Genomic DNA, 104,471 nt, shown 5'->3' with positions numbered 1-104,471 from the left:
CAGAGACTGGTGCGAGACGCGGCTAAAAGCGCGGACCTCAGAGAAGGGCATGAGACGCTAAGGCTGCTGCTGCTGCCACCAAGATGCCTGTGTGCGAGCACAGGTTACTCTCCACACCTCCCTTCCGGGGAGCCTGTGCAGCCCGCCACTGCCAGGCTCACAGGATCCAGGGTCAACTCCTCCGGGAGAACGCACGGCGCGCCTCAGGCTGGTGCAACGTCACGCCGGCCTCTGCCGCCGCAGGCCCGCCCCGCACTCCGTGCCCCTCCCTCCCCCCCCCCCCCCCCCCCCCGGCCTGAGTGAGCCAGAGCCCCCGAATCAGCGGCTCCTTTAACCCCGTCCTGTCTGAGTGAAGAACAGACGCCCTCCAGCGACCTACACGCAGAGGCGGGGCCAAATCCAAAGCTGAGCCCTGGGAGCTGTGAGAACAAAGAAGAGAAAGGGAAATCTCTCCCAGCAGCCTCAGAAGCAGCGGATTAAAGCTCCACAATCAACTAGATGTACCCTGCATCTGTGGAATACCTGAATAGACAAGGAACCATCCCAAATTAAGGAGGTGGACTTTGAGAGCAAGATTTATGATTTTTTCCCCTCTTCCTCTTTTTGTGAGTGTGTATGTGTATGCTTCTCTGTGAGATTTTGTCTGTATAGCTTTGCTTCCACCATTTGTCCTAGGGTTCTATCCGTCCGTTTTATTTTTTCTCTTAATAATTATTTTTTTTATTTTAATAACTTTATATTTTATCTTAATTTTATTTTACTTTATCTCCTTTCTTTTTTTCCTTGCTTCCCTCCTTCCTTCCTTCCTCCCTCCCTCCTTTCTTTCTTTCTTTCTTTCTGCTTCTACTAATTCTTTCCTTCTACTTTTTCTCCCTTTTATTCTGAGCCGTGTGGATGAAGGGCTCTTGGTGCTGCAGTCAGGAGTCAGTGCTGTGCCTCTGAGGTGGGAGAGCCAACTTCAGGACACTGGTCCACAAGAGACCTCCCAGCTCCACATAATATCAGATGGTGAAAAACTCCCAGAGATCTCCATCTCAACACGGCAACCAGCTTCACTCAATGACCAGCAAGCTACAGTGCTGGACACCCTATGCCAAACAACTAGCAAGACAGGAACACAACCCCACCCATTAGCAGAGAGGCTGCCTAAAATCATAATAACTTCCCAGACACCCCAAAACACACCACCAGACGTGGTCCTGCCCACCAGAAAGACTAGAACCAGCCCCATTCAAAAGAACACAGGCACCAGTCCCATCCACCAGGAAGCCTACACAACCCACTGAACCAACCTTCGCCCCTGGGGCACAGACCAAAAACAATTGGGAACTACGAACCTGCAGCCTGCAAAAAGGAGACCCCAAACACAGTAAGATAAGGAAAATGAGAAGACAGAAAAACACACAGCACATGAAGGAGCAAGATAAAAACCCACCAGACCTAACAAATGAAGAGGAAATAGGCAGTCTACCTAAAAAAGAGTTCAGAGTAATGATAGTAAAGATGATCCAAAATCTTGGGAATAGGATAGACAAAATGCAAGAAACATTTAACAAGGACCTAGAAGAACTAAAGAGGAACCAAACAACGATGAACAACACAATAAATGAAATTAAAAATACTCTAGATGGGATCAATAGCAGAATAACTGAGGCAGAAGAACAGATAAGTGACCTGGAAGATAAAATAGTGGAAATAACTACTGCAGAGCAGAATAAAGAAAAAAGAATGAAAAGAACTGAGGACAGTCTCAGAGACCTCTGGGACAACACCAAATGCACCAACATTCGAATTATAGGGGTTCCAGAAGAAGAAGAGAAAAAGAAAGGGACTGAGAAAATATTTGAAGAGATTATAGTTGAAAACTTCCCTAATATGGGAAAGGAAATAGTTAATCAAGTCTAGGAAGCACAGAGAGTCCCATACAGAATAAATCCAAGGAGAAATACGCCAAGACACATATTAATCAAACTGTCAAAAATTAAATACAAAGAAAACATATTAAAAGCAGCAAGGGAAAAACAACAAATAACACACAAGGGAATCCCCATAAGGATAACAGCTGATCTTTCAGCAGAAACTCTGCAAGCCAGAAGGGACTGGCAGGACATATTTAAAGTGATGAAGGAGAAAAACCTGCAACCAAGATTACTCTACCCAGCAAGGATCGCATTCAGATTTGATGGAGAAATTAAAACCTTAACAGACAAGCAAAAGCTGAGCGAGTTCAGCACCACCAAACCAGCTTTACAACAAATGCTAAAGGAACTTCTCTAGGAAAGAAACACAAGAGAAGGAAAAGACCTATAATAACGAAACCAAAACAATTAAGAAAATGGGAATAGGAACATACATAGCGATAATTACCTTAAATGTAAGTGGACTAAATGCTCCCACCAAAAGACACAGATTGGCTGAATGGATACAAAAACAAGACCCATATATTTGCTGTCTACAAGAGACCCACTTCAGACCTAGAGACACATACAGACTGAAAGTGAGGGGATGGAAAAAGATATTTCATGCCAATGGAAAGCAAAAGAAAGCTGGAGTAGCAATTCTCATATCAGACAAAATAGACTTTAAAATAAAGACTATTAGAAGAGACAAAGAAGGACAGTACATAATGATCAAGGGATCAATCCAAGAAGAAGATATAACAATTGTAAATATTTATGCACCCAACACAGGAGCACCTCAATACATAAGGCAAATACTAACAGCCATAAAAGGGGAAATCAACGGTAACACATTCATAGTAGGGGACTTTAACACCCCACTTTCACCAATGAACAGATCATCCAAAATGAAAATAAATAAGGAGACACAAGCTTTAAATGATACATTAAACAAGATACATTAAACAAGATACATTAAACAAGATGGACTTAATTGATATTTATAGGACATTCCATCCAAAAACAACAGAATACACATTTTTCTCAAGTGCTCATGGAGCATTCTCCAGGATAGATCATATCTTGGGTCACAAATCAAGCCATGGTAAATTGAAGAAAATTGAAATTGTATCAAGTATCTTTTCTGACCACAACGCTATGAGACTAGATATCAATTACAGGAAAAGATCTGTAAAAAATACAAACACATGGAGGCTAAACAATACACTACTTAATAACGAAGTGATCACTGAAGAAATCAAAGAGGAAATAAAAAAATACGTAGAAACAAATGACAATGGAGACACGACGACCCAAAATCTATGGGATGCAGCAAAAGCAGTTCTAAGAGGGAAGCTTATAGCAATACAATCCTACCTTAAGAAACAGGAAACATCTCGAATAAACAACCTAACCTTGCACCTAAAGCAATTAGAGAAAGAAGAACAAAGAAACCCCAAAGTTAGCAGAAGGAAAGAAATCATGAAAATCAGATCAGAAATAAATGAAAAAGAAATGAAGGAAACAATAGGAAAGATCAATAAAACTAAAAGCTGGTTCTTTGAGAAGATAAACAAAATTGATAAACCATTAGCCAGACTCATCAAGAAAAAAAGGGAGAAGATTCAAATCAATAGAATTAGAAATGAAAAAGGAGAAGTAACAACTGACACTGCAGAAATACAAAAGGTCATGAGACATTACTACAAGCAACTCTACGCCAATAAAATGGACAACCTGGAAGAAATGGACAAATTCTTAGAAATACACAACCTGCCAAGACTGAATCCAGAAGAAATAAAAAATATGAACAGACCAATCACAAGCACTGAAATTGAAACTGTGATTAAAACTCTTCCAACAAACCAAAGCCCAGGACCAGATGGCTTCACAGGCGAATTCTATCAAACATTTAGAGAAGAGCTAACACCTATCCTTCTCAAACTCTTCCAAAATATAGCAGAGGGAGGAACACTCCCAAACTCATTCTACGAGGCCACTATCACCTTGATACCAAAACCAGACAAGGATGTCACAAAGAAAGAAAACTACAGGCCAATATCACTGATGAACATAGATGCAAAAATCCTCAACAAAATACTAGCAAACAGAATCCAACAGCATACTAAAAAGATCACACACTGTGATAAAGTGGGGTTTATCACAGAAATGCAAGGATTCTTCAATATACGCATATCAATCAATGTGATACACCATATTAACAAGTTGAAGGAGAAAAACCATATGATCATCTCAATAGATGCAGAGAAAGCTTTCGACAAAATTTAACACCATTTATGATAAAAACCCTGCAGAATGTAGGCATAGAGGAAACTTTCCTCAACATAATAAAGGCCATATATGACAAACCCACAGGCAACATCGTCCTCAATGGTGAAAAACTGAAACCATTTCCACTAAGATCAGGAACAAGACAAGGTTGCCCACTCTCACCACTCTTATTCATCATAGTTTTGGAAGTTTTAGCCACGGCAATCAGAGAAGAAAAGGGAATAAAAGGAATCCAAATCAGAGAAGAGGAAGTAAAGCTGTCACTGTTTGCAGATGACAGGATACTATACATAGAGAATCCTAAAGATGCTACCAGAAAACTACTAAAGCTAATCAATGAATTTGGTAAAGTAGCAGGATACAAAATTAATGCACAGAAATCTCTGGCATTCCTATACACTAATGATGAAAAATCTGAAAGTGAAATCAAGAAAACATTCCCATTTACCATTGCAACAAAACAAATAAAATATCTAGGAATAAACCTACGTAAGGAGACAAAACACCTGTATGCAGAAAATTATAAGACACTGATGAAAGAAATTAAAGATGATACAAATAGATGGAGAGATATACCATGTTCTTGGATTAGAAGAATCAACATTGTGAAAATGACTCTACTACCCAAAGCAATGTACAGATTCAATGCAATCCCAATGAAGCTACCACTGGTATTTTTCACAGAACTAGAACAAAAAATTTCACAATTTGTATGGAAACACAAAAGACCCTGAATAGCCAAAGCAATCTTGAGAACAAAAAACAGAGCTGGAGGAATCAGGCTCCCAGACTTCAGACTATACTACAAAGCTACAGTAATCAAGACAGTATGGTACTAGCACAAAAACAGAAATATAGATCAATGGAACAGGATAGAAAGCCAAGAGATAAACCCAAGCACATATGGCCACCTTATCTTTGATAAACGAGGCAGGAATGTACAGCCTCTTCAATAAGTGGTGCTGGGAAAACTGGACAGGTACATGTAAAAGTATGAGATTAGATCACTCCCTAACACCATACACAAAAATAAACTCAAAATGGATTAAAGACCTAAATGTAAGGCCAGACAGTATCAAACTCTTAGAGGGAAACATAGGCAGAACACTCTATGACATAAATCACAGCAAGATCCTTTTTGACCCACCTCCTAGAGAAATGGAAATAAAAACCAAAATAAACAAATGGGACCTAATGAAACTTCAAAGCTTTTGCACAGCAAAGGAAACCATAAACAAGACCAAAAGACAACCCTCAGAATGAGAGAAAATATTTGCAAATGAAGCAACTGACAAAGGATTAATCTCCAAAATTTACAAGCAGCTCCTGCAGCTCAATAACAAAAAACCAAACAACCCAATCCAAAAATGGGCAGAAGACCTAAATAGACATTTCTCCAAAGAAGATATACAGACTGGCAACAAACACATGAAAGAATGCTCAACATCATTAATCATTAGAGAAATGCAAATCAAAACTACAATGCGATATCATCTCAGAATGGCCATCATCAAAAAATCTAGAAACAAAAAATGCCGGAGAGGGTGTGGAGAAAAGGGAAGCCTCTTGCACTGCTGGTGGGAATGTAAATTGATACAGCCACTGTGGAGAACAGTATGGAGGTTCCTTAAAAAACTAAAACTAGAACTAACATATGACCCAGCAATCCCATTACTGGGCATATACCCTGAGAAAACCATAATTCAAAGAGTCATGTACCAAAATGTTCATTGCAGCTCTATTTACAATAGCCTGGAGATAGAAACAACCTAAGTGTCCACCCACAGATGAATGGATAAAGAAGATGTGGCACATATATACAATGGAATATTACTCAGCCATAAAAAGAAACGAAATTGAGCTATCTGTAATGAGGTGGCTAGACCTAGAGTCTGTCATACAGAGTGAAGTAAGTCAGAAATAGAGAGACAAATACCGTATGCTAACACATATATATGGAATTTAAGGGGGGAAAATGTCATGAAGAACCTAGGGGTAAGACAGGAATAAAGGCACAAACCTACTAGAGAATGGACTTGAGGATATGGGGAGAGGGAAGGGTAAGCTGTGACAAAGCAAGGGAGAGGCATGGACATATATACACTACCAAACGTAAGCTAGATAGCTAGTGGGAAGCAGCCGCATAGCACAGGGAGATCAGCTCGGTGCTTTGTGACCGCCTGGAGGGGTGGTATAGGGAGGGTGGGAGGGAGGGAGACGCAAGAGGGAAGAAATATGGGAACATATGTATATGTATAACTGATTCACTTTGTTATAAAGCAGAAACTAACACACCATTGTAAAGCAATTATACTCCAATAAAGATGTAAAAAAAAAAAAATTTGCCCAAGATCATCCACTAATGAGTGTTAGAACCAAGATTCAAGCCCAGCACCACCCCAGATATGGAGGGGCATTCCAGGCACAAGGAATGGTAAGAGCAAAGGCAGAGTGTAAATCAATGTTTCCAGAGATCTACTAAGGAGGTTGAATTTTCTGCTGCAGGAGATCAGAAATCACTGAATTGCTTAATCAAAGAAGTGACATAGTTAGATTTGTATTTTAGCTAAGGCATTCCAATTGCTGGATGGAGGCTAGTTGTAAACCTTGGTGGTAAGATTGCAGGGGTACTGAAGGATGAAGAAGAGTTCACCATGTGATATATGTGAGGAGACAGAAGGGTTCGGGGCTCTGGGCAGAGTGTGTGTAAAGGCTGCATGATGAGAGAGTACAGCATTTGCAGGGAATCTGAAGTACTGCACTCAAGCTGTAGCATAAATTGCAAGGGTAATAAGAGACAAGGGCGATGAGGGAAGATGTTGAAGTGGTAAATGGGGACCAGATTGAGGAGCTTGAACTTGTTTCTTAAAAAAAATGCAAGACCACTGAAGAGTTTTTGAGCACGGGGTGAAATGATTAAATGTATATTTCAGAAAGATCCCTCCATTAGGTAGAAAATGGATTGGAAACTTGCAAAACTGAGAGCAAGAGATGATGGCCACAGAAAGGGGGGGCACCAGAGCCTGAGAGGTCTTTAGGAGATGGAACTGACAGGACGTGATGATTGATTGATTGATCATCAAGTGGTAAGAGAAAGTAAGCAGAGAGTCGCCATGGGTCCTCGTTTGTCCAGAACAGTTCTGGTTATGCCACAGTAATTACGATTAGCACCTCCCTTCACTCTCAAGAACACACTGCTTTAAATGGTAAATTTTATGGTTCCTCCTGTTAGAAATGACAGGTGTCTCACAGGGTTTTGGTTTGAGCCACAGAATGGATGCCATTCACCGAGACAGGGAAGGAAGGAGTAAGAGAAGGCCTGAGGATGAGGTGATGAGTCTAAATTCCGGACATATTGAGTTTAAGTGACTGGAGTTAGAGGACAGTGGGATTCTTGAAGATCTCATGATGTGTCAGGGCCAGAGATGTAGCTTTAGGCATCATCTGCATAAAAGAAATGGTATCAGATCCAGTGAATACTTTAGCACTGCTGTCACAGCCGAGGCAAAGCTCTGAGACATTTTGTCTTTAGGACCAGATGGTTGGTGAAAATTTGGAGAAAATCAATTAATCGAATATTTTCTGGGTACCTTCCATTGAGTGGATGGATGTTTCCAGTACAGGGCTGGTTAGTGGTAGGCTTCTAAGTAGGGTCATCACGTAATGGGTATGACTGGGACTGCTAGCGGTGTCCCAGGGCGCAGGGTCATGCTCCTTATAGAAGAATTTGAGAGTTGGTTCTTGTCATGAGGGACCTTACTGTCAAGTTAGGGAGATACAGCTGACTATACCATCAACTCTTGTCTAGTTAGTGGCACATAAGAAACAATTAAAATGATGAATTTATTTTTAAAATGATGCATTTATATATTCTAAAGTTGGCAGTACAAACTAAGAGCGTTTTAGAATTTCCAAGCGGGGAGAGAACATCGTGGGCTGGAGTAGTGGCAGCCATTTGCTAACTTGGCATCACATTTTCCTGAGATGTTTTTTGGGAACAGGCGTAGAAGGATCGCCGTGAGTGGTTCTTTTGTAGGCGTTTATGCCAGCCCTTACACTGCTGTACACTGTCTTGCCTGATCACTGGACATCTCAGATGTATCAGCAGTAATGTCATTTCCCCAAAGAACGAGAGTTATAGAGACCACGTGGAAAGCTTCAGGGAGGTGTTGGGCCGCCGCATTCAGGAAAGGGCATCCAGAGCTTGGCACACACGACAGGTAACAAGCAGAAAGAGTGGGCTGAAGATGAGTCTGGTGTAGATGAGAACCATTAAGGAAACTGGAAGTACTGGAGGGTTCATGGAGAGCAGTTATGCAGGGAAGGTTTAGGAGAGTCTCTTTTTGCTGGCGCTCTCTTCTGCAGACCTAGCAAGTTCCTGCTTATCTTGAAAAGCCACTCCAAATGTCATTACCTCCGTGGAGGTTTCTGTGATCCCCCAGGCAATTAGGCTGTCCTCTCTGTGTGCTTCCAAGACACTTATTGATACCTCTTACCATAGCATCGATCATATTGCTCTAATGGAGGCTGATTCCTCCATTAGACTCTGAGTTATTTGAGTTCAGAAACTATGTCTTTTTTTTTTCCTACCTCCTCAGGCCTGTAGTACAGTACTCAGCCTATAGAAGGAACTCAATTAACATTAGCAGATTAAAGATTTAAATGACAGATGTGGTGGGACTCAGTTCTGCTACCAGTTAGGTTCACTGTTCTTGGAACAAACTTCCCCCTGCTCTGTCTCTGCCCTCTGCACATCTACATTCCCTTCAGGGCAGCACTCTCCTCCTCTCTTAACCTCTAAATCTTGTGTTTTCTTCTATGCTCAAAGACCAGAACTTCTATGCAGGCTTCCCTGGTGTGTGCCGTACCCCTTTGTCAGCCATCTTTCATTCCTCTGAACTCACTCTCACTCTCCTAGACCTGAATTCCCCTATTTTACAGTGAAGAGATGGAAAACGGCCAGTGTGGGACTGGCTTCACCCTGAAGTTGGGCAACAGGCATTCTATAGAGTGAGAGCACAGCTCAGTGAAGTCCCTTCCCGTTGTCCAGACAAAGAGGGACACAGGTGAACAGTTGAAGGGAACCAACACAGAGGTCCTCCCTGTGCAATGGTAGTCCCCTTCTTCCCAGGCTCCAGCTGTATCTCTACATGTTTATGCGTCAAAAGTCTCCCAGCTCAGCCCTACAGCTGCCTTTGCTACCTGTGTTCTGCTTTGTGATTACAGTGGGTAAAACTCTGTCTAAGGGAGATATACGGACACCTTCTTTCTAGAGCTTGCTGACCTCCTTGCCTAAACTTCTAAGCACAGCCAACCATTAATAACGTTGCTTTTTCATTAGTAAGTTCTTAGCAGAGCACTATATCAGGTAAACCCAAATGAAAGTGCCAGGACAAATAGTTCAAACCCTTCAGTGTCTCTGAGTGGCTGTCCTACCTGTAGTTAAACTGAAAGGAATGATCATTGCTTTTGTCCCCTGGAGAGCTTTCACCAGTTTCAAAGTGGGCCAGTAACTCCCTGAACAGAAGAAGAAGCAAACTATATTTAAAGCAGTGCCTGCTTGTTTCTGTTTTAGCCACTTTGGCAAAAACCACTTGAAAAATGAAATCTTTTGGCCTAAACTCAGTTAAATCTCAGATGCCGTTGCTGTGCCACGATAATTCCAATGTAGCATCACCTTACATTATTTAAAGCTGTGACTGAGGAAGAATCCATGGGGGCCATTGAACAGAACTGGCTTGAAATTTTGGATCTTGTTTGTTCTTTGTGTTTGCTCGCAAAGAGGGGGTGTATATCAAAATACATAGCAAATGGGGGTGGGAGATGAAGATAATTCATTGGTTTATCCATTTAATGAATATCTTTTTCAGCTCTCTGTGCCAGATACTACACTAGGTGCTAGAAATAAAGTGATAAATAAGACCCAGGCTCTGCTCCTGAGAGGCTCATGGGGATTCAGATATTTATAACTGAAACCAGAAGTCCTGAAAATATAAAGTGCTAAATGCTGTATGTGCGGGCACTAAGAACGCAGCACCTACACTTTTAGAGGATTCATTTGAGCTGGAACTTGAAAAACAAGTGAAGTTTGCTTGAGAAGAAGGACATTCTAGGCAGAGGAAAGAGCTTGTGAGAAGACAGAGGCATGAAAAGGCAGGGCATAGTCTAGAAGCAAGAAGTAATTGTAGGAAATAGAGTTAGAGTGGTGTGAGGGACATACTTTTAGGGCAGATTCAAAAGGGTCTGATAAACCATAGTAAAGACTTGAAATTTATTCTGTAAGTGCATGGAGTTATTAGTGATATTTAACAGGCAAGAGAGTCCGCGATATCTGGGAAGGAAATGTCAGTAGACTCTCTCATAGACAGAGATTCGCCCACTGTTATCACATTTTTTGTTTTAGAAAGAGAACACTGACTGAGGTGTGGAAGATAACTTTGTTCATGGAGACCGTGGGCGAGTTTAGGAGAGTATTACGAATGTCAGATGAGAGGTAGTGAAAGTCTGAATTACTGCAGTTGGCAGTGGCAAGGAAAGACCAAATGAAGAGATATTTTGATGATAAAATGAACAGGATTCAGTCTGGTTAGATTTCATTGTGACAGTGAAGGAGAAATAAAGCAGGACTCTGATTTCCAACTTAGGTGGCTGTGAACTGCCAATGTTGGAATAGGATACAAGAGAAGCAGCTTTGGTCAAACATAGGGGAAGGAAGGATGAATGAGGGGAAGATGATGACTCTGACTTTGAACATGTCAAGTCAGATGTGTCTACAGAGCATCTTGGTCAATGGTTCACTATATGCGACGCCCAGCCTGCCCCAGACCTGAGGAATCAGAATGTCTGGCAAACAAGCACGTCTTTAAAATAACTCATCAGGTGATTTCGAGAAGATCCTCCCACCTCCCCCTGGTTGAAAGCCACCTAAGGTGGCTTCCAACTGCCCTCAGAATAAAATCCACATGCCTGTCCATGGCCTAAAAAGGCGCGTGGTTCCTGGCCCCTACCTCCTTCTTTGACCTCATCTTGATCCCCCTTTCACTCATCCACGCGAGCCCCCCGGCCTTGTTTCTGTTCTGAAAACTCCCAAGAGCTCTTCCTGGTCTTAGAACCATTTCTTACATTGTTGACACTGACCTCCCAGATCTTTCCTTTTACAGCGTTTTTGTGTCATCAAGGTCTCAGCTTAAAATTCTCTCTTCAGAAAGGACCTTTTTGTCTATCCAGCCTAAAGTAAACCACCCTCCCTCCTCCGGTCACCACATGTGACCCTTTTTGTTGTCATCACAGAACTTTTATTATCAAAAAGTATGTTGTTCTCACAGACATAGAAAACAAACTTATGGCTACCAAAGGGGAAAGGGGGTGAGAGAGGGATAAATAAGGAGCTTGGGATTAACAGATACACACTGCTATGTATAAAATAGATAAACAACAAGGTCTTACTGTATAGCACAGGGAACTGTATTCAATATCTTGTAATAGCCTATAATGGAAAAGAATCTGAAAAAGAAAATATGTATATTTATAACTGAATCACTTTGCCGGACACCTGAAACTAACACAACATTGGAAATCGACTGTACTTCAATAAAAACAAAAAAACAAAAACCCAAAAGTATGTTGTTTAAAGTTTGGAGGGGTTTCGGGAGGCTGTACCCACCATGTACCCTCCATGAAAACAGGTGCTGCTTTTATAGCTCTAGTGCTTAGAACAATCATAGAACATAGTAGGTGCTCGGTAAATATCTGCTGAAGGATCTAATAAGGGAGGGAGGGAAGGAGGAAGAGAAGGAGGGAGGGAGGGAGGGAGGGAGAGAGGCAAAAGGAGAAGGGAGAGGGCACTACAGGAGCCCAGAGCATTGGCTCTAACTCAGGACACAAGAACCAGGGATCTTCTAAAAGAAGTGAGGTCAAGCTGAGTCTTGAAAAACAAAGAGATTTCCACTAGGCTGAGAGAATGGACTGTTTGAGCTGGAGTGGTCAGAGACGAGGCTGAGAGATGAGGCTGAGAGATGTCCTACGGCAGAGGCTGGGCCCTTCTGCAGGAGACCACAGAACATCCCTTAGTGGCTGAAATGTGATGTTCCAGGCCTTTCTTCTGGCAAATCTGGTGACTGGCTCCTGTTTCTGTGACCTCTGCAGAGTGGACCTGACATGTCTCTGTGTCACCTCTGACATTTCTTGGTCTAGCTTTTCCTATTAAATTCCTATCAACTGCAAGTATGCAATTAGAAGCAGTAGTTTGAGAAAAGGGGGGAAAAAAAGAACTTCAAAAATATCCTATTTTTGGGTCAACCCATCTAGGAGCCTCGTCTCTACCAAGAGAACTGGGCTCTGAGTGCTCTGTGTTGTCTGTTAGATTGAGCCACTGCTGTGTGCTGTTTGTGCAAGACGTTGGCAAGAAGAATGGCGAGCGATTGCTATTTCTCTCGGCCCCTCTGAAAAATGAGATGCCTATCTCCCCAGGGCACTCAAGAGAGCCAAATTCTAAATAAAATAGAGCTGAAGCTTCATGAAGACTGTTTTGTACACTGTATTCAGAGGACTTGTTTCTGCTGGGTTTCTTTAACTGGCGTTTAGAACTTACATATAAAGCTTTCCCTATTTTCCCTGCCTCCTTTTCCTCAGATCATCCCCCTTTTCTATCCTTTTCTCTTTAACTCCACATCAGAAATAAAAATCTCACAAATTTAGAATCATTTCATTCAGACATGAAGACTAAACAGGCACAAATTTGAAATAATAAGAGTCAGACTTGTTCTTACTTAGAATTTGCCAAAACCTATCACCCTGGTGGCTTCTTCCATAGGCACATAATGTCAGTATCATCACTATTTTTCTCTGAATAGATTTCCTTTTTAATATTTTTTACTCATCTTAAGCGTTATAAAATCATGAATAAGGTGCTATATTTATAAATTATCCAAAGTCTCATTAAAATAATCAACTATTAAAAGTAAAAATATCTGTCCTTCTCAATAAAGCTGGGGAAAAAAAAATATGTCCTTTACTAATTTATCATCTTATGAAGCTTCCAGAACTTGGGAGACACTGACCCAAGACTAAGATTGCAGTTTACATCTGCAATGGCTGACCTCATTGCTCCTGAAGATTCTGACCCAACCATGGGATTTTCCGTGGCTTCTCCAGGCATGTTTGCTCCTCTTTAACTGGGATCCAGTATTACTGAATTCTAAAGACTGTTTTGCAGGTTGATCGATTAGTTGATATTCACAATCATGCTTTGTAAATCAAGAGTGTCAAAGGCACGCTAAATATCATGATTTTGAAAACACTTTATAAGCAGCAGTTACCCTTTACGTCTAAAAGAAGAAAGACCTCTTTCAGGCATCTAGAACTCTGTCCCTCCCTTCCCTTCTCCTGCTGAATGTTTTATAGTCCCCCCAGTTTTGTGGCTTTTATCCATGGTCTTTCTAGTTTTTCCTTTGGGGCTTAATGCTACAGATCACACCAGTAGAGTTTGTCATCTCGCATTTGTTCTGAAGGTATTGCTGCATGTTTCGTAACCTTTGTCATATATCCATTTATCTAGTTTTAGAAGGCAATGAGGTGTTCCATACCAATGAGTCTTTAGATAATTAAAGCTTATCCTCTGTAAGCTCCCAAATATTTTAAAAAATCTCAACCGTTTTGATAGAAATCTTTCTAAATATATTACACGCTTGATTGCCTTCTTATATAAATGTAATATAATTTTACCCTGAGAGATAGCAATATGTGTATAGTAGAAGGAGAATCTCAAATCGGCCTGTATTTGTCTCTATTTGTGGTTTTCTCTTTGACCCAAGAGTGACACCATCACATGCTAATTAGGTTGACTTGTTGTTGTTGTTGTTCTGACTCCCATGCTCTGTCTTCAAGGATCTCACAATTTTATGGGGGAAGTGAATATGTCAAAGAGATAATTAGTGATAAATGTTGTGAAAGCCTAAGAACACAGACAGTCAAGGACAAGTCATAGTCTTATTGGAACAGAAAGGATGAATAGGAGGGATAAAAAGAAGATGCCTGAATTTTAAATGATGAAAAATCCATCTGGAGGACCAGAAAGGTAAATGGATTCTAAGGGAGAGCAAAGAAAAGAAAACACAGAAGCTGGAACGAGTGATATGTCTGCTGATAAAATCTGCAGAGCCCGGAATGTAAAGATGGCTTTGTTTGCCAAGGCAATTTTCAATTTTACTTTGATCACAGTGAGTGGGCCTTGAAGATTTGTAGAGAGTAAAGTGGCATGATCAGATAAAAGTTTTAGGAATCTCATTCTGGACCATTTCTGCATTCAACAAAATTAAGCATCCACTTTGTACAGAAATTAATCTATTCATGCACGATAGATAAGTGACCAAAGTGGGTGAACTCCTTGCTCTCACTGAGATAGAATTGGGAGTGAAATAAGAGTTAAGCCCATTAGGAGATAAACTAAATTTGTCTAAGAGACAGGTTTTGAGAGATTTTTGCATGTAGAACTGATAGAAATTGATATAGGTATAGGAGATGACTCCAGGAAAATTCCCAGGATTCAGGCTGGGGTGGAGATTAGTAGCGGTGAGCATTGAGAGTGACAGACCAGCAGCTCTTTGTGGGAGCATTCCCTGGCACTGCTGACCTAATCTCCCTCCTACTCCGATCCAGATAACCATCTTCTCTTCCACGCTAGCTCTATATCTTGTACATCTTTCTAGTTTTGCTTCTGTTGTTAAACTATAACTTATGTGTTTGCTTGTCTTTCTTTCCTTCTGTTCTCTGAGGTCTCATTTATCTCTACAAGCTCAGGACCAGGCACTTAGATATATCCGGTACTTCAAGAAACCTTAGCTGAATTATCGGTAGTGAAGGAAAGAAGCTTAGGGGGAGAGCAAGGGTTTTTGATTGGGGGTTGGGGTGGGTAAAGGAGTAGCAGACAAAGACGATGAGTTGAACTTTGAACGTGTTGAATTGGGAGAGGCTGTGGAGTATGAGTAAGGAGAAAGAGCAAAGCTTTAGATACGTATTTTGGATTCATCAGCATGTATTAAAATATGGGTGTGGATGACATTCTTTGGGCAGAGGCTTTCCAGGCATCTTCCTCTCAGAGTGAAAAAGAGAGGGCTCAGAAATTTAAAAGGGGGGCTATTGGAAGACCATGGGATAGTCCCAAAACAAAAGGAGATCAAGGGAAGGGGATTTAAAAATGAGTTTCTCTGGCAGTTCAGTGGTTAAGACTTTGCCTTCCAATGCAGGGGGTGCAAATTTGATCCCTGGTCGGGGAGCTAAGATCCCACGTGCTTTGCAGCCAAAACACCAAAAAACATAAAACAGAAGCAATATTGTAACAAATTCACCAAAGACTTTAAAAATGGTCCACATCAAAAAAACCTTAAAAAGATAAAAAAGAGTTTCCAGAGAAGTAGGAGAAAAACAAGAAGAGAGTAGTGTCATTTAAGTCACAGAATAGAATTTCAAAGAGGGCAATGCCAAATACCACAGAGATATCACCTATGATAAGAGTAGGAAATGCCGTCTTATTTGGCAGTCACCTTGGCTAGGATGGTTTCAGTGCAATGATAGGGCCAATAGCCTGACTTACAGCAGGATGGTGCAAAAATGCACCTGTTGAATACAGTCTGTTCTTCCAAGGAGTCTCAAGAAGGGAAGGACTAGAAATGGGTAATTATTGAGGTTGATGGGAGCTATCCCAGAAGCCAGAGAGAGGTTTCCTCAATTGAGAAGGGTTGAATATATTTTATACTGAGGGACATGAAGGAGAAGATAGCTGAAGGAGCAAGGTCTCTAAGAAGATGAGAAGATACAGAGTGCAGGTGGAAGAGTTGACTTTGAACACGAGGGAGAATCCTGTTCTTCCAGGATAGGCGGGAAAGACATACAATGGGTACTTACGGAAAAGGGGGCAAGAGGTTGAATGCATGCATAGTGGATGGCCTGAACTTTCTCTGTGTAGAGAAATGCAAGGATGCACTAAACCAAGAAAGAAGAAAACAGAAGGAGAGGTCTGGGGCTTCAGGGAAAGTCTTGAAGGCTTGGAACCACACGTTGGAGAATGGAAGAAGGAACTGGCCTTGGGCATGTAGAATACCTGAGAAGAAATTGCCCCACACGTCTTCCCAGCCCGACTTCTACAGTTTATTCTAGGTCCCTGAATCTTCTACTGTACTGACTCTAGCAAACCCTCTGATCTCTCCTTGCAACCTGTTAGGAGGAGCGATTTATCTTTCCCCCGTGCTTTTGAATGGGAAGAAATAGCTTCCAGCAGGGTGCGGCTAAAAACACTGCCCCTTGGAAACAAAAGGTGCTTTCTTTTCTGCCCCTGCCCACGGTTCCCTTTGCAGTATCTGGCCAATGAGGATTTAAGTGTTACTTTCATGCACATCAAAATTGTCTGAGACTTGATTTTTAAAATGTCCTCTCGCTTTCCCCTCCATCCCCAACTGTGTGTGTGGGCTACATCGGGTTATTTACTCTATGGTAAAAGGCCCTGAGAGGCTGTGCTTTTATTGTCCTCAGGTCAGCTTTTTGTAGTTATTCTGACTGTTTCCTCACTCCTTTTGTAACTTATTGTCAGACTCCCTGCCTGTGACTGTCCTCACATATACTAGTTTCCTAGGGCTGTCATAACAAAGCAGCACAAATTGGATGGTTTAAAACAACAAAAATTTATTCGCTCACATATTCTGGAGGCTAGAAGTCCAAAATCAAGGTGTCAGCAGGGCTGTACTCTCTCTAAAGGATGGAGAAGAATTCTTTCTCACCTCTTTCTAGCTTCTGGTCGTGGCTGGCAATCCTCGGCATTCCTTGGCTTGTAGCTCCATCACTCGACTCTGCTTTTATCTGCCTATGGTCATCTTTCCTCCGTGTGTGTGTGTGTGTGTGTGTGTGTGTGTGTGTGTGTGTGTGTGGTCTGTCTGTATCTGTGTCTTATATGGACACCAGTCATTGGATCTAGGACCCGTCCTCATTCAGTATAACCTCATTTTAACGAATTACATTTGTCTGAGATTTTGGATGGACGTGTATTTTGGGGGCGATACTATTTAACCCAGTACAGCCCTCTTCCAATTTCCCATTGTTCACATACTACGAGCTCAGACATCAGTATAACCAAGCATCGCCTCCTCTTCCCCAGAGTCAACCTGAGCCCTCTGTTGCCAAGCTGGCTATAGCCCCCAGATTTCCTAGTGAGGAAGTGTTACTGTCTCTACTGTAAAAGGTATATGAAGAAAGCCTAGCCTTGTCCCTCTCCTCTAAGTGTAACGCACACAGAGGTGGAGCAGGCTGGGGATTCCTGACCTGTGGCCAGCTCCCAGCAGGGCCCTGAGACGGGGGTCACAAGGGCTCACCTGTAGGTAGTAATTCGTAGCGCCTAGAATTTTTTTCTGGACTCTTTGTACCAAATAAAAGCTACCCACCAAACTGAGACACCCCCCCCAAAAAAAAATCTGTGAAAACGAAGTATGAAAACTCATGCTAGTTTGGATTTCAGAGTATGTGTGCTTGCTGATAAATGTATTGAATTTCCACAGACCAGATGCTTCTTTTTATCATTTTTTTTTCCCCTTTTCAACATGCTGAATTGGAGTCATTTGCTGGTAATTTAGCCATGAGGTATAATTTTTGCCCCTTCCTGATTTTTCATTTTTCATTTGCAGACTTCCACTTGACCTACTTATTAGGGAGTTAAGGCTTAAAAGCTGTCAGTCTCCAGTGCCTTTCACACCCTGTGCAAAGCCACCCAGAGATGTGTGCCTTCTTCCCATGTCCCCAAGGGAACAGTGGGGCAGAGATGCTCGCCTGTGCCTCCCTCAGTGACCGTGTTCTCCATGTCGTGATGATGTTCTAAATATCCCTTGCCAACATCTTGACTTATTCGGTGTGTACCTCAGAAGTTTTTCAGTCACGTCTTGTTCTGATGTTGAGGGAAGCATTCTTAACAGGCAGGGTAGCCATCGCCTAAAGCCTTAGTATTTTCCCCAAGGTGGGTCCCCCCATCACCCCAACTTCAGATAACCCACCTCCCTACCTTCAGTCAAAAACATATGGGAGGGACTTCCCTGGTGGCACAGTGGTTGAGAAGCCACCTGCCAACACAGGGGACACAGGTTCGAGCCCTGGTCCGGGAAGATCCCACATGCTGTGGAGCAACTAAGCCCATGTGCCACAGCTACTGAGCCTGCGTTCTAGAGCCCACGAGCCACAACTACTGAGCCTGAGCGCCTAGAGCCCATGCTCTGCAACAAAAGAAGCCACCACAACGAGAAGCCCACGCACCGCAATGAAGAGCAGCTCCAGCTCACCGTGACTAGAGAAAGCCCGCGTGCAGCAATGAAGACCCAATGCAGCCAAAAATAAATAAGTCAATAAGCAAATAAATAAAATGATCTTAGCAATTAAAAAAAAACATATGGGAGTAAACACGACCTGAATCACAATGGATGTGGATGGAAGCAGATGCCAGACAGAAAAGTACAAATAGGATTATTTATAGGATGAGAGAAAGGGAGCTGGGAGGACAATGTATAGAGAGGAGCGATCAGAGGTGTTTGTTCAACCAAAGAATGACCTCTCCACATTTTATTTTCATTCAATCATTGTCTTTTAGCCAATCCTTGATTTCTTATCCTTCCCCAAATTCTTCTCACACAGCATTTGTTTCTCTTGCTATTGATTCTCACTTTTAATCCACCTTGACTTTCCTTTTTTTTTTTAACACGCTGTTGGAATATTTATGACTGGGTAGCTTGTAGTGATTTGGGAAAGACATTCATTTCTCTCTGCACACTTTCTATTTCCTTCGTGGCTTTCTCTTCTACAGCTTTATCCTGTTTCATTTCCCTCAGCACTTTCCCCCTTCTTCCAAAATTAGCTCTACTAAAATCTAATGTCTTTAGTTTCCCCTTCTGCTGTGGCTTCAATTCTCTCTGGTACAAACACGACTATTATTAGCCAATCTCTTTGCTGGTGGGCAAGTCTGTCGCTCCAGCATCCCACTCTTCTCACCGTGCCCTTGGTCCTGAATCCACACAGACACAGCTGATCTCGCTTCACCTCATGCACGTGGTTGGCGCGAAGCGCTGGCCTGTGCTAGGGACACACCTATTGTGTAAGTTTTCTCTGCTTTCAGGGCGTCCTAATTTGTCACAGAGCACGTGGTGTCCAGCTAACTGCTCCCCGCTCTGATGCTAACGATGCCTAAATTGCTGTGTTAAAACGCGAATTCCCCTTGGACTGTTAAAACGGAACTCGCTGAAGAAAGCCACAGCCTGATTTTTTTCAACGTGCTGCATTTTCTGACACTGCCGAAACATTCACGTGGAATGGGCATGCTTTCTCTCTCAGCTTACCACTTTCAAGATGTTCAGTCTGGGCTTGCTCTCTGCTGTGTTTAGGGTATTTTATTCAGCATTCAACTTGAAAGCTTCATGTGATGGACACGCCTGAAAGATTGAGGCAAAAATTGTTGCTGTTTATGCTCCCGGCCTTCTGGAAGAGTGGAAAAATACTCACCTCTCCTGAACACTTGCTCCACTGTGGTTGCCAGATTATCTCACACCCAGTCACTCTCGAATTTGACAGCATGGTATTTTTTTTTTTTTTTTAATTCTGCGTTGTGGTGTCTGTTTCTGCTATGACACGTTCCTTATAATAATAATGGTAATGCTTTGGCCTTTCCATAGTGCCTTTTAATTCAAGAATCTTCCAGCGCTTTGGACCCACATCACCTCTGGGGCATTTTACAGACGAAGAGGCAAGGGTGGAGATTAAGTTACAAGAAGGGCAGAGCTGTGTGGTGGCTTCTCAGCAGCCCTGGCGTCAACCAGCTGGAATGTCTTCTATCTCCATTTTAGCGACCCATTTTCCTTCTCTCTTCCCATCCCCCCACTCAGCACCCCCTCCTGCTTGCTTTTTTTCTAATTTAATTTTTATTTTATATTGGAGTATAGTTGATTTACAATGTTGTATTAGTTTCAGGTATATAGCAAGGTGGTTCAGTTATACTTATACATACATCAGTTCTTTTTCAGATTCTTTTCCCATATAGGTTATTGCAGAGTATTGAGTAGAGTTCCCTGCGCTGTATAGGAGGTCCTTGTTGATTATTTTATATATAGTAGTGTGTGTATGTTAATCCCAAACTCCTAATTTATCTGCGCCCCCCTCACCTTTCCCCTTTGGTAACCATAAGTTTGTTTTTGAAGTCTGTGAGTCTGTTTCTGTTTTGTAAATAAGTTCATTTATATCATTCTTTTAGATTCCACATAAAAGTGATACCATATGATATTTGTCTTTCTCTGTCTGACTTACTTCTCTCAGGATGATAATCTCTAAGTCCATCCATGTTGCTGCAAATGGCATTACTTCATTCTTTGTTTAACCTGCTTTCTTGTTAGTGGTCAGCTGCTTCCCAAATCCCGCCCCCCTCTCTCTGCATTTTCCCCACCATTCACAGACTCTCTAAGATGGGTCTGGGGATAAGTAAAGACCCCTCCACTCCCAAGGCCCCATGATATCAGAAGCCCCATTTTTCTCTTTTGCTATTTCTGGATCTCCCTGGGATATTTATAGCATGAGATAGTAACAGGTTAGTACGAGAACTGGATGGATAGATATTCTTTCTTCTCTAAAGGGAAGAAAGACAACCACTTGTCTGTGGACCTTTCTTATCTGATAGTTCTCTTCCCTAGCCCCATCTAATACCCGACACTTTTTTGCTTGTTTATAAATAATTGGAAAATACATTGATTCAGTTCCTTTCCACAGATATCCATTTTGAGCAAGGGACTGTGCTGCAGAGGTTGAACTATGACACAGAGATGAGGTTAGGATGCATTAGCTGCCCTGGGGGAGCTCTGACTGGAGGATGGGCATTGACATAAGTGCACACACTTCTAGGAGGAATACAGATCTATTGTAGTTAAGAGGGTAGGGCCTCTTATGTAGCTGGGAGACCCGGGAAAAAGTTTCATCAGAGAGATGAGACTTGAGATGGATTTTAGGGGACAAGAAAGATGTTAAAAGACAGGCTGGGGAAAGACATACAGAGAACAGAAAGCCATCCACTTGGGCTCAAGTACAGAGCGGAAGTAGGGTGATGGGGGTGGGGTATGGGGATGGACACGACTAAACTATTGGCTAGAATTTTATATGGGCAGGTCTCAACTGTACAGGATGAAAATTTCTACATCAGTCTAAAGATGAACAGCAGCCTCTGAACAAGGCAGGGCTGAGCAGGGCTATCCTCAGAAAAACCGATCTGGCAATGGTGTATAGAAAAAACAAAGGTTAAGAGACTCACAGATGGAATAAGTGGGAAGTAATTTTGTAGATGAAAAATTGTGACCCCAAAACATTGCCTCCTTGGGCTCCGTAAGCCCAATAATTTATTTCCAAGGCCCTAAAGTCACTCATTTCCTGTTGTCTATGCAAGCAGATTAGAAGCATCCATTACTAACTGCGAAAAACTCAGCAGTAACAGCCCTGACTTACAGCAAGACGTTTGTATCATTGTGGGAGAGATACAAAGGAGTTCTTAGAGGGAGCTTGTTGTGAGGGTATTTCCCACGTTACTAGATTAACATTAATATCCTTTTCCCTTGTATAGACTTAACGCCACGTGTTCTAAATCTATTTCCAAGAAAAGCTTTCTTACTAAGATATTGAAGTTTGCGTTTTAACAAGTGAGAAAAGAGAAAGAACGAGAAGTGAGCTAACATGCACACCAGGACAATGCATCCAAACATACATCTATGTGCATCGAGAAACAGAGTCTTTGGGGCTGAGGGTGTATATTTCATTGCCCTATTGACAATGATGCCGTTCTGTTAGAACAGCCACCCAAAGTTGCTGGAGTGTTGTCTACTGGAAGAGTGGAGTTTGCCCACTAGTTATGGTTGCAAAAGGAGGCCAGGGTCACATCACTTCCTTAAAACTTTTTGTGTTCAAGCAAGGGTGCTGGGGGATGGACGTTCTCTGCTAGGGAACCCAGACCTTGAGCCTGCATTTTCCTCTTGGGTACTCTGTCATTTACTACATTTCTATTCCCGATTATTATTGTTGAGTTAATTTCAGAAGTCGAGTAGTTAACAAATGCCCCAGTTGATGCCTGAATACCCTTTGGATTCCAATAACAGGTACTGAGATGCATAGCTTCATTCAGTTTCAACTCATAAGAAAATCTGTGTCTCTTCTTTGAGGTTCAGTTATTGCAACTTTGTATGTGTGCATAGTGTGTGTGTGTGTGTGTGTGTGTGTGTGTGTGTGTGTACAAGAGTTTCTTATCTGCTTTCACAGCACTTGGCCAACCAACGCACAAAACTACTTACCCAACCAACAGCGGCAGCCTAAGTAGGTAACTGACCAGAGTGACTATTTCCTAGGTTAGTACATCCTGCTGCTTGGAACCTTCTCCAAGGTTTGCTAAAAGTTTATTTTTCAATTGGATCTATACTAAAGGCCTCAGGTATGCAAAGTTATTACAATTCAGTATTTTTAGAAAATCAAAAGCCATATACTGCCCCTCACTTATTCCAACCAGCATGCAGTCACTATGATTTTGTGACTATAACGTGAGCCTGGAAGAAAAATATGACCAAATATATATTAATCAACCAAATTCATCTTGAAATGTCATTAAAAAAATCTGTATATTCATCAATATCTGATGTGGCACAGGTAGCTAAAAGCAGTTATTCTGTTGGTCAAAAGTAACTGAGAAATCTTGCTGTGTTTTAATAGTCACTGAGCTACTACTAAGGGTTTGGCCTATCAGTTCAAGATCTGTTTGTTAACATCTTCACAGTTACTCTAAGTAGAAATAAAGTTCATTGGTCTGAGATTAGTGGACAAATAAATGCATAGATATTTATCATTTGAGTGTTTAGAGCAGTGAGGGTTTAAACCTTAATGGTATGCTTCACTGCTTCAGAAAACAGAATTTTTTGGAGTACACCAGAACCAAACAACAGTTTTGAAAACCTTGCCATGAAAAGGATACATCCAAATACCTTAACAGCATATTCATCCATTGAATTTTTAATGGTTGAACTGAGATTTGAAGAACAAATAGGAGTTAAACAGGCAAGAGGGGAGAAAGATCATTCGAGGTAGAGGAAGCAGCATGTGCTAAGGCCCTGTGGTGGGCAGCTGCACAATGTGTCGTATAAAAGGAAGGAGAGCTGGTGGGGCTGGAGCAGGGTCAGGGGTCAGAGAGAATATAGAGCCTGATGAGGGTCTGGACGGGGCAGGAGCAGTCTGTGTGGAGCTCCATTGACCTTGTTAAGAAAATTTGTCCACAGATGTAGAGAGCAAACATACGGATACCAAGGGGGAAAAGGGGGGATGGGATGAATTGGGAGATGGGGATTGAAAAAAAAAAAAAAAGAAAGAAACTTTGTCAGAGCAATGGTTAGCCTTTAAATACTTGGGGGGAAAGAGTGATGGAAAAAATCTGAGTTTTTAAAAGATCACTCTGACCATGATTTGGAATAAAAGCCACATTGAGCAGGATGTCTCTACTCCCTCCACAGAGGGTAGGGACCTAAGCTCCAGAGGCAATGGATTTGGAGCTAACTTGATGCCCAAAAGGTCAGGTAGGTCAGGCAACACCACTGCAGATTCTGGGAAGACCCAGAGAATGGCCCCATCAATGAAACAGGAGGAGAAATCCCAAAAGACTGGATAATTACCTCAAGGAGCATCTTTAAGCTAGAAAGGATGAAAAGCTCACGAGTTTTGTGCCATCAGCATAAATGCAGGCTAAAGAGCAAGATGAAATTAGTAATGGAAAGTGAAGCGTGTGGTATGTAAATTCAAAACCAATACAAAACCAGTTGAGTCAACAGTGTGAAATGACTCACTTAAGTTGCCTTCAAAATTGACTAATCTTATACAATCTGTCGGTGTATACAATACAACCTTGTCGGTGTCGGCTTCCCTTGATTTCAGGAGCTGTGTATTTGGAAACAACTGCTGATTTGGATAATGACTATTCCCTATGGCCCTGAAAGAAGTGAGCTTTGTAAGATGTCATTTTTGACTCAGTTTGAAAACCAGAGCGTTGCACTTAGAATATTAAAATAGATGCATAACACTTAAGTGTATTAACTGATGATAGAAAATGTAACTCTGGATAGCTCAGAAATTTGCACTGACCTGAACAATGTCTTCTCCCCCTACGCAAGCTCTCTGGGAAGCTAGATCACCATAGGGGGATTGGTGAATATGGCATCAGAACTGGATTGGAATGTTTAATGGCATAGAATCTGATAGTTGGATACATCCCTCGCTAAGATGGGAACATAACTCCCATCAGCCTGAGAGCGTCTTCCCCACTCAGCGGTGCTTGGATAGGCGTTGCCAACCTTATCTCTACAACTTTTCTTTCTCTTTGCACCATAGTCTTTTCATTTTCGGAATCATTTTCGTTTCTCAGATATCTGCCCACGCAGATGAAGACCCACTGGTCAGAATTTGCTATTTCTTTATATCAAGAGCTTCCTACCACACTTAAAATAAGTGCAAATTCTGATGTCTTTTATAGTATAAGAACCAAAATCAAGTACCCTTCAGCCTTCATTATAGCAAGTCTTGTTATTTAGAAGTTAACCAGTTGGAAATTCATTGCATCGTAGCTTCTGATGAATGAACATAGTCATTCATTTATCCCATCACAAATGTGTCCTTCTCCAAAAGTATTCAATTCCAATTTTCACGCCTCAGCTGCTGAATCTGCAGGACTGGGTCTCGTCATCACATACGCTGCAGGACAAACATAGAGGCAACATCCAGAAACTGGGGAATCAAGGGAATTGTTAGCCGGCCTTCAGTTCTCACCTTTGTTTCATTCTTCTTCTTCTATTTCCCTTCTGCCAAACCCAGCTTCCACTCCTCTCTACCCCAGCACATAGGTACAAAGTCTCACCAAGGGAGAAAAACAAAACCTGGGGAACAGGGTCAGACCACAGATGGGGCCGATAAAAGAGCTTTGATATGATTTCACCTCCTGAGTCCTCCATGCTTTACCCGCGACTGGCACTTCTCATGGCCATCGGTCCAGAGCATCTCCTTGCTGCCTTGTCTACATCCTTTGCTGTCCTCTTAGCCCACTCATTGCCGAACTCATGACTTCTGCTGTCACCTCGGTTATTCTTCCCTTTCCTTCCCACGTGGAGATGAAGGCGTGTGTGTGTGTGTGTGTGTGTGTGTGTGTGTGTGTGTGTGTGTTTTGAGAAATTAAATTGGATTAGAATGGACTAGAATGAATTGAAAGCCAGAGAGAAAGCTATCCACCCACTATTGCACAAACAGCCCCTAGAATGGAGATAGAATTGATGAGAACAACACATAGAATCCCACAGTCCAATCCCCTGGACCTTCATTTTCTTTTTCCAACAGCACCTTCCACTCAACGTGACTTTGCCCTTTAAAAAAGGAAGTAAGGGTGTGATGCCTTCAGTGTGTGCCCATACACTGTGCTTCTACTCGCTCCAGTCGCTAAAGAGACAGAGGCTCAGCTCTGGTTCCAAGGCATGAGTTAAAGCGCCATATCATATCACCTAACCCCAGGCCCTTCCCTTTGCTTGTTTGTTGAAACAGCAGATGGCATCATGCCCTAGACCCTCCCCAGACAATGGAGATGGAGAACGGAGAGAACACTCAGCAGGGACCCTTTGAATGAATTACATTGGCTTCAGATAATGTTAACGACACATCATTTCCATGTGAACAAGTAAATAGGCGGACACTTATTAAACAAAAGTAGCCAATGATAAGTTAGACACTTGATAAATAAAGATGGTCCATCACGGTAAAGTTGCCTTGAGGTGTGTTTTCTTTTTTTAATTTAATTAAATTTAATTGTTTTTTCGTCCAGTTTTATTAAGGTGAAATTGTCATACGGCAGTACATGAGTTTCAGGCGTGCAGCATGATGATTTGACTGAGGTCGTTTTCTGCTGTGCCTCTATGGCTATGCTGAAGATCCTCAAGCGTTCTTTGTGGTCGTGGACCTTGGCTTCCCTTCCAGGATGTTTTACAAGAACATGATGGCAGCACCTCAGTGCTCAGATATAATTGCCAACTAAAAACAGAAAGGAGGAAAACAATTCCTACTTTAGGAGAATGACAGATTGGGAGGCTGAAGGTGGGGAAATAGGAACAGGGATTATCTGCTTCTGTGGTACCCATTCCATGGTTGTGCTCTCATTGACACTACAGGCATGACAGAGATGGAGTTTCCATTAACACGCCCATTCTAGTTCTCTCTGTTTCCTCTGTTCTCCAGTACTGATCAGTTCCTTAAAAAGCGTCCTCAGGGGCTTCCCTGGTGGCGCAGCGGTTAACAATCCTCCTGCCAGTGCAGGTGACACGGGTTCAAGCCCTGGTCCGGGAAGATCCCACATGCCGCAGAGCAACTAAGCCCATGCACCACAACTACTGAGCCTGTGCTCTAGAGCCCACATGCCACAACTACTGAGCTCTTTTGCCACAAGTACTGAAGCCTGTGTACCTAGGTCCCATGCTCTGCAACAAGGGAAGCCATCGCAATGAGAAGCCTGTGCACTGCAATGAAGAGTGGCCCCCGCTTGCCACAACTAGAGAAAGCCCACGACCAGCAATGAAGACCCAACGCAGACAAAAATAAATAAAATAAAATAAATTAATTTTTTTTTAAAAAAGTGTCCTCAGGCTGAAATTCTCCCTATTTGACATCAATCCAAAGGTAGATTTGCCTGCAAAGTTTGAGACAAATTGTAATTGTGTTCATGTCTGCTTCACAAAGGGTACAAGCCTTCTTTTCCAGTCAATTTTCATTTTTGAGGGTTTTCTCTACAGCTTGCTTAGAGTCACTGACAGTGATTTGATAACACACTTTTGCCTGCTGCATTGCCTAAGGAGGAGCTACTTTACTTTTGCTCATTTAAAAAAGAGAGAGTAAACATCATGACCTTATTGTGCCAAGTTAAGTTGCATAGAGTCTAGTAAGTACTAGCAAAACGTATTACCTGGAACTATGTTCATGTCACGATAAAGAGACAAAAAGATAGATATAGAAAGATAGATAGATAAATACATAGATAGATGACAGATAGACATACTCATATTGGTTTATGTTTATTGATATCTAGACAGATTCATTCATCTCCAACAGTGACGAATATAATTTATTTTTAACATCTTTATTGGAGTATAATTGCATTACAATGTTGTGTTAGTTTCTGCTTTATAACAAAGTGAATCAGCTATACATATACATATATCTCCATATCTCCTCCCTCTTGCATCTCCATCCCACCTTCCCTATCCCACCCCTCTAGGTGGTCACAAAGCACCAAGCTGATCTCCCTGTGCTATGCGGCTGCTTCCCACTAGCTATCTATTTTACATTTGGTAGTGTATATATGTCAATGCCACTCTCTCACTTCGTCCCAGCTTACCTTCCCCATCCCTGTGTCCTCAAGTCCATTCTCTACGTCTGCATCTCTATTCCTGTCCTGCCCCTAGGTTCTTCAGAACCAATTTTTTTTTTTTTAGATTCCATATACATGTGTTAGCCTACGGTATTTGTTTTTCTCTTTATGACTTACTTCACTCTGTATGACAGACTCTAGGGCCATCTACATCACTACAAATAACTCAGTTTTATTTCTTTTTATGGCTGAGTAATATTCCATTGTATATATGTGTCACGTCTTGTTTATCCATTCATCTGTCAGTGGACACTTAGGTTGCTTCCATGTCCTGGCTATTGTAAATAGTGCTGCAATGAACATTGTGGTACATGTCTCTTCTTGCATTATGGTTTTTTCAGGGTATATGTACAGTAGTGGGATTTCTGGTTCGTATGGTAGTTCTATTTTTAGTTTTATAAGGAACCTCCATACTGTTCTCCATAGTGGCTGTATCAATTTACATTCCCACCAAGAGTGCAAGAGGGTTTGCTTTTCTCCACACCCTCTCCAGAATTTATTGTTTGTAGATTTTTTGATGATGGCCATTCTGACCAGTGTGAGGTGATACCTCATTGTAGTTTTGATTTGCATTTCTCTAATGATTAGTGATGTTGAGCATCCTTTCATGGTTTATATCTTCTTTGGAGAAATGTCTGTTTAGATCTTCTGCCCATTTTTGGTTTGGGTTGTTTGTTTTTTTGATATTGAGCTGCATGAGCTTCTTGTATATTTTTGAGATTAATCCTTTGTCAGTTGCTTCATTTGCAAATATTTTCTCCCATTCCGAGGGTGGTCTTTTTGTCTTGTTTATGGTTTCTTTTGCTGTGCAAATGTTTTTAGTTTCATTAGGTCCCATTTGTTTATTTTGGTTTTTATTTCCATTTCTCCAGAAGGTAACTCAAAAAGGATCTTGCTGTGATTTATGTCATAGAGTGTTCTGCCTATGTTTTCCTCTAAGAGATTTATAGTGTCTGGCCTTACATTTAGGTCTTTAATCCATTTTGAGTTTATTTTTGTGTATGGTGTTAGGAGTGTTCTAATTTCATTCTTCTACATGTAGCTGTCCAGTTTTCCCAGCACCACTTACTGAAGAGGCTGTCTTTTCTCTACAGTATATTCTTGCCTCCTTTTTCAAAAATAAGGTGACCATATTACGTGAGTTTCTCTCTGGGTTTTCTATCCTGTTCCATTGATCTATATTGCTGTTTTTGTGCCAGTACCATACTGTCTTGATTACTGTAGTTTTGTAGTATAGTCTGAAGTCAGGGAGCCTAATTCCTCCAGGTCCATTTTTCTTTCTTAAGATTGCTTTGGCTATTTGGGGTCTTTTGTGTTTCCATACAAATTGTAAAATTTTTTGTACTAGTTCTGTGAAAAATGCCATTGGTAGTTTCATAGGGATTGCACTGAATCTGTAGATTGCTTCGGGTAGTAGAGTCATTGTCACAATGTTGATTCTTCCAATCCAAGAACATGGTATATCTCTCCATCTGTTTGTATCATTTTTAATTTCTTTCATCAGTGTCTTATAGTTTTCTGCATACAGGTCTTTTGTCTTCATAGGTAGGTTTATTCCTAGGTATTTTATTCTTTTTGTTGCAATGGTAAAAGGGAGTGTTTCCTTAAAATCTCTTTCGGATTTTTCATCTTTAGTGTATAGGTATGCAAGAGGTTTCTGTGCATTAATTTGGTATCCTGCTACTTTACCAAATTCATTGATTAGCTCTAATAGCTTTCTGGTACCATCTTTAGGATTCTCTATGTAGAATATCATGTCATCTGCAAACAGTGACAGCTTTTCTTCTTCTTTTCCGATTTGGATTCCTTTTATTTCTTTTTCTTCTCCGATTGCTGTGGCTAAAACTTCCAAAACTATGTTGAATAATAGTGGTGAGAGTGGGCAACCTTGTCTTGTTCCTGATCTTAGAGGATATGGTTTCAGTTCTCCACCATTGAGAACTTTGTTGGCTGTGGGTTTGTCATATATGGCCTTTATTATGTTGGGGTAGGTTCCCTCTATGCCTACTTTCTGGAGAGTTTTTATCATAAATGGTGTTGAATTTTGTCGAAAGGTTTTTCTGCAGATATTGAGATGATCCTATGGTTTTTATCCTTCAGTTTGTTAATATGCTCTATCACATTGATTGATTTGCATATATTGAAGAATCCTTGTATTCCTGGGATAAACCCCACTTGATCATAGTGTATGATCCTTTTAATGTACTGTTGGATTCTGTTTGCTAGTATTTTTTTGTGGATATCTGCATCTATGTTCATCAGTGATATTGGCCTGTAGTTTTCTTTCTTTGTGACATCTTTGTCTGGTTTTTGTATCAGGGTGATGGTGGCCTCATAGAATGAATTTGGGAGTGTTCCTCCCTCTGCTGTATTTTGGAAGAGTTTGAGAAAGATAGGTGGTAGCTCTTCTCTAAATGTTTGATAGAATTCACCTGTGAAGCCATCTGGTCCTGGACTTTCGTTTGTTGGAAGAGTTTTAATCACAGTTTCAATTTCAGTGCTTGTGATTGGTCTGTGTATATTTTCTATTTCTTCCCGGTTCAGTCTGGAAAGGTTGTGCATTTCTAAGAATTTGTCCATTTCTTCCAGGTTGTCCATTTTATTGGTATATAGTTGCTTTTAGGAATCTCTCATGATCCTTTGTATTTCTGCAGTGTCACTTGTTACTTCTCCTTTTTCATTTCTAATTCTGTTGATTTGAGTCTTCTCTCTTTTTTTCTTGATGGGTCTCGCTAATGGTTTATCAATTTTGTTTATCTTCTCAAAGAACCAGCTTTTAGTTTTATTGATGTTTGCTATTGTTTCCTTCATTTCTTTTTTATTTATTTCTGATCTGATCTTTATGATTTCCTTCCTTCTGCTAACTTTGGGGTGTTTTTGTTCTTCTTTATCTAATTTCTTTAGGTGTAATGTTAGGTTGTTTATTTGAGATGTTTCTTGTTTCTTGAGGTAGGATTGTATTGCTATAAACTTCCCTCTTAGAACTGCTTTTGCTTCGTCCCATAGGTTTGGGGTTGTCGTGTTTTTATTGTCATTTGTTTCTAGGCAATTTTTGATTTCCTCTTTGATTTCTTCAGTAATCTCTTGGTTATTTAGTAGTGTATTGTTTAGCCTCCATGTGTTTGTATTTTTTACAGTTTTCTTCCTGTAATTAATATCTAGTCTCATAGCACTGTGGTCGGAAAAGATACTCGATATGATTTCAATTTTCTTAAAATTACCAAGGCTTGATTTGTGACCCAAGATATGATCTATCCTGGAGAATGTTTCATGAATACTTGAGAAGAAAGTGTATTCTGTTGTTTTTGGATGGAATGTCCTATAAATATCAATTAAATCCATCTTGTTTAATGTGTCATTTAAGGGTTGTGTTTCCTTATTTATTTTTTTTTTTTCGGTATGCGGGCCTCTCACTGTTGTGGCCTCTCCCGTTGCAGAGCACAGGCTCCGGATGCGCAGGCTCAGCAGCCATGGCTCATGGGCCTAGCTGCTCCACGGCATGTGGGATCCTCCCGGACCGGGGCTAGAACCCGTGTCCCCTGCATCGGCAGGCAGACTCTTAACCACTGCGCCACCAGGGAAGCCCGTGTTTCCTTATTTAATTTCATTTTGGATGATCTGTCAATTGGTGAAAGTGGGGTGTTAAAGTCCCCTACTATTATTGTGTTACTGTCAATTTCCCCTTTTATGGCTGTTAACATTTTCCTTATGTATTGAGGTGCTCCTATGTTGGGTGCATAAATATTTACAATTGTTATATCTTCTTCTTGGATCAATCACTTGATCATTATGTAGTGTCCTTCTTTGTCTCTTGTAATAGTCTTTATTTTAAAGTCTATTCTGTCTGATATGAGAATTGCTACTCCAGCTTTCTTTTGGTTTCCATTGGCATGACCTGTGCTCGCACACAGGCTTCTTGGTGGCTGCAGCAGCAGCCTTAGCATCTCGTGCCTGTCTCTGGGATCTGCGCTGATAGCCACAGCTTGTGCCTGTCTCTTGAGCTCGGTTAGGTGGTGCTTTGAATCCCCTCTCTTTGTGCAACCATAAACAATGGTCTCTTGCCTCTGGCAGATCCAGAGATTTTCCCGGACTCCCTCCCGGCTAGCTGTGGTGCACTGGCCCCTTCAGGCTGTGTTCATGCAGCCAACCCCAGTCCTCTCCCTAGGATCTGACCTCCGAAGCCCGAGGCGTGTGAGCAGACAAGCCTCTCAGGCTGGTGAGTGCCGGTCGGCACCGATCCTCTGTGCGGGAATCTCTCCGCTTTGCCCTCCGCACCCCTGTTGCTGCGCTCTCCTCTGTGGCTCTGAAGCTTCCCCCTGGGCCATCCCCCGTCTCTGCTAGTGAAGGGGCTTCCTAGTGTGTGGAATCCTTCACAGCTCCCTCCCAGAGGTGCAGGTCCCATCCTTATTCTTTTGTCTCTGTTTTTTCCTTTTTCTTTTGCCCTATCCAGGTATGTGGGGATTTTCTTGCCTTTTGGGAGGTCTCAGGTCTTCTGCCAGCGTTCAGTAGGTGTTCTGTAGGAGTTGTTCCACATGTAGATGTATTTTTTATGTATTTGTGGGGAGAAAGGTGATCTTCACGTATGACTCCTCTACCATCTTGAAGGTCCCCATGCTGATGAATCTAATTTTAAGTTTGACAAAGAGATCAAGATTTTGCTCATGGGCCTTTATATATCCTTTCTTGCCCCTGTAGATTGAATGACTTGTATTCTTCTTTGGAAGAACATGGACTCTACTTTTGACTATGAGAAATGCCCACTGATTCATGCCCAGCCTTCCTGGTTGGAGAATGTTCCAAGCCACATTGCTTGGGCTGTAACCAAGGATGTCTGTAACCTAGTAGTCTTGTTACCAGAAAGATGTCTTTTAAGGTCATTGCAACATCAAGTCCATCATGTCAAAGGGTGGCAGGATCCCAGGGGGCTAGAATGCCAGTGTGTGAAGCCAGACCAAGGGTGGTAGCAAAGCTGACCAGAATATGGGAGGTAGTGCACAGGCCAGGGTGTCTGAGTTTTTATGTGGAGTTTCACTGGGGCTTCCCAATTGTCAGAGATGCGCCTTCAAATGATTCTAGATCATAGCGCTCTCCTTAGCTGCACTAAACATCCATGAGGTTGCTTTGCCTGCCAGGATGGAAATATTATCATATTGTTATTACTCCGTCATTTTCCTTTCCTACAGAACAGAAAGGCACTTTTTACCAGATCTTGTAGACAGAGAGTCCTTTTCCTTCTTTACAAGTCAACACGTAACTAAAATTTATAAGAAAGAAAGAAACACGCCACTTAGACTCCATTACTTGCCTTATTCTAATTTATGTATTTTCTTCTTCATTTTCTTGGATACAGAAAGGGAAGGAGTGAGAGAAGCCTGGATTTTTAAAAAGGTATGTCTCTTTTCGTCAAATCTGATGAACGTTACTGTACCAAACATTAGAAATGTGTTAAGAGGAAATATTTGCTTACACCTTAAGCTGCATAAAAAGCAATATTGCTTCAGTCTTGTTATAACAATTACTCTCTGGGTTTTCAGGAGTTGTGATTCCTGTGATTCAAGTGATTCTGCATGCCCTCAAAAAGAGCTGAACTTGCAGAATTATTATTTAAAACCTATATGATTCAACCCCTCCAAAAAACCAAATATAATCCCTTCTGAATTCGCGATTGGACCATTTCAATAGCAAACACATTCATTTATTATTTCTGGCACTCCTTGGGTATGAGGGACTGCTTTGGACATTCAGTTGGGCCCAGCTTTCATAATGAAATCTATCCCTTAGGATAAAGGAAAATAAACAGACTTGGTACCTGAGGCTAACGTGATTTTCTGAGTTTCGGAGGGCAGCAGATTGTTTATTTTTTTTCAACCTGATAAATTTCCAAGGCAAAATGATTTATCTCTGTCCAGTTCTTCTTGGGATATTCGCTGGGCAGAAAGTGGATTAAGGAAGAAGTAGAGAATGGGCTGAAATAGAAAGGGAAGAAGCTCTCTACGGGCAATACTGAATAGACGAAGCCCTAACCCGATTTCTGTGTATCCTCTGAAGAGAGCAAAAATCAAATTAAATTGGAGAAAAAGAAAGTGAAAAGAGAATATTTTGGTCTAAGGGAGATTGCATTGTAGGCTTAATAGAATTTAGATGGCAACATCATTTTTAAAACTAGATTGGCTTATGCCTATAATTCCTGAATGTACTATTCACAGGCAAGGTTTGTGTGTGCCTTTCTCTGACATGACACAAGAGAAAAAATGTTCACAAATGATAATTGCCTAGTGCCAGCAGTCACATAATTCCCTTTCAAACGAGAACAGGGAAAAGAGCTGTTGCCAAGGCAAGCTTGGTGGCTGTGAGGCCCCAGAGTTCTCCATTATCTGAGGTCCCACCCACAGCCTGTCATTTCTCTGCAAGGCATCTGTCTGGCATCTGGGAAAGCGCCGTTCCCCAGCCTTAGAGGAACTGCCCAGCTGGGATCCACCTAATCCAACACGCATTCTCCAGCCACCACGACCCCGTGGGCTTGAGAGGCTCATCACTCTCTGGGGGAGATGTCCTGAGTGTCACCAATAGTTCTTATCCTCCAGAGACAAGACACAAATAGATTCGTGAGCAACCCAGTAACAGTCCAAGATGAATAAATGCCAAACTGCTGTAGAGACCAGCTGTTCTCAAGGTTGTCATGATCTGTGGGGAGAAAAGAGTGGAGTTACGTCTACCATTGCTATAGCACCAGATCCCACGACCTGACTTATCACAATAACAGGCAGCATTTATGCAGCACCAAGTGTGCACTGGGAGTGGGGGTGGGGCAAGGTTGGGTGAAGCGCTTCCGTGCCTCACTGCAATCCTATGGGTGGTCAAGTGCAGAGAACGAAGAGTACGTACCTCTCAGGAGAGGTTGTGTGTATGATGCATTTAGTTAGCACCTGGTGCAAACATGAGCTGTCATTTGCATCATCTTCCCCAACTGACGGATGAGGAAACCGAAGCTGAGGGGTGGGAAGTAATAGGTAGTTTTGGTAAGACTCAAATTCTAACGTTGGTGTGACTGCAAAGGCCATTCTCTTAACTTTGACATCTTACTGCTCTGTGGTGAGTGGGCAGGTGGGTAGAGCCCCATGATCTCTATCAGTAACTTTGAATCACATCTCCATTAAATGCGGCAGTGAGTAGGAGGAAGTTTTAATAGAAGGTTCTGTGGAGGAAGAGAGGCTTCAGAAAATGGTTAGGGTTGAGTAGGCAAAGAGGAAGGAGGTTTAGGTGGTGGAGAGAGACTGGGAGACAGTGGGTGGGGCGGCCCAGTGGGGGCTGATAGTTAACTGGAAAAAAGGGCACTAAGGACATCAAGCTTATATCCCAATCTCGTTCTCCACGTGCTGCCAGGCATGTGCCACAAAGCCTCCTCCTCAGACACACAATTCCCACTGAGGTCTTCTTCTCATCTTTTCATAAGGCAGTTGTGTGCTCAGTCAGTCACAAAACCCCAGTGTTTCATCGGACCTTCATCTGGTTCAGCCCCCTGGAGCAATGTTCTCTACAGGAGAAACATTTCCAGGGATGGGGAACTCACTACTTCTCAAGGGAGCCCAGTTCTTTGATGGACAGCTTTCTTTCCTAGAAAGCACTGTCTTTTGTAATCTCTGCTTCTTGAGCAGCTCGGGTATTTAAAGACCACTATCCTGTACTGAGTTTCTTCCTCTCCAGGCCAAAGAAATCCAGTTTCCCCATTTTAAAACTTGTCCCCATGCCTTCACTTCAATGCAACTACTTCCAGTTTGTAACTTCCTGGACACAGCACGGCTTTGGGGAGCGGGGAGTGAGTTCACATTAGCAGATCTACATATACAGAGCACCACATAAAAAGAGGAAGAAAGGCTCTGAAAGGAGATGGAAAGTATATCACCTGCACATGTGCACAAGTAGCTAAAGTGAAACTACAAAGGAAGCATTGCCTGTCGCACGAGGGTTTCCACAAGTCTCAGTGCAGCTTTAATAACCTCAGAAGTATATTTGCTAAAATCTTTCAAAATCACACCACTGGAAAGTTAAATTATGTAAATTTCTATTATACTTGTTACATCTTATAAAATTTTAATAATACATTTTTATTGTAATATTTGTTTCAGGCAACCTATGCCATCTTCAGAGGGTCAGGGGTCCCCTTAGAGATGTGTGACTCTCCCTGCTGACCTCCACATAATGGGAATTTTCCATGGCCACTCTGTGGCTGAATGTAGACCCTTCATATTAGGAGTAAGTGGCTCTTCAAAGCCACTTTGAAAAAATAGAATGACCATATGATTCAGCAATTCCACTTGATATATATTCAAAAAAAAATGAAAGCAAGGTCTTGAAGAGATATTTGTACATTCATGTTTATAGCAGCATTATTCACAATAGCCAAAATGTGGGACTAACCCACTTGCCCATCAGCAGATGAATGGATAAATCAAATGCTGTACAATGGAATATTATTCAGTCTTAAAAAGGAAGGAAAATCTAACACTTGCTACAACATGGATGAACCTTGAGGACATTATGCTAAGGGAAATAAGCCAGTTACAAAAGGACAAATACTGTATGATTCCACTTGTGTGAGGTACCTAGAGGAGTCAAATGAACAGAGACAGAACATCGAACAATGGTTGCCAGGGGTTGGGAGGAGGGGGAAATGGGGATTAGTTTACTGGGTGCAGAGTTTCAGTTTTGTCAGATGAAAAGAGTTCTGGAGATTGGTTGGGAAGCAATGTGAAGGTACTTAACACTACCAAACTGCACACTTAAAAATGGTTAAAATGGTACATTTTATGCTATGTATATTTACTATAATTCAAAAATATTTTATTTCATTAGCTTGAACATCCTTTTCCTTTATAGTTTTTGTCTTTAGCATCATGCTGAGAAAGTCTTTTCTTACCTCCACATGATAGAAATATTTACCTGTACTTTTATCTTCTGTGGTTGAGTGTGGAATACTCAGGCGCAGTTGATCCATTTCCTAAGATATTATCAGTGATTGATCCTTCTTAGGCTCCTCTCTTATTTATTTATTCCCTGTAATCCCCATTTCCTATTCCAGTCCTCCCCTTCATAAAACCATTCTAAGGTGTTGAATATGTATCTTTTTCATTTGCATATGTTTTTGCTAAATACATATTGTATGATGTTGATGCATTTTAATTGACATACATAAATGATATTGTGTTATATATCTCACTAGGCTTCTTACTTGTTTCACTCAGCATTGCATTTTTAAGATCCATGCTTGATGTTCTGTGTGCATTTGATGCCTTGCTTCTAACTTCTAGTCAGCCCTCCTTGGTGTGCCTCTAACATTTCACCAATCTGCTCTCCCAGCAATGGGCATTCCAACTGCCTCCAACTTCCCATCACAAACAATCCTGCATCCACTTATGGATCCTGTGAGACAGATTTTGTTGCATCAAAATGAAGGACTTCTGTTCAGCAAAGACTAACATTACTAACATTGGTCTTTTTAGAGTGACAAAGAGGAAAATGGTATTTGCAATGTGCAAATTAACAAGGGATTAATATCTAGAATACACAAGGAAACTTCTCAAATCAGGAAGAAAAATACAGAAACCCCAGTAGAAATTGGGCAAAGGGTATAAGCAGGCATTTTATGAAAATGGAAATCCAAAAAACTAAAAAGAATTTGAAGAGATGTTCAAATTCATTAATAATATAAGAAATGCATTTTGAAATAAACTTATGCCTTATTAAATGGCAAAAACTAGAAACTAGATAATATCAGGTATTGGTGTGGATTTGCAGACATAGGACCCTTGCACTGCCAGTGGGAGAGTAAACTGTGGTCAAATTAAGTACACACACACCCCTGACCCCGAAATTCCACTCTTCCACCAGCACTTTTATAGTTTGGGGGTTTGTTTATTTTTAGCATATAAATATTTAATCCATATGGGATTTGTTTTGTTGTAGAGTATAAGTATTGAGCAATATTTATTTTCCCCAAATATTTGGCCAGTTGACTTAACACTTTTGGATAACACTACCTTTTCCTCTACTGTCACTCTATCATTTACTAACTTCTTATAGATTCCTGGGTCTGTTTCCAGATGTTAGGTTTCTAAATAGTGTATCTCGGGGCTGCCAAGCAGTGACCCATTTGGAGAATGTTTAATCCCTCCTGTGCTTTGTGCTTTGATGTCAAGAACCAACTAAGATCCAAAGAAAAAGCAGTCACAGAAACCAAGGGCTGTTTTTTCCTGATACTTATAAATTCCTGTTGGATGGAGCTTTGGTTTCTGGCTGTTATTCTTAAATGAGCCCCTTCTCACATTCCTTCCTTCCTTCCTGGTCTCCCAAACTTCTCGTGGCATCTTCTTACTTCCATTTCTTTGACTCAAGAAGTTAGATTTTAAATCTCTCTGTCTCTCATTGAGTGCCCAATTCATCCTGTTTCAAAAAGAAAGCTTAAAGTCTTGAGCAGAGTTTGGAAACCAGAAAACCTCTCTGGAGATTAGCAATTTAGCAACTTGAAGATTTCACACAGACCAAACTAAAAAAAAAAGCCCTTCAGAATTGAAGTGCCTCTTTGGTTCATAATAGCAAGCCTGGTGGCACTCCCGCGAGTTCTGTCTGTCTTCCCTGCACAGGCTCAGTCCAATGACCGGAAACAAGATGTCTGACCACAGAGGGTTAAAAGCCTGAGGAGGGGCTTCCCTGGTGGCGCAGTGGTTGAGAGTCCGCCTGCCGATGCAGGGGACACGGGTTCGTGCCCCGGTCCAGGAAGATTTCACATGCCGCGGAGCGCCTGGGCCCGCGAGCCATGGCCACTGAGCCTGCGCGTCCGGAGCCTGTGCTCCGCAACGGGAGAGGCCACAACAGTGAGAGGCCCGCGTACCGCAAAAAAGCCTGAGGAGCTGCTCAGACACCTGAAAACCATCTTCACATCAGGGCGATCAAGTCACATTTCCAGGCTGCAGGAAAGTGTGCTCTTCTTGAAGAGTGTCAGTCACTTTCATTTTAAAAGACGCAGACAAGCACTTAAAGGCTGTCAATCACGTCCTACGACGGGAGACAAGAAACTTTTAACATCTGAATTGCCAATATTTTTCCACAGTAAGTACAAAAAAAATTTTAATGTAAAAAAATGATTATTTCCCAGACCAAAAGGCCAGGTCTTTTCCATGAGACTATTTGGAGCAGCATTCCCTGTCAGATTAAGTAATAATAATAATAAATCTATTAAAACATAAAGAAAAAGATCTGGTCTGACTTCCCTTGACTATAATGTTCTTTAGGCAACCTGAAGACTGAAAATGTGCTTATGAATAGGACATTTCCTGCTGGAGAAAGCTGACAACCAAATTGTGCTGTCCAATGCAGCAGCCACCAGACACATGGGGCCATTTAAATTTAATTAAAATTCAATAAAACCGGTTTTAGTCACTCTAGCCACATTCCAAGTGCTCAACAACCCCATGTGGCTAAGTGGCTGCTGTATTGAATAGCACACATATAGAACATTTCCATTATCACAGGGAGTTCTACTGGACACCGCTGATTAGACCTTTGCTACTCAAAGCATGGCCATGGGCCAACAGCACTGGTGTCACCTGGGAGCAGGGTTGCCTTCCTGGGCGTGTGGCCTGTGGAGTAGCCCAGGGACTCGTGCTTAGGAATCTGCATGTGGTTTTATACTTTGTTGTCGCCATTTTGAAATCGTTAATTTTTGAACAAGACATCCTGAATTTTCATTCCCACCAAGCCCCACGAATTATGTAGCCGCTCCCACTTGGGAGCTTGTTACAAATGCAGAACCTCAGCAGTTACACCTGCTGAATCAGAACGTGAATTTGAACAAGACGCCCAGCTGACTCTTATGGACATTAAACTTTGAGAACTTGAACAAGATGCCCAGCTGGCTCTTATGGACATTAAACTTTGAGAACTAAGATCTAGAAGCGTAATTCTCAAACTTATTTTAAATCTACAAACTCTTTCTTTAAATTGATTAAAATAAAATTTGCACAGATCCAAAAATATAAAATAGATTAAAATAATTATGCCTATCAGGCAATTTATAGAGTCAGTGTTCAGCTGTCAATAACATCTGGTTATTTGGGGATCCCTAGGATTTTATGGAAGAGCTTGAACACCTTTCATCTAGAATTACTTGGTTGGAGACAGTTTGCAATGTTGAGACAACCCCAGTCCTATACCCAAGAACCGGCAAACCCCAGGTAAGCCAACTTTCTTGGAATAAGCAAATTAGAACCATGGTATTGTGCAACCTTTGTACATGATATTAGCCAACCCACATTAGGGCATAGTAGAGGCTTCCCACTTTGGGCTGGGCACTTCACCACGTCACCTCATTTAAACTTCACAGCACTGTAAAGGAGGGGCTGGCATAAACGACATCTTACACACAAGTAAGTGAGGCTTAGATTGGTTAAGTAACTTACCCAAGCAGAAGCAGGATTTACAGCCAGGTTCAGAATTGGGATTAGGATGGGATGAGTGAAACACTCTCCTCAGGTGCACACTGTGAGGGGGGGGGGGCTGCAAAAAACTCAGTAATCAAGGTAAATCATATTTAAATTCAATATTTTTTAAAAGTCTAAGTAAATGCAAAAATATCCATAATGAACAAATTCTCATAATTTTATTTTTATTATTTATTTATTTCCTTGGCCGTGTTGGGTCTTAGTTGTGGCACATGGGATCTTTTATTGCAGTGCGTGGGCTCTTTGTTGTGGTGCGCGGGCTTCTCTCTAGTTGTGGTGCGCAGGCTTACTTGCCCCGTGGCATGTGGGATCTTAGTTCCCCGACCAGGGATCGAACCAGCGTCCCCTTCATTGGAAGGCAGATTCTCAACCACTGGACCACCAGGGAGGTCCCTGTAATTTTAAATAAAGACAGACTGTTGATTTGTTTTACGACCCTGCATTATTGTGCAGCAGGAACGGTTGTTTCCAGTCAACTCATGGTTCCCAGCACTGCAGGACCTTGCGTCCCCAATGCGTTGATGGCCAAGGTTGACCATAGTTCAAGAACAGATTGGACAACACAGACTTTATATACAGTCTTGATTTCTAATTGTAGAGATTTTATAAACTTTTCTCATTTTGTTTGAACTAGGGGAGGGTGTTTTGATAAGTGTGTACAGAGGTCAAATTTTTTCCTTTTGCCTCAGGCTGCAAATGTGGCTTGCCACTGCCCAGGTTTGTCAGATTCCAGATGCTGGGTTGAAAGTCTACTTCTGCCTATGCCTGTGCCTCTGAATCTTGGCTGCACATTCAAATCACCTGAGGAGCCATCGCAACATCCCCATGCCTGGAACCCATCCCCAGAGTCCCTTCAGTTTGCCTGTGTGGTTCCGAATGGGGCTTGGCATTGGGTTTGTTGCCAAACCCTCCAGTTCATTCTAATGTGTGGCCAAGGTTGACAGTGATTTTGCCACTCTGCACTGCCTCCCTTGAAGGATGACAGAAATCCAGCACACAAAATGAAACTCTCTCTGAGCCTTCTGTAAGGTGAGGTCAGCTGGAAAACACACCCTCTTTCAGACTGGAGCAAGAATCACAGAATTTTAGATCTAGATGGTGCCTTAGGAATCATAGATTGTTGTGCTAAAATGACCTCTAATTAGATTGCCAATTTTACTAATGAGAAAACAGGGGCTCAAATATCGTATGATCTCATTTATATGTGGAGTCTAAAAGAAATCCCAAAACTTGAGTTCACAGATACAGAGAACAGATTAGTGATTGCCAGAGATGGGGGTTAGGGGTGGGCAAAATGGATGAAGGTGGTCAAAACATACAAACTTTCAGTTACAAAATAAATAAGGCGTGACGATGTAATGTACAGCAGGGTGACCATAGTTAATGATGCTGCACTGTATCTTTGAAAGCTTCTGAGGAAGTAAATCTTAAAAGTTCTCATCACAAGAAACAAAAATTGTAACTATGTGTGGTAAGGAATGTTAATTAGACTTACTGTGGTGATCATTTTGCACTACAAACAAATATCTAATCATTATGTTGTACACCTGAAATTAATATGTATAATGTTATATGTCAATTATACATCAGTTTTTAAAAAAAGAAAACGGTGGCTCAGGAAGGTGACCGGACTTGCAAGTGAGGGGCAGAGAGACAGGAGCAAAGGGCTTCAGGAACTTAGCCCAAGCTCTTTTCAAGGCCACCATCAGAGAAAAAACACTTCCCACTCTCACCAAAAAGAAATTAAGGCAGCCCCCAAAGTCAGTACCTTTCCCCCAAGTCATAAGATTTATAGTAAAACTTGTCTATTTAATTCAGCATCTTGAAACATTTTTCATAATAAATGTGATTAAACTGAACCCCGATTCGTAAAGGGACAGCATGCATTGTTTGATCCGCACAATGTTTTCTACTCAATATTCTGTAATAACCTATATGGGAAAAGAATCTGAAAAAGAATGGATATATGTATACCTATAACTGAATCACTTTGCTGTACACCTGAAACTAACACAACATTGTAAATCAACTATACTCCAATATCAAATAAAAATTAAATTAAAAAATAAAAAGACCCATCACTTAAACATGGAGAGGCGTCACCTAAAATTTTAGATAATGTGTTTCCTGTGCAGGCGTGGAATACTTGGCACTCAGACCTGCATTCCTGACCCTAACAGTTGGCCGGGGCTGAATCACCGCTGCCCCTTGAAGAAGCCTCCACTACTTCCTGCTGCATTGAGGACTCTAGGCTGGCTAAATGTCTCTGCAAAATGTAAAACGAAAGCGGACATCGCTGAAGTGCCAGAATCCTCCACCCCATCTGTTTCAGGCCTTCACATTAACTCTTTGGCCCGGTACTATTTGAGTTTGCAGCCCATGATCATGTTGTCAAACGTCCATCATCATTCCCCATACATTGGGACAGAAAGAGCGATTGCTGGGCTCCCTTCTGACTGCAAGAGCTGGGCAGGCTGGGTGGCGAGGAGGTTTTCCGTAGCGGAGACCTGAGCAGGGTCCTCTGGAGAGCCCAGAGGGGCTGGATCCTCCATTCTTGGGCTTCGCTGTCAATCACCCCAATACCACAGACTATCAGATATTTTCATTAGAAATCTCTGCTCTACGTGGTCAAGGTTTTTCTTCCTGCCGGCTTGTTTTCTCCCATCCCCGGGATGCCCTCCCTCTTTTCATCTTAAGTCCATTCGCCCTTCCAGGTTCAGTTGCCGGGATTACTCATCCATGGTGTTCTCTCCCTTCTCAGAAACTCCTCCTATGGCCTCATGTCAATACAGAAACCATATGCTCTTTTGATTTCCCCAAGCCAGAGGATAAGCTCCTTAAGTTTGCCTGCTTGTAATTCCTTTGAATCCTCCCTAACACCCTGGACGGCGCTGGACAAACAGGATCTTCCCAACAAACCCTGTGCTTTCAAACTCAGGATCCCCTCGGCCTCCCTCCGCCCATTGGAGCAGGCGATGCAGCTCCCGCTTTCAGGCACTAGAGGTCGCTCGGCTACACACATCTCGCCCGGCCCAGGTTCCCTGCCGCACACATTACCAGCGCCTGTGGAAGTAGGGCAGGCTCATTTATTTCCTCTCCAACACAGCCTCGGGCCATCAGAGCCTCTGATGTCAGGGTCCCTGCCGTGCAAGCTGCAGAATGAAAACACTGCAAATAAGAAAGGTCACTGCATCCGCTCTGCACATTTACTTCTCACCTGAAATCTCTGCTTCACTAGCAACGTCCCGGCTCAGGCTCTGAATATTTTTCCTGACTCGGTGTTCCAGCAGGAGAGAGAAGAAATCCGTGACTACTGCGCATATGTGCATATATGTACTTACAGATTATTGCGTCAGGGCCGTGGTACTGCGTTGTGTCAAGGTAGGTTTCCATCCGCCTTCCTCTCCCCCAGTTCCCAGGAAGGTTCTGACCAGGGCACTGACGTTCCGACTCTGTTTTGCTCTGGTTGCTGTTGTTCTCTACGAATAACAAGAATGACCTTTTAAAATAGGCCCTATCAGATTGCTCAGCCTTGAAGTGAAGACAGCAGTCAGGATTTATATGAGAAACTTGATGAGCCCAAAGCAACAACATAAAGGAAGCACAGTAGGTCTGAAAATGGGACAGATGCCACAGGGGAGGGGAGGGGCCAAAGTGTGGGTGCCTATCGTAACACTGATCACGCATGCCCAAGTGCCCAGCACGGTGTCACCTTGGCATTGCAGACCATGATTCTGACACTGTTTGAGTCAGAGTGATGGTAAAGCTTGGCAAGTAATATGTTCATCACAGAGATTCAAGTGGATGTCCGGACACTGGGAAGAAAGCTTGGAATAGGGAAGACCTGGATCCCAAAGCCCTAAGAACAAGCTTTTTGGGCTGGGATAGCATATCTCAAGGCCATCTCATTGGTAGCTTCTAAATAGCATTCATTTGCCAGTTTACCTACTGGCAAACTTTAAAGGAAAGACCGATTTATGTGTCTATTTCATCCATCAAAAGGATGTGCTTATTAGTAGTATAGCATTTCTGAAGCTAGAGTCCCTAAGTGGGAATCACAGTTCTGACACTTACTAGTCATGACTTAAACTCTCTCACTCAGTCAACTCGTCTGTAAAATGGGACTAATAATAATACCTACCTCACTGGGTTACTAAGAGGACTAAATGAGTTAATACATGTAAAGTGCTTATAATAGTGTCTGGCACATAGTAAGCATATATGTAAATATAAGCTTAAAAAATTATCTGTTTTGCATGGAGCACACAATAAAGCCCCTCTTTTCCATGCTTGGCTGTGTCTGGAATGAAGAATGCCAAAAAATTTTTTCCAGTTTCATACCTAAGTGGTGATGATGTCATTTTCAGTTCAACAATCTCTCCTTTCCTTTCCAGTCAAGTTTATAATTATCTTAAAGGTACTTATTTTCTTTTCATTCCCCCTCCCTTTAAAGTTCTAAACAAATTAGATAAGAACAAAACCAAGAACCAGTCTTTTCGGTTCTTTGAAAAGATCAACAATATTGGCAAACTTTTAGCTAGATTGACTAAGAGAAAAAAGAGAGAGTACTCAAATAACTAAAATCAGAAATGAAAGCGAGGTCATGACTACCAATTTTGCAGAAGTAAAAAGGATTGTAAGAGAGTGCTGTGACCAACTGTAGTCCAAGAACTTGAATAACCTGGATGAAATAGACAAATTCCTAGAAACACAACCTATCAAGACTCAATCATGAAGAAGTAGAAAATCTGAACAGACCTATAACTAGTAAGGAGATTTAATCGGTAATAAAAAGCCTCCCAGTAAAGAAAAGCCCAGACCAGATGGCTTCTCTGGCAAATTCTGCCAAACATTTGAAGAAGAATGACATCAAGCCTCCTCAGACTCTTCTAAAAATTGAAGAGGAGGAAACACTCCCAAGCTCATTTTAGGAGGACAAGCATCACCCTAATACTAGAGCCAGACAAAGACACTACAAGAAAAGAAAACCACAGACCCTGATGAATATTGATGAAAAAATTCTTAACAAGATACTATGAAACAGGATTCAACAGCAGACTTAGTACTGTTAAGAAGTCAATACCACCCAAAGTGGTCTACAGTTTCAATGCAATTCCTATCGAAATCCCAATGACTTTTCTGTTGTTGTTGCAGAAATAGAAAAATCCATTCTAAAATACAAATGGAATCTCAAGGGACCCTGAATAGCCAAAACAATCTTGAAAAAGGACCGTGTTGGAGATCTCACACTTCCTGATTCCAAACTTACTACAAAGTCACAGTAATCAAAACAGTGTTGTACTGGCATAAAGACAGACATATAGACCAATGAAATAGAATAGAAAGCCCAGAATAAACTCTCAAATACATGGACAAATGTTTTTTGTAAATGTCAAGACCATTCATTGGCCAAAGGACAGTCTATTCCAAAAAATGGTGCTGGGAAAACTAGATATCTACATGCTAAAGAATGAAGTTGGATCCTTATCTTACATTATATGCCGAAATTAATTCAAAATAGATCAAAGATCTAAGCACAAGAACAAAAACTGTAAAGCTCTTAGAAGATAATATAGGGGGAAACCTTTATGACATTGGATTTAGCAATGATTTCTCGGATATGACACCAAAAGCTCAGGCAACAAAAGAAAAAAAAAAAAGATAAATTGGACTACACCAAAAAAAAATTTTTTTAACTCCAGTAGGTATGCTTTCTCCTTTCTTTGAAATCATAAAACACTTTGCTTCTACAATTGATACAGCATATATCACATACTGCCTTGCATTGCAATTACAGTTCTCATATGGTGGGTACAAATTTCATAACCATAAAAACTCCAGTGTACAGACATGAAACCTTCTTTAATTTCATTTTTTAAAATTTTTTAACATCTTTATTGGAGTATAATTGCTTTACAATGGTGTGTTAGTTTCTGCTTTATAACAAAGTGAATCAGATATACATATACATATATCCCCATATCTCCTCTCTCTTGCGTCTCCCTTCTATCCTCCCTATCCCACCCCTCTAGGTGGTCACAAAGCACCGAGCTGATCTCACTGACTACACCAAAATTTAAAACTCTGTGCATCAAGGGATATAATCCACTGAATGAAAAGGAAATCCACAGGATGAGAGAAAATATTTGCAAACCATATATTGGGTAAAGGTTTAGTATCTGTAATACAAAAAGAACTCCTACAACAACAAACCTGATTTTAAAATGGGCAGAAGACTTGAACAGACATTACTCTAAAGAAGATATACAAGTGGCCAAAAAGCATGTGAGTAGGTGTTCAACATCACTAATCATCAGGGAAATGTAAATCAAAACTATAATGAGATACCGCCTCACATCCATTAGGGTTGCTACTATAAAAAACAGAACACAACTGAAAATAACAAGTGTTGGCAAGAATGTGGAGAAATTGGAACCCTGGTGCACTGTTGGTGGGGATGTAAAATGATGCAGCTTCTATGGAAAACAGTATGGCAGTTCCTCAAAAAATTAAAAGTAGAATTATCATATGATCCAGCAATTATGTTTCTGGATATATATATACCCAAAAGAATTGAAAGCAGGGTTTCAAAGAGATATTTGCACACGCATGTTCATAACAGCATTATTCATAATAGCCAAAAGGTGGAAGCAACCCACGTATCTATAGAAAGATGAATGGATAAACAAAATGTGGTCTATACATACATTGGAACATTATTCAGCCTTTAAAACGAAGGAAATTCTGACACATGCTACAACGTAGATGATCCTTGAGAACATTGTGCTAAGTGAACGAAACCAGTCACAAAAAGACAAATACTGTATGATTCTAGTTATATAAGGTACCTAGAGTAGTCAAATTCATAGAGAAAGAAAGTAGAATGGTGGTTGCCAGGGGTTGGAGGGAGGGAAGAACAGGAAGCTATTGTTTCATGGATACAGAGTTTCCATTTTGCAAAATGAAAAGAGTTCTGCAGGTGGATGGTGGTGATGACTGCACAACACTGTGAATGTACTTAATGCCATTAAACGGAACACTTAAAAATGGTTAAGATGGTAAATTTTATGTTATATGTATTTTGCCACAATGAAATAACCTGGATAAGAACATATTCAACTCTTCATTCAACAACTATTTCCTGAGGGCCTGCAATGTGCTGAGGCCTGTTTCAGGTGCCGAGATGCAGCAGTGAGACAAAACATGGTCCTGCCCTAATGAGAGTTCTAGTCCTCTAGTGGGCGGGGTGGGGGGGGACACAGGCAATAAACAAAAGAACAGATGAGTAGGCAAGGTAGTTTTGATGCTGATGACGGCTAAGGGAAATTACCAGGGTGATAGGATAGGAATGACTTCGAGGGTGGGGTTTACTTACCATGGGCTGATCAAGCAAAACATATCGGAAAGATGACATGTGAGCCAAGATCTGAAAGAGAAAAAGAACTAGACATGCAAAGAGCCAGAGTAGGGATAAGATAAGCGAGTGCAAAGCCCCTGAGGTAGTAAGGAGCTTGGGAGATCAGGGAACACAAAAAAGACCTGGGGCTGCAGCATGAAGAGTAAGGGGAGAATGGGACAGGATGCATTTGGAGAGCTGAGCACTGGCTACACCATGTAAAGCTGTGTTCAGTGGATTAAAGGGTGTTGACGTTATTCTGATGAAAAGCTACAGACCAGATCTAAACAGAGTAGAGACATGATCCAAGTTTTGTTTTAAAATGTGGGAGAAAGAGAGAAAACATTGAAACCAGTGAGGTGATGGTGGCTTGAACCAAGGTGATAGCACCAGAGATGGAGTGAAATGGATGGATTTTAGATCGATTTTTTTTTTTTTTTTTTTTTTTTTTTTTTTTTTTTTTTTTTTTGGTGGTACGTGGGCCTCTCACTGTTGTGGCCTCTCCCGTTGTGGAGCACGGGCTCCAGACGTGCAGGCTCAGCGGCCATGGCTTATGGACCCAGCCACTCCGCGGCATGTGGGATCTTCCGGGGCGCGAACCGGGGCACGAACCCGCGTCCCCTGCATCAGCAGGCGGACTCTCTACCACTGCGCCACCAGGGAAGCCCTAGATCGATTTTTGAGTTAAAACACAGGATTGCTGATAGTCTGGCAGCGGAGGTTGAGGGAAAGGGAGAAATTAGTCATTATTTCTAGTCATTTTTGACATGAGTGGATAATGTTGGCATTTACAAACGAAGAAGCAAGAGACAGTGAAAGAAGCAGACTGGGCTAGAAGAAGAGTTTGGTTTTGCACATGTTACATTTAATATGACTATCAGATATCCAAGTGGAGATGTCAAATCAACATTTACATATACAAGTTTGGGGTCCAGGAGAATGGCCAGGCCTGGGGACGTAAACCTGGGAGTCATCAGCGAATAGATATTTAGAGCCAAACGCCTGATTGATATGATTCTAGGGAGAGTGTGTGTTCTGGATACTCTGTATGGCCCTTTGCCTGGAATGGAGCATATAATCGAGCCCATTAGTAAGAAAGTCTCACAACAGTTTCCCACTAGAAGCAGTTTTTCTCTCCTGGTTCAGATGAGCACATCCAGGTGCTATAACACACTGAGGAGGAGGGAAAACTGGGATGGGGGGGTGTCCTTTTTTTTTTCATCCCTTCTTCCAGGATTTTATTCATTGAGCAGCTTTTCAGTTGAATGCCATACACAAATGAATTGAATTGCTTTCCTGTTCCCACTCTGAGCAAAGCACTGGATGACAATTATGGGCGGCAGATAAGAGAAAGAAGTGTGATTCCTTCCTGTAAAAAGCTTAACTACTCAGAAAGAAAGGAAGTTCGTGAAAGAATAAAATAATCATAGGTAAGGCATTATATGGGTTCAGTGCAGGAAAGAGAAACTACTTATTTTATTCAGAAAAAGAAAGACAGATGACGTGAACTAGGTGCATAAAAAATTGTGGAAGGGGGCTTCCCTGGTGGCGCAGTGGTTGAGAGTCCGCCTGCCGATGCAGGGGACACGGGTTCGTGCCCCGGTCTGGGAGGATCCCACGTGCCGCGGAGCGGCTGGGCCCGTGAGCCATGGCCGCTGAGCCTGTGCATCCGGAGCCTGTGCTCCACAACGGGAGAGGCTGCAACAGTGAGAGGCCCGCGTACCGCCAAAAAAAAAAAAAAATTGTGGAAGGTTTCAGTTCACTTTCAATGGCCCTTGGGACTGACTCTAACATTATAGAACTGACCACCAGGGAGCTAGGCACCAGAGGCTCTGTTGAGTTCAAGACCTCACTTTGACAACTGCTATTCAGGAATCAGGAAGTTGGAATCTGCAAGTAGCCAGCACTGGGCAATTAGGGAAATTGTCTCTTGACACTCAGAAACTGAGTGGGATCTGGAACCCTGAGACCAGCCATCCCTCATCCCACCCCACAGCCACTACACATACACACAGCACTTTCTCAACCCCCAGGAGAGCGGACATGGAATATCGCTGCAGAGATATTTTGCATCCTCACAACCCTTTCTGCCATTTGAAAACAGCTGAAGGTAGAGAAAGATGGTCCCCACCTCACTGTATCCTTTCAAATCTAGCACAAGTTCTGCTCGTCAGAACCTATTTCCTGTCCAGAATCCTAGATGCAACGGAGTCTGAGAAATGTGGTTTTCAGCTTTCTTGCCTCTGAGCTTCAGGGAGGTACCCTAGGAGGGGTTCTCGAGTGGGGGTGACTTTGCTCTCCCTCCCCTGCCCCGGAGACACTTGGCAATGTCAGAGACCTTGTTGGTTGTCACAGCTGAAGGGTGAGTGCTACTAGCATCTAGTGGGTAGAAGCTAGGGATGTCATTAAACGTTCTGCAATACACAAGACAGCCCCTCATGACAAAGAATTATCTGGCCCCAAATGTCAATAGTGCTGAGGTTATAGAAACTTTGCTATAGAAAGAGGGTGAAATAGAAATTGACTAAACCAAACCATTGTGTCCAACAACGGTGAAGGACCCAGATTAGTTATACAAATAATTAGTCTCAAAGTGATTTTTATTTATTTGTTTATTTTTAATGAACGTCAATTACACAGGAGCTGGAGTGATTCCAGAATTTTTCATGAATGACATGGGGACCGAATTGCATTCCGAAGATGGTGAAGGATTGTATGTGCTGAGACAGGAAAGTAGGTGGTAAGAGTAAGGAGGGGGAAATAACCTAAGGCTTGAAGTTAGGAATGAAAAGCCGTGTTTGTAAGCTAAAAGGAAGATCAGCCTGACTACAGTGGGAAACTGAAGTTATGAAGTTTGGAAATAGGTGTTTAAACAGGTGGTGTCATATTGTGAAGAGCTTTGACCATCTGGCTGAGAAGTTTGGACTGTAGCATGGTGGAATGGAAAGGCTTAGGAACCAGGCAAAAGTATATGGCAGCCTGATTCCTCCACCTCCTATAATGAGATCCTAACTTTTCCCCAGCTAGAGGTACCATGACAGCCGTCTGTGGTTTATGTAAGATCAGTATTCCTCTTTTGACAATAAGGACCTGTAGGAGACTTGTATGTTACCCAGTTCAAGAAGAAAGCGGGCAATTCTACAACCTACGAGCCAATCTCTCAACGCAACCACAGTGCTGGGATATCTCGCCTGTTAGTCGAAAGCCAGGCAAAAGAGTAAATGTAATCACATTGTTTTTTCCTTTTTAGAAATATTTCCATTTATTTAGATTGTTAAGTAGAATAGGAAACCAAATTTGTAGCTGGTACCAGAGAATGGACTTAACTGTTTGGTGTTTAATGAGAATAGTTTCTACACAGGATCCCAAGAGACCTACAGAAAAAGGGGCAAAGCTGTAATATTAAGCAAATAGAACTCATGTTTCAAACAGGTTATACAAAAATTGATTTATACCCCATTTCCCCTTTTTTTTTGATATTTAGAAAGTGCAGATTTAACAAAAGGTGGCCATATCCTTTCTATGTGCAATGCAGATTGTAATTATGCAAACAACAAAACTGTCAGTCTGTTGCCCCCAAATCCCAGTATTTAGGGTTAGGGTTAGGGTTAAGGTATTTTTATTACTTTATTAAACACACTAAGATCGTCTGTATTTGGTTTTGGTTTTGGTTATAGCCATCTTAGTGAGAGTAAAGTGGTATGTTTTGTGACTTTGTTTGACATTTCCCTAGTAACTGATGACTTTGAACATCTTTTCATGTGCTTGTTGGCCTTTTGTATCTTTTTCTCTTTTTTTGGAGAAATGTCTATTGAAGTCCTTTGCTCATTTTTTGAGTTGTTTGTCTATTACCTTGTAAGAGTTCTTTCTGCATTCTGAATACTAGACCCTTAACGGATACATGATTTGCAAATATTTTCTCCTTTCTGTGGGTTGGCTTTTCACTCTCTCAGTGGTATCCTTTTATGCACAAAAGTTTTTCATTTTAACAAAGTCCAATATATTTTTTTTCTCTTGCTGCTTGTGCTTTTGGTGTCAATCTAAGAAAATGTTGCCAAATCCAAGGTCATGAAAATTTATCCCTCTGTTTTCTTTTAAGAGCATCGTTTTAGCTCCCATATTTAGGTCTTTGACTCATTTTGAGTCACACTGTCTTTTGAAGTACGCCTGCCTTCTATAGAATTCTAATTTCATGTTGCCCTACCAACCTCCATATCCCAACCTCCTCTAACAAACGTTGCCTGCTCACTACCTTCCCACAATGGTCTATTTAGACTTTCTTTCTCTGGATAGTGCCCCATTCTTCAGACATATCTTTGTAAAAGTGCCCCCACCCAAACCTTCTTTCCTCACATCCCCTTCCAATATCTAGCTCTTGGCTGTTGGCAGTGGAAAAGCACTGAATTAACTGAGGGGTTCTTAGAATTCAGAAGAGCTGATCACTGGAAGGTTTTGCCCTTTCCAAGATAGATTACATTTTACTAGTGGACATTTTTTAATAAACTTTATTTTATAGAGAAATTTTAGGTTCACAGCAAAATTGAGAGGAAGGTACAGAGATTTCTCATATACTCCCTGTTCCCACACATGTATAGCCTCCCCCATTATCAACATTCCCCACCAGAGTGATCCAGTTGTTACAATCAATGAACCTTCATTAACACATAAAAATCACCCTAAGTCCATAGTTTACATTAGGGTTCATGCTTGGTGTAGAGTCTGTGAGTTTGGACAAATATATAATGACACGTATCCACCATTATAGTATCATGCAGAGTAGTTTTGCTGCCCTAAAAATTCTCCATGCTCCACTTACTCATCCCACCTTCCCCCCGGCCCCTGGAAACCACTGATTTTTTTACTATTGCCATAGTTTTGCCTTTTCCAGAAGGTCATATACATGGAATCATACAGTATGTAGCCTACTAATGGACTTTCAGAATCCATTACTGCCTTAGTTCAAACACCAAATCCACAGACTCTTTGAGGAGAGGGATTGTGATTTGTCTTCTCATGTGTCCAGGAGGCCTTTAATATTTATGGAATGTGTGAATGAATTTCTAGTAATAACATTTCAATATCTTAGCAATCAGAAAATAGGCAGCACCTTTGGGAAGAAGAGCCCTCTCTGAAGCATTGGTTTATAATGATCATCTGATGGAAAGTTAGCAGTGAGAAGAGTCTGGAATCAGTTTTGAAGACCTGGGTGACATTTTTCCAACAAAGTCTTGGACCATCCACCAGTCTAAGACACAATGACACTTTTAGAGACAAGGGCACAAACAGCAACTGCTATGAAAATGAGATAGTAATTGTGGCTTATAAAATTTCTGCATGATTTCCTGTGATATCGTTCATTCATCCTTAGGTCATCAAGGCAGGTTAGGAACAAGGGAATAATGAACCGTTTTTACCTTCACAGGAAAATGAATGATTCTTTCCAAGCACTTCAGAATTTCCTATCCCGTGATGATAAGATACATATCCCATTCTTTTCCCTCAAGAATCCCCTGTTTTCTGTAACTCTCCTTCACAAAATTGTTTTGCCAATTGTATACTCAGTATTAGGGTCAATTTGTGTTTTATCTTAGAGTTATTTATTATCAGAATCTTGAAAGAGCTAAACATGTCTTTGGTTAGGCAAAGACATTTCGCTTTGGTGATGTAAACTCAACAAATTAGAAAAAGCCTTTAATGTTGAAATTATGGAAGATCAGATATTTAATGTTCAACAGTCAAACAGCAGAGCGATTAATTTACCAGAAATTTTTACACAAGATAACTAACATCGAAGGGGCATCATTTGTGACTAAAAAAAATACCTATTATTTCAAATGTTGGTCACCTCAGCCAACAAGCCAATTATTGGATTGTGTGTGTGTGTGTGTGTGTGTGTGTGTGTGTGTGTGTGTGTGTGTGTAAAATTGGCAACCATTTCCCCCTGCGGAATTGAACACTGCAGAAAAGCAATTACAAAATTGAAAAAAAAATTAAAATTTTTTTTGCTTATACTTGAGCCAGTTGCTCTGACTTCTCCTTAGTTGGCCTCTGTGTGTCTGTTTTGTTTATTTATTTTGGAGACTGTAAGTGGTGGGAGGACAGGGCCCATGTCATCCTAGTTCATCCTATAAAGGGAAAGAGGATTGTTGGTGACTTTGGAGGGAGGGTGGAACAGAGGGGAACTGCTTAGCAAATAATTAAGGAAGAAATAAATCCTTCCTGCTTCCTGTGGGCCATAAAAGACTAATAAAACATTGAAAAAGTAAAAAGGATTATTTTCATTTTACATTTCCTAAGTCCCACCATAAAATCTGTACAGACAGATATTCTCTGGAGGCTTTGCCTGACAGGAGAATGAAGCTTTGAGGAGGCAGGCCGAGGAGATGGAAGTTGCAGAGAATTGTTTAATTGGGTGGTTGGGAGAGGTTGGCCTTCACCTGTCCCTCTGCTCTGCTCTTCCTTTTGTGCACACACACAGTCTTTCTCCTTCTTCTTCCTCTTTCTCGCAGCCTCTTTTTCTCATGCATTGTCTCGTTTCCTTGGAAAATAGATACTTGAAGCATGTGCATATTTTTGCATTTGTGAATCACAAAGTTGTACTTTTTTCCTCAAAAGAAGTAAAGCAGATCAAATATCTTCTTTATCTTTCACCCTGGTCTCTCTCCCCGTGCCCTCCTCACCCCCAGTAGGTTGGTTGTTGGCTGCTGCTTCTACTGGTAGCTTACTTTATACGCTAGGTTAGTGATTCTTTTTTTTTTTTTTAAGATTTTTTTGATATGGACCATTTTTAAACTCTTTATTGAATTTGTTACAATATTGCTTCTGTTTTATGTTTTGGTTTTATGGCCCCGAGGCACATGGGATCTTAGCTCCCCGACCAGGGATCGAACCCGCACACCCTGCATTGAAAGGCAAAGTCTTAACCACTGGACCACCAGGGAAGTCCCTAGTGATCTTTAACAGAAAAAAAAAAAAAAATTCCTTAACCTTGTCCAAGAAATACTGGTGGGAAAAATGAAAATGTGTGAGAAAAATGTCACATTGGAATACCTCTCTTTGCTATTTAATTTGCTTATTCCCTGCCTTATGCCAGAAATTAAGGATCACTCACAAAAATAGGAATAATTGGGAAAGATAAAGTAAATTAAAAGCAGGTCAGAAATTGAGTAAAAGGAAAAATAAAGATGGAAAGTTAAAAAGAACCAGAAACAGATCATGTTTTAAACTTGCTCCGATTGGCTGCTGTTTTCATTTTGGCTGACCAGATGGATTCAGAAAGATTGTTTTAGCAAAGCCCCTTTTGCAGAGGTAGGGGGGCAGACGATCTTCTTTGGAGAAAATATTGTCTGGATTTCTCTCTGGTTTTTATTTAGTTGTTGTATCATCGAAGTGAATGAAGCAGTTATCTCTGCTGGGATAAGTCTCATCAAACACAAAATGAAGAATTAGGGGCACGAAGGAATGATGTGAGGCGAGAATCAGAAAACGATGAAGAGCTTGCAGTCTTCTGATGTCTAGATAGAGTTTGCACGACACATCATGTTCTGGGAGACTGTTCGGCACATGCGTTCATTTAGTGACTTATTTTTTTCATTTATCTAAATCAGGATTTCTCAACCTCAGCACGCTGGGCATTTTGGCTGGATAATTCTTTCTTGTGAGGGAATGTCTTGTGCATTGTAGGGTGTTTAGCAGCATCCTTGGCCTCTACGGACTAGATGCCATAACTCCCTCCAGGAGTGACAAGTAGAACTGTCTCTGGACGTTGCCCAAAGTCCCCTACGTGGCAGAATTGCCCCTTGTTTTGAGAACTGCTGACCTAAATGTATTCAGATATTTATACCAGTCATCCAGCGAATTGGAGAGATGTGTGTTCTCCCTTCAGGGAGCTTGAACTCTTTATTTGCAAAATGCATGAATTTGGACATAAGTGAATGAGAGAAAGGAAGAATGAATTCAGCTGCTGTGAAGATCAAGTGAGAAGACCTACAAAAAGTGTTCAGGGCAGTCCTTGGCACATTATACACGTCCAATCAATGTTTACCATTAAAAATGTTTATTATTATTACCATTGTTATTATCAGCATTTATTTAAAGCATTACGGTTTTCAACGTTGTTTTTAACTGCTCTCTCTTAATCATCATAACTTAGTGGGTCGTTGATGGTGTTGCTCTTACTGAATAGATGAGGAAACAGAGGCTCAGAGCAGAGATATGTCCCACTGATAGCTGGTAAATAACAGGCTCAAGACTCAGCCGAGTCAAATCCAACTTTTTTCACCTCCTCCATATTGTCTGCTAAAAAGAGAAGAACTGGCAGGACAAATGCCACAGAGTGGGACATCCACCCTGGGTATGACTGGGATCAGCTATGGACATCTGTCTTTTTCTTCCAGACACAACTACTCCCAGACCACCATGTTATACTGTTAACAAATGAAAATCGAAACCCAACTTGACACCTTTGTATTTTTTCTAAAACAATCTAGTACTCTTCTAAGCCTGTGCGTCCAATCCCAACCTCTGTTCAAATAAGCTGCATTAGCAGACACGTTACATCTTAAAAGCCTTCTGCCCTTTGTGTACACATAGTAGGGACAATTCAGAGCCAAGGTTCTCCTATCCTGTGTCAGAAGCACACAGCCTTTTCCAAGGAAACATTTGGCCTTCTACAACTACGTCATGGATCATTTCTAAGACTCCCCCATTCAAGGTATTGCCGTCGGTGCTTATGCTAGTTTCTGCATGAAAGAGACATTTACTGGGCCTTACTGCTCATATGCCCGTGTAACAACTTTTTCCCATGCAATATGACTTCCACAAAAGGCAGTTGGTCATGTGAGACCCTTGACTGTCAAAGCTGAGTCCTCAACATTGCAAGTTACCAGGGACAGCTGACAAAGAAGCAAAAGATGCTATTAGAAGGTTAAGGTATAGAAATCACGAAGTAAAGGACTCGTCATTGTTCCATGAAGATGTGAGAGAAGTTAGATTTGTTCTGAATGTCAAATTTGGATTTGGGAAAACATTGACCTTTACCGTAAGAGAATTAACCGAGTCATTTCCCCTGTATAGTTAGCGCCCCCTCCCGACCCTCCCACTTTATTACCACCACTCCACCTCCCTCCACCTACACATACAGACCAAGAAAACATTTACAGGTGGTGAATATTTCAGCAGCGTGGTTTTAAAAGGTACATTCAATTTCTTCTAGATGTCATCCTTCTGACGTGAATAATGTTACATGGTGGAATGAAGACCTCCAAAGAGCTATTCCTGTTGATAAATTGGCTGATAAAATGTCAGAGTGAGCCACCATTCTGATTCTCAAATAGCGAATCATATTATGATGATAAAACTTCTCATAGGAAAGCACCAGGACCTCCTCTGCCTTGAAGACAAACATACTTTTTCTGTTTAAAAATGATAAAAGAAGGACTAGAAAGGAAAATTAAAATTAAAGAGAAGCAAAGAAACTAAAATATCATTTGATGCCCTTTATTTAGAAAACCTGGGAGATTTTCCTGGTTATTTAAATTTTGCTGGATAATAAAAGCAATCTACAGATTCAGTGCAATCCCTATCAAATTACAAATGGCATTTTCTGCAGAACTAGAACAAAAAACCTTAAAATTTGTGTGAAGACACAAAAGACCCTGAATAGCCAAAGCAGTCTTGAGGTGAAAAAATGGAGCTGAAGGAATCAAGACTCCCTGACTTCAGACTTTACTACAAAGCTACAGTAATCAAGACAATATGGTACTGGCACAAAAACAGAAACACAGATCAATGGAATAGGATAGAAAGCCCAGAGATAAACCCATGCACCGGTGGTCAACTAATCTATGACAAAGGAGGCAAGGATATACAATGGAGAAAAGACAGTCTCTTCAATAAGTGATGCTGGGAAAACTGGACAGCTACATGTAAAAGAATGAAATTAGAACACTCCCTAACACCATACACAAAAATAAACTAAAAATGGATTAGAGACCTAAATCTAAGATTGGACACTATAAATCTCTTAGAGGAAACCATAGGAAGAACACACTTTGACATAAATCACAGCAAGATCTTTTTTGATCCACCTCCTAGAGTAATGGAAATAAAAACAAAAATAAACAAATGGGACCTAATGAAACTTAAAATCTTTTGCAAAGCAAAGGAAACTACAAACAAGACGAAAAGACAACCTTCAGAATGGGAGAAAATATTTGCAAACGAATCAATGGACAAAGGATTAATCTCCAAAATATATAAACAGCTCATACAGCTCAATATTAAAAAAAGAAACAACCCAATCCAAAAATGGGCAGAAGACCTAAATAGACATTTCTCCAAAGAAGACATATAGATGGCCAAGAAGCACATGAAAAGCTGCTCAACATCACTCATTATTAGAGAAATGCAAATCAAAACTACAATGAGGTATCACCTCACACCAGTTAGAATGGGCATCATCAGAGAATCTACAAACAACAAATGCTGGAGAGGGTGTGGAGAAAAGGGAACCCTCTTGCACTGTTGGTGGGAATGTAAATTGCTACAGCCACTATGGAGAACAGTATGGAGGTTCCTTAAAAAACTAAAAATAGAATTACCATATGACCCAGGTACCCCACTGCTGGGCATATACTCAGAGAAAACCATAATTCAAAAAGACACATGCACCCCAATGTTCATTGCAGCACTATTTACAATAGCCAGGTCACAGAAGCAACCTAAACGCCCATCAACAGGCGAATGGATAAAGAAGATGTGGTACATGTATACAACAGAATATTACTCAGCCATAAAAAGGAAAGAAATTGGGTCATTTGTAGAGACGTAGATGGATCTAGAGGCTGTCATACAGAGTGAAGTAAGTCAGAAAGAGAAAAACAAATATTGTATATTAACACATATATGAGGAACCTAGAAAAATGGTACAGATGAACTGGTATGCAGGGCAGAAATAGAGACACAGATGTAGAGAACAAACGTATGGACACCAAGGTGGGGGAGTGGCGGGGGGTGGTGGTGGTGGAATGAATTGAGAGGTTGGGATTGACATATATACACTAATATGTATAAAATGGATAACTAATAAGAACCTGCTGTATAAAAAAATAAATAAAATAAAATTCAAAAAATAATTTGCTGGATGATAGGACACTATACATTAATCACAAATATTGTGTCATACTATGTATTATACATACACCTGGATTATATGTCCAGCAATCATTTACTTGATGCCTCTGAACACGATCCTAAATCAGTATGCATCCCATTCAAGAACTTTCCAAAAAAAATTATTGTTCCTGGGCTTGAAGTGGCAGAAGACAAAATGACAGGTCTGGTATTTACTTATCTTCTATCACCATGCAAAAGCTTGAGCATTTGCACATGTGAATGCAAGAAGTCACTGAAGGTTTCTAGAGAAAAGTGCTTTCCACACACAACACTGCTCACACTTGGGCTTCCCAGAAAAAGCTACAGCTCCTTAATTATCTATCACCTGTGAACATTTAGATGGTTGGATAAACTTCTTTTTCAAAAAAGTAAAACTATATCTGAACGATTTCAATCACAATAAATGACCCCATCTCATGTTTAGGGGTCTGGGTGATGTAACTTTAAAAGCACTGGAAAGAATTAGGAGTTTAGGATTAATAGATACACATTACTATATATAAAGTAGATAAATAACAAGGACCTACTGTATAGCACAGGGAACTATATTCAATATCTCATACTAACCTATAATGGAAAAGAATCAGAAAAATATGTATATATATATATATATATATATATCTGAATCACTTTGCTCTATACCTGAAAGTAACACATTGTAAATCAACTCTCTTGTCAATAAAAAAATTTTTTTAAATCTAATGAATATGCTAACATTTCCCTTTAAAGTAAATATTAGTTTCTTTTCAATTAAAAAAAAAGCACTAGAAAGAAATATTGTGTAAGTTACTTAATCTGTCTGAGTTTCAATTTTCTTGCCTATAAAATGTGAGTGGTGATAATAGTTAATATTTACTGAATACTGGTCACATTCCAGGCCCTCTGCTCTGTGCTTTACATTCATTATTTCACTTAATCCTTTCAACAACCCTTCAGTGTAGATTTTAGTATTATCCCCATTTCCCAGATACAAAACTGAGGCTTGGAGGTCAAGCACATTGTTGAAAATCACACAACTAATGAATGTCCTAGTAGGAATTCAAGACCAGGTGCAACACAATCCACAGTGTAAACTCAACTATATTCAATACAGTTAAATAATCCTTAACATAACCAGCAGAGTGTCTGGCAAAAATGGTAATAAACCATAGCTGTGGATTTTAAAATAAAATCTGCCCTTAACTATCTTTGCTTCTGAAAGAGGTTTTCAACTTTGTTATATGTTCAGATCACAAGGGCTCTCTCAAAACCAAACCAAACAAAACCTTTGCTCATGTTTCCCCCAATACAAACAAAGTCAGAATCTTTGGGACAGAGACCTAGGTATATGTTTTATTTTGTATCTTTAAAACTTCTGGAGTTCTGATTCCCAGAAAGATGGAGAAGCACAGGCCACCCCATCTCTCCCACTGAATGCAATTATAAATCTTGAACAGATTGCATGGAGCAGCTATTCCAGGGCTCTGAAAAGTAAAAAGTAATGAGAAAAAAAGCAGGTAGATTGGGGAAGAACATCAGAATTCTAGTCTCACTAAACCATCAGAAGATAAACCATGAGTTTATCTTTTCTTTTCTTTTTGGCTTGAACTCAAGGCATCCTGAGACCCAGAAGTGATCACTGGCACAGACAGAAAGATCTCCAGGAGAAGCCCTTTAGTTCCAGCACAAGAAGAAGAAAAGTAGTCTCCCAATATACAGAGAGCATAGGAGAAATCCTGTTTTTATAATTTTTTTCTTTTCCTGTTCTCTTGCTCCCTAGGTCCCAGTAGCCAATAGGCACTTTGAACTCTGAGGGAGGGGTCCTTCTTCTCAAACAAGAGGAACTGTGGTCCCAAGAAGGTGAGGGGAACCTGCTACTCATTTTTCTCTCTCTTTGTCCTCTCACTTCTTGGCCCTGGATATGGGCACGTTGTAAGAAGTATGTGGCATATTAGACAAATAAAACCTCAGAAGACCAAAAAGGGAGCCTCAGGAAACTGGACTGTATGGTGGAGATGGCAGAGAAGGAGAAGTTCCAGGAAGCAAACCCATGAAAGTGTTTATGGATCTCTAGTCCCATGAACTGTTCACAAATAGATTTAATCCTAACGAGCATCTCATAGGCTTTGAGAGCTGGCCTATGGGGTGAATTCCTGCTCAGGTCCTAGAACGGCCTCTGGATGGTGCAAATGTAAGGCTGATCTCAACAGTAGTGCAAGGCTTTGAAAATGGAACAGACATCAAAACTCCTGAAGGCTCTCTGGAGCCAACCAGCTTATTTGGAAAAATAAATACTTCAAAATTCTCTATAGATTTAAATAAGACACAGAGTCTCATGACAATCAAAAATGTCCAGGATGAAACCTCATAATACTCAACATGTGAAGAATGAGTAAAATCTCAACTTGCATGGAAAAAGGCAACTGACAAATGTCAACTCTGAGATGATACAGATATTGGAATCATTTGATAAAGACTTTAAAGCAGCTATGACAAATATGCTCCAAGAAGTAAGAATAAATCCACTTTATTTTTATTTTTTAAACATCTTTATTGGAGTATAATTGCTTTACAATGGTGTGTTAGTTTCTGCTGTATAACACAGTGAATCAGCTATACATATACATACATTCCCATATCCCCTCCCTCTTGCGTCTCCCTCCCACCCTCCCTATCCCACCCCTCTAGGTGGTCACAAAGCACCGAGCTGATCTCCCTGTGCTATGTGGCTGCTTCCCACTAGCTAGCTATTTTACACTTGGTAGTGTATATCCATGCCACTCTCTCACTTCGTCCCAGCTTACCCTTTCCCTTCCCTGTGTCCTCAAGTCCATTCTCTGCGTCTGCGTCTTTATTCCTGTCCTGCCATTAGGTTCTTCAGAACCAATTTTTTTTTTTTAGATTCCATATATTTGTGTTAGCATATGGTATTTGTTTCTATCTTTCTGACTTACTTCACTCTGTATGACGGTCTCTAGGTCCATCCATGTCACTACAAATAACTCAGTTTTGTTTCTTTTTATGGCTGAGTAATATTCCATTGTATATATATGCCACATCTTCTTTTTCCATTCATCTGTCGATGGACACTTAGGTTGCTTCCATGTCCTGGCTATTGTAAATTGTGCTACAATGAACATTGTGGTACATCTCTCTTTTGAATTATGGTTTTCTCAGGGTATATGCCCAGTAGTGGGATTGCTGGGTCATATGGTAGTTCTATTTTTAGTTTTTTAAGGAATCTCCATACTGGCTGCATCAATTTACATTCCCACCAACAGTGCAAGAGGGTTCCCTTTTCTCTGCACCGTCTCCACATTTATTGTTTGTAGAATTTTTGATGATGGCCATTCTGACCGGTGTGAGTTGATACCTCATTGTGGTTTTGATTTGCATTTCTGTAATGATTAGTGATGTTGAGCATCCTTTCATGGTTTATATCTTCTTTGGAGAAACATCTATTTAGATCTTCTGCCCATTTTTGGATTGGGTTGTTTGTTTTTGTGATATTGAGCTGCATGAGCTGCTTGTAAATTTTTGAGATTAATCCTTTGTCAGTTGCTTCATTTGCAAATATTTTCTCCCATTCTGAGGGTTGTCTTTTCATCTTGTTTATGTTTTCCTTTGCTGTGCAAAAGCTTTTAAGTTTCATTAGGTCCCATTTGTTTATTTTTGTTTTCATTTCCATTTCTCTAGGAGGTGGGTAAAAAAGGATCTTGCTGTGATTTATGTCAGAGTGTACTGCCTATGTTTTCCTCTAAGAGTCTTATAATGTCTGGACTTACATTTAGGTCTTTAATCCATTTTGAGTTTATTTTTGTGTATGGTGTTAGGGAGTGTTCTAATTTCATTCTTTTACATGTAGCTGTCCCATTTTCCCAGCACCACTTATTGAAGAGGCTGTCTTTTCTCTACAGTATATTCTTGCCTCCTTTTTCAAAAATAAAGTGACCATATGTACTTGGGTTTATCTCTGGGCTTTCTATCCTGTTCCATTGATCTATATTTCTTTTTTTGTGCCAGTACCATACTGTCTTGATTACTGTAACTTTGTAGTATAGTCTGAAGTCAGGGAGCCTGATTCCTCCAGCTCCATTTTTCTTTCTCAAGATTGCTTTGGCTATTCGAGGTCTTTTGTGTTTCCATACAAATTGTGAAATTTTTTGTTCTAGTTCTGTGAAAGATGCCATTGGTAGTTTCATAGGGATTGCATTGAGTCTGTAGATTGCTTTGGATAGTGTAGTCATTTTCACAATGTTGATTCTTCCAATCCAAGAACATGGTATATCTCTCCATCTGTTTGTATCATTTTTAAACGCTTTCATCAGTGTCTTATAGTTTTCTGCATACAGGTCTTTTGTCTCCTTAGGTAGGTTTATTCCTAGGTATTTTATTCTTTTTGTTGCAGTGGTAAGTGGGAGTGTTTCCTTAATTTCTCTTTCGGATTTTTCATCATTAGTGTATAGGAATGCAAGAGAGTTCTGTGCATTAATTTTGTATCCTGCTACTTTACCAAATTTGATTAAAAATAAATCCTCTTGAAGTGGCTGGAGAGACAGAATGATAGATTTCTCATTAAATAAATAAAAATTATAAAGAAGAATCAAATAAAAATTTTAGAACTAAAAGACAGAATAAGCAAAATAAAAGCTCATTAGATGAGCTCAATAGCAGAATGAAATGACAAAATAAAGAGCAGTAAATTGAAGATTAGCAATAGAAATTATCCAATCTGATCAACTGAGTGAAAAAAATATTGAAAAAAAAATAAACAGAGCCTTAGGGGCCTATGTGACAATACCAAAGTATCTAATATTCATGTTAGTGGAGTCCTAGAAGGAGAGGAGACAATGAAGTGCACAAAAAATATCTGAAGAGACAGTTGCGGAAAATCTCCTGAATTTTGTGAAAGACATCAACCTACAGATTCAAGAAGCTCAGAGCACTCCAAATGGGGAAAGAAACCCACATAGAAATCCATGCCAAGATACATCGTAAATGAACGGCTAAAAACTAAAGTCAGGTGTTAAAAGCAGTCAAAACAACATTTCAATTAATTGTGTTTCTCTCATAAGAAACCACAAAAGCAGAAAGAGGTGGCATGACATTTTTTAAATGTCTGTGAATTTCTCATCAAGAACCATGGAGGCCAGAAGGAAGCATGGCGTGATATTTTTTAAGTGCCAAAAGAAAAGGATTATCGATCCAGAACTCTATATTCAGCAAAAATAATCTTGAGGAATGAAGGAAAATGAAAGGTAGTCTCAGAAGGAAAACTAAGAAAATTCTTAACCAGCAGTCCTACCCAAAACAAACAAAAAAAACAAAAAATAAAAACCCCACAAAAACAAAACAAAATGGAAAGTTATAAAAGAAAGCTCAGACAGAAAGTTGTAAAGTTTCAGATGGAATTTTGTAATATTAAAAATGAAGGAAGGGCCATAGAAATGTTAGGTATATAGGGAAATGTAGTAGACTATGCTTCTTTTGTTCTTTAAAATATGTGGGATGATTGAGAGCAAAAATTATAACGGTATCTGATTGGGTTTTCAAAAGATATAGTTATAGTACATAAGACAACTACAGCATTAATGGAAGAAGGCAAAGGAATCTATATAGTGGTAAAGTTTCTACATTCCACTTGGAGCGATAAAATATTGACCCTAAGTAGACTGTAAAATTTAAGTATGCTTATTATAATCTCTAGAGAAACCACTGGAAAACAAAAACAAGAACTAAAGAACAAACAAACAAAGAACTATGCAAAGTGATATAGCCAAAAACAAAATAGAAAAATTTAGATGGAATACTAAAAAACATTTGAATAACCCCAAAGAAGGCAGGGATGGGGAAGCAGAGGGATGAAAAGAGAGGAATAAAACAGAAAATGATAATAAAATGTAGACTTAAATCTAAACACAACAATAGTTATCTTTTTTTTAATTTATTTTATTTTTTTATTCTTGGCTGCATTGGGTCTTCGTTGCTGTGTGCGGGTTTTTTTCTCTAGTTGCGGCGAGCGGGAGCCCCTCCTCGCTGGGGTGCGTGGGCCTCTCACTGCGGTGGCCTCTTCTGTTGCAGAGCATGCATTCCAGGAGCACAGGCTTCAGTAGTTGTGGCTCGCGAGCTCCAGGACGCAGGCCCAGCAGCTGTGGCGCATGGGCTCAGTCGCTCTGCGGCATGTGGGATCTTCCGGGACCAGGGCTCAAACCCGTGTCCCCTGCACTGGCAGGTGGACTCTCAACCACTGTGCCACCAGGGAAGCCCCAAAATAGCAATAGTTATCTTAAATGGAAGTAATCTTAGCACCTCAATTAAAAGACTGAGATTGGGACTTCAGAATGCTCCACAATAAGAGAAGCTACTGTGATGAGAAGCCTGTGCAACTTTTTTTTTTTTCAGTCTCATAAATATTTTATTTATTATTTTTTTAACATCTTCATTGGAGTATAATTGCTTTACAATGGTGTGTTAGTTTCTGCTTTATAACAAAGTGAATCAGCTATACATATACATATATCCCCATATCTCCTCCCTCTTGCATCTCCCTCCCACCCTCCCTATCCCACCCCTCTAGGTGGTCACAAAGCACCGCGCTGATCTCCCTGTGCTATGGCCTGTGCAACTTCTAAGGAAGAGTAGACCCCGCTCACTGCAACTAGAGAAAGCCCCGCACAGCAACGAAGACCCAATGCAGCCAAAAATAAATAAATAGATGAATAAATTTAAATAAATAATAAAAGACTGAGATTGTTAGATTAAAAAAAAATCCATGACCCATCTATATGCTGTCTACAAGAGACTCACTTTAAATACAATGATAAAGGTAGGTTAAAAGTAAAGGGTAGGAAAAGATAAGTCATACTAACTCTAATCAAAAGAAAGCTGAGTAGCTGTATTAATAATCAGACAAAGGAGACTTAAGGGAAAGGAAAACTGTTAGGATAAAAAGGAACTTTACAAAATGACAGAAGGATCAATTCACCAAGAAGACGTAACAATCCTAAATGTGAATGCACCTTACAACAGATTTCAAAACACATGAAGCAAAACCTGGCAGAATTGAAAGGAGAAACAGACACATCCACGGTCATAGTTAAGAGACTTCAACATATCTCTCAGGGATTGATAAAACAAGTAGACAAACCAAAAAAAAACAGCAAGGAAAAAAAAAAAAAAACAGCAAGGGAAGTTGGAGAAAAGTCAACAGAGTAACATTAAAATGAAGAATGGAAGAAGAAAGGCATTTGGATTATTGCAAACCAATATCACCTACCTCACAGTTTGTTTTGTGTACATACATCGGTTATAAAAGTGAAAATCCATATAGTGCTTTTTTTCACTAGAGAACCTTTTATACAAACCATAGGCATCCCTCTAAAAGCATTTCCATTCGTTTCCCTAAAATATTATTGACCTTAGGCAAGTCATTTCTCCCTTCTGGGCCTCCTTTTCCTCGGCCCCCGCTCATCCCACCCTCCCTCCCACATGATCAGACTTCATCCAAGTTTTCTTCCAGCTCTGTGATTTTCCCTACGCTTTTATTTCCAGTGACTTTTTTTTACTAGGCTGGTGTTTTCAAATCATTCTGCACTGATAGAGCCAAAATATCTTTCCATCTTCCTATTGTTTAATTTGCAAAGAAAGTATTAAAGATAAGACAGGGTGGGGAACTGACAAGTCACTGTCACTCAACCAAAATACTGCGGTCCGGAAATCTCCCCTCAGACACAAACATTTTGAAACAAAGGTGGAAACCAATATGGAAAAAACCAAAAGTAGAACAAGTTCCAACCAAACATATTGCTTTATTTTCTGCTGAAATCTTTTTTCCCCTATCATGTAGAAACAGCTTAGGTAATATTTAACCAAATATTACTTATGTGTAATGAGAAACATGGTTCTATTGCATTTGGAAAGTTATATGTTACAAACAAAACCTGACAAACTGTTCCAAGTTTGATAATAGGAGAAGAAACAGAATAAATTAAAAGGTAAACCACATTTTTCTCAGCTTCCTGCTGGGTTTTGTTCAAGCAGCTTGAACAATTGCAAAATATTATTCAGGTAATTTCCAGGCATTCTGCTATTATCATTTGAGTTGGAGCAAAGCTTATCGCACATTTACTGTGTTGTTCTAGTTCTAGACCCTTTGGAAGACACAGAGATGTAAAAGACATGGTCTCTATTTTCTAGTTATTGTGAGAACTTCTTACTGGACTACAAATTCCAGGAGGGCAAAAAGTACATGTGCTTTGTTTATCGCTGTGGAACCAGTTCCTGCCACAGTCCTGCAAATGCGGTACTCCAGACTAGTTGCTAGGTGATACGAGAGCTTGATTACAGAGCTAAGCTTACTGAGAGGATGCATCTCTGCACAAAAGTGGATTCTACGTATATGCATACCCAAATATGTGAAATGTAGCAGACTCACACATACAGTTTATTTGTTATATGTACATATGTAACAAACAAAAATAGACGTTTTAGTTTGTTTTTACCCATAGAGACCCCCGAAAACCACAGGATTGACGAAATTTGTCAGTCTCAAGGCTGTTTTTCTGAGAGTCCAATAGCGCAGTGCTTCTAAAAACCAATCACACGGAGATCTTCTTTAACTGTAGGTTCTGATGGAGTAAGTCTAGGGCAAGGGCTGAGCTGTGCATTTCTTACAAACTTCCACTGACTGTGGTCCATGGAACACACCTCAAGGAGGGAGACAGCATCCAGTGCTAAACAGAAGTGCTGTTCAGGTCCAGGTGAAAGAAGTTATAATGACTGCATTGTGTGACCTTGACAGGGCAATAAACACAGAATTTTTATCTGGAAATGACTGTAGAGATTATTTTGGAGGTGCGGACCCTTAGATATGAAGAGGTTAAAAACGACCTTCTTGAAGCCCTACAGCCAGTTGTGGTTTTCTTCCCACTAGATCTGGACCTTGGAACTTCTGATTTTAAACCTCCTGTTCTTTCCACAAGTAACTGTGTCTACTTTGGTTAATAAAAGAAGTTTAAGAGCAGTCACTTGGGTATCTATGGGAGGAAAAGCATCTCCAGTTGAGACCAGGGATGTGGTCTAAGCTTATAGCCTATGTCTGAATGAATCTTGAGTAGCGTAGCTGAGCTACCTTCTTTCTCAGAATCACTTCCCAGGTGACCTATGTCTGGTTCCTGCAATCTGCAGCCTGAATTAGGATATTTGCCTCACCCCAGCAGCCTGGCTATGAGAACTTTGGGACAGGCTAGTTCAAGTCCATGCTGCTGGGTCCTGAGACTGAATTTCTGGGATCATCTGGTCAGTCTGGGTTCCCTACCCTGACTTGGAAAATGTTTGATTGCCTGTTCTGATTTCACAACACTGGCAAAGTCTACTTCCTAAATAACACCTTAGAAACTATCCTTACCTGGCTTTGTCTTCATCAGACAGGCCCACGTGGAGGAGAGTAAATGCGTACATAGGAGAGAAAGTGGCCATTGAACATGTAAATAAAACCCACTGTTTCTAAGTTGCCTGGAAGTCACCAGCATTTTTCATGAAGCATTCCTCTGGAGACTGTTCTCAAGGGAAAACTCTCAGGGTAACCAAGTCTAAAGGCATCTACAGAATCTTAACTCTGTTTGCAACATGTCCATCGTAATCAGATGATGGGCTTTGTGTGTTAGCTCAAGGGGTGGGGGAGAGGATGCACAGGCAGGAATACCAATAACAGTGCTTGGAGCTCAAGGAAGCCTCCGGTCTGGCATCATTGCTAAATGTTGGAAGGTCTTAGAAGTCTCTAAGTCCCTAGAGTCCTCTTAGAGTGAAAGTCACAGGCTTTCTCCTAACGGAATGAAAATCTAATAATAAATTCGTATCAACCTGTTGAAGCCACCCCCTTCTGAGAAACCAAGTCCTTTTCCGGGGGCGGACTTTTCTGCAAACTCTCCCCTTCCTCCCATGCTCCACTACCTTTAACATTTCAATGGAAAGAAACACAGCAAAGGCAGCAAGACAAGCACAAACCTTCACAGTACAACGGAAAGCACATAGGGAGTAAATACACACGTGTCAGTAATGAGCTGTGTGACCTTTAGCAAGTTGCTTAACTTCTCTTATGTTTCCATTTCTGGTTATAAAATAAAGAAGTTGGGCTAGATGATTTCAAAATATATATATTTTAGCCCTAAATATCTAGGCTTCTACAGCTTAGTTTCTTTCTAGAGCTCATCAACCCATCCACTGGATTCTGACTTATTGAGACAAACGCTCATTCATGAGACTAGTGTCCTATTTAGTTTGACATTGGAATTCACTTAAAAATCAAGATTACCTGGGTGATTGAACCACATATTAAATCCCCACCAAAGTCAAGGGGAGATCATCGCTCAGCACGTTATTAATTTTCAACTAATCAGCTTGACAGTTTGTGGTTGATAGCCCATTTCCCTGTCATTTTCCATTCTCTAAGGCATTCTTCTTTCCTCGTCCTCAGATTCATCTGAGAGCACTTTGACACTCTCAGGTGAATCTGCTCGGTACCCACCCCTCCGGTCTCTACCCCAGCCGAAGGGGACTCTAACATAGAAACACAAAGCCCCATCAGTTAACAACAAAACACTGAATCTCACAGGAAGTAGATTTTGCTTTGTTTTAATAAAAACAGTCTTAGAGCACATACACACACACCAACCGCACATGGAAAATATGTGTCATTTGTACCTTTGCCTGGAGGAAAATGTTGATATTGCACCATGGTTAATAGAAATGAAATCAACGTTAAATCTCTAAATGACTTTTCTCTGCAAGTGGAAGGGGTGCACAGTTTAGGACTCAGAGGAGAAAGGCAGAAGAAACCCGATCTCAAGTGACTTGGCATTTTGGTTCACCAAGAACCCGAGTGCTGGGAGTCAGATCTTGTGAAATAGAAGGGAGGCATCTGAACTGCCTGAAAGCGATTACAAGAAAGATAATGGACAATTACATCAGCACTAACTCAAACCTGCCATGAGGCTCAGTCGCTCTTCATTAATAATGGGGATGCTGGCAAAAAATGAAATAGATGAGTGAGAGGCCTTGACTAAGCACACACACTTTAGCCCACGATCTGCCAAACAAGTTTGCATGTGGCCTGTTGTAACTTTACTACTCAGAATCATAAAAGAGCTGGGCAGGATTCCCAGAACATTGCTAACTTTTCTTTCTTCTGTGGTCCACATATTATAATTGTATGATTTTTTTTTCCAAAGCCATTTTCAACTCTAGAAATGGAGAGAATATGCAATGCACATGCTACCCAAGTTTAGACCTAGTTGTCTCCTGACAAGTTCTGCCCCAGCATTTAGCTCCTATGGGAACAGTGAGGGTTTACAGTCAGAGATGAAATGGTGCTATAGCACAGCAACTAAATTCAAGTCGCTTCCTGAGGGTTTGATTAACTAAAGGCTTCTTCAACCCAGCCCCCCTCCCTTTTGGCAGGTGATCTCAGCAAGATGTAAGGTATCAGCCAACTCAGCTTCCTTTCTCTTCACCCCCCAAATTTCTGGGGATCATCTCATTTTCACGTCCTTTCTTCCATCTCAGAGAAAAAAGCATCCTTCCTCTCCTCTAAGCCACACCCACCATTTATGCCCTGAATCCCATCTCCTCTTCTTGAGTCCCCAATCTGACCATGCATACAGTGTATGGGTTCATAAACAGAATTATGCATCTCCTTCCATGGCTTTCTCCTCTCTACCCTCTTGCCCACAAGTACGCCGTCACCCCATGCTTCAGATCAGAAAAATGGGTTATTATCTGCGTTTTAGCAGCCTGCACCTCAGAACCCCCCTTCCCATCTCTGTGCTTGAGGTAGTTCAGAGGTCAAAGCCACGGAAAAGGAAAAAAAGAAAAACAAAAGCAACCTGGGGAATTTATTCCCTTACAGATGACTTCTCCATCTTTCCACCTTGCGCCATGATCTGCCTGCATGGACCTAATTTTCAGAGTCCTTTTAGCATCTTTTAGCAAAGTTTCATCTTTGAGGCAGGTCATTTTTCTTATTTTACCTCTCCTGTGGGTCTCATGGCTTTTAAGCAAGTCCCTCCTTTCTAAAGCATCCTTCTCTCCACCCTGCCTCCCTACCTGGGTTCCATCCTGCTCTCTCCTTCTTTGTTTTCTCTCCAAGCTCCTTGAAAATGTACTTTTCCACATGAACTTACACTCCTTTTCTGTCAGAGGAGGGCACACCCACTACAGCCTACCTCTCCTACCTATTGCAACTAAAAACTCTGGACAAGATACAAAAAGTAACCACTTGAGAACTCTGGAAACTAAGCCCAAGTCAACAGGGCAACTTGAATTTCTCGAGTCTTTTTTTCCCTTTTCTCCCGGCTTTGCCCTGAGGGCGACCCCAAGCACAGAACTGGGAAGGGGTCAGCATTGCAGGTACCTAAAACTGAGCTAATATTCCCACTTTCTGGACTGAGAGCTGGAAAAGGGGGCTTTGTGGGCCAGAGAGTGTGGAGAAGAGAGAACTACACAAGAGGATCCATAATTCTGTTTATGAACCTGCACAAGTGCATGTGTGGATCAGACCCAAAGCAACATAGCCAAGGCTTTGAGAACTGAACTGATACTTAAATCACAGCCCAACTCTTATTAATCCCTAAGTGGCACACACAAGGGACATCCTCAAAGCAGCATACTAAAGGCTTTAAAAGCTCAACTGAGATTAGAACTACCGCCCACAAAAGGCAAAACAGAACTTTCAGTGTGAATACAACTAGGTATCAAACAACAACAACAAAAAAAAACCAATACTTTCCAGAGAATTAGAACAATAATCTACATGACATAATATTCTTGATGGCCAGGAGACAATGCAGAGTTGCTCAGACATACATAGAACCAGAAAAATGTGACCAATCTTCAAGGGAAAAGAGAAGCAACATAGGTCAACCCTGAGATGACCCAGATGTTAACATTTTCAGGCAGAGATTTTTTTTTTTTTTCAGGCAGAGATTTTAAAGCAGCTTTTATAGCTATGATCCATGAAATAAACCTCAAAATACTTCAATGAATGGAAAGAAAGTAGTTCTCAGCAGAGAAATAGAAACTATAAAGAGGAACTAATTAGAAAGTATAGAATTTAAAAATAAAATATTTGAAATTTAAAAAATTGATTGAGTAGGCTCAACAGCAGAATAGAGATGACAGGAAGAAAAGAGTCAGTGAACTTGAAGATAGAGCAATAAAAATTATCCAACTGGAAGAATGGAGAGAAAAAAATAAAATAAAAAGAGAGCCTTAGGGATGTTTAGAACAATATCAAAAGGTCTAACATATATGTCATGGGAATTCCAGAAAGAGAAGAAAAAGAAAATATGAGCTGAAAATTTCTAAAATTGGAGAGAGACATAAACTTAGAGATTAAAGCAGCTTAGCGAACTCCAAGCATGATAAACTCAAAATCAACCACACCTGACACGTCATAATCAAACTACTGAAAACCCAAGATGAAAAAAAATCTTGAAAGCTGTCAGGGAAAAAATAACACATTGCACACAGGAGCACAATGATTTGAAGGAATGTGAACATCTCAGAAACCATAGAGGCCAGAAGGAAGTGGATCAACGTCTTTAAAGTGCTGAAAGACCAAGAATGAGGTGGGGCTTATACCTGAGAGAGGTTGGAGTGCAGGCTGATGACTAAATATGGGGTCAGGTCCAGGAAACGGGACAGAAATCTAGAGATTAGTACTGGGGTGGGCCTCAGAAACAAGACAAGGCCTGGTTGACAATCAAGGCTTGATTGGCAACTGAATATCAGATTCACACACACACGCACACACGCACACACACAAGTGCATGTGTACACACAGGGTCCAAGAGGTCATTAGTAAGCTGGGGGTAGAGGTCAGATAGACACAATTGCAGGAGAGGAGGGCTCTGGGGGCTGGCAGACCTGGCTAGACATTAACTCTTTTTTGTATATGTCCAAAATATCACACCTTTGTTCACACCATTCCCTCTGCCTTGATCTCCTACTTTTTCAACTCATTATGACTAATTTCCTACTTATCCTCGATGGTCTAGTTCACACGCAACCTCACGCATTCTGCTGAATACTTACTAGTACCAGGAAGTGAATTCCTCCACAAAGACTTCCCAGGTCTTCCCACTGAGAGTAATGTCCCCTTCCTCTGAATTTTTACATCAATTCATTGTACTCATTTTACACTTGGTGTTAGAGTTCGCCATATGCATGTACACCATATATTGCTTGAGGATAGAGATGGTTTGTTGCTTTTTACTCATCTTTGTGTTACCACCAGGGTCAATCATGGTAACTTAAATGTACTCCTTGTTTAGTACTTTAATGAACAGTGTGAGCAAATACCTTTTTTTCCCCAAAACCAATTAAAATACTACCAGTCATTAAGAGTAGCATGAATTGCTTATACTTTTAAAGAATTGCTTGATAAAACAACAGTCTTTAATTAAAAAATGACACAAAAGTTAGAAGACAAAAAGAACACTGATATTTCTTAGAATTATTTCTCACAATTCTTTGGCATTTACCCAACCTCAGAAGAGTCACAGAATGTAGATAGGGCTGGAAGAGAAACTTAAAAATGAAAGAGCAAACTCTCATTTTACAAAGTAGAATGCTGAGAGGTTAAAAGGTGGCTCCAAATCCCACACTCATTGAGCCAGTCTAGAATCTAGGTTTTTTTCAGCTCTCCGCCTGAAGTTCATGCTTCCTCCAATTCAATGCTGCAAGGCATAGTCTTACTGAAAGAACAGAAGACCAGAGATTGTTTGATTAACATCCTTGAAGAGGCTGCTCTTCTCCTTCCACAAGATTAAGGCGCTATTATGAAGGTTATCCTAATGTTCGGCTAGCCCTTCCTGAGTGTCTAAGGCTGGATGCAGAAGCCGCTTCTGCCTCACCAGCTACTCATTGTTTATAACCCCATCACTTGAAGTACCAGAGAGTTCAGAAGGAGCCAGTTACGAAACAAGAGGGAAAGCATGGTTGGAAAGAAAACTCGGCATCTCATGATCTCAATTCCTTCAAAAACCGAGTTGAGGATGCTGCCAAGCCCTTATTGCCTTTGTGGCCTCAGTGTTTCTACTTGTGAAAGGATGATGAAGATGCCAGTAACTCTAGAAACAGAAATGGAATGCATATCAACTGGCCACCAAGTAAAACAGATTTCAGATGCAAATAGAAACAAAAAGCTGGGCAAGTATGAAGAGTTTTAAGGATAAAAGAAAAAAAAAAACTAAAAAGATAATCCTTTTAAGAAGCTGATTTTTTTTTTCTTAGTCATTCCCAAAGCAAGAGGGCCAGGGTAATACTGCCAATGCTTAACTCCAAAATAGATGAAAGGTTAAAAAAAAAAAAGAGGCTGCTCTATTGAGGAAAAAAGTCCTGAAATAACCTATCGCTGGTGTTCAGAAGTCACAAAGGTCATCATTCATCTTTATAAAAGGAGGCACTGAACAAAGACAAATAAGGTAAAGCATTTACTTTTACATAACGCCAGGACAGGTAGAAGAAATAGCTATAATTCCACAGGCCTTGAGAGAAATATAAAGCTGTAGGAAATATCCTATGAAATGCTGTACTTCTGGTTTCAAAAAACGCTTGGAGCCATCATGAAAGTCCTTTTCATACGGACAGAAAATTTGTTCACTATTTCTTTTTAATTCTTTTTTTGTCTTTTTTTAAATTGAAGTATAGTTGATTTATAATGCTGTGTTAGTTTCAGGTGTTCAACACAGTAGAGATATATATTCTTCTTCAGATTATTTTCCCTTATAGGTTATTAAAAAATATTGAGTATAGTTCTCTCTCTCTTTTAAATTATTAAAAAAAAATTTTTTTTCTCAAAATCCTCCACTCTACTCTCTGTCTTGACCTAAGATTAGTCAGGGTCAAACAATCCATAACTTCAGAAGTTTACATCTAATTTTACTACCTTTGGCCTTAATATGTATTAACTTCAACACAGAATAATGTATTACTCTAACAATAGCTAACATTACTGATTCCACGAGCTCTCCATTTATAATTGCCTTTGTGGGGTTATTTTAAATAGATATGTATACACACAGGCACACAATCTTATAAAATGAGGAATGGAAAAAAGTTTAATGGGTTTGTCCAGTGAAAACTTAACATAAATATACCCCTAATGGCAGAGGTAAATGTATAGGGGACCAGGGTAATAGACTAACCTGTAACAAGAATAAAATTTCTTCAAAACCTCCTGTTTATCAAAAAACTTATGTAAATTTAAAATTGTACATCATGACATATACAAGTTTCTTTTAATATTAAAATAATATTTTCCTCCAAAATTTGCTAGTTGAATGGCATCCATCAATATAGTAAAACAAAAAGAAAACCAACAACACTTTTGATTCCATCTTCTGGCTATTTTCAGGCCATGTATCTTGAGTATTTTAGTTTGTTTTCTCTTTTGAATTATTCAGATCTCCATGCCCAGTCATGCCCTGCACTTTGCAAAAGTATAATACTAAGAAATCTTATAATTTTTTATTAATTTGCAGATTTTTCTGGGGCAGGAATATCATTTAAATGTTCCCTGAGGAGAAACAAAATGAGAGGGTAATTTTCCTCTGAGTTTTCAATTGTAGCTGATAGTGAATGGGAAAGTCACTTCTCCCTTAGATCTACTTGGCTATTTTTGAGCAGAAAATAGTTTTAATTATTCTGTCTATGCAACCAAGGTTTCTGGGACAATCACAATTTCACTGTTTTCAATAAATGTGAATTTCCATTACACTTGCAGGAAGTTGTCCAACACATGTACTCACATAGGTGATTAAAGTCCATTGTAGAGAGCTGTTCACTGCACCCTTGTGGGTAATGGTAAAACAACTGGAAATGAGTTAAATGCCCTTCAGTAGGAGGAAGAGTTTAAGAAATTTCCATTCAGTCGTATAATATAATACCAAGCAGAATCAGGTAGAGCTCCATGTACTGGTCTGGAAGAATATTCAAGATACATTGTTCATTGAAAAATATCAAGGAACAAAGCAGATGTTTAGTTGTACTCCCATTTGTGTCACACTTTGAAAATTTCAACCATTTATGTTTATAAAGGGTTAGAAAATTTCTGGCAGGACATATCAGAAACAAACAAATCCAAAAATTACCTTCAAGGTTGGGATGAAGGGTTAGGGATAAATAGAGACTTTTATTTGTTACTCATATTTCTTAACTCCCAGTATTTCTACGTCAACTTCTATGAATTAAACTCTCCCTGATTCCAATTCTCCTTGCTTTCCACCATGTTTGAGACCCTATATTGTCATAACTCATACAGTACTGGCCACAAGATATGAGCTGCACGAGACTGGTATGAGATGGTTGGAAAAGTAAAGAAGGTAGAGGTCACAGAACTTAACTAGCTACGGGGTTGACTGAGGGCTACAGCCTTGGGCCAATGGTAGTATCTAGAGGGACGAGGTATTCCAGTCACCAGCAATGTCAAGAGAGTCCTGATCAGAGGTGGGTTAGGAACTGCCAAGGAAAGGTGAGTAAAAAGGATAAATAAACAAGTGCTAACTGGAGGAGTTTCTTTTTAAATTTTTTTAAAAACTTACTCGGAAGGATGCATTATCTGTTAGTAAGTAGTGTAAGTAATTATCTTTAGCGTGGAACTGGTATATTTTTGGCAATCCCGCTGAAACGGTGTAAACAACATTTCCTGTGTCAAAAGCAGAGATCCAAGTCTGTTTTAGAATGGTCCTAATCTCCATCTATTATAATTTCCACCAATAACTTGTCTTTTTATATATGCTGGCATCTGTGTGAAAGACAGCATCCCACTTTGACCAAGTCTCCATCTGGTGGCAGGCGGGGGAGCAGGAACGTAGACTGTCACTTTATGCAGATGGATTTCTATTAATACAAACAAGTGACCCTAAAAGAGAAATTGGCTCGCTCCAGCAGAACTTTAAGAAGATTGTTCTGAATTTCCTGAAAGCAGGTTATTTCTAAATACATGGTGTTGCCTTTTAAACACAGATCAGGCATTTTTGTCCTTCTCAGAGCTGGTTTTATAAAGTTGGCTTGCTGTTCTGAGCCCATTTGCTTGGGGAGGGGGTGGAAGGAAGTGATTGCAATGAGAGAGAGAGAGAGAGAGATCTCTTGCGGGAAGAGCCCCAAGTTTTCCTATCGCCATTTCAGGACTCATCAGTTATTGAATCCTGGAGAGCAAAGCATGGGGCAAGGAGAACTGAAGGGAAGGGAAGTGGTTTCACCCATCATGGCTACTGGCCACCCTCTTTTTTCCTGCCTTGCCACAAGAATATGTAGCTTTAAAATATACTCCAGTGCATCCATCAGGTAAATTTACAATCTGAACTTACAGGAGCAAACCTTTTCCAAGGGAGTCTGCTTTTGAAGATTGCTAGAAAGGTTTTCACTGGCTACTTCCGCTTCCTCTGTGAGCCACCCCTGGCCAGCCATGGCAAGGAGGGCACGAGCTGGACACTAGGGAGACTCACCAGAATAACAACTTCTAGTTGTGAACAGCCCAATGGCCCATCAAGAGAGACTGAGTGATGCTATACCCACCTGTGCAACAAAATACTATGACGTGATTAAAAAAAGTATTTTGGAAGAGGTTTTTTTTAAACCACAGTTATTTCAGTACCATTTCAGGGCTTTTGCCCTATGTTTAGGCCTACTATTACATACTTAGTGTATTTCTTTAAATTTTCTCAGTTTTTAAAACGTATGTTCCCGCCTATCCTGATCCTAAGCAGTTATAGCTATGACATGAGTTTGACGTGCTCATTATATTTTTCAGTACACAATAACATAAACGGATAAGTATTAAAATAAAAAGTGTTCAACAAAGTACCAACTAAAATTGTCCCGAGTATCCCCAGTGGTATGCTTCCCACCTTTTGGAAGAACCCTGCTTTACAGGAATATTTGGTGTCCCTGGAAGAAAGGCTATGCTGTTACCTGAAAAAGAGTAAACACAGAATGCACTGTTTGATCAAAATCTTGTGGAAATAATGTGTGTGTGTGTGCAAATGTACATATGTACCCCAACATGTGAATAGCCTTGGCTTTATTAATATGTAATATGGTCTCAGATTGAGTTACGTATTTTTTTCACAAGTGCCATCTTTATTTAAAAATGATAACCCATTGGCTTAATTTTAATAACAAGTTTATTGAGATATAATTCACATACTAGAAAATTCACACTTTTAAAGTAAAAATTTATACAAGCAATCAGTGTTGGTAACATTTAAGGCATGGGGAGAGCATGAGGAAATGGGTAGGGGCTGTGGCAATAGATATGGCTGTTTTGGTTTGCTGAGATCAGACGATAAAAAGTGTTAAGTGCCCTGTTCCAGCTGCTAGAATTTATCCTGGAGGTTATAGGGAGCCATTAAAGAATTTGGGGCAGGAAAAAAAAATAAAGTAAAAATTCAGTGTTTTTAGCATATTCACAAAGTTGTAGACCATCAACAATATCTAATGTTAGAACATTTTATCACCCCAAAAGAAACTCTGTACCCATTAGAAGTTATTACCCCATTGTCCCCTACATCCAGGCACTGGCAATCACTAATCCACTTTCTGTCTCTATGGACTTGCCTGTTCTGCAAATTACATATAAATGGAATCATACGATACATGGCCTTTTGTGATTGGCTTCTTTCATTTAACATAATGTTTTCAAGGTTCATCTATGTTGCAGCATGTTTTAGTGTTTCAATCCTCTTTGTTGTAGAATAGCATCCCCCTGCCTGGGTATATTATATTTTTATTTATCTATTCATTAGTTAGTAGACATTTTTGCAATTTCTACTTTTTGACTATTATAAATAATTCTGCTATGAATATTTATGTACAAGTTTTATGTGGACATATGTTTTCAATTCTCTTGAGTCTACTTTTCCAGAAGTAGAATTGCTGAATTATATAATGACTCTATGTTAAACAGTTTAAGGAACTACCAAACTGTTTTCCAAGGTGGCTACCCCATTTTATAATCCCAGAAGCAGTGTATTAGGATTCCATTTTCTCCACATCTTTGCCAATATCTGTTACTGTCTGTCATTTTGATTTTAGCCATCCTAGTGGATGTGAAATAGTTATTGTGGTTTTGACTTACATTTCCCAGGTAACTAAGGATTTCAAGTATCTTTTCAAGTGTTTATTAGCCATCTGTGTGTCTTCTTAGGATAAATGTCTATTCAATCTTTTGCCCGTTTTTCAATTGGGTTATTTGTCTTTTTATTATTGAGTTGTAGGAGTTCTTTATATATTCTATACACAAGTCCTTTATCAGATATATGATTGCAAATATTTTCTCCTATTCTGTGAGTTGTCTTTCTTCTTGATAGTGTCCTTTGAAGCACAAAAGTTTTAAATTTCATTAAGTCCAATTATATTTTCTTTTGTTGATTGTGGTTTGGGTGTCATATCTAAGAATCCATTGCCTGATTCAGGGTCACAAAGATTATGCCTGTGTTTTCTTCAAGGAGTTTTATAGTTTTAGCTCTTATATTTAGGTCAATGATCCATTTTGAGTTAATTTTTGTATATTATTTGAGGAAAGGGTCCGATTTCATTCTTTTTCATTGATATCCAGTTGTCCAAGCACCATTTGTTGAGAAGACTATTCCTTACCCATTGAATGGTCTTGGCACCATTGTCAAAAAACAGTTAACCATAAATGTATGGATTTAGGGAATTCCCTGGCGGTCCAGTGGTTAGGACTCTGTGCTTCCACTGCAGAGGGCACGGGTTCAATCCCTGGTCACAAAACTAAGATCCCCAATGCCACGTGCATGGCATGGCCAAATAAATAAATAAATGTATGGATTTAATTCTGTACTTTCAGTTCTATTCCTTTGATCTACATGTTTAGCTTTATGACAGTACCTCATTGTCACAGTTATTGTAGCTTTGTAGTAAAGTTTGAAATTGGAAAGTAAGAGTCCTTTAACTTTGCTCTCTTTCCACAAGATTGTTTTGACTCTTCTGGGTTCCTTGAATTTGCTTTTGAATTTTAGGATCACCTTATCAGTTTTGACCAACAAAAGGCAGTCAGGATTCTGATACAGATTGCATTGAATCTGTAGATCAATTTGGAGAATATTACTACCTTAATAATACTAAGTCCCTTGATCCATGAACATGGGATATTTGTTCATTTAGTTAAATCTCTTTAATTTCTTTCAACAATGCTTTGTAGTTTTCAGTACATAAGTCTTACACTTCTTTTGTTAAATTTATTCCTAAGTATTTTATCCTTTTCATGCTATTATAAATGGATTCAGATTGAGTTTTACTTTCCCCTTTATCCTTTTCTAAAATTTAAAATTATTTACAAAATATTCTTTATTATTGTCAATAATACTCTTACAGGCAGAAAGAATATGAAAAATAACAATTTCAGCTCCAGGAAGAGCTGGGAATCATAGACATGGATTTTCCGAGAAATTTTTTTTTTTTATGTCTGAATTTGTGTTGTAATTTGATTTAACTAATTCATGTCGCCTCTAATGGAGCTTGAGGAGTTGGCTTCATTCTTAACTGCATTTTTAGCCTATTGTAAAGACGGAAAGTACAAATTTATTACTTGCAACATAACAGATTTTAGGCATTTTGTTTAACGAAAATGAAAGACGTTTTGTTGGAACTAAGATCAATAAACTCTCACTTTATAACCTTGAGTCTATAAAGCAAGTCAAAATAAAGCACTTCATGGTCTAATAGAGTAGAGGGGGGAAAGGAATGGGGATCTCAATGAGAAGGGAAAAAATGCCTGTTGGCTTCCAAATTTTGAATGTAGCTGGCCTGACAGAGAGATTAGCTGTATCAGCTGCCTATGCCCTGACCTCACTCCAGGCTGTAACTTACCTTTCCCTTGCAGGTTTATTATATTCTAGTTTTAAATCAGATCCATCAGCTGAATCACCAGGACCCTTAAAGATCTCTACCGGAAGCCTCAGCCAGAGACTTCAGTTTATGGCTTAAACCTGTCCTTTACAGTTCTATTTGTTTGTTTGTTTGTTTGACTGTTGGCTTTAAATCAAACACGACTTACTCACATTGGTGGTAGGGCCCATTTGTTATTAGCCCTTAGCTGTTTTAGTGAATATAGGACTTACCTGGTTGTCGTAGCTGCTCCAAAGAGTTAGGTCACTCGTACCAAATCTAAAAGAGCTTCCTGATCATAGAGATAGGCCCCTGGGGAAGGCTAAAGCGCCACATCTAAAATCATAGCTCCCGGCAAGAAAAATTACAGGCCAAAAATATCCTACACGGAAAATAAGAGCTCAGCTTCAACGGTCCCTCAGATAAGTTCTTGGAAAAACGTTTCCTGTATAATTTAGGACAATCAGCCCTTACCTGAAAAGAGTATACCCTAAAACTCAAAATGCTAGAATATAAAAAAAAGAATGTCTACATGTATATAACTGAGTCACTTTTCTGTACAGCAGAGGCTGGCACAACACTGTAAATCAACTCTACTTCAATTTAAAAAAAATTGAAACTCAAAATTCTTTAAATATGCTTTTCTGGCATCATCCATGCTTTCCAGTAGCCCGTGTCATGGATTGAGAAAGCGGTATATGAGAATTTACACCCAGAAAACACTCATCTATATGAGCATTTGACAGATTTTAATTTAGAAACAAATCTGGGCTTTCAGACACAGAGGACCAACAGAGGACAGTTCACAATACCATTAGAAGCTTTTTAACAGCTGTCAGCCTTCAAAGCAAGAACTGGGTAAATTGAATCCCTCCTCCCCAAACCTAGACTTCCAAAGTCTTGTGTACTAATGTCTCTACCCCATTCTCTCATTATGAAAAGCATTAAGAAGCTAGCTAGAAATGCCGTCAGCTCCCATAGTATGTATCTTTAAGACAGAGGTAGACAAGGCCTGCTGACGTAGCCTTCCTTACAAAAGACCCATAACTTTCTTTCCCAACAAGAACCTGACCAGAATTCTTCAGCTCTTCAGGGACTGAGACTCTGTACACATCCAAATAATGCTTAGCTCACCTCCCAAGAAAGGAAATTGAGTCAAGGGGATCAGGTAGGAAAGGTCAAGATCTTCTGTATGTCTTCCTGAGGATGAGCAAAAAGATCTCACACTGTTTGAAAGCGAACAGATTAAAGGGTCAAGGCTTTAACCAAGATTCTCCTCCTGAGGTAGAATCTTGTGGGATAACATTTTCATCAGTAGAAACACTCAGGCAAATTGCTCTGCTCATCTCTCCCCGGGAAGCTTAACCCTAACCCTCAGCCTATCTCTTTCTCAGCAGTCCCAGAACAATATCCTGCCCTGTATCTGCGTGACTTCTTTGCAAGACCTTCACTCCAAAGATGAAGCCCAAATCCTTCCTTTTAGTGCCATGCTTGGCCCTGATAGGTCAGGCCTCGCCAACAACAGGTCAATAAATATAGAGCTGTTTAGGGTCATGTCCTCAAAGAGAAATATGGCCTTTCTTTCTGACACCCGGAGTGTCTTCTGGTGACCATTCATCTTTTCCTTGAAAGTGAAAAGGTATATAAACATTCTGACTTTAAAATGTTTCTTGTAGATGTTAATATCACCCATTTACAGATTACCCCGTGTTCCAGAAAATGCTTCCTTATCCGACGCTTCACTTCCTCCTTGTATTCTTCTTAAGCTTGAAGGCAGAGGAATTCTGGTAGAAGCAAAGGCTCTGGCTACACTGATTTTTGCTGTCATTAGAGGGTCAGCTTGTGGAATATCAGGTGAATGTGATTCATTTTATTCAGGTAGCAAGAATGGACACCTCCTTTTTCTGGTCCAGCTGCATGATGGGATCATCTTGGTCCATCCTCATATACCAGTCCTACCTACTAATGGTCACACAGATTCCTTTAATGTGGGGTATCACTCTGACAGTTTTCAGCATACGTTAGCTTACTAAACACTTGTTGGAAAATTGAATGACAGATTTGGCAATGGTTCTTTAAAATTTCATCTACAGAAAATAAGAAAAGTGAAGATTTATCCCTATTGGTCATTTCCGCGGGGATGTCTGCATGAATCAATAAGGACAAAATGAACATGATGACGATTCACTGATGGCATATTGGGTGAGTTTGTGATGAACTTTGCTTATATTTCTAATCAAGGGTGAATAGTACTGAAGAGTAATCTTCACTTTTTAGTTTTTCTCTATTTTCAAAATGGATATTTTAAATTGGGTTGAATGACATTCGTTCTCCCCTTAAATCTACTCCGACCACAGTGGCAGGTGCTTATTTATAATTAAAAATCCTAATTGAATGAATAAAAGGTGAATGAATGAATCCATGGAACAAAAATGAGAACCATAACTTTAATTTGTCATTATAATATTGCTGCAAATATATAAAAATCGAACATATATACTGACAGCTTTAAAAGGTAACAAGGACACTTGAAAATATTGATTTTGTTATGTAATCAAATTGAAGGAATTTTTCATCTTGTTATCTCTAACACTCTTATTGCAACAAAACAATACTACTACAAATGAATGAATCTGATAATATACAAAACTAGAGATGTAGGATTATGAGAGAAGCTAATAATAATCACAAGAGATGATTGAAAGATTTAAAGCATGCTTTCAAGATATCTACCTCAATCAACCTAACCAAAAATTATAGATAAGCTGAAAGCCATATTGACTCTCCTCTTTGGATAAGCAGTATATTTCAGTTGTTTTTTTTTTTTGCGGTACACGGACGGGCCTCTCACTGCTGTGACCTCTCCCGTTGCGGAGCACAGGCTCCAGACGCACAGGGTCAGCGGCCATGGCTCACGGGCCCAGCCGCTCTGCGGCATGTGGGATCTTCCCAGACCAGGGCACGAACCCGTGTCCCCTGCATCGGCAGGCGGACTCTCAACCACTGTGCCACTAGGGAAGCCCTATTTCAGTTTAATAGAGACTTTTAATAAGGAAAAGGAAAAACAAAAGATGGCAAGGTTAAAAAGAAAAATATCCTTTTACAAAATTAGATTATATAGAGCCCCAAAGTATTACACTTCACTGTCAGGGCCAACAGTAAGTGGAGATAGAAAGAGTAGCTGCCTCTGGTGTGACTTCCGCAAAAAGGTTACCAAAAGCATCAGTCTTTCTTAACTTCACGGATTCTTTCTCTTGACTTCAAATCTCCCACAATCTCTTAACATTTTGTGGATCCCAGTTTTGACTTTGGGGAAAATATCTGTTTTAAGCAACTGTTCCATCATCTGAAGCTGAGAAAGCTCCCAGGCTCGTAGTGAGAATTGCTTTAGCTCCGTCTTAATTTGATGGTCTCCAATGTTTTGTGACTCTGACAGTTTTGACGAGTACTCTCACAATTCTCTCTCTCTCACCTTCTTTATTATTTTTATTTTTTTGCTTTTATTGGAATTTTATTGGGATAATTGTAGGTTTGCACACAGTGTAGGAAATGATAGAGATTTGTTATACACTTGGCCCAGTTTCCTTCAATGGTAACATTTTGCAAAACTAAAGTGTAATATCACAACCAGGATATTGCCATTGACACAATCCACTGATGGTGTTCAGCTTGAGTGTGTACGTGTCTGTGTGCGTGTGTAGTAAATTCTATACCATTTTATTAGTGGCCTCCAATTTTTGTCAAATTGGTTGTCCTAGTTTTTTCCTCAGATGTAGTTCATTCAGGGTATTTTCAAAGTGAAATCCACCCCACATTTAACCTGGAATGTTCCACATCTGCCCCAAATTAGAGACTCATTGGTTTACTATTCATCTCTTCAGTGGTCTACATCAGCTTTCTTCTCAACATTACAGAAGACAGATTTTCTTGGATTTAGATGAACATGAGTCATCTCTGGGTTAATCTGTTTCATCTGAGTATAGATTCCAGATTTTTCATGGTTTATTTGTTCATTCAAAAAATATTTCCTGGTTGCTTACTGAGTCCTTAAAGTAGTATCCTAGGAGCTTGGTGTACAGTGGGGACCAACAAACATGATCTCTGCTCTCAGAAGACTTATAATCTACTAGACAGCCAGGACTGTGCCAACAATAAGCTGCAGAATCAAGTAGGTACAGATTAGCCGGAAGGGTGGTCATATTTTTTAAAAGTTCAATGCTGTTTCCTCACTTGCCTCAACAAACAGATGACCTTCATCTAGTCTCCATAGGAATTCATCTACCTAAAAAATAGGAGAATACATTACAAATAGAATCCAAAGAGAAATACTGCAATAATATTCAGCTTCTGTCATTCAGAGGGATTATGCAGCCAAGTATAAACAAGCAATCCAAGCTATTATCTTAGAAGATATTACAAACTCTTTATCTTTCCCTTTAGTGTGGCACTGGCCAAACTTGAAGGACCTAGTTCATAGAGTTCTTCTGATTGTAGAGAAAATACCACTTCCATCCTTTCCAACCAGGCCAGAAGCTTTACGGTAGGATGATGCAATGGAAGGAATCTTGGGGGAAAAAAACAGAAAGAAAAAAAAGTGTTGAACTTCTACCACATATTCAAATAACAGTGTGAGTAAAATTTGCTATCAGGCTAACACACATTTACTAAACAAAAACTATAATCACTGTAGATATTAGACAGTCTCCAACGTTCAAATAGACAAAATCCCTAGCCACAGGTTGACTTATTCAGAATCTCAGAATATATTGTTCAGCTCACTCTTTAGGGTCCACCCTTCTAAAATTCATTCTTCTACCCAGACTATGCTTAAGTTATTTTACGGTTGAAACTGCCAGATTGTTCCACCTGCCTTTTCCCAGTCCCAAACTCTAATCCACCTTTGAGCGAGGGTTTTCAACCAAATTCTTGTTCAAGTGCATTCACTGATTCAAAGTTCTTTTCTGAGTAAAATCTGGCTTTGCACAGATACCCTGTTATCATCTGTGTGCACAAATAGGGTAGCCCCCCATCTGGGCTAGCATACAAGTCAGGATACTAAATTTGCACAACAGAATGTTGGCTTTGCCACCTGCATACCTGTTATCTAAAGCATATGGCTCTCTCTTTAATCAACAATACAAAACATAGGCTCTTCATAGGCACTCCTAGGAGATTTCAGTCCTGCCTCTGATCCAGCCCTTGGCAAAAGCTCACTTGAAACATCTGATATTTGAAGGAGAGACTTTAAGACATGCTAACCACACATTCCTTTAGGTACCTAAGTTAAAACATTTCCATCTTAAGTGTAAATATTTCAAAAACAATGTATCTGGATGCTCTCTGTGAGCCTCCCACAGAAGTTCTCTCTCTCTGTAATGGATTCTAATGGAGGTAAATACATATTTACTTGTAGTTTATTTTGGCATCATTTGCAATTCTATCTCTGATGAGCTTTTTTTTTTTTTTTTTGCGGTACGCGGGCCTCTCACTGTTGTGGCCTCTCCCATTGCGGAGCACAGGCTCCAGACGCACAGGCTCAGCGGCCATGGCTCACGGGCCCAGCCGCTCCGCGGCATGTGGGATCTTCCCGGACCGGGGCACGAACCCGTGTCCACTGCATTGGCGGGCGGGCTCCCAACCACTGTGCCACCAGAGAAGGGAAGCCTCTCTGATGAGCATATTTACGAACAAGGATGAGGGTGCAGAAAGCTGGAGGGACCTATGTCCCTTATGAATTGATGAAGCCACCATATAGCCCTCACTTGCCTATCTCTGAAACTACTTTGATCCTGAGAAATAAAGTTCTGAATTATTCAGACCACTGTTATTTTGAGATTTTTCTGTTGAATATAGTGAGATAGAATCCTGACCAACAGCCTGCCCTGAAAGAACAAAGAGTCAATAAAAACAATGCAAGCCACATATGTAATTTTAAACTTTTTACTAGCCACATTTAACAAAAAGCAAAAGTTAACAGGTAAAATAGATCTTAATTATTTATTTTACTTAACCTAATATATCACAAATATTATCACTAACATTAAATTAATATAAAAATATACTAATTAATTATATTAACCCCTTATCAGATGTAGGGTTTACAAAAAAATGGGAGAACCATTTCATAGGTTGATGGTTTTCTTTGCTTTGTGGATCCTTTTTAGTTTGATGTAGTCCAACTTGTCTATTTTTGTTTTTGTTGCCTATGATTTTTGTGTTATATCTGAGAAATAATTGCCAAGACCAATGTCAAAAAGCTTTCTCTCTGTTCTCTTCTGGGAGTTTTAGGTCTTATATTTGTCTTTAATCCATTTTGAGTTGAGTCTCACATTAAGCATTGTAACCCAAATTTTTTTAAATAAAAAAAAAACCACTGAGATATTTTATGCCTTTTTCATACTAGGTCTTCAAAATCCAATGTGTACTTTAATTTACAGCACATCTCAATTTGGACTAGCGTATTTAAGATGGGCTTCCCTGGTGGTGCAGTGGTTAAGAATCCTCCTGCCAATGCAGGGGAAAAGGCTTCGAGCCCTGGTCCGGGAAGATCCCACATGCCATAGAGCAACTAAGCCCATGTGCCACAACTACTGAGCCTGCGTGCCGCAACTACTGAAGCCCGCACAACTAGAGCCTGTGCTCCGCAGCGAGAGAAGCCACCGCAATTAGAAGCCCGTGCACCACAATGAAGAGTAGCCCCCGCTTGCCGCAACTAGAGAAAGCCCTCATGCACAACGAAGACCGAACACAGCCAAAAATAAATAAGTAAAAATAAATAAATTTATATTTAAAACAAGAGCACATGTGGCCAGTGCCTCTAATATTGGACAACACACATCTAGGTAAGTATATGTGTGTGCGTGCACATATGTGTGCACATGTATGTGCACACACACACATAATCCAACACGTAAACAGATAACATTACACGGGGGTAAATGCTTCAGCAGAGACATTTATCAGATGATTTGTGTAGCAAAAATGCAACATCTAACTCTGTCTGGAAGTAAAGAGGAAAGAGTCATAGAAAAGGGGAATTTATGAGGACCATTAGAAAAAGATCAGATATTTGTCAGCTAAATGAAAAGAAAAATATAGTCAAGAGAAATACAGCCTGTTTTGAGAATTGTAAATTTTTTCAATTGAGAAATAGAACTTGAATACAAAAAAATAGGTAAATATGACTTTATAGTAAACTGAATAATTAGGAATGAATTCTTATCCAACTATCACCCAGGTCAAGAAATAGAACATTGTTATACCCCAGAAACCCACCATAAGCCTCTTCCTGGTCATACTTTGTCTCTCATCCCAGAAGTAGCAATTATCCTAATTTTAAGGCAGTCATTTTCTTGCTTTTCTTTATAATTTTACCATCTATATATGTATCTCTAAATGATATAATTTACATTTACTTGTTGTTGAACTTTTATAAACAGAATCATACTATATGATTCCTTTGTGTTTTGCTTCTTTCATTCAACATTATGTGTTTAAGATTTGTACATATTACAGTGTGTAGCCTCAGTTTATTCCTTTTCACCTGTGTATAGTATTTTATTGTATAAATACACTGTAGTTTGGCCATTCTACTTTTTTAAAATTGACGTATGGTCGATTTACAATGTTGGGTTAGTTTCTGCTGTACAACAAAGTGATTCAGTTATACATATACATACATTGTTTTCCATATTCTTTTCCATTATGTTTTATCACAGGGTATTGAATGTAGTTCCCTGTGCTATACAGTAAGACCTTGTTGTTTATCCATCCTATATATACTAGTTTGCATCTGCTAACACCAAACTTCCACTCCATTCCTCCCCCATACTGCCTCCCCCTTGGCAACCACAAGTCTGTTCTCTATGTCTTTGAGTCTGTTTCTTTTTTGTAGATAAGTTCATTTGTGTCATATTTTAGATTCCACGTATAAGTGATATCCTATGGTATTTGTCTTTCTCTGACTTCGCTTAGTATGATAATCTCTATGTCCATCCATGTTGCTGCAAATGGCATTATTTAATCTTTTTATGGCTGAGTAATAATCCATTGTATATATGTAGCACATCTTTTTTATCCATTCATGTGTCAATGGACATTTAGGTTGTTTCCGTGTCTTGGCTATTGTGAATAGTGCTGCTATGAACATAGGAGAGCATGTATATTTTTGAATTATAGTTTTGTCTGGATATATGCCCGGGAGTGGGATTGCTGGATCATATGGTAATTCTCTTTTTAGTTTTTTGAGGAACCTCCATACTGTTTTCCATACTGCACCAGTTTACATTCCCACCAATAGTGTAGGTGGGAAGCGTTCCCGTTTCTCCACGCCCTCTCCAGCATTTGTTATTTGCAGACTTTTTAAAGGTGGCCATTCTGACTGGTTTGAGGTGCTACCTCATTGTAGTTTTGATTTGAGTTTCTCTAATAATTTGCCATGTTGAGCATCTTTTCATGCGCCTGTTGGCCATCTGTATGACTTCTTTGGAGAGATGTTTATTTACGTCTTCTGCCCATTTTTTGATTGGGTTGTTTGTTGTTTTGTTATTGAATTGTATGAGCTGTTTGTGTATTTTGGAAATTAAGCACTTGTCAGTCGCATCATTTGCAAATATTTTCTCCTAGTCTGTAGGTTGTCTTTTCATTTTGTTTATGGTTCCCCTTGCTGTGCAAAAGCTTGTAAGTTTGATTAGGTCCCATTTGTTTATGTTTGCTTTTATTTCTATTGCTTTGGGAGACTGACCTAAGAAAACATTTGTATGATTTATGTCAGAGAATGTTTTGCCTATATCTCTTTTAGACGTTTTATGGTGTCTTGTATTTAAGTCTTTAAGCCATTTTGAGTTTATTTTTTTCGTGGTGTGAGGGTGTGTTCTAACTTCATTGATTTACATGCAGCTGTCCAACTTTCCCAACACCACTTGCTGAAGAGACTGTCTTTTTCCTGTTGTATATTCTTGCCTCCCTTGTCGAAGATTAATTGACCATAGGTGTGTGGGTTTATTTCTGGGTTCTCTATTCTGTTCCATTGATCCATATGTGCATTTTTGTGTCACTACACACTGTTTTGATTACTGTAGCTTTGTAGTATTTTCTGAAGTCTGGAAGGGTTATGCCTCCTGCTTTGTTTTTTTTTTCCTCAGGACTGCTTTGTGCTTTATATTTTTCTCTTTTAAGTATTATATACTTGGATTTGGTTTTTTATCCTGTCTGACAATTTTTAGTGTTTTAATTGAAGCATTTAGTCCATTTACATTCAATATAATTACTCATATAGATTGGGTTTAAGTTTAAATCTATCATCTTCTTTCTCACCTATTTTATGTTTTATTTTCTCTCTCCTTGCTTACTTCTGGACTGATTGACTCTATTTTATTATTCCATGTTCCTCTCTACTATTAGTTTCTATTATGTTAATGGTTTCCCTAGGAATTATAGTAAAGACCTATAATATATTAAATTCAAATATTAGTTAGTACAGTTCACTTCTCTCTAAGGAGTACAAGAATCTTTAGCTTTATTTATCCCCCTCCCAATATACAAGGTACATTTGTTGTAAATATTAATTATATATTTATATATATGTGTGTGTGAAGCTTTTATAAAACAAAATTCATGCCCATTTTTTCTAGATCATAACTGCCTTCAAAGCTAAAGTATCTTTGACTCTTAGGCTTACATCGTTATATCTCTGGGTTCTTTCCTTCTTCTGAATTTGGTCTGAAGCTTTCTCAACCTCTTATTAGATTTCAGTATCTTTAAATATTTTCTCAATCAGTAAATGGAATCCAATTAGGAGGCCCTCAAATTAGTGTAAGTTAAAGATGATCATATGGAATGGAATGACAAGGAAATATTTAAGCAAGATTAATGATGGACTGGTTTAGGTTCCCAAGTTCACATGAAGATAAGTATTCCTTTCATTCTATAATGATCTACACCTTACATACTTTTAAGACCTTAATGCTAGGAAAAATTTGTCTTCCCATCCTAATTTGTGTTTCTTTTTCTTCAAGTTAAAAATTAAATAATTTTATTTTTTGTCGGTGGGTAGCTAATGGCACAGTTTAATGCTCAGAGCGCTAACTTAGCTTCTGTGCCTTACTTAGCTACTTTCTATTTCAAAATGGCTTTTTTCAAATGTTTAAGCTTTCTCAGTAACTTTTGAATATAAATAGGAAAAAATAATAAATAACAAATAATAAATTCTAATTTAGATCAGTTGACAAAATTAAGATACTAGTTTCAAATATTTCTGTTATTAAGGATTGTAACTGAGTAGCCCATTCAAACTAATTATATTACATTATGTTATGTTATATTATATTAATATAGTTGCATGAATTTGGGGAAATCATGATGTGATTTTTAATTTAATTTTTATTTTATGCTCAGCTCCACTATTCTCCACCTGTGAGTTCTGCTCACCTAAGGAGATAATCACTTTCACCTCTTTTGTTTCTTTTTATATGTACCACAATATTTTTAAATAATAGGCTTATACTACTATTTTATGATTTTTAAACTTAACAATTTTTATCTTTCTTTAATGGAGATGAAAATTTAGCTCTCTTACACTCTCTTTTCCATACATTTACATACACATAATTTCTTTTCCTTCATGTTCCCAGCAATAGTTATTATGATTATGTTAAAATTGTTCAAACTGAGATATAAAACATGATATAAATATATTTAGTTTCTTATACAAATTTTTGGGGTTTTTTCTGGAGCTGATAGTTGCCTTGGTGTTTTCATCAATGTAAACCATGATTGTCCTCTCTAAGCACTCCTATACAGATGTAAAATAAATCATCTTAGCATGAGCAAATGATAAAGAATTGTATCCATTTAATTTTTCCCTCATCGGTATGTCTCCTGAAACCCTTTCACCTCCTGATGTAATCTGAACTCTGGGCCCCTGGGCTTAACATGTGGCTTTCATCCTGGACCTTCTCTTTGCCACAATACTAAAGAGTCTCTGTGATCCTGTGTTGATCTCTTGTTGCCTGTCTTCCTCTTTATTGGTTTACTCCTTTGCTTGGGTGGAACACATCTTCCTTTTGCTTCAGGAGAAAGGATATATGGAAAGCAGATTTTTGAGAACTTGAATGCCCCAAAATGTTTTTATTTTCTTCTGATACTGATTAATAATAGTTTTGTTGTACAGAATTCTAGGTTGGACTAATGTTTCCTCAGAATTTTCAAAATACCATTTTGTGGTTTTATAGCCACCTATTTTGCTGTTCAAAAAGCAGCTCCGTATGATTACTAATCATTGGTCTTTGACCTTCTTTTTCCCCTAACAGCCTTTAAGCTTACTCCTTATTCCAGGTTCTGAAACTTCACAATTATGTGAATTGTTGTGAGTTTTTTCTTCATTCACTTTAGCCCTCAATGGGCCCTTTAAATTTGTAAATACATGTTTTTCACTTCTTAAAATTTTTTTATTTGATAATATCCCCTTTCATTTTTGTATTTTTCTCTCTCACTAGAACTTTATTTGGGTCTCTAATTTTGTTTTCTCTTCTATTTTCCATGTCTAATTTTCATACTTTCTGAGTGAAATTCTCAAATTTACCTTCAAGTCTTCTGCTGAATATTTTATTCCTGTTATTGCATGTTATCATTTTCAAAAAACTTGTATAGATTCAATTCCACAAACATTTGTGGAGTATTTATTATATGTAAAGTTACTGTATTTGGGAATGCTTTTTTGGGGGCAGAAACAAATATAAAAATATCTCCCAATACAAAAAGCTTATAATATATAAATATATATACAGGTATCTATAAAATAAAAGCTACATTAATTTGAGTCAAAAATCTGAAAATAGGGGCTTCCCTGGTGGCGCAGTGGCTGAGAGTCTGCCTGCCGATGCAGGGCACACGGGTTCATGCCCCGGTCCGGGAAGACCCAACATGACATGGAGCAGCTGGATCCGTGAGCCATGGCCGCTGAGCCTGCGAGTCCGGAGCCTGTGCTCCGCAATGGGAGAGGCCACAACAAGTGAGAGGCCCGTGTACTGCCAAAAAAAAAAAAAAAAAAATTTGAAAATAGAGAGGGAAGACATGTCATCCATATTTTTCTCATTTCTAAACCAGAAGTTCAACTAATGAGACTATCAGAAAGTTAATTAAAAGATATTACTAATGATCATATTAAGCAAGCTGGCAAATTCTCAATTTTGATCGACACTACTCAGGGTAAACCTTTGATTGACATTAGTTCAGTCATTCTAATATGTGTCTCAGAGCCCATGATAGATATAATGGGCATAAAGTTAAATTCTGGAGAAAATATATTCCATCCTGTTACAGAAATTTTTGAGATCAAATAATAGAGATTCTTAACAAGTATGTAGAATGTTCAAATACTGACACACCCTACTTGAAGAGATCACTCAACTGGTTTTTGTCCTGGTTAAAAAAAGAAACCTCTAACCAAGGTCACATATGGTATTATTCACAAGTCTTAAATCTAGTAATAGAATGGATAATGGCAAGGCAATAAGGGATATTTCACAGTTTTGACTCAAAATGTCTGAGCAGTATTTATCATGGAGCAACATAAAAGAATTGCTTTTTGACACAAACAGCAGGGGACTCCAATCCACTTCCCAGCATTATGGAAGCAAGACAAGGTTCTAGAAAAGGAACTTGGAAAACAGTGCTGTATTGCTCTGAGAGAACCCGCTCAACTAAACAGTGGCTTTTCTTTCCCCTGTCCCCAGCATTGTTGAGATATAATTGACATATAATATTGTGTAAGTTTGGGGTGTCCAACACATTGATTTAATATACTTGTATATTGCAAAATGATTACCACCATAGCTAACACTTCAATGTCACAAACTATCATTTCTTTTTTGTGCTGAGATCATTTAAGATCTACTCTCTTAGCAACTTTCAACTATGTAATACAGTATTATTAACTATAATCATCTTGCTGTACAGTTAGATCCCAAGAACTTATTCACCTTATAACTGCAAGTTTGTACTCTTTGACATCTCCCCATTTCCCCCACCCCACCTCAGGGCCTATAACCACCATTCTACCCTCTGGTTCTGTTTGTTTGTCTCTTCAATTCCATATGTAAATGATTTTATACAGTATTTGTCTTTCTCTGACTTATTTCACTAGCTTAATAACCTCAAGATACATCCCTGTCGCAAACAGCAGAATTTCCTTCCTTCTTATGACTGAATAACATTCCATTTTATATGTAATGCTGCAATGAACATGGGAGTGCAGATATCTCTTCAATATCTTATGTTTTTTTTGTTTTTTTTTGTTTGTTTGTTTTTTGCGGTACGCGGGCCTCTCACTGTTGTGGCCTCTCCCGTTGCGGAGCACAGGCTCCCGACACGCAGGCTCAGCGGCCATGGCTCACAGGCCCAGCTGCTCCGCGGCATGTGGGATCTTCCCAGACTGGGGCACGAACCCATGTCCCCTGCATCGGCAGGCGGACTCTCAACCACTGCACCACCAGGGAAGCCCAATATCTTATGTTTATTTCCTTTGTATATATACCCAGAAATCAGATTGCATACAGTAGTTCTATTTTTAACTTTCTGAGGAAACTTAATACTGTTTTCTACAGTTGCTGTACCAATTTACATTCCCACCAACAGTGCACGTTTCTCCACATCCTCACCAACACTTATCTCTTGTATTTTAGATAATAGCCATTCTAATAGGTGTGAGGTGATCATCTCATTGTGGTTTTGATTTGCATTTCCTTGATGGTTAGTGATGTGGAGGATGTCTTCATATATATCTGTTAACCATATGTATGTCTTCTTTGGAAAAAGGTCTATGCAGTTCCTCTGCCCAATTTAAATCTTATTGTTTGGGTTGTTTGCTATTGAGTTGTATGAGTTCTTTATATAATTTGGATATTAACCCCTTATCAGATAAATCATTTGCAAATATTTTTTCCCGTTCTATAGGTTGTCATTTCATTTTGTTGATTTTTTTTTTTTTGCTGTGCAGAAGCTTTGTAGTTTGATGTAGTCCCATTTATTAATTTTTGCTTTTGCTGCTTGTGCTTTTGCTGTGGTATCCAAAGTATCATTGCCAAGACCAGTGTCAAGGAGGTTTTTTTTTTTTTACAGTTTCAGTTCTCATTTTTAAGTCTTTCCAATGTGTGTGGGTTTTTTCCACACACCCAAGCGATACTCTGACACCAGCTGGGTGTCCTACAATTCAATTCAATTCAATTCTGATGCTATCTACCTGGAGATAATATCAGATCTCACAGGGTCAGTCCTACAAGACTCCCCCTCTCCCAGTTCACATGCAGTTGCAAGCCCAGCATGTCACCTGTGCTTCTGACCAATTGGCTATATATCAGAGGTTCCAACAACCCCCCTCCTCGGGTTTGATTAACTTTCTAGAGTCACTCTCAGAACTCAGAGAAACATTTTACTTACTAGATTACTGTACCAGCTTATTATAGAAGGATATAACTCACGAAGAGCCAGATGGAAGAGTTGCATAGGGCAAGGTATGTGGGAAGGGGCTCAGAGCTTCCATGCCATCTCAGAGTGTGTCACACTTCCAGCATCTCCATATGTTTACCATGTTGGAAGCTCTCAAACCCCACCCTTTGGGATTTTTTTATTTTTATTTTTTTACCCTTTGGGATTTTTAAGGAGGCTTCATTACATAGGTATGATTGATTAAATCATTGGCCATTGGTGACTGAACTCAATCTCCAGCCCCTGTCCCCTCCAGGAGGTCTGAGGGTGGGACTGAAGTTTCAGTTCTAACCATTTGCAACCTTCTAACCATTTGGTTGGTTCCCCAGGAAACCAGTCCCATCCTCGGTTACCTTGGGCTTTCCATAAGTCACCTAATTAACATAACAAAAGACACCTTTATGTCTCTCATCATTTAAGAAATTCCAAGCGTTTTAGAAACTGTGCCAGGAACAGGGCAAAGACCAAATATATATATATTTCTTATTATAAATCAAAATATCACAGTCTTTAATCCATGTCAAGTTAATTTTTGTGAGTGGTCTAAGATAGAGGTCTAATTTCATTCTTCCGTATGTGGTTTCCCAGTTCTCCCAACACGATTTATTGAAGAGATTTCCTTTCCCCACTGAATTTTCCTGGCTTCTAAACAGCAGCTTTTCATGCCTCAGGGTCCAGAAGGGGAAGCCAGTTGAAATGAATGGATGGGGGACATTGTTTTTTCTGCAGATACAAAAGATGCTCCCCCAAGGGAGGTGCTGGCATTTGACATTAGTAAAGAAAGCCTAACTATTCTGTGACTACTCTTCTTACTTGAACTCCTCAGTTTCAAGGGCCCCTCATCACTGGGCCCAAGTCTTGGGAGGAGCTTTGAGTAAGTGGTATAGCCATAGCTTAATTAAACTTGTGTGGTCATGACCCATAGCACTGTGTCTGTGTTACCCAAGTTCAGTCAAGGAATAAATCTGCTGTAAGGCTGTGGACAGCAAAATGAAGGCTTTTTCTACGGGGCTAGAATACATGGGTCAGAGCAGCTCATCTCATTGGCTTAACTGACTCAGATGTCTGTAAGGCTGGCCCAAACAGCTGTGTGGAAATTGGCTGGTTGCATGTCAACAAAATGAGCAGTTCAGGTACTTAATAGATTTCTTCCTGAAAACGTTATCGTTGTATCTTAAGAGCCTAACACACTGTCTGGCACAGCATGGCTGCTCCGTAAATATTTGTGGAATGAATGAGCTCTAAGAAGTCTTAGACAAAGCAACTTAGTTCCATCCTCACTACCTGCTGTGCTAAAAGTCTCCCTGGCTGATTCCATATGACACTTAGGAGACCTGTCTTGTTTTCTTATATTGCATTTCATCAGCTCCTATGAGATTCAAAGAAAAGAAGTGGAAATAGTTCTTCAGCAAATATTTATGGAAACCTACCATGTTCAAGGCACTGTTGGAAAAATAAAACTCTAAGGTAGTCTTTTCCCTACAATAGCTTACAGCCTTAAAGAGGAGATATGTACACACAAATACATTCTCAGAATTATAGATCTCTAACTAATAAATGCATTCATATGCAATTGGATGCCCGAAACTTATATACGTGGTATGGAATAAGTCCCTCTTTGGTTTGATGCTTCATTTTGTTTAATGCTAAGATCTAAAATGACTCTAAGCCCTCCCTGGCTATAAGTGACCGTCTTTTCCCTTACTAAGTACTTCCAAAAAAGCTCTGGAGTTTCTGTGCTGGGTAGTCTCCATTTGCCCCTCCTCCTATTCTCCTCTTCGTCTGCCTGCCCTGAGCCCCAGGAGGCTGCCCTACACCACTGACTGTATCACTCAGACTCCAAGGTCCACTGGCTTTCGGTTGGGTTGGGCCAATGGAATGCAGTGGCAGAAGATGGGTGTGCAGAGAGAAAGAATGGGGTGTTTATTCACTCCTCTTCCTCCCTGCCTGGGAGCTGTTCTGATAGCAGCTGTGCCTCTCTCGACCACAGATCCTTTCTCAAGACTCGCTACTCCAGCTCATGCAAGGCTCTGAGAACCCTATTCATCCTGTGCCTCTGTCGTGGTTAATTTCACATGTCAATTTGATGAGGCCGTGGGGTGCCCAAATATCTGGTTAAGCATTATTTCTGAGTGTGTCTGTGAGAATGTTTCTGGATGAGATTACCATTTGAATCAGTAGATTAAGTAAAACAGATTGCCCTCCAGAGTGTGGCCTCATCCAATCTTTTGATGGCCAGGATAAAAGTCTGAGGTAAGAGAAAATTATTTCTCTCTATCTGACTGTCTTTGGACTCACACTCAGGCTGGAACTTACACCATTGGCTCTCCTGCTTCTCAGGCCTTCAGACTCGGTCTAGGACTCGGACTGGAACTCAGACCCACCAGCTCTCCTGGATTTCCAGATTGCCGATTGCAGATCCTGTAGCTTCTTAAACGCCATAATTGCGTGAGCCAATTCCGTACAATACATACATATATATCCTTTTGGATCTGTTTCTCTGTCTAATTTTTTCTCCTGACTAAGACACTCCTTCACATCTAGAGATGGAAACAGCTTCCTAGTGTTGTCAGCCTCTGGGTGCTTCAGCATTGCTTGTTGGTAGCTTTAGCCCTGTCCATACCTCTGTAAATTGTCCCTTCAATAAGGTTTCTCAGAATCTTGGTTGAGTGTGCATCTGTTTCCTGACAGAAGCCTGAATGACACAGTTGCTCAGAACTGTCTTCTCATTTACTCTACCAGCTGGGAGGACACAGGAGTTCAGATCCCCCGAGGTACCTTAAGGCCGCTCCAAAGCTGCTGGTCTCCAGACACTCCCACCCACTGATCTAGGTTTATTCGGCAATGACCATCTCCCTCCCTCAAGTGAAGACTTTGTGTTATCTAGAAAATGAAGAATTTGGATACTTCATCTAATACAATGGAATTCTGTAATATGGAAGAGCTAGAGAAGCAACTGATGTGTTAAGATTTTATTCTATTTAAATATAGAATGATAACAGGTTACTCATGTTCAGGGTTGCTTACTCTGTCTTAATCTTTCATGAAAATAAGATGGTAAAATGAAAGACCATAAGAGGTAGCTGAAGTAATCCTTTTTTTTTTTTATTTAACTGTGTCTTAGGTACATTATGGGTCAAACAGGCTTTGGTCCTTTGGTTTTATATTCCAGCCATTTTCAATACAGTTATTTATTGAAGACAACATGTCCTTTTTTCCAAACAGCTGACTTTCATACTTTCGTCATGAAAATTTTCTTGTATCACAATGATTTGTTTGTATATCCAGAGTAGTATACTTGTTCTCATAGCAAGACCTTATCTTATTTATCATTTTATCTCCAAAGCTATAGCCATGCTACTACATAAACATTTATTAAATGAATGAATGAAAGAATGAATAAATGACAATGGACCTTGAAATGTAACTAATTTGTAAATTGAGAACTATGAAGCTGGAGTGACACAGAGTAACGCCATGGATTTTTCTCTCCTTGCTATGAAGGGTCCTGCCCCTCACCTCTTTCCACATTATTTCCTACCTATTGTGTGTTGCACTCTTCTGAAATTGATTAGCAGCCTATGAAATTACCCAAAAATTCTGTGGCTGGCAAACTGCCTTTTACCAGTATAAGTCAAATTTGCCGTTTTCAAATCCTCACCTATGAGAATATGATTCACAATATATCCCCTCTATTCTCCAAACTTCAGACTCATGTACCACAGAGAAATCTTTATTTCCCTCATTCTGATTATTTATTATATAGCAGCAAATTTATAACTCAGTGATGGACCTAAGAATTTTAAGCCCCTGAGCAAACTTGTAAACTTTCCTTATCCCCTGCAATGCAGGGCTACTCTTGTTTTATATATATATACACACATACACACACCCATATACATATCCTATATATGTAATTTATTTATATTTAGCTATATATAATATATATTTATTATATATAATATGTACATATTATTTAAATATATTATATATCTAAGTATATTAATTAATTAAAGGGAGAAAATGGCAGTAACCTCTTTCCTCATTTTTGTGTTTTCCCCATGCAAAAGTATCAGAGTAATTAATCCTCAGCAGGCTGAACAACCTATGCGCAATCATTTGCTACACCTTTGGCTCATAGAGTTCAGCAGCAGTGGATGTTTGCTCAGTCTTAGGTAGAGATGCAGAGAATTCTAACAATTCTCCAGCGCTACCCCTTGTTGACTTAGAATTACTTTCAAGTATTAGTAGCGGTCGGTAAATTATAAAATGTCAGTGGCTTAACACAATAGGAGTTAATTTCTACATGTTTAACAGTCCAGTGAAGATTTCCTGGTGGGTAGACAGGTTTCACCCAGTGGTGATTCAGGGGTCCCAGGCTCCTTCCATATCATGGCTCTTCCATCCAGGAGGGCCTGAGTCCTTGGAAACCAACAGCCAACTGGAAAAGAGCAAGAAGAGTGTTCCCTTGGAGGTTCTAGTTCACACTTCACTACAAAGAGCTCAGCCATTTGGCTGCTCCGAAACCCAAAGATGCTACTGCTCAGTGACAATTATACAATGGGAAATAAGGACACAGATTTTTCTGTGAGCAAGGAGCTGACTCTGCCACAGGAAGCATGGGCACAGGGGATATCATCCCAAATAGAATTTTTCTGTGGATTTAGAGTGAGGGAAGAGGCGGGAGTTGAATCTGAAACTCCGAATGTGAGCTATCTTCAGCACTTGTCCCTTCAGTAATAGGGAAGAACCTTTAAAGTCTATTACAAGTTATTCACCGAAGGGATGTTTCCTATAAGCTAAAATTATACATAATGGCCCATCTCTGGGAACCCTGCCTCCCAGATAATGAATATAAAGCTGAAAAACCTTTGTTTAGCTCACAGGAAACATCCTGACCAGACACCCCACCCCCCAACCCCCCCCCCCCAAAGCCCCCCACCCTCACCCCACCCCTGCAGGCAGGAAGAAATTAACACATCCCCTCTGGAGGCTACCTGGAACTAGGAAATGTTTTACTTTACACCCTCCCCTTTTAGTATAAAGGAATCCTGCGTTCTAACTCAGGCAAGGTGGTTCCTTGGAACGTGAGTCCACCATTTGCTCGGTCAGCCGGCTCTCTGAATAAGGTCGCTATTCCTGGCCTCAACAATTCATCGCTCGATTTATTGGCCTGTCGTGCAGCGAACAGTACAGGTGAGCTTAGATTCGGTAATGAATTTTCAAGCAGCTAGCCAGCAGCCTTGCTGTTCGTGGCCTGCTGGCCCCAGTTGGGGAGTTTTCGGGTAAGGTTCTAGCAGCTGCCGCAGGCCACTTGTCCTGGGCTCTTTCCTTCAAAATTCCCCAAAGCAGGGCTTCTCTGGTGGCGCAGTGGTCGAGAGTCCGCCTGCCGATGCAGGGGACGCGGGTTCGTGCTCCGGTCCGGGAGGATCCCACATGCCACGGAGCGGCTGGGCCCGTGAGCCATGGCCGCTGAGCCTGCGCGTCCGGAGCCTGTGCTCCGCAACGGGAGAGGCCGCAGCAGAGAGAGGCTCGCGTACCGCAAAACAAAACAAAAACAAAAACAAAATTCCCCAAAGCAGCCCCCGCTTCACCAGCGCTTGGCAGTTGGAGGAAGGAATCGACATTTGGGAGCTGACAGACTCCATACAGAAGGGTAAGTCGCTCTGGTGTGTACAGCCGGAAACTTTTTCCTCTCTGTTTGGGGCTTTTTCTGCAGAGTAAGCCAGTTTGTTTGGGGTACCCTGTTGGAGAGGGGAAATAGTTGCATTTTCTCTTCGTTTGGGGCTTTTTCTCTGGAATAAGCCAATTTGTTTTGTATTTGAGTGGGGTACCCTGTTGGAAAGAGGAAAGAGTTGTTGGACTTCTACCTGATTTTTGAACTGGTTTGTTTGTTTCTTTGGATGCTAGCATTTGTGTGTGCCACTTGTATTTTGTTTGTCTTGAATTTCTGTCTTTAAAAATGGGAAATGTTTCAACTATCCCTAAACAAAGTCCTCTGAGGTGCGTTTTGGATAAGTGATCTGATTACAGCTGAGAGGAGGATGATATCTTATTGAAACAACGTGTGGCCACACTACCTGTTAGGATCTCCACAAGGGGTTTAGAAAGGGTTATCCTGGGACCCTGTGCACCATGTACTACTACCCTTGATGTGTTAATTACATTGTGGTCTCCTGTGTCGTTGGTATATGTAAAACCCCAAGACCAAACTTGAAGGTTTATTTAGGATTTTCTGTTTGTCCTTTTGGGTTTTTCATTTCATTTTGTTTGGTACTGTTTCTCCATTTATAGCCAAATCAGCTTTGTGATATTTAAAACTTTTACTGATGTCAAATGGAGGAAAGGAACAGGAAAACAAAACGAAACACTTTCTGTTCTTAGCCTAGAGGGGACATTCCCAGGAAGAAGAGGAAGGTTCCACTTGGTTCCTAAAATCACCAAAAGCTGCAAATAGACATAAAAGTCTTTTCCATAAATATTAGTAAAAACGCTTTAGTGATCTAGGCAAGTGACCTTGACTTGTCCCATCTGCCAGAAAGAAACCCAATTTGAATCCAACTTCTTTTGTAACTGATGGGTTTTACATTGTTGTAGCTGACTCATGGCTGGAATTTTGGAATGGAAACTGTGAGGTCCCTGTGTTTGTTTGTACATGTGTTAGAGATGTGTGGCATCACCAAAGTTAATTTGTAAAAGAGGTCTATTTAGTTAGCTTAAAGGAAACTAAGCCCTTACATAAACATTCAAATATAAAAGAAACAGGCCAGAATGAATTTTGTGTTCATGTGATCTAGGAAATATTCAGTATTGAATTAATATCTGGTATTAAAGTTAGCTTAAGTTTGTTGGTGTGATTAATATGGACGTGTCTTTACAGTCATCAGCATTAAATAGAATGCTTTTATTGTACCTATGTTTACTAGAAATCAAATAAGACCTTATTATTCCTGTTACAGAGTTTGTCAGCAAGAAAACTAATATGACAAAGCTTTTAAGTAAATAAAATAGAGGTAAATGAGGTGTAAGAGTTTTACTCCATAGGAATAATTATGTCTTGGGAATGTCTTGAATGTCTATCTAAAATAGTCTCTCCAGATTTTTGTAACTTAAAACTAAACTAAGTTGAATGAAGAGAATTCATTGACCGTCTGGGTCATTTTAAATAGAATAAAACATTAGAACATTAATTGCTGGGCAGGTCCAAGTTTTCCTACCTTTGCCTTCCTAGGAGAGGAAGACTTAGGCATAACTTTGTCAATCCGGAAATGCTGGTATGACAAACAGTTGACAATTACTTGCTCCTTGGTTTTCACTAGAGATTAAGGTTTTAAGGTTAAGAATTATAAGAGAAACATTTCAGTATGCAAAGATGTAGAATGTGTGTTTTCAGTGAAGAAGGTATGAGGAATGAAAATGCATTTTGTTAAAGGGAAAAAGGTGGTATTGTCCTAGAGCTGGTTGTTTCTGAGGGGAAGAGAAAGTGAGAGACAGATAAATATGGATACAGAAAGTTATGGAAGGTTTGTGGAAGAGGCACACAGTTTTGTCATGGTCAGGATTGGCTAAGATAAGATTGAACTTAATTAAGAAAATGAATTTTAAAGGTAAAGTGGTACAAAGCCTGAATTTGATTCTCTAAGAGGACAAAGTTCTTTAAATATTGAACTGCTTTTGATAACTGTGAGTTTCTTTAAGTGATCTGTATTTGCCTTTGTGATCTTTTATTATCACTGGTTAAAACGTTTTGAAATTTTTGACAAAATTCCCAAAGATCAAATTCTAAATGAAGTTCGTTTGACCTCTGGCTGACTTTGGGGTTTTCCAAAGGGTCCCTGAAACACCTCAAATTATTTCCTCTCTCTCCATATGAGAGAGCGTAATATTAAACTAACTAGGCTTATTTGGTATGTTAACTCACGTGAGAAGCATTGTCAAATAAATGGTGATAACACTTCTTAGACTGTATCATATGGGTAAAACGTTATTAATATACACATTCTAGAAATTATATGGAACTCCTAAAATTCTGGTATATCTGGTAAATGATATCAGTCATAATTTTAGTAATTAAATTGTATGTCACAGCAGTAACCAATTTTCTTTTCAGCTGCATTGTATTCCCAGTTGGTTGATGCCAAAGCAAAAAGGCATCATTTCAATGGTTTTACAGTGGCTTTTGAACGACTCTACATCTATTTTGTGAAGAAGCAGGGAAGAATGATGAAATCCTTTATGTGCAAGCATTTGTGCTATTACATCAGAGAAAATAAGAAAAGGAAGAGAACGAGAGTGAGGATATGTGGTTTCAAACCTTAACTCCTCCAGCTGAGGTAGCTGTTCCAGCCTCTGTGGCCATTATGCCAAGATATCCATCCCTTCCACCACCTCTTGTTCCTATGCAGCCCCAATTCCTGACGCTGGGACTCAGGACTTGCCCTCCTTCTCGGGATCAATTAGAAAAGCCTATGTTAGTTTCTGGGGCACAGGGACTTGGTCTGGTATCACCATCTGAGACCCGATAGGGCACCCAATTTGGGCCAGGAGCCACTTCCAGGGCAGGGCAATTTCCATTGTTATTATGGCATATAGGGGGCTAAATGCAAATGACCAACCAGCTGGACTTCTCAGACTTTTTTTTCATGGAAAGGCATTTTATTTTAAACATAGCAGTGCATACATGTCAATCCCAAACTCCCAATCTATCCCTCTCCCCTACCCTTCCCACTGGTAACTAAAAGTTCATTCTCTAAGTCTCAGACTTGTTTAATTGGAAAGATCGCAACCCTACTTTATGGGACTTGAGACCCATTTCAGACTTCTGACCTCGAGAAATGTAAGAGAATAAGTTTGTATTTTAAGCAATTAAGTTTGTGTTAATTTGTTATACTGACAATAGGAAACTAATACAGCTAGTAAATGGTAAATAGCAGCTTTCTAATAGCTGCTTGAATATCATTTTAGAATGAGCTCAGCATGGGTATGAAGAAAATGGACCCTGTTCTTCGTGGCCTTTTATAGAGGAAGGAGAGGAAGCTACTTTACCAAATGGTTCTTTCAAAAATAGGTTTAGGGGACCAGGGGCAGGGTTTATGCAGGAGGATAGAGGGTAGGTCTCTTGCAATTCCAAAAACATTGAGTTGAGGAAGAGAAGAAGGTTCCATAGAGTTTGCTCCTTTTTTAGAGACAAGAGGGTTAAGAGGCAGACGTGCTGTCTTGACTAGCTGAATTAACCATCTAGAATAAACAAAGCTCTACTCTTGAGCTCTTTAACCACTTCTTATAGAACGTATGTGGCTTACCAGTCCCATCTTCATCTCCTGCTCTTTTTAATGGAAAAATCACTTCCTGACACCTGG

General features: G+C 40.0%; 2 long non-coding RNA genes across 2 annotated transcripts; one reads left to right on the top strand and one right to left on the bottom strand.

Annotated features, from left to right (window-relative positions):
- Nucleotides 1–40,313: 40,313 nt before the first annotated feature.
- LOC141279635 (uncharacterized) lies at nucleotides 40,314–43,619 on the bottom strand. The gene is made up of 3 exons (XR_012334216.1): nucleotides 43,511–43,619; nucleotides 43,227–43,321; nucleotides 40,314–40,562 (listed from the first exon to the last, which is right to left on the bottom strand). It is a non-coding gene; the product is annotated as an uncharacterized lncRNA (long non-coding RNA).
- Nucleotides 43,620–60,499: 16,880 nt separating this feature from the next.
- Nucleotides 60,500–97,977, top strand: LOC141279634 (uncharacterized). The gene is made up of 3 exons (XR_012334215.1): nucleotides 60,500–60,579; nucleotides 82,722–82,830; nucleotides 97,453–97,977. It is a non-coding gene; the product is annotated as an uncharacterized lncRNA (long non-coding RNA).
- Nucleotides 97,978–104,471: the final 6,494 nt, after the last annotated feature.

This window comes from Tursiops truncatus, chromosome 10 (assembly GCF_011762595.2).
Source record: "Tursiops truncatus isolate mTurTru1 chromosome 10, mTurTru1.mat.Y, whole genome shotgun sequence".
Classification (NCBI taxonomy): Eukaryota; Metazoa; Chordata; class Mammalia; order Artiodactyla; family Delphinidae; genus Tursiops; species Tursiops truncatus.
Note: the sequence above shows the minus strand (reverse complement) of the source record. Positions and strands in the feature narration are given on the sequence as shown.